The sequence below is a fragment of the Furipterus horrens genome, unplaced genomic scaffold (assembly GCF_987537825.1).
Source record: "Furipterus horrens unplaced genomic scaffold, mFurHor1.1.pri manual_scaffold_13, whole genome shotgun sequence".
Classification (NCBI taxonomy): domain Eukaryota; kingdom Metazoa; phylum Chordata; class Mammalia; order Chiroptera; family Furipteridae; genus Furipterus; species Furipterus horrens.
In genome coordinates this window covers 37,038,647-37,182,825 of record NW_028327183.1, presented here as the reverse complement: position 1 = coordinate 37,182,825, position 144,179 = coordinate 37,038,647, and the positions used below count along the sequence as shown (strand labels likewise).

The 144,179-nt window shown below is 39.3% G+C and overlaps 2 protein-coding genes, 1 non-coding gene and 2 pseudogenes across 7 annotated transcripts; 1 reads left to right on the top strand and 4 right to left on the bottom strand.

The window, feature by feature from the left end:
• Positions 1-26,356: 26,356 nt before the first annotated feature.
• On the bottom strand, positions 26,357-58,244 carry ZNF382 (zinc finger protein 382). 5 transcript variants are annotated; one of them, XM_090260675.1, is made up of 5 exons: positions 58,066-58,244; positions 55,448-55,520; positions 52,624-52,750; positions 50,004-50,099; positions 26,357-28,441 (listed from the first exon to the last, which is right to left on the bottom strand). In XM_090260675.1, the coding sequence occupies exons 2-5, from the start codon at positions 55,454-55,456 to the stop codon at positions 27,024-27,026; spliced, it is 1,650 nt and encodes a 549-aa protein (XP_090116801.1). In that variant the 5' UTR covers positions 55,457-55,520; positions 58,066-58,244; the 3' UTR covers positions 26,357-27,023. The 5 variants fall into 5 exon arrangements, with proteins under 5 accessions (XP_090116801.1, XP_090116802.1, XP_090116800.1 ...); XM_090260676.1 differs by lacking the exon at positions 58,066-58,244 and adding an exon at positions 55,633-55,789; XM_090260674.1 differs by lacking the exon at positions 58,066-58,244 and having other exon boundaries at positions 52,624-52,708; positions 55,448-55,505.
• A 5,813-nt stretch (positions 58,245-64,057) lies between these two features.
• Positions 64,058-64,164, bottom strand: LOC149994564 (U6 spliceosomal RNA). Its single transcript, XR_016507976.1, has one exon. It is a non-coding gene; the product is annotated as a U6 spliceosomal RNA (small nuclear RNA).
• Positions 64,165-69,323: 5,159 nt separating this feature from the next.
• On the bottom strand, positions 69,324-69,580 carry LOC149994563 (non-histone chromosomal protein HMG-17 pseudogene; annotated as a pseudogene).
• Positions 69,581-109,718: 40,138 nt separating this feature from the next.
• On the top strand, positions 109,719-143,859 carry ZNF567 (zinc finger protein 567). The gene is made up of 5 exons (XM_090260665.1): positions 109,719-109,851; positions 111,477-111,549; positions 134,275-134,401; positions 134,672-134,758; positions 141,334-143,859. Exons 1-5 carry the CDS (start codon positions 109,799-109,801, stop codon positions 143,043-143,045), a joined length of 2,052 nt encoding a protein of 683 aa, XP_090116791.1. The 5' UTR covers positions 109,719-109,798; the 3' UTR covers positions 143,046-143,859.
• Positions 111,731-116,244, bottom strand: LOC149994562 (protein S100-A10 pseudogene; annotated as a pseudogene).
• Positions 143,860-144,179: the final 320 nt, after the last annotated feature.

The window sequence follows — 144,179 nt, the reverse complement described above, 5'->3', positions numbered from 1 at the left end:
TCCACCAAACCAGCAATGCAAGAGATGCTAAAAGGTCTGCTCTAAGAAGATAAAGAAATAGAGAGAGACAGAGAAGAACACGAGTACAAAGGGGAAAAATGACAATGAATAAGTACTTATCGGTAATAACCTTAAATGTAAATGGATTAAACGCTCCAATTAAAAGACATAGGGTAGCTGAATGGATTAAAAAGAATGACCCACATATATGCTGTCTACAAGAGACCCACCTTAGAACAAAAGATCTACACAGACTGAAAGTAAAGGGATGGAAAAATGTATTCCAAGCAAATGGACATGAAAAAAAAGCCGGGGTAGCAATACTTATATCAGACAAAACAGATTTCACAGCAAAGTCCATAAAAAGAGACAAAGAAGGGCATTTCATAATACTTAAGGGAAAAATCCATCAAGAAGATATAACCCTTATAAATATATATGCACCAAACTTAGGAGCACCCAAATATGTAAGGAAACTTTTGAAAGACTCCAAGAAAGATATAGACAACAACACACTCATAGTAGGGGACTTTAACACCCCATTGTCAACAATGGACAGATCATCGAAGCAAAGAAACACCAAAGATATGGAGGCACTGAACAACACCCTAGATCAAATGGACTTAGTCGATATATATAGAAGTTTTCACCCCAAAGAAGCAAAATATACATACTTCTCAAGTGCACATGGAACATTTTCAAAGATAGACCACATGGTAGGACACAAAACAAGCCTTAACAAATTCAAGAAAATTGAAATTATATCAAGCATCTTCTCAGATCACAATGGCTTAAAATTGGAAATCAACCTCAAGGAAAAAACTCAAAAACATTCAAACTCATGGAGAATGAATAACATGCTATTAAATAATGAATGGGTTAACAATGACATCAAGGAAGAAATCAAAAAGTTTCTGGAAACTAATGATAATGAACACACAACAACCCAAAACCTATGGGATACAGCGAAAGCAGTCCTAAGAGGAAAGTTCATAGCAATACAGGCCTACCTAAAAAAGCTAGAGGAATATCTAATAAAAAATTTAACCCTACAGCTACAAGATCTAGAGGAAGAACAACAAGCAAAGCCCAGATCAAGTAGAAGGAAGGAAATCATCAAGATCAGAGCAGAATTAAATGACATAGAGTCTAAACTAACAATTCAAAAGATCAACAAAAGTAGGAGCTGGTTCTTTGAAAAAATAAACAAAATTGACAAGCCTTTAAGCAGGCTCATCAAGAAAAAAAGAGAGAGGACCCAAATAAATAAAATCAGAAATGAAAGAGGAGAAATCACAACTGATACCACAGAAATACAAAGGATTATAAGAAATTATTATGAACAACTGTATGGCAAGAAATTTGACAACCTAGAGGAAATGGACAGATTCCTGGAAACCTATAGTCTTCCCAAACTGAATCAAGAAGAAGCAGAAAGTCTGAATAGACCAATAACAGCTAGTGAAATTGAAGCAGTAATCAAAAAACTCCCAGCACACAAAAGCCCTGGACCGGATGGCTTCACAAGTGAATTCTACAAAACATTTAGGAAAGAACTAACTCCTATCCTTCTCAGACTATTCCAAAAGATACAAGAAGAGGGAAGACTGCCAAACTCATTCTATGAAGCCAGTATAACCCTAATTCCAAAACCAGGTCAAGACACAACAAAGAAAGAAAACTACAGGCCAATATCGCTGATGAACATAGATGCTAAAATCCTCAACAAAATATTGGCAAACCGGATCCAGCAACACATTAGAAAGATCATACACCACGATCAAGTAGGATTCATCCCAGGGATGCAAGGATGGTTTAACATTCGTAAATCAATAAACGTAATACACCACATAAACAAAATGAAAGACAAAAACCACAAGATAATATCAATAGATGCAGAAAAAGCATTTGATAAAGTACAACACCCATTTATGATAAAAACTCTCAGCAAAATGGGAATAGAGGGAGCATACCTCAACATAATAAAGGCCATATATGAGAAACCTGAAGCCAACATCATACTCAATGGGCAAAAACTGAGAGCACTCCCCCTGAGATCAGGAACAAGACAAGGATGTCCGCTCTCCCCACTCCTATTCAACATAGTCTTGGAAGTTCTAGCCACCGCAATCAGACAAGAAAGAGAAATAAAAGGCATCCAAATTGGAAAAGAGGAAGTAAAACTGTCATTATTTGCAGATGACATGATAGTGTACATAGAAAACCCTATAGACTCCACAAAAAAACTACTCGACCTAATAAGTGAATTCGGCAAAATAGCAGGATACAAAGTCAATATTAAGAAATCGAAGGCATTTTTATACACCAACAATAAAAACTCAGAGATAGAAACTGAAAGAAAAATTCAATTTACCATAGCAACAAGAAAAATAAAATACCTAGGAATAAACTTAACCAAGGAGGTAAAAGACCTGTACTCAGAAAACTACATAACATTGAAGAAAGAAATTAAAGAAGATACAAATAAATGGAAGCATATACCATGCTCATGGATGGGAAGAATCAACATCATTAAAATGTCCATACTACCCAAAGCAATTTATAGATTCAATGCAATCCCTATTAAAATACCAGCAACATATTTCACAGACCTAGAACAAATACTTCAAAAATTTATATGGAACCAAAAAAGAGCCCGAATAGCCACAGCAATTTTGAGGAAGAAGAACACAGTAGGAGGAATCACAATACCTGATATCAAACTATACTACAAGGCCACGGTAATCAAAACAGTCTGGTACTGGCATAAAAACAGACATATAGATCAATGGAACAGAATAGAGAGCCCAGAAATAAACCCAGGTTCATATGGTCAACTAATATTTGACAAAGGGGGAAAGAACATCAAATGGAGTGAAAAGAGCCTCTACAACAAATGGTGTTGGGAGAACTGGACAGGGACATGCAAAAAAATGAAACTAAACCACCAACTTACACCATACACCAGAATAAACTTGAGATGGATCAAAGACTTAAATGTAAGCCGTGATACCATAAAAGTCCTAGAGGAAAAAATAGGCAGGAAAATTTCAGATATCCCACGTAGCAACATTTTCACTGATATATCTCCTAAGGCAAGGGGAATAAAGGAAAGAATAAACAAATGGGACTACATCAAACTAAAAAGTTTCTGCTCAGCTAAAGAAAACATCAGCAAGATGAAAAGGAAACCAACCACATGGGAAAATATATTCGCCAATGACATCTCAGACAAGGGATTGATCTCCAAAATATATAAAGAACTCATACGACTCAACACCAAGAAGACAGACAACCCAATTAAAAAATGGGCAAAGGACCTGAACAAACACTTCTCCAAAGAAGACATACAGAGGGCCCATAGACATATGAAAATATGCTCAACATCACTAGCCATCAGAGAGATGCAAATAAAAACCACAATGAGATACCACCTCACACCAGTCAGAATGGCCATAATCAACAAATCAACAAACAACTTGTGCTGGAGAGGATGCGGAGAAACGGGAACCCTGGTGCATTGCTGGTGGGAATGCAGACTGGTGCAGCCACTATGGAAAACAGTTTGGAATTTCCTCAAAAAACTAAAAATGGAACTGCCTTTTGAACCAGCAATTCCATTACTGGGATTATATCCGAAAAATCCTGAAACACCAATTCAAAAGAACCTATGCACTCCAATGTTCATAGCAGCACTATTTACAATAGCCAAGTGCTGGAAACAACCTAAATGCCCATCTGTAGATGAGTGGATCAAAAAACTGTGGTACATTTACACAATGGAGTTCTATGTAGCAGAAAGAAAGAAGGAACTTCTACCATTTGCAACAACATGGATGGAACTAGAGAGAATTATGCTTAGCGAAATAAGCCAGGCAACGAAAGAAAAATACGTTATGCTGTCACCTATTACAGGAAACTAATGAACAACACAAACAAATGAACAAAATTGAACCAGAGGTATGTAAACAAGGAGTAGACCAACAGTAACAAGGGGGGAGGGGGGAGGGAGAAAAGGGGGTAAGAAGGGGAAGTGTAAAATCAAAGAACATGTATAAATGACCCACAGACATGGGCAACTGAGTGGGGACTGAATGTGGGGGAAGGGAGGGGCAGGATACAGGGAAGCAAGAGGGGAAAAAAAAAAAGTGAGACAACTGTAATGGAAAAACAAACAAAAAAATTTTTTTTAGTGGGGGAAAATGAAAATATGAAGAATGGAAATGCCAGTTCAGTGAATATTAGGACAAAGATTTTCCTTCACGTTGTATATTTTTCTCCCTATTTGATCTCTCCAGAGTTTGGCATTCTAAACAAGTAAGTAATGACTTAAGTTTCTTTGCATAGACCTAATAAGACCAGTTGTTAATAGAGGTTCCTTTTTCTGAACAAGCCTTTGACTGGAATGTTAAGCCTAAAGGAGACATGCTTGGGCTCATGTTGTTACCAAAAAGCCCTAAGGAACTGGGAATGACTTTCAAAGGTAATAAAAGCCCGTGAAATAAAAGGCCTGCTGCCATGGTTGGTTGTGCGGTCCACAGCAATCTCTCCAGGGAAGGAACGAAGGTTGTTTTCCTGAAAGATGGCTAGAAGGGACCTTAAGGCACAATGGAAAACCAGAAAGACTTGGACAGGACAGGTGTGTACAGGCAAGGATGAATGCCAGGTATGTGGCCCAGCTTCTGTGCACTGAAGAGCAGACTGAGGGCCACCCTAAATGTTCCTTGGGTAAGTTCCAGCAAAACAGAACTAAAGATCATAAGTGATCATTTGCTGCTCTTGTTATGCTTATGCAAATGAACAGGATAAATTAAAAATGGACTTAATGTAGTCCCTTTAAAGACAAGGAGAGTAATCTTAGGGAGAAAAATCAGTATTCAAGGAAAATCACAATGATCAGTGGCAGACTGTAAAGTAGGGCAGCTAACCGTCTTAAAAGTTTCTTCTCATTTAAAAAATGGTTTCACTTGAAAATTAAACCATATCTGTGATATCACCAAAGAGATTCAAGTTACAGGCAAGTAGAATGTCAAGTGCCTTGCAACTGTATGTCTTCCCAATAAGACAGTCTTACAGATTTAGAGACTTTTTTGTTGGTTATGTTACATAAATTAACATGTGTTTTCTGTTTTCAAAGGGCATAAGCCTATGACCGCATTACCTGAGTGATTGTCTGTACGCATAAGCCTCACTTAATCCTCTCTGCAGCGCTGCCTTCGGAGACTCAACAGTTTGGCTGAACTAAATGGCTGAGTTGGTGAAGAATGGGGTGGTCTGTGGGCTTCACTTTAAAACTGAATTCTCTTTTCTATCCTAATGGCTTGGACAGAAAGGGCCCAGAGGTCTGAGAGGCGGGAAACATAAACTATTTCCCTCAGCCCAAACTAAATAAAATGGGCAAAAGTGTTTTGGACAGGAGAGATGTGCCTAGCACACCTTCCTCCAAAGAAGCCCTTTTTTTTTTTTTTTTTCTTTTCTCCTAATGTGGAACATTGAAAAATTAATCCCTGCCTTTTGCCACCTAGTAGTTATGGATTGAATGATGCTTTTTAACCCTTTTTGCCAAATCTGTTGCCCCCAGAACACAACAAGGATGCCAGCCTGCTAAACCAAGCACGCCGTTGTCCGGAGACAGCCAACTGACCTGCAGTCTGCATGATCCTTCCCCATGTGGGAAGGCCACCCTCCCCTCCACACCCCCACTCTTATTAGGGATTTCTGGACCCAAGGGTAGGTAGGACGACGACCATGTCCAGCTTGAAGCAGCTAGAGGAGCTTGAGACCTTCACCCATTGTCCTTTACAAGATTACAAAGGGTCTTAATATCTGAGAGGGAGGGATAGTTATTTTTTACGAACCATGGGTATGGACTTGGGGGGGGATGCTGGGGGAGGGAGATACTAGGTGGAGGGGAGTAAAGGGGAAAAAATTGGAACTACTGTAACAGCATAATCAATAAAATATACTTAAAAAAAAACTGCAAAAAAAAAAAAAAAAAAAAGAAAGCTCTGTTCATGAAAGCAAGAACCTGGATTTAAGTAGTGACTAGAATTGTGTCTGGAACACAGAAGTTGCACAATAAATACTTGAAGAATTAAAAAAAAAAATAAAGACAAGGAGGGTAATCTTAGGGAGAAAAACCATTATTCAAGGAAAATCACAATGATCAGTAGTAGACTGTAAAGTAGGTCAGCTAACTGTCTTAAAAGTTTCTTCTCATTTAAAATATGGTTTCACTTGAAAATTAAACCATTTCTGTGATATCACCAAAGAGATTCAAGTTGCAGGCAAGTAGAATGTCAAGTGCCTTGCAACTGGATGTCTTCCCAATAAGACAGTCTTACAGATTTAGAGACTTGTTTGTTGGTTATGTTACATAAATTAACATGTGTTTTCTGTTTTCAAAGGGCATAAGCCTATGACTGCATTACCTGAGTGATTGTCTGTATGCATAAGCCTCACTTAATCCTCTCTGCAGCGCTGCCTCCTGAGACTCAATGGTTTGGCTGAACTAAATGGCTGGGTTGGTGAAGAATGGGGTGGTCTGTGGGCTTCACTTTAAAACTGGTTTCTCTTTTCTATCCTAATGGCTTGGACAGAAAGGGCCCAGAGGTCTGAGAGGCGGGAAACATAAACTATTTCCCTCAGCCCAAACTAAATATAATGGGCAAAAGGGTTTTGGACAGGCGAGATGTGCCTAGCACACCTTCCTCCAAAGAAGCCCCTTTTTTTTCCCTAATGTGGAACATTGAAAAATTAATCCCTGCCTTTTGTCATCTAGTAGTTGTGGATTGAATGATGTCTTTTAACCCTTTTCGCCAAATCTGTTGCCCCCAGAACACAACAAGGATACCAGCCTGTTAAACCAAGCACGCCGTTGTCCGGAGACAGCCAACTGACCTGGAGTCTGCACAATCCTTCCCCATGTGGGAAGGCCACCTTCCCCTCCACACCCCCACTATTAATAGGGATTTATGGACCCAAGGGTAGGTAGGACGACGACCATGTCCAGCTTGAAGCAGCTAGAAGAGCTTGAGACCTTCGCCCATTGTCCTTTATAAGATTACAAAGGGTCTTAATATCTGAGAGGGAGGGATAGTTATTTTTTACAAACCATGGGTATGGACTTGGAGGGGGATTGCTGAGGGAGGGAGATGCTGGGTGGAGGGGAGTAAAGGGGAGAAAGTTGGAACTATTGTAACAATATAATCAATAAAGAAAAGCTGGAAAAAAATTTTTTTTTCTGCAACCCAATAAAAGAAACGGAGGGCTATGAACAATTGCTGATGGCCTGAGTGAGCCACAGTCCTCCGTACGTAGCTGGCCACTCATTCTGCTTGCTGGAATTATCTCTGCATCTCTTTCCACAAATATTAACACAAGAAACACTTGTCCAGACAGGTAAAAGGGGCGGATCCAGGGCGGAGATGAAGCGGTGTGGCAGTAGCAGCAATGGCAGGCTAGTGGAAACCACAGTAACACATAAAAAAAATGAGAGAGTGACACATGGGGAGTGATCCCAGCACCGGACAAGACCATGCAGCTCAAGGTTCCAGCGCCAGATAAAATAAAACCACATTGCTTCTGACAGTGATAACTAGTGGGGGTTGGGGTAAAGGAATAAACTGCTGGTCTGTCAGCAGGGTCCATCTGTTTAGAGGGCCCCTATGGTCCTAGAACATCCACAAACTCGCCCACTCTGGTAACCACAACCAGAGCAATAGCCAGAGGCATCAGTCCTATACAGGAAGTAGCAGAAGTGCCTGGAAGAGGGGTGAGGGCTCAGAAGTGGCACTGTTCCCCCCCCTCAGACACCTTCCCTACTTAAAGCGCCACAAAATAATGAAAACAGTCTCCCCACACTGACAAATACCTAAGGCTCCACCTCTTACAATATCACAGGTATGAGTCTTTGAAGATGGCGGAGGAGTGAGGGGAGGCTGCGCTTTCTGGCTCCTGAGACCCATCTGTAGTTTGGACTAATTGCAGACAGAACATCTCAGTGAGCAGCTGGACACTGGCAGGAGTTGAGCCTTGGCACTGCTGGGTTAGAGAAAAACCATCTGGGAACAACCTGCCTAGTGAGGATAGGGATAGCAGAGAAAAAAGGGATGAGACGGGATCCTTGACTGGGGTGACTGCCTGAGCTGCAGCTGGAAGTACACAATGGCTTTTTGGCAACCACAGGCTTCCCCAAAGTGAAGTTGGGAGGAGAACAAATCTCTGCCTGCTGGCAGAGACAGGACTCAACCAGGTGGCATTGGTGCTGAAGGACAGGAGACAGCGTACTGCTGTGCAAGTGAGAACGTAATTTTTCTTTATAATTTTCTCTTGTGAACTGCGGAGAGGGGTGGAAAATTTGGAGGTAGTAGTACATTCTTGAGGAGCGTAGGCGCAGAGGTGTGCTCATCCACTCCCCAACCCTCCCCTTGGGTCGCTAGGGTGCACATAGGGAAGTGCCCTCATTCACTGGCCCAGGTGTGCGGGGCCATGAGTCCAGGTGCTTCTTGGACACGCCCCAGGCTGGAGCACAGACCACTTGCTCAGGCTCTGCTCATGCCCGCCAAAGTGGGTGCTGAAATGGCGGGCGGCTGCGGCGCGGGAACAGCAAGTGGCAGCGACTCAGAGACACACTTCCACTGTGCACAAGTGTCTGGGGCCCCACCCTAAGAGGCGAGAGACCAACTCATGGATCGTGGCTCAGCAGGACTGAGACTAGCTCTCGGACCACCTTGCGTGCGCAGGGGCACACGCGAAAAGGCACCTCGTCTAGGTCCAACAGGAGCCAAAGGAATGCGCCGTGCTGGCCACCACGGGCGCACACCACTGCTGCAAGGAACAGGAACCTCTGATCTGCCTCAAAGACCAGCTGTGGACATAAAAAAAGAAGACGACACACAAGGGCTGAACTGAGTAAAAACATTCCTTTTTTTTTTTTCTTTTTCTTCCTTAAAGGAAGGGAAGGAGAAAGAAGAAAAAGAAAAAAAAACTATACCCCTAATCTGTTTCATATAATCTCTCCCTCTCATCCTTTCTCTTTAATTGTTGTTTATTTGTTTGTGTGTCTAGTTTAGCCTCCCTTTCACTCTAAATAAATAGTATATAATGACTATATAAATCCAATACTATACAATCCCACGTTCTTAGTATATTCTGCATTCTTCCCTCCTTTTCTTTTATTGCTATTAACATACAATGTAAATATTACCTACTGTCTTGCATAGTCTCAACTATTATTAATCCATCATCCCCTCTCTCAAAAATCATATTTTTCCTCCTTAAAAACAACTCATATATTTTTCCTATAGTATAAAAGCTCTAATCTCTCTACATTTATATTAATACTGGCTTGTTTGGCTGACAATAGCAAGATAGAGGGTGGGGGATATTTTTGAGGGTGTGGGTCTCCTGCCTGGGCTGTGTCTTTATGTTTTTAACAGCATCTCCACAAAATATCTCAAGACAAAGTGGGCAGAGTGACTCTCAATTAACTAGCCAGAAGGAAGATCCTACCAAAGAGTATCTGAAATATAACCAGACAGCATAAACAAATGACATAAAGGGTACCCCAAGAACATCAGGCTCAGGAGATCAAAGAGACTGCACTACTGAAATCCCCAGATCTTCTATAAAGAACCTCATACCACAAAGGTGGAAAGTCAAAGCAGACAAACTCAAAAATGAAAACAAACAAGAAGAATCCAACATGGTAAGATGCAGAAAGAACCTCTCAATGAAAAGAAAAGAGGAATCCCCAGAAAGAGAGGTAGATGGAATAGACATAGCCCAAATTTCAGACATGGAATTCAGAACAATGGTGGTGAAGAAGCTCAATATACTCGACAACCTTAAAAACAACTATGACAACCTCCAAGGAAGTTACCAACTGCTCCAAGAAGATTACGGGGAACTTGCAGAGAACTAGACCAGCACAAAAAAAGACATAGAAACTATTAACAAGAACCAGAAAAAAATGAAGAATTCAATCTCTGAACTGAAAAACACAGTAGAATCAATCAAAAGCAGACTAAACGAAGCAGAGGATCAGATTAGTAAGTTAGAATATAATGTAGAAAATTCTCAGACAATACAGCAAAATGAAAAAAAGATTGAAAAAGTACAAAGAAGAAATAAGGTAATTACAGGACAGCATAAGAAAAAACAATATCAGAATAATTGGAATTAAAGAGGGATCAGAAGAACAAGGAATAGAAAAACTGATAGGAGAAATAGTGACAGAAAATTTTCCCAACCTGATGAGAGAAAAGGTTATACAAGTTCAGGAAGCACAGAGAGTTCCAATGAAGAGGAACCCCCAAAAACCCATTCCAAGGCACATCATAATTAAAATGGCAACATTCAAGGACAAAGAGAGAATCATAAAAGCAACAAGAGAAAAACAGCAAATAACATACAAGGGAGCTCCGATAAGGCTATCGACCGATTTCTCAACAGAAACACTACAAGCCAGAAGAGAATGGTCAAAAATAGTTCAAGCAATGAGAAACAAAGGCCTACAACCAAGAATACTCTATCCAGCAAGGCTCTCATTCAAAATGGAAGGTGAAATAAGGAGTTTCTCAGACAAAGGAAGAGTAAAAGAATACATCTTCACCAAACCAGGATTGCAAGAGATGCTAAAGGGAATGTTCTAAGAAAAAAGAAGAAAAAAAAAAAAAAAGAGAGAGAGAAAGGAACAGAGGTACAAAGGGAAATGAATAAATACACGTCAATAATAACCTTAAATGTAAATGGATTAAATGCTCCACTTAAAAGACATAGTGTAACTGATGGATAAGAAAACAGGACCGACATATTTGCTGTCTACAAGAAACACAGCTCAAAACAAAAGATTTATATAGACTGAAAGTAAAGAGATATAAAAAACAATTCCAAGCAAACGGACCTGAAAAAAAAGCCACGTAGCAGTCCTCATATTAGAAAAAGCAGATTTCAAAGCAAGGGCAATAAAAAGAGACAAAGAAGGACATTTCATAATACTTAAAGGAACAATCCATCAAGAAGATATAACACTGATAAACATATATGCACCCAACATAGGAGCACCCAAATACATAAAGCAAATACTAGAAGAACACAAGAAGGATATTAACAACAACACACTCATAGTAGGGGACTTCAACACTCTGTTATCAACAATATACAGATCATCAAAGCAAAGAAACACCAAGGATATACAGGCATCGAACAATACACTAAACGATATGGACTTAACTGATATATGTAGAACTTTCCACCCCAAAGAAGCAAAATATACATTCTTTTCAAATGCACATGGGACATTTTCAAAGATAGACCACATGACAGGACACAAAACAAGCCTCAACAAATTCAAGAAAATTGAAATCATATCAAGCATCTTTTCAGACCACAATGCCTTGAAACTAAAAATCAACCTCAGAGAAAAAAATCAAAGACACCCAAACTCATGGAGAATGAATAACATGCTATTAAATAATGAATGGGTTAACAATGACATCAAAGAAGAAATCAAGAAATTTCTGGAAACTAACGATAATGAACACACAATAGCCCAAAACCTATGGGACACAGCAAAAGCAGTCCTAAGAGGGAAGTTCATAGCAATACAGGCATATCTGAAAAGGATAGGAGAATCTCAAATAAAAAATCTAACCCTAAAGCTACAAGAACTAGAACAACAAGAAACAAAGCCTAGGGTAAGAAGAAGGAAGGAAATCATCAAGATCAGAGCAGAATTAAATGACATAGTGACTAAACAAACAATCCAAAAGATCAAAGAAACTAGGAGCTGATTCTTTGAAAAAATAAACAAAATCGAAAAGCCTCTAGCCAGTCTCATCAAGAAAAAAAGAGAGAAGACTCAAATAAACAAAATCAGAAATGAAAGAGGAGAAATCACGACTGATACCACAGAAATACAAATGATTGTAAGAAATTACTACAAAAAACTGTATGGTAAGAAATTTGACAACCTAGATGAAATGGACAAATTTTTAAAAACATATAACCTTCTAAAACTGAATCAAAAAGTAGAAAGTCTCAACAGACCAATAACAAAGAAGGAAATTGAAACAGGAATCAAAAATCTCCCGGCACACAAAAGCCCTGGACCGGATGGCTTCACAGGCAAGTTTTACAAAACATTTAGGGAAGAACTAACTCCTCAAACTATTCCAGAAAATCCAAGAAGAGGGAAAAATCCCCAACTCTTTCTATAAGCCAGTATTACCCTAATCCCAAAACCAGGTCAAGACACAATAAAGAAAGAAAACTACAGGCCAATATCATTGATGAACATAGATGCTAAAATCCTCAACAAAATATTGGCAAACAGGATCCAACAATACATCAAAAACATCAAGTGGGATTCATCCCAGGGATGCAAGGATGGTTTAATATTCGCAAATCAACAAATATAATACATCACCTAAACAAAATAAAAGACAAAAATCACATGATCATATCAATAGATGCAGAAAACAACAACTTTGAGAACATTTAAAAATAAATAAACAGCATGCAAATTGTAAAGGAGGAAGTAAAACTATCACTGTCTGCAGATGACATGATAGTATACATAGAAAACCCTATAGGCTCCACAAAAAACTGTTGATATAATAAGTGAATTTGGCAAAATAGTGGGATACAAAGTCAATATTCATAAATGGAGGACATTTTTGTAAACCAACAGTAAAATATCATAAACTAGGGGGGAAATTCCATTTACTATAGCAACAAGAAAAATAAGTACCTAAGAATAAACTTAACCAGAAAGGTAAAAGGCCTGTACTCAGAAAACTACAGAACACTGATGAAAAGAAATTAAGGAAGACACAAGTAAATGGAAGCATGTACTGTGTTCATGGATTGGGAGAATTAACAGTATTAACATACCAAAGCAACCTATGACATATTTCACAAATGTGAAAGGAAAGTGTAATGCTACACAACACACACAATAGAAAAATGGAACATAAACATTAATCAATGTAAATTGGCAATTGTAAAGCAAGAAATGTTGTTTAAACATTGCAGTGCTTGTTAGTACACATGAATGGACTGGAATGGGACATTCTCAGTAGGCAACTACAAAGTGTTCTACTCTGAAAATTACAAAGAAACAGAGTGGCTTTTTATTGTGCCAAGGTGTAGCACAGGCACTTGGGGGTTACAATGCAATGTCTCACTGGTTCATATTAGACTTCGAGGAAAATCTAGTAATATAACATTCAAGTTTATGCTCCAACTACAGAGGTTGAAGAAGAAATAATTGAAAGCAAATATCCAAGAAGAAATTGATCACACACAAATATAAGACATGATGTTAATTATAGGTGACAGAAAGGCAAAAGTAGGAAAAGTATAATTGAATGTACAAAAATTTGGACTATGGGTTAGAAAAGAAGCAGGATATCAGCTAGTGGATTTCTGTGAAGCAACAACTTGACCATTGCAAACACATGTTTCAAACAACTGAACAGACCCTGACCAGGTAGTTCAGCTGGTTAGATCATCATTCTGATAGGCCAAGGTTGCAACTTCAATCTCTAGTCAGAGCACTTACAAGAAGCAACCAATGAATGCACAAGTAAGTGGAACAATTAACCAGTGTTTCTCTCTCTTTCTTTCTTTCTTTCTTGCTCCCTTCCTCTTTTTCTAAAATCAATGAAGATTTTCTTTCTTTCAAAAGAATCACCTCCTGCGATGTTTATTTTCTATCCAAGTGACACAAACAGATCCAGAACAGATGTGTAGTGCCTGCCCTGTAGACTTTAGAATTTTCTAGACAAGAGCAATTAGACTCTGTTACAGGAATTGTCCTGTCCACTGTCTCATGTTAACTTTATAAAGCAAAAGTTTTTTTAGGTGCATTTCATTGATTATGTTGTTACAGTAGTTCCAATTTTTACCCCTTTGCTCCCCTCTGCCCAGTACTCTCCTTCCCTCCAGCAATCCCACCCCCCTTAGTTCATGTCCATGGGTCGTGCATATAAGTTCTTTGGCTTCACACTTTCCTATATTATTTTTAACATCCTCTATTTATTTTGTACCAACCGATTATGCTTCTTAATCCCTGCACCATTTCCCGATTTCTCTCCCTTCCCCCTCCCAGCTGATAACCTTACAGATGATTCCCATACCCATGATTCTGTTCCTATTCTGGTTTGTTAGTTAGATTTTGTTTATATTTTTCAGATTCAGTTGTTGATAGTTGTGAGTTTTTTGTCTTTTTAATCTTCATAATTTTGATCTTCTTTTTCTTATGTAAGTCCCTTTGACATTTCATAAAATAATAGCTTGGTTACGATGAGCTCCTTTAGCTTTACCTTGTCTGGGAAGCACTTTATCTCCCCTTCCATTCTAAATAATAGCTTTGCTGGATAGAGTAATCTTGGTTGTAAGTCTTTGCTTTTCATCACCTTAAATACTTCTTGCCAATCCCTTCTTGCCTGCAAAGTTTCTTTTGAGAAATCAGTTGACAGTCTTATAAGCAGCTCTTTGTAGGTAACTCTCTGGTTTTCTCTTGCTGCTTTTAAGTTTTTCTCTTTATCTTGAACCTTTGACATTTTAATTATGATGTGTGTTGGTGTGGTCCTTTTTGGGTCTAGCTTGTTTGAGACTCTGTGATTCCTGGACTTGTATGTCTATTTCCTTTGCCAAATTTGGGGAGTTTTCCTTCATTATTTTCTGATATGTTTTAAATGTTTTGCTGTTCCTCTCCTCCTTTTGGCACCCCTATGATTCAGGTGTTGGCATGTTTAATTAAAGTTGTCTCGGAGGTTCCTAAGCCTCTCCTCATTGTTTTAAATTCTTGTTTCCTCATTCTGTACTGGTTGACTGTTTTGTTCTTTCTTATGTTCCAAATGACTTATTTGAATCCTGGTTTCCTTCTCTTCACCATTGGTTTTGTGTGGATTTTCCTTCGTTTCATTTAGCATAGCCTTCACTCTTCCCTTATGCATTTACCGTACTTAAGCATGTCTGTCAAGCCTGTGAGCATCTTTATCAGCAGTGTTCTGAACTCTGTGTCTGTTAAGATGGCTATCTCCTCATCTGTTAGGTTGGTTATCTCCTCATTGTTTAGTTCTCTCACTGGAACTTTGATTTGTTCCCCCTCTTGGGCCAAACTTCTGTCTCCTCATCTTGACAGGCTCCTGTGTTTGTTTGCCTCTGTGACTTACGTAGAGCTGTCACACCTGTTATGTTGTAAGGGGCGGATCCTTAGGTATTCTTCAGTACAGGGTGACCCCTTTCATCGCGTTGTGGTGCTGTGTGTGGAGGAGGAGGGGCCCTAGAGGGAACAATGTAGCCTGCTCAGCACTTGCCCCTTTTCCAGGCATTTCTCCCATTTCCATATGGGACGGGAGCATCTCTAGCTATGGTCCCGGCTGTCATTCCTAGTGTGGGTGGGTCTGTGGGTGTTCTAGGACTGTGGGGACCCTTTAAACAAGCGGACTCTGCTGAGAGACCTGCAGTTTCTTCCTCCACCACAACACCCCCCTGTTTGCACAGTCAAAAGCAATGAGGCTTTATTGTCCCCAATGCTGGGACCATGAGCTGTGCAGTCTGGTCTGGTGCTGGGAGCACTCCCCAGGTGTCCCTCCCAACTTTTCAAAGCATGTGACTGCGCTTTCCACTGGCCTACTGCTGTTGCCACCACCACACCGCGTCCTCTCCACCCTGGCTCCACCCCCCCTACGTATCTGGATGAGTATTGCTTCTTTATATCTTTGTTGACTTCCATGCAGCTTGATTTTCTGGAACTTCTGGTTGTCTGTAGTTTTGAGGTAGTTATATTCTTTCTTAGTTGTGGAGGGAGATGCAGCGTGTCAGTCTAGGCCTCCATCTTGGCCAGAAGTACCCAAATGGCATTTTTCAACGAAATAGAACCAAAACAAAAAACAAAAAAAACCCATCACACTTGTATGGAGGCACAAAAGACCCCAAATAGCCAAAGCAATCCTCAGAAAAAATGACACCAGTAATATCACTCTCCCTGACTTCAAATTTTACCCCAAAGTTATGACAATCGAAACTGCATGATATTGGCAGAAAAGACACACAAGACCAATGGAAAAGAATTGAGAGCCAAGAAATAAACCCACAAGTATATGGACAAATAATTTTTGACATAGTGTTACAGAACCCCTGGGCTGCTCCAGTTGAAAACAAACCCACGGGCTCTTTAGTTAGGGGCCCGATTGCCCACTGCCAAAATTATAACTCTCAATACCAGAGTTTAGTGAAAAGAAAAAGAATTGTTTATTTAACAGTTATATAGATTTAGTTATTTGCAGATTTCCGTTGTTAAGTCTTATGCTCTTTAAAACACCCACAAACACATATCCTTGCCTCCCCCCCTTCCAAACCAGGCTAGTTTTAGGAAAGTTAGAGAAACCGTTTCCCTACTTTCCAAACACAGTTCAGCTTTACCAGCAGCTGCCAATCACTCAATCTGATTGGGGAGGTCCTTTCTGTGCTGTGGTGCCCTCCAGCTCTCAATGCAGAACCGCCTGGATTCTCAGCCTCCTTGCAAACTGCCTTCTTCCTGCAAACCGCGCAGATCTCCTCTCCTCCTCAAAACCGCATGGCGAGAGCCTCTTAAAGCAGCCTGGAGACCCCTTCTCCAAGCCACATGGAGAAGGCCCCTTCACCAAGCCACGTGGAGGGAGCGAGAGAGCGAGACCCTGAGAGCGAGAGCCCGGGAGCGCGAGAGAGAGAGAGCGCCAGAGCGCGAGCGTGAGAGCCCGAGTCAGAGATCCAGAAAGTCTCAGAGTGAGAGCACGAGCGAGAGCCAGAGAGAGTCTGAACTAAAATGTCTGCAGCTGCTTATATATCCCTGACTGCGTCCTCTGACGCAGTGGGCGTTGCAAACAGTTCTGACCATTCACAGACCCTTACGTAGGCTCTGTGTGCTTTCCATACCGTCCCCTGGTTCAAGACTCCTCCCATCTGCCTGAGGCTTTGGATGCATTAAAGCCATTTTGCATAAGAAAGACAGTAGCCACCAGCCTCAGGCATGTGGAAGCATTTGAAAAGCTGCTTACTTCTCCCCATCCCCCAGCAGCAAACTCTGGGGATTTTTGGACTCCCCTGTTCCTGTAACAATAGGAGCCAAAAACATACAAGAGAGGAATGAAAGCATCTTCAACAAATTGTGCTGGAAAAAAATGGAAAGATACATGCAAAAGAATGAGATTAGACTACAGTTTATTCCCAGATATAGAAATTAACTCAAAATGGATCAAAGGCCTGAAACAATAAACTGCAAGGAGGACCTTGGTTTTAGAGAAGATTTTATGAATTTGACATGAGAGAAAAGGGAAAAGCAAAAAAAAAAAAAAAAAAAAAAAAAAGTATGGGACTATATCAAAATAAAAAGCTTCTGCACAGCAAAAGAAACTACTAAAAAAACAAAATGGCAACCAACCTAATGGGAGAAGATATTTGGAAACAACAGCTCTACAAGGTGTTAATATCCAAAATACTTTTTTTGGGGGGGGGGGAGTTCAATTACAGTTGTCCCATTTTTTCCCGATTGCTCCCCCGCACCCAGCCCACCCCTTCTCCCACAATTATATCCCTCCCCGTTGACCACGTCCATGAGTCATTTATGCATGTTCCTTGACTAAACCCTTCCCTTATCCCCTTCTTTCCCTTCCCCTCCCCTCCATTGACTGTTATTCTGCTCTTTGTTCTATTTAGTTCATTTGTTTATGTTGTTCTTTAGTCTTCTGTATTAGGTGATATCATGTGGTATTGTTCTTTCTTTGCCTGGCTTATTTCACTAAGCATAATTCTCTCTAGTTCCATCCATGTTGTTGCAAATGGCAGGAGTTCCTTCTTTCTCTCTGCTGTATAGTATTCCATTGTATAAATGTATCAATGTTTTTTGATCCACTCATCTACAGATGGGCACTTAGGCTGTTTCCAGGACTTAGCTATTATAAACAGTGCTGCTATGAACATAGGGGTGCATAAGTTCTTTTGAATAAGGGTTTTAGGATTTTTTGGGTATAATCTTAGCAGTGGAATCGGTGGTTCAAAAGGCAGTTTCATTTTTAGTTTTTTGAGGTAATTCCATACTGTTTTCCATAGTGGCTGCTCCAGTCTGCATTCCCACCAACAGTGCAGTAGGGTTCCCGTTTCTCCACATCCTTGCCAGCACTCGTTTGTTGATTTGTTGATGATGGCCATTCCGACAGGTATAAAGTGGTATCTCACTGTGGTTTTTATTTGCATCTCTTTGATGGCTAGTGATGTTCAGCATTTTTTCATGTGTCTATGGACCTTCTGTATGTCCTCTTCGGAGAAGTGTTTGTTCAGGTCCTTTGCCCATTTTTTAGTAGGGTTGTCTGTTTTCTTGATATTAAGTCATATAAGCTCTTAATATATTTTGGAGATCAGTTCCCTGTCTGAGATATCATTGGCAAATATGTTTACCCATATGGTTGGTTTCCTTTTCATCTCGCTGATGTTTTCTTTTGCTGAGCAGAAACTCTTTAGTTTGATGTAGTCCCATTTGTTTATTTTTTCCTTTATTTCTCTAGCTTTAGGAAATGTATCCGTGAAAATATTGTTATGTGAAATATCTGAAATTTTTCTGCCTATGTTTTCCTCTAGGACTTTTATGGTGTCATGGCTTACATTTAAGTCTTTGATGCATCTTGAGTTTATTCTCGTGAGTGGTGTAAGTTGGTGATCTAGTTTCATTTTTTTGCACGTCCCTGTCGAGTTCTCTCAGAACCATTTGTTAAAGAGGCTCTTCTCACTCCATTTTATGTTCTTTCCTCCTTTATCAAATATTCGTTGACTGTATAATTCTGGATTTATTTCTGTACTCTCTATTCTGTTCCATTGATCTATATGTCTGTTCTTATGCCAGTACCAGACTGTTTTGATTACAGTGGCTTTGTAGTATTGTTTGATGTCTGGTATTGTGATTCTTCCTGCTGCATTCTTCTGCCTCAAGATTGCTTTTGCTATTTCGGGACTTTTTTTGGTTCCATACGAATTTTTGGAGTATTTGTTCTAGGTCTGTGAAATATGTCATTGGTATTTTAGTAGGGATTGCATTGAATCTGTGAATTGCTTTGGGTAGTATGGCCATTTTGATGATGTTGATTCTTTCCATCCGAGAACATGGTATTTGCTTCCATTTATTTGTATCTTCCTTAACTTCTTTCTTCAATGTTAGGTAATTTTCAGACTACAGGTCTTTTATCTCTTTGGTTAGGTTTATCCCTAGGTCCTTTATTTTTCTTGTTGCTATAGTAAATGGTGTTTTTTTCTTTTTTTTTTTTGTCTCTGTCTCTGAAATTTTATTGTTGGTGTACAGAAATGCCTTAGATTTCTGTATATTTATTTTGTACCCTGCTATTTTGCCAAATTCACTTATTATATTGAGTAGTCTTCTAGTGGAGTTTATAGGGTTTTCTAGGTATACTATCATGTCATCTGCATATAATGATAGTTTTACTTCTTCTTTCCCAATCTGGATGCCTTTTATTTCTTTGTCTTGTCTGATTGCTGTGGCTAGGACTTCCAACACTATGTTGAATAGGAGTGGAGAGAGTGGACATCCTTGTCTTGTTCCTGATTTCAGGGGGAATGCTTTCAGTTTTTGTCCATTGAGTATGATGTTCGCTTCAGGTTTCTCATATATAGCCTTAATTATGTTAAGGTATGCTCCCTCTATTCCCATTTTGCTGAGTGTTTTCATCATAAAGGTGTCTTGTACTTTACCAAATGCTTTTTCTGCACCTATTCATATGATCATGTGATTTTTGTCGTTCATTCTGTTTAGGTGATGTACTATATTTATTGATTTGGGAATGTGAAACCATGCTCTCATCCCTGGGATAAATCCCACTTGGTCATGGTGTATGATCTTTTTCATGTATTGCTAGATCCTGTTTGCCAATATTTTGCTTAGGATTTTAGCATCTATGTTCATCACTGATATTGGCCTGTGGTTTTCTTTCTTTGTTGTGTCTTGACCTGGTTTTGGAATTAGGGTAATACTGGTTTCATAGAAGAAGTTTGAGATTTTTCACTCTTTTTGGATTTTTTGGAATAGTTTGAGGAGGGTAGGAGTTAGTTCTTCCCTAAATGTTTTGTAAAATTTCCCTGTGAAGCCATCCGGTCCAGGGCTTTTGTGTGCTGGGAGATTTTTGATTACTGTTTCAATTTTCTTCTTTGTTATTGGTTTGTTGAGACTTTCTACTTCTTGATTTAGTTTTGGAAGGTTATATGTTTCTAGAAATTTGTCCATTTCTTCTAGGTTGTCAAATTTCTTGCCATATAGTTGTTTGTTGTAACTTCTTACAATCGTTTGTATTTCTGTGGTATCAGTCGTGACTTCTCATTTTTCGTTTCTGATTTTGTTTTTTGTCGTCTTCTTTCTTTTTTTCTTGATGAGACTGGCTAGAGGCTTGTCGATTTTATTTTTTTGAAGAACCAGCTCCTAGTCTTGTTGATCTTTTGAATTGTTTAGTCTCTATGTCATTTAATTCTGCTCTGATCTTGATGATTTCCTTCCTTCTTCTTGCCCTAGGCTTTGTTTGTTGTTGTTCTAGTTCTTGTAGCTTTAGGGTTAGATTTTTTATTTGAGATTCTCTATCCTTTTGGATATGTCTTTATTGCTATGAACTTCCCTCTTAGGACTGCTTTTGGTGTGTCCCATAGGTTTTGGGCTGTTGTGTGTTCATTATCATTAGTTTCCAGAAACTTTTTGATTTTATCTTTGATGTCATTGTTAACCCATTCATTATTTAATAGCATGTTATTCATTCTCCATGAGTTTGGATGTCTTTGATTTTTTTCTTTGAGGTTGATTTCTAGTTTCAAGGCACTGTGGTCTGAAAAGATGCTTGATATGATTTCAATTTTCTTGAATTTGTTGAGACTTGTTTTGTGTCCTACCATGTGTTCTATCTTTGAAAATGTCCCATGTGCATTTGAAAAGAATGTATATTTTGCTTCTTTGGGGTGGAAAGTTCTACATATATCAGTTAAGTCCATGTGGTTTAGTGTGTTGTTCGATGCCTATATATCGCTGATGTTTCTTTCCTTTGAAGATCTATTGCTGATAATGGAGTGTTAAAGTCCCCTACTATGAGTGTGTTGCTGTTAATATCCTTCTTGTGGTCTTCTAGCATTTTCTTTATGTATTTGGGTGCTCCTATGTTGGGTGCATATATGTTTATCAGTGTTACATCTTCTTGATGGATTGTTCCCTTAAGTAGTATGAAATGTCCTTCTTTGTCTCTTTTTATTGCCCTTGCTTTGAAGTCCGTTTTGTCTGATAGGAGTTTGCTACCCCAGCTTTTTTTCAAGTCAGTTTGCTTGGAATAGCTTTTTGTATCCCTTTTCATTTCAGTCTGTGTAAATCTTTTGTTTTGAGGTGTGTTTCTTGTAGACAGCAAATATGTGGGTCCTGTTTTTGTATCCATTCCATTACCCTATGTCTTTTAATTGGAGAATTTAATCCATTTGCATTTAAGGTTTTTGTTGACATGTATTTATTCATTTTCCTTTGTACCTGTGTTCCTCTCCTTATTTTTTCTTTCTACTTCTTAAAGCATTCCCTTTAGCATCTCTTGCAATGCTGGTTTGGTGGAGATGTATTCTTTTAGTCTTCCTTTGTCTGAGAAACTCCTTATTTCACCTTCCATTTTGAATGAGAGCCTTGCTGGGTATTCTTGGTTGTAGGCTTTTGTTTTTCATTGCTTGAAATATTTTTGACCATTCCCTTCTGGCTTGTAGTGTTTCTGTTGAGAAATCTGTTGATAACCTTACCGGAGCTCTTTTGTATGCTATTTGCTGTTTTTATCTTTCTGCTTTTAGGATTCTCTCTTTGTCTTTGAATGTTGCCATTTTAATTATGATGTGTCTTTGAGTTGGCCTTTTGGGGTTCCTCTTCATTGGGACTCTCTGTGTTTCTTGGACTTACATGACTTTTTCTCTCATCAGGTGTGGAAAATTTTCTGTCATTACTTCTCCTAACAGCTTTTCTATCCCTTGTTCTTCTTCTCCTCCCTCTTTTATTCCAATGATCTGGATATTATTTTGTCTCATATTATCCTGTAATTCCCTTAGACTTTCTTCCTACTTTTTCAATCTATTTTCATTCTGTTGTATTGTCTGGGGATTTTTTCCTACATTGTCCTTTAACTCACTGATCCAATCCTCTGCTTCATTTAGCCTGCTTTTTGATTGATTCTACTGTGTTCTTCAGTTCAGAAATTGTATTCTTCATTTCTTCCTTGATCTTATTAATAGTTTCTATGTCCTTTTTTATGCTGGTGTAGCTCTCCGTAAGTTCCCTGTAATTTTCTTGGAGCTGTTGGTAACTTCCTTGGAGGTTGTCGTAGTTATTTTTTAGGTTGTTTAGTACATTGAGCTTCTTCACCACCATTATTTTGAATTCCATGTCTGACATTTGGGCTATGTCTATTCCATCTACCTCTCTTTCTGGGGATTCCTCTTTTCTTTTCATTGAGAGGTTCTTTCTGCATCTTACCATGTTGGATTCTTCTTGTTTTTATTTTTTGGATTTGTCTGCTTTGACTTCCTGCCTTTGTAGTATGAGGTTCTTTATAGAAGATCTGGGGATTTCAGTGGTGCAGTCTCTTTGATCTCCTGAGCCTAATGTTCTTGGGATACCCTTTATGTCATTTGTTTATGCTGTCTGGTTATATTTCAGATGTTCTTTGGTGGGACCTTCCCTCTGGCTAGTTCATTGAGAGTCACTCTGCCCACTTTGTCTTTAGTTCTTTTGTGGAGATGCTGTTAAAAACATAAACGCACAGCCCAGGCAGGAAACCCACTCCCTCAGAAATATCTCCCACCCTCTATCCCACTATTGGCAGCAAATGAGCCAGTATTAATATAAATGTAGAGATTTTAGGGCTTTTATACTATAGGAAGAATAGATTAGAGTGGTTTTTAATGAAGAAAAAGATGATTTTTGAGAGGGGGAATGATAGAGTAATAATAGTAGCAAGTAGTGTCGATACTATGCAAGACTGTAAGAATATTTACATTGTATGTTAATAATAAAAAAAGAGAAAAGAATGCAGAATATAATAAGAAAGCGGAATTGTATAGTATTAGATTTATATAGTAGTTATATGCTATATATTTAATATGAAAGGGAGACTAAACAAAACAAACAAAAATTAAAGAGAAAGGATGAGAGGGAGAGATGGTATGAAACAAATTAAAGAGATAGTTTTTAAAAAATTTTAGTAATAAAAGTGCAAATTAAAATTAAGAAATTTAAAAAATTAAAATAAAATAAAATACAAATAAAAAACTAAAATAGAAATAATTTTTAAAAATAAAGTTTTTACTCAGTTCAGCCTTTGTGTGTTGTCTTCTTTTTCTGGATCCACAGCTGGTCTATTGAGGCGGGCAAGAGGTTCCTGATCTTGGTGGCAGCGGTGTGTGTCTCCAAAATACATATTTTAAAACTCATACAACTGAACACTGAACAATCCAATTAAAAAATGGGCGAGGACCTGAACAGATACTTCTCTCACAGACATACGAACGGTCAACAGATATATGAAAAAATGCTCAACTGCACTATTAGGGAAATGCAAATCAAAAACTACAATGAGGTACTACCTCACACCTGTTAGAATGGCTATTATCAACTAGACAGGTAATAACAAGTGCAGGAGAGGTTGTGGGGAAAAAAGGAACCCTCGTTCACTGCTGGTGGGAATGTCAGCCACTGTAAAAAACATTACTGTCGTCCCTCAAACAATTTTAAAAAGTTACCATACGATCTAGCAATTTCACTCCTGGGTATCTACCCCCCAAAATGAAAACATTTATTCACAAAGATATATGTACTCTTATGTTCACTGCAGCATTATTTACAGCAGTCAAAACTGGAAACAACCAGTGTCCTTTGATAGCTGATTGGATAAAGAAAATGTGGTACTCAACACAATGGAATACCACTCAGTCATAAGATGAAATAGTGACATTTGGGACAACATGGATGGCTTTTAAGAATATCATGCTAAATGAACTATGCCAGGCAGAAATTAAGAACCATATGATTTCACTCATATGTGGAATATTAAACTAAAACAACAAATGAACAAACAGGAAAAACAAGCAAAAGCTCATAGACACAGACAGTATTAAGGTAGGTACCATATAGAAGGGAGGTGGGGGTGATAGTAAAGGGTAAAAGGAGTCAAATATATGATGATGAAGATTTGACTTTGGGTGATGGGCACATGATACAATATACAGATCATGTATCATAGAAATGTACACTTGAAACCTACATTACCTTATTAACCAATAACACCCCAAAAAGTTTAAAAATAAAAAATTAAAAATAAAAATGAAACATCAACTCCTCCCAAGGACACTGTGCTTTGCTTATAATCACAATTATGCTTTAAAAACCATGGATATACTGTTTTCACAAGCCTATTACTTGACCACTGAAGATAATAGTTTTGAGTGGTATCAATGGCATGTTTTAGATTTTTTCCTTTCTTTTCTTCTTTTTTTGGGGGGGCAAAAATGGAAAAAACTGCCATTCAAGATGTACTTCAGCAATCACCAACAGTATCGACTTCCATTGATCTTCCCATAGTGTATTGAAAAACTTCAGCCTTCCTGTCAGCATAACCATTGTGAAAAACAGTATATTTGATCCCATTTTGCCTTTGTTTCTGAATGCCATTCAGAGTCTTTTCTGTTACAAGGTTCCCTGGTTCTCAAAGAACTGTATTCAGCTGATTTTATGGACAGAACAATTGATTTTGGAACACACACAGAAAAAAGAATCAAAACCTGCCTGTGATAGCTTTTGGGAAGAATGCGTTTCACATTCATGTTCCATTCTCACTGGAAGACCTTCAAGAGGATTTTGTGGACCTCAAAGTCTGATTGTTTTGACTACAAACTTCCAGATACTCTAGAAAATTTTGGATGTAAAATGTCTAAATAAATGAGAAGACTTCATTCCATTTTCTACTTACATTTTTTTGGTTTATTATCTAATAGAATTGCAACCTTGAAATTAAGTTTCTTCTGTGTTACCATCTGAGCCAACAAATCTAGGACTATTTTCCTTTTTTGAAAAATTTGAAAGTATGCATTTGTACAGGTAAACTAAGAAAGTTGGTAAGTCTAATTTACTTTAACAAAATGAGAAAGAAAATACATATATGGACATTTCCCTGAGCTGTTATTTAGGTATGTAACTGTAAACCAAAGTTATAGCCAAGTCTTCCACTCAATTTTAGGGCCAGTTTTTGTTCATGCCAAAATCACCTAGTATTCACCACACTTTTGCTCATTGACTCTGAAATCCAACTCTTCATATTTTATTCTTATAATATAAATAGATACAAATATTCCTGTTCTTTTAATAAAATTTAATTCAAAAGATATAACCATTTTGTGGGTTGGAAATTTGAGATCTCAGGTGAGCAGTTATTGCTTGGGATCTGTCATGTGGTTCCAGTCAGATGCCAGTGGACTCGTCATTTGAAAACTTGACTAGATGTCCAAGATGGCTCAGTTGAATGATTGCTAGGAGCTTAGCTGGAGCTATTGACCAGTGTGCCTACACATAAACTCTAGCATTATGATCTCAGTATGGTTGGACTTCTTTAATGGAAGCAGAATTCCCTAGGTTAGAGTTAAAAACCTTATCTTTTCCCTTTAATTTTCCTTTTTTTTAGTATGAATTGTTTGGTGTTGTATAGGAGATATGGCTAAAGTCGTTCTTACTATAATTTTATTTGAATAGTTTCCATTTAATGTGAATTTGCTGGTGTTGTGTTAAGATTTAAGCTATGGCTAACTTTTCCATATTTGTCATTTTTATATGACTGGTTAGATATAGGCCATAGGTAAAGGTTATCCCCCATACCATTTTAGTCATAGAGTTTTTCTCCAGTTAGAATTCTCTAATATTGACCAAGAAAGTTGCTAGGTGCCTTCCTTTCTGTAGTATAAATTTCTGATTTCACATAAGGCATCCTTGTGGCTAAAGATAATCTCACATTTATTAACTTATTAAGATTTGGACTGTGGCTAAAGCCTTTGTACATGCATTACATTCAGATACCCAGTTTTCAAAACACTCATAGTTTCCCTCTACCATGAATTCTCTGGTTTGAACCATTGCCATACTGATAATATCAGTTGTTTCTCTTCACAGTAAATTATCTCATACTGTGAAAGTTCTGAGTTGTTTGGTAGTATCTACTAAAGCCAACCACACACAGATATGCCTTAGGACCCAGAAAACCCACAAGAGAAATAAATATATGTATACCAAAAGACAAATATATTCACAGAAGCATTATTGATTATGACCCTAAGCTGTAAACAAAGAAAATGTCCACCCAAAATAGATGGATAAACTGTGATATATTCATATAATGAGATTCTATACAGAATAAAAATACATAAATTTCTGCCAAATGCACAAATAAATTTTAAATTTATATGATGAAACAAGCCAAATGTAAAAAAAATATTAATACATGGCATATAATCCAATTTATATAAAAGTTTATAATATGCAAAAAAATTCATAGTGTTAGAAATTAGAACTGTGGTTAACTCTGAGGAGGTAACAATGAATTTTTATTCCATATTTGCAATGAGAAATACAGTTCACACCTTTCTTTTTAAAAGTCTTTTGCTCATACTGTGGTTCATATACCAACTGTGTATTACTGGCTCACAGCAAGGTAGGTATTGAAATGGAAAATAAGCAATTTTAAATGTGTGTAGCAACTTGACAGAGAAAGTTTCTGTCTCATAAATCTAATAAAAAATTGGTACTTGTATTTTCAATGACTTTTGTCATTTAATTTGTCTAGTAATTTGTTTTAGTCTAGTAAACAGTAAGCAAATATGTTTATAGTACCTTAAACTATTGGATATTATTACACTTGCAAGCAACATCACATACAGAATTTACTATGACTTTAGAAGGTTTTACAAAAATAAGGTCACATACTTTACTATATTTCCATTGTTTCTACCTTGTGAGTTTTCTGATGGACAATGAGATTTGACTTGCAACTGAAGAATTTCCCACATTCTTTACATTCACACTGTTTCTCTCCTGTGTGAGTTTTCTGATGGCGAATGAGGTTTGATTTCCTACTAAAGGCTTTCCCACACTGAGGACATCCATTGGATTTCTCTCCTGTATGTATTCTCTGATGAACAGTGAGGATTGCCTTCTGGCGAAAGGACTTCCCACACTCATTACAAATATAGGGTTTTTCCCCTGTATGAATTCTTTGATGGAGAGTGAGGGTTGTTTTTTGGCAGAAGGACTTTCCACATTCATTACAAATATAGGGTTTCTCTCCAGTGTGAGTTCTTTGGTGTACAGTGAGAGTTGTCTTCTGGATAAATGCCTTTCCACATTCATTGCACCGATATGGTTTCTCTCCTGTGTGAGTTCTCTGATGATCAATGAGGTATGACTTCTTTCTAAAAGCACTTCCACACTGAGTACATTCATAGGCTTTCTCCCCTGTATGTATTTTGTAATGTCTAGTGAGGGTTGCCTTCTGGCGGAAGGACTTCCCACAATCCATACAAATGTAGGGTTTCCCCTCTATATGTGTTTTCTCATGCAGACTGAGGGCTGTCTTTTGACGGAAGGCTTTCCTGCATTGATTGCAAACATAAGGTTTCTCACCTGTGTGAATTCGCTGATGCTCAATGAGATAAGACTTCCTTCTAAAGCTATTCCCACAGTAAGGACAATGAAAGGGTTTTTCTTCTGTTTGAGATCTCTGACGTATAATAAAAATGGACTTCCTGCAGAGGAATTTCCCATATTTGCTATATGCATGGGGCTTCTTCTCCATAAGATTTTGTGGATGGACACTGGGACTTAACTTTTTGATGAAAGGCATTACATTTTTATTGTATTCAAAGAGTCTTTCTCCTCTGTGAATTCTATTATGTGTCAATAACATTCCTTTCATAAGGAAGGAATTTTCACATTCATTATGTTCAAATGATTGCTCTGGAGTTTGAACCTTCTGATGTTGAATAAGTTCTTGTTCATCACTCAGACTCCTGTCTGTTTGTTTATAGAGATTCACTGTAGCATGAATTTTCTGATGCTTAGTATCAAGGAGTGATTTCTCCCTTCCATTACTCTTACCAAGCTTCTCTCTTAAAGGGCTTATATTTCTAATGACTAGCTCTGAAATATTTTTCAAAATGTTTCCATCAGATTTATATTCATGTAGTGTTGTTTCTGAAATAATATAGTTATTACCTACAGTAAGTGTCTTCCCCAAAATATTACTTCTTTCTTTAATTAGTTTTTTGTGGTTGATGAATACAACCGATCCAAAATGCTTATCTTGATATTCTTTAAACTTCATTAGAACATCTTCAGCTTTACCATCTTCTAGAAAAGAATACAATAAACAAGACTGTAAGTCTTCACATAAATTTTATGAATTATATATATACAAACAAACCACTGTGGGATGGTCCGTCTCACTACTGTGATCTACAGAAAGGCCAAAATAAATTACCTCTTGGTAGGGAAAAATACATAGAACATAAACATAAATGCTGCTATACTGTTAAAATGAGGAAAAACTGGCACAAGCAAAGAACATTCATATGTTTGGCATGTTGTAAATATAAGCTACATTGAGCAGGTCTAATAAACACAAGGACAAGTAAGCAAAGGATGGCAAAAAGTGGCATTATTCTTAGAATGGGCAAGTTCATAGCTAATGGAATGAGCCTATCAAGAATACTAACCAGTGAGTAAGGAAAACTATTCAGGTGGAAATGAAAGCCTATATATTTATTTCTCCATGCCTAACTAAATTTTAAAAAATACTTCCATTTGTTTCCTCTTCACTTGCATTTAGCTCATCCACAGCAAATGAACTTTATTAAGCACTCATTTCCTACTGTAGAAAGAAGCACTAGTCTATATAGTCTAGACCCTAGCTCTCCACATAACTGTGACTTATTTTCTCTTGAAAGGGAAGAATTAGGAAAACATTAAGAATTATAAAATAAGGACTTCTGGCCAAGATGGAGGCTTAGACTGACAAGCTCGGTCTCCCTCTACAACTAGAAAAAAATACAACTACCTCAAAACAAAAGATAACTAGAAATTCCAGAAAATAAAACTACACGGAAGCCCAACATACGAAGTTATAATCCAGTGGCGCTCGTCGGGCAGGTAGGAAGAGCGAAAGTGGGAGGTGCTGTTTGTGGTAGCACCGGGGACAGCAGCAGAGAGAGAAATCCTGGCTGCAGTTGAGCCCCAGCAGCTCGCGACCCCAATGCTGGGAAAAGCAGCCACCGCTTGCCTTGAACAGTGAGGCCCAGAGGGTGGGAGGATGGATCCCAGTCCCCCAGCAGAGAATAAAGGCAGGAATCCATCTTGGATCCCTGCCCCCACACAAAGTGCCACAGTGCCGTGAAAAAGGTTGAGGATTACCGCCGGTCACCGGGTAGTGACGACAAAGTGCTGCAGTGTCATGAAATAGGTTGCGGATCGCCGTCGGTCACTGGGTTGTGATGAGTACACATGCTCCGCCCCATATAGCAGGCCCACGAAGCAAAGCAAAATGCAAATCTGTTAAAATGAGGCAGACAACTATAGAAATCCTGGTGACGTGGCTCACCAGGCAAGAGATGAACAAATAAGAAACCTGTCAGAGGCTCAGTTCAGAGCCATTGTTATAAGGTGGCTTACAGAATTAACAAAAGATTCGGAAAAAGATGAGAAAGGATTGAAAACCACTCATACTGAAAAAGAAAAAAAACACATGCGAGGCAACTGGTGAGGAAATAAAATCCAGAGATCAAGTCAACAAACTGGAACATAGGGAAGGAACAAACAGTCAACCAGCGCGGAAAGAGGAAACAGAAAGCAAGGAAAATGAGAAGAGGATCAGAAACCTCTGGGACAGCTATAAGAGATCGAAGATACGAATTATAGGATTGCCACAGGGCAAAGAAGAAGAACTAGAAATTGAAAAATTAAGTGAAAATATAATAAAGCAGAACTTCCCAAACTTGGGGAAGCAAAGTCTTAGACTTACAGGTCTAGGAAGGACAGAGAGTTCCAGAAAAACTGGACTCGGGGAGAATCACTCCAAGCCACATTATAATCAAATCGTGAAAAGTTAAAGATAAAGAGAGAATCTTAAAAGCAGCAAGAGAGAAGAAAAGAATGATGTACAAAGGGGTCCCAATTAGACTATCAGCTGACTTCTCAAGGGAGACCCTGCAGGCAAAAGGGACTGGCAAGAAATATTCAAAGTAATGAAAATCCAAAACCTACAGCCAAGAATACTCTATCCAGCGAAATTGTCATTCAGAATAGAAGGGCAGAGAAAGTGCTTCCAGGACAAAGTAAAACTGAAAGAGTTCATTAGATGCAAATCACTATTATATGAGATGTTAAAGGGACTGGTTTAGAAAAAGGAGGATCAAAACTTTGAATATTAAAATGAAAACTGCATCACAAGAACCAACAACAGAAGCTAGGGAATTGAAACAAAGGCAAACTAAATAGGCAACGAGAGTGGAAAAAGAATTATAGGTATGGGGAACATATTGGGGGGATGTCAGAAGGAAGGGGTAAGGGGGTAAGGGAGGGAGATGGTACAGGAATTAAGAAGCATAGTAGAAGGGAATGGAGTAGACAGGAAGAGGTTGAGAAGAACTATATGCACAACCAATGGACATGGACTAAAAGGGGAAGGACAACTGGAGAGAGGGGGGCAACCGGGTGTAGGGGAGCAGCGTAAAGAGAAATTGGGACAACTGTAACAGCATAATCAATAAAATATATTTAAAAAAAGAACTATAAAATAAACCGGAGGACAAAGCATACTTGCAAAATGAATATAATCACTGACTGCACTAACTGCTGCTACCTCAATTTATTCTTCTTGAGGGATGGTCAATAACTAAATTCTCCTGACAATCAATTGTAATTTTTTCTCCACTCAATTTGCTGAATTACTTTTTCAGTGTTAAATAGAGATGGGTTCAAGTTTTCCTGCCTTAAACTCTACTATTTCCTATTGGGACTGTGAAGGACTAGATTCTTCAATGTGTGTGTATAGCACTGATTGACCTTACCTATTACTTTTCTTACAAATTCTTGGCTAAATCTTATATGACTCATATCTGGTGAAGCAACTTTAAAGATGGGTTCATCTTAACCATGACTTGAATGCTATTTACAATAGCCCTAAACTAGAAACAACCCAATTATCCATCAAAAGGTACATAGGTAATATGGTGTCATGTAATTACACAATGTAATACTACTGAACAGTAATTTAAAAAGGAAAAAAACAAACAAACAAAATCTTTACTTCCAGCCAAGATGGAGGCATAGACATGCTGCGTCTCCCTCCACAACTAAGAAGGAATACAACTATCTCAAAATTAGAAACAACTAGAAGTTCCAGAAAATCAAACTGCATAGAAGTCCAGCAAACAAAGATATAAAGAAGAAATACTCATCCAGAGAGGTAGGGGGGCGGATCTGGGGTAAAGAGGATTCGGTGTGGTGGTGGCAGCAGCGGCAGGCCAGCAGAAAGTGCAGTCACACCTTTTAAAAAGTCAGGAGGGACACCTGGGGCGCATTCCCAGCTCCTCACTGGGCCTCGAAGCTCACGGTCCCAGCACCGGGGCAAATCAAGCCTCACTGCTCTGACTGTGCAGACCAGTGGGAGTTGGGACAGAGGCAGAAACTACCAGTCTCAGCAGAGTCTGCTTGCTTAAGTGGCCTCCACAGTCCTAGAACTTCCACAGACCAACCCACTCTGGGAACGACAGCAAGGGCAGCAGCTAGAGGGGCGCCAGTCTGGTGCAGAAGTGGAAGAGGTGCCTGGAAAAGGGGTGAGTGCTGGGCAGGCAATGTTGTTCCCTCTCAGACCCCTCCCCCACATACAGTGCCACAACGTGGTGAAACAGGTCGCCCTGTACTGATGAACCTCTAAGGCTCTGCCCCTTACAACATAACAGCTCCACCTGGGAAGCGGAGGCGAACAAACACAGGAGCCTGTCAGAATGAGGAGACAGAGAAGTATGACCCAAAAGGGGGAACGGATCAAGGTTACAATGGGAGAACTAAGTGACGAGGAGATAGCCAACTTAACAGATGAGGAGATAGTCAACCTAACAGATGCAGAGTTCAAAACACTGGTGATAAAGATGCTTACAGGCTTGACAGATATGCTTGAGTACGGCAAACGCATAAGAGAAGAAGTGAAGGCTATGCTAAGTGAAATGAAGGAAAATCCACACAAAACCAATGGTGAAGGGAAGAAAACGGGTTCCAATCAATGACTTGGGACATAAGGAAGAAAAAAAAAAACAGTCAACCAGTTTAGAACGAGGAAGCAAGAATTGAAAAAAAAATGAGAAAAACTTCCCGAATTTTGTGGTCCCAGAGGCGACCACACAAGGATGGATCATGACTGAGATGCCAAAGGTGAAAGATAAAGACGGAGTCCTGGGGGCAGAAAGAGAGAGACGGAGAGTTGCCTACAGGGGGGTGGGTGCCTATAGGACTATCAGCTGACTTCGCAGAAGACAATTTGCAGGCAGGAAGGGACTGGCAAGCAGTATTCAATGTGATGAAAAGCAACCTACAACCAAGATTACTCTATCCAGCAAAGGTATCACTTAGAATAGGAGGGCAGATAAAGTGCTTCCCAGATAAGGTGAAGCTATAGGAGTTCATCATCACCAAGCCATTATTATATGAAATGTCAAAGGGACTTTCTTAAGAAAAAGAAGATCAAAACTATGAACACTAAAATGACAACAAACACACAACTATCAACAACTGAATCTGAAAAATATAAACAAAATCCAACTAAGCAAACCAGAATAGGAACAGAATCATAGGTATGGGGATCATCTGAAGGGTTATCAGTTGGGAGGGGGGAGGGGGAGGAACGGGGAAATGGTGCAGGGACTAAGAAGCGTAATCGGTTGGTACAAAATAGACAGGGGGATGTTAAGAATAATATAGGAAAGTGTGAAGCCAAAGAACTTATATGCAGGACCTATGGACATGAACTAATGGGGGGTGGGATTGTTGGAGGGAAAGCGGGTACTGGGAAGGGGAGTAAAGGGGAAAAAATTGGAACTACTGTAACAACATATCAATAAAATATACTTTTAAAAACAGGGGAAAAAACCTACTGATGACAAAAGGGATGAAGCTGAAACATTTTTGAGAATGAAAGCTTTATGGAAAAAAGTATCACACAATTCCGTTTATGCGTAGTTCTGGAACATGCAAAACTGATCTGTTTTGGTATCTGGAGTTACATTGTCTTCCTGAGAACCTCAATCACCTTCAGGGACATGTTACTATCCAATTTATCTAAGCCTTCACACATTCTTTCTCTCCTTTAATGTCTAATTTGTCTGACATTAGAATATAATTATAGTGTGGACTACCCATTTCAAGAAATCTTTCAACAACCTGCTATTTTAATATGAACATTCTATATAAAATGCTAAATTTGAAAATATTGCCTTCCCAACTGTAACTTATACTCTCGAAAGTCAATATTTTATTAGCTTCTTTGAAATCTTCTGAGTATACAGTAACACACTGTTATATGAAGTAAAGGAATTGATCTTGGTATTAGATAAAGGGATTGATCTTGGTATATCATTATGTGATTTCTGAATGAATGAGAAAGATGTTTTCCTTGCACGGTACCATAGATAATCAATCAGGTAACTACTATATCTAGCCTTTTTTACAAGCTACAGTAAGGAAAAGTAAAAGAGAGGACCTCATTTTGAGAGAATTGTTAATCAGATGAGAAAAGGAACCTCAGATAAAAACAATGCTGAATCACATACCAAATTATTAGATCATATCAGAGGATGTGACTGTTTGCATTTACAGACAATCAGTGGAATGTGAGTGCAGAAAAAAAGAAATTGACCTAGCTTGGAGTAGTCATGGAACATTTCATGCAGGAAGTTAAACCTTATCTTTTAAGTAAAGGATATGTAGCATTGCGTGGTAAAGAATATAACCTTGCCCAATAAGAGGTCTCACATTTGCCTTTGGGTTCTCTGGAAGGTAATCTCTGACCCCATGGAATGTCATGCTTAACATGAGTATATTCTTTGCTTGGGAGCCTGTGGTCACCTAGAAAGTAACACTGTTATTTGTGGTAGGGTCTTTGAGCCACACCAACAATGTGATTTAGGATGGGGGCTTTGACTCACACAGTATCAGCTTGACCTCTTAAGGGGCTGAAAACTGAGTTCAGACATATGTGATAAAGCCCAATATAAATTCTTGATAATAAGCTCATGTGAAGCCTCCTTAGTTGGTGATACAGTATTCTCTCAGTTTTCATGGGTATTACGTTCTAGAACCCCCTGTGATAGGTGAAAATTCGCGAAGTAGGAACCTTACATTTATTTTAGTATTTATATATATTTTAAGACATTATAAACCCTTCCCACACAGTTATAAACTGTTCTGAGTTCCTTATTAACCTTTCCCACTGCCTTATTAACCTTTTCCACACTTTTATAAACACTACTTATGTTCTTAAACATACTCTACACTCTTAAACCTACGTAACCTTAACATATGTATAATGTATACAGTACCGCAAAATCCCATGATATAACAAAAAATCCACAATATATAATTAAATATATTTTTTAAAATCCCGCGATACAGTGAGACCACGATAAGTGAACTGTAATATAGAGAGGGACAACTGTATTCTGTAATACTGTCCAAAACTTCACAGAGAGAAGACTGCCAGAAGCTCTGTGTTTGGTACTTTCTTGGACTCTGCCCTATGTGTTTGGCTTGATTTTAATCCATATTCTCCCTCTGTAACAAACTATAACTGTGAGTGTTACAGCTTTCAGTAAATTCTATGAGTTCTTCTAGCAAATTACTGATACTAACAGTAGTACTGGGGACCCTTGAACTTACAATTTGTGTCAGAAATTAGGGTGGTCTTCTGTGTACTACTATACCCTTAAATTTTGTAGTAGGCCAACTTTGCAAGTATCCACATGAGCATAGAGCAGCTATCACATAATGAAAGTCCCAGGTGTAAAGAATAAAATCAACTGCATAAAGTACATTTGTGAGACGAGAAAAAATAGAGATTAATGAAAGCTCTCAGTCAGAGAGAAATACATTTGGAATGACCAGATGGAATATTCTGTCAGCTCTTGGAAAAAAAAGGGATTTAAACTTTTTATGTGATATTGTTTCAGCATATTGTCAATATACGCTGAAAGAACTGTGGGAAATCATGACAAATCCAAATACTAACTGTAGTAGTCCATGCCTGGAATAATATAGCTTTCATTTTGGAAGATGTTAATGGCAAATGAAAATATGAATCTGTAAAGATATTTCACAGATTAAAATAACACAGCACAAACTGTAGAGATCATTAAGAAAGTTTAACAAAGATGGTGGAATCAACCTGCTACTACAAGAGGCTGATTATGGGAACAAAATAATACTTGATGAAAGGTGAAGGGATTAGCCAAAAAACATATATGCATGACTCATAGACACAGACAGTAGTGCAGTGTTAGAGGAAGGGGACATTAGAGTTGGGGGATGAGATGGGCAAAGGAGACATATGTAACAGTATAAACAATAAAAATAAAGTTAAAAAAAAAAGAAACAAATGAGAGTAAGGCAAAGATGATGACTATTACTTCTGTTACATAACAAGTAACCAAAAGGAAGAGACAACTGATTGCTGTATTGCTGTAGGCAGGTTAAAACATACCAATTGAGTTCAGGTGGGAGAAATGGGCTAAAAAAATGTCTATTTGAAAGTCATTTACACTTAAGAACAGATAAAATTATTATAGTTTATGTGACTTTTAAAATGACAAGAACTGAGGATAAAGAAAGATCCTTTACACCAGTGAGAGCCTACTGAAATAAAATCCATTTATTCAACAAATATTTGTTTTTGACTTCCACCCAAGATGAAGACCTAGACTGACACATTCCATCTCCCTCCAAAACTAAGAAGGAATACAACTACCGCAAAACCAGAAATAACCAGAAGTTCCAGAAAATAAATGGAAGTCCAACATAGGAAGTTAGAAAGAGGTGGTGCTGGTCCGGACAGGTAGGAGGGGCGAAGCCGGGTGGAGAGGTCAAGCTGTACTGGCAGCGGCAGCAGCGGCAATGGTGGTGGGATGGTGGTAAGTACAGACACTCATATATAAGGGGAGGTGAGAAGTGCCTGGGGAGCACCCCAAGCAGTAGACCAGGCCCATCGACTTGCGTCCAACGCCAAGAAAGGCAGACCCCCATTGCCTTTGACTGTGAGGCCTGGATGGCATGGGGATGGAGGAGGAGGTTCCCAGTCTCTCAGTGAAGTGAATGGCAGGAATCGTTCTTGGACGCCCACCCCCACAGAAAACACCACAGCGTGGTGAGAAGGATTGCCCAGTTGTGACAAGTGCACAGGGCTCTGCCCTCTATAGCATAGGATGTGTGACAGCCCTGCCCAGGAAGCAAAGGTAAACACAAAACTGTCAGGATAGCACAGATCATGATAGAGATCCTGGTGATGCAGCTGACCAGACAGCAAATATCTAACCTAACAAAGCAGCAGATAGGAAATCGTTCTGAGGCACAGTTCAGAGCTTTGGTTATAAAAATGCTTATAGACATAACAGCAGATCTTAAACAAGATGGGGAAGGAATGAAGGCTAGTCCTGCTGAAATGAACAAAAACACATACGAAACTAGTAGTGAGGGAAAGAACACCAGGGATCAAATCAACAAATCGGAACATAGGAAAGGAACAAACAGTCAACCAGTGCAGAAAGAGGAAACAAAAAGTGAGGAAAATGAGGAGAGTCTCAGAAACCTATGGGACAGCTATAAGTAGACCAACATCTGAATCATAGGGCTGCCAGAAGGTAAAGAAGAAGATCTAGAATTGAAAAATTATGTGAAAAAATAATGAAGCAGAACTTCCCTAACTTGGGGAAGGAAATAGACTTACAGGTCCAGGAAGCACAGAGAGTTCAAAAAAATCTGGACCCAGGGAGAACCACACCAAGACATATTATAGTCAAAATATCAGAAATTAAGGATAAAGAGAATCTTAAAAGCAACAAGAGAGAAGAGAATTATGTACAAAAGGGTCCCAATAAGACTATCAGCTGACTTCTCAAAAGGAACTCTGCAGGCAAGAAGGGACTGGCAAGAAATGTTCAAAGTAATGAAAACCAAAAACCTACAACCACGAGTACTCTATCCAGCGAAACTGTCATTCAGAATAGAAGGGCAGAGAAAGTGCTTCCAGGACAAAGTAAAACTGAAGGAGTTCATCAGATCCAAACCACTGTTATATGAAATGTTAAAGGGAATTGTTTAGGAGAAAGAGGATCAAAACTATGAACATTAAACTGAAAACTGTATCACAATAACCAACAACAGAAGCTAGGGAACCAAAACAAAGGCAAACTAAGTAGGCAATGAGAGCGGGAAAAAGAACTATAGGTATGGGGAACATTATGGGGGCAGGTCAGTGGGGAAGGGGAAGGGGGGAAAGGGAGAGAGATGGTACAGGAATTAAGAAGCATAGTAGGAGGGAGTGGAGTAGACAGGAAGATGTTGAGAAGAACTATGCACAACCAATGGGCATGGACTAAGGGGGGAGGGAACAATTGGAGGGGGGTCACTTGGTGGAGCGGAACAAAGGGAAAAGAAATTGGGACACCTGTAATAGCACAATCAATGAAGCATATTTAAAAAAATAATTTTATATCTAGTTGTTGGTGTATAGTTTTCTATTTTATAGTGCCTCTAGTTGTGATTAATGCTGGCTTTATGAAATGAGTTGGGAAGTGTCCATTCCTACACTATTTGTTGGTATTAAATTGTACATTCCCTAACTATCCTTTTAATGCCTGTAGTACCTGTAGTGATGTAGCTTCTTTAATTTTTGATATTAGTGATGTGTCTTCTTTCTGTTTATTGATTTTATGAATAAATCAGCTTTTGGCTTCACACATTTTCTCTATTGTTCTGTTACGTATTTCACTGATTTCTGCTTTAATTTTTTATTAATTTTGAGCCTTAATTTACCTTTCTTTTTCTAGGTACTTAGGGTGAAAGTTTAGATCCCTGATCTAAAGGGATAATTTTTAAAATTGCCATTTATTTGCATTCCACAAATTTTGATATGTTGTTTTAATTATCATTCAGATCAAAATTTACTTTAGAATTTCTTCTTTGATTCATGAGTTATTCAGAAGTGTGGTGATTAATTTCCAAATATTTGGGGAATTTAGAAATATTTTTTGATTTTTAAATTAATTCTTTCGTGGTCAGAGATCACAATAAAGATCTCAGTTCTTTTAAATTTGTTGATATTTGTTTTATGGCCCAGCATATAGGGTCTATCTTGGTGAGTGTTCCATGCAAAATATTCTTTAAATATTAACGAAGCACAATTGATTGCGTTTTCAAGTCTTCCATATCCTTATTGATTTTCTTTCTCTTTGTTCTGTCAATTACTGAGGGAGAGGTGTTTATAAATATCTCAAGCTATAATTATATTGCCTCTTTCAGGTCTATCAGTTTTGCTTCATGTATTTCATGCCTTCTCAATGGAGGTGACTTTACTCCCTGCAGAGCAAAATTGGTTCTGGGGAAAATAGAAAAAAACAAAAGACAAAAAATCCAAAACCTTAGATATTACAATGGTCTGTGGCCCTTCAAAAAGCAATGGAACATAAATAGATTATGGTATTAAAGTTTTATGGGGGTGATGGCAATTAGTAAAAAAAAAAAAAAAAAAAAAAACCTGTAAAATGACTCCTTAGGGAAGTGATAATGATGAAAAAAAAAAAAGAGAAGTGCTCATGTATTCTGAAGCTCTGTTAAAATTGTTAGGACTTCTGATGAAGTGTCCCTTATTATCACTGTGATAATTCTGTGTTCTGAAATCTAATTTGATGTATAGCTACTCCCATTTTCTTCTGCTTAGTGTTTGCATGTATAAATAGAAGTCTGCTTCCATTTTTGATATCTTCCTACTGACAGCTTCCTAAACCCACCCCTCATTCTTCCCTCTTGCCCCAGACCTGAGTAAGCCAATAAAAAAGCTTGCATGCCCTATTAGTGCTGGTAGAAAGTTTAAACCATGTAAGCCCTCGCCCATATGTAGAACCTCCACTTGGCCCACCCCATAATCACAATAAACTCCAAAGGCAAATACTTCTCCTTGCTCTCTCAAGCCATTTTAGTAACAGCTTGGGAATATTTCCTGCTCTCCCCAGTGAACTTATTATGTTACATTTCATCTTGACATCTGAACCAAATTTTGGGTGAATAAGGACATTGATCTCATTCTCTCATGGGACAACCATAAGAAAGCATGGTATGTGTATATACATATTTTTTTCATCATTTTATGTTTCACCTACTTGTGTTTTTATATTTAATATGTGTTTTTATATACAGTACATAGATGGGTGTTTTTGTTTTTTTCAGATATTAGTCATATTTAGTTGTCTCATTTGGTTTTTTATTTCTGTGGTTGCTATCTTGAAAAGATATGTTCATTTTTGCTTTACATCTTGATGATATTGAGGTCATTTATAATAGCTTTCTTAAAATCCTTATCTGCAAATTTCACCACCTCTATCTTTTTTAGGTCAGTTTTAATTGACTTAGTTATTTTTTATAGACAATGAGTTTTTATCCTGTTTATGGGTCATAATTTTCTTTCTTCTTATGTTTACTAAATTTTTATTGGACATTAGACATTATCAATTTAATATTGTAGAGTTTATGATATGGTTGTATTTTCATAAAGAGTATTGGTCTTTTTCTGGCATTCTGTGGCAGCCATAGAGTTGCACCACTAGGATCTCCCTTCAAAAAGGAACTTGCCACTCGTGCAGGAAATGAAGTTAGCTGATAGCCTCCAATTGTTAGCATCTTCAGGATGCAATTCAAATTTTGAACCAAACTAGGGTCTCCCCAGGGAATCCCCATCCAATGACTGAACACTGAGGTGACAGGCCATTTCTGCTACTATGGGATACCTATGATGAACAATCTTTGCTTCAGACTGTTGTTAGTTTGGTTAAGTTGCTCAGATTGGCATGGTCTCTGGCTCTCCATGCCCAACCCTGTTGATATCTTTCTTTCCTTCCACAGGTAACAGATCTGTACCATGGTCTGATAGATTTCTATGTTCAATCTTACTTTATTCTTTTATCTTCCATAAATGTCACCTTTAAGAAATATATTACACTTCTAACTCCATCTCAACCTTTCCATCCTGAAGAACCCAACAGACATACAACAATTATATTCAGATTGGCTTATCCTTTCAATGCTTTTGTTTAAGCTCCTTTATGGCAAATCTTGCAAAGTCTGTAATTTATGGCAAATCTAGCCTCATTTATTAAGTTTAGCCATTCTATGGTGTCTATTTAATGTCCTATATATTAACAAGTTCTCTACACTCAGGCTGGAGAGTAATAAAATGATCACTCATGCAGTAGGCTAGGGGAATTATTATACAACACTATAATAATTATGTTTTACCTAGAACAAGTCTTATAATTTCATGGGGTTTTACCTACACACACGTAGCCTAAGCAATCTTGAGACAGGTAAACAAACTTTGAGGTATCACAATACCTGATATCAAACTATACTACAAGGCCATGGTAATAAAAATAGCATGGGGACTTCCGGCCAAGATGGAGGCTTAGACGGACGCGCTAGGTCTCCCTCTACAACTAGAGAGGAATACAACTACTTCAAAACAAAGGATAACTAGAAATTCCAGAAAATAAAACTACACGGAAGCCCAACATATGAAGTTATAAACCAGCGGCGCCCTTTGGGCAGGTAAGAGCAAAAGAGGGCGGCGCTGTTTGCGGTCGCACCTGGGACAGCGGCGGGGAGAACAATCCCGGCTGCAGTCGAACCCCCGGCAGCTCGCGACCCCAACGCTGGGGAAAGCAGCCACCACATCGCCTTGAACAGTGAGGCCCAGGGGGGCGGGAGGACGGATCCCGGTCTCCTAGCGGAATAACTGTGTGAATCCATCTTGGACCCCCGCCCCCAAAGAAAGCGCCACAGGGCTGCGAAATAGGTCGCGGACAGGCACCGGTCGCTGGATTGTGACGACAAAGCACCACGGCACAGCAAGAAAGGTTGCCGAACGGCACCGGTCGCTGGGTCATTACGAGTACACAGCCACTGCCCCCTACAGCCGGCCCAAGAAAACAAAACGCATCTGTCAAAATGAGGCAGACAACTATAGAAATCCCAGTGGCGCAGCTCACCAGGCAACAGATGGAGAACCTGACAGATGAACAGATAAGAAACCTGTCAGATGCTCAGTTCTGGGCCATTGTTATCAGGTGGCTTACAGAATTCACAAAAGATCTGGAAAAAGATGAGAAAGAAGCGAAAAACACTCATAATGAAAGGAACAAAACCACATACGAGACAGATGGTGAGGAAAAAAAATCCAGAGTTCATTTCAACAAACTGGAATATGGAGAAGGAACAAGCAGTCAACCAATGCAGAGAGAGGAAATGGGAAGCAACGATGAGAGGATCAGAAACCTCTGGGACAGCTATAAAAGGCCCAACATAAGAATCATTGGTTTGCCAGAGAGCGAGGAAGATGAACTAGAACTTGAAAAATTGAGTGAAAATATAATAAAGGAGAACTTCCCAGACTTGGGGAAGGAAATAGACTTACAGGTCCAGGAAGCACAGAGAGTTCCAAAAAAACTGGACCCAGGGAGAACCACTCCAAGACACATTATAATCAAAATGTCAAAAATTAAAGATAAAGAGAGAATCTTAAAAGCAGCAAGAGAGAAGAAAAGAATCATGTACAAAGGGGCCCCAATTAGACTATCAGCTGACTTCTCAAGGGAGACCCTGCAGGAAAGAAGGGACTGGCAAGAAATATTCAAAGTAATGAAAATCCAAAACCTACAACCACGAATACTCTATCCAGCGAAATTGTCATTCAGAATAGAAGGACAGAGAAAGTGTTTCCAGGACAAAATAAAACTGAAAGAGTTCATTAGATCCAAACCACTGTTATATGAGATGTTAAAGGGACTGGTTTAGAAAAAGGAGGATCAAGACAATGAAATCTAAGATGAAAACTGCATCACAAGAAACAACAGAAGCTAGGGAATTGAAACAAAGGCAAACTAAACAGGCAACGAGAGTGGAAAAAGAACTATAGGTACGGGGAACATATTGGGGGGAGGTTAACAGGGAGGGGGAATGGGGAGAGGGAGGGAGATGATATAGGAATTAAGGATCATGGTAGGAGGGAATGGAATAGACAGAGAGAGGTTGAGAAGAACTGTATGCACAACTAATGGACATGATCTAAAAGGGGGGGACAACTGGAGGGAGGGGGCCACCGGGTGGAGGGGAGCAGAGGGAAGGGAAATTGGCACAAATGTAATATTATAATCAATAAAACACATTAAAAAAATAGCATGGTACTGGCATAAAAACAGACATATATAAGAAGTATCCAAGATGGCAGAGGAATAAGTGGAAGCTAAATGGACCTCCTCCTAGGACCTATCCGGAATTACAATTTAATTGTGGAGAAATCATCAGGAATAATCAAGTGAACACTAGCTGGAGAGAAGTCTTATTATCACGGAAGAAAGAAAAGGCTGCTTCATCATAATGTGACTGGTAGGAAATGCGGAGACATGAAAGGGCTAGCTAGGCTCCCATGGGTGGCAGCTGAGGGAAGTGAGAAACAGCTCAGCAGCTGGGGGTTCCCCCTGAGAAGGGCAGGGTCTAAACCCCCAGCAGGGCTTCCCAGCCTACATCAACAAAGTGGAAAGTAAAATAGCATCCAGCTATGAAAAGTGAAAAGCCACAGGGTTTTTTCTAGCCTGAAAGAAACAGCTGGAGACAAAGAGCTCTTAAATGGATCATGTACAAAAATATTGTGGCACCCACTTACTCTGGGCTCAAGCAGAGGGAGGGCAGAGAGGACTAGAGATGCTTGGGGAGAATTTGGGGCAGTGGCTTTGGAGAGAGAACTGAGGGAGCAGCTAACTGGGTCCCAGTGCTGACTCATTCTTCATAGTTTAGGCACACAATTCCATCCAAGTGGCAACAGCCTGAGGGGAAGAAAAAGCCCCATCTGCAGGAATTAATCTGCCCCACCCTTGGTGTTTAAGCCTGATGGCTGATCACAGATTGAACAGATTAACAAATAAAAAAGACAGACAAAGGCAGTAGATCTCTGGTAGTCTCCAACAGGCTGCCTAGGTCCAGACTGGTGCTCAATCTGACACCACCAGGGACATATCCAGGAAATGCAGATCAATCTAAGAAGCAGCAACAACTAACAAGAGTCACAAAAATGGGGAGACAGGGAAAAAACCCCTATCGAAAGGAAAGGAGGAATCTCCAGAAGAAGTGCTAAATGAAACAGAGGAAAGCACACTATCAGACATGGAATTCAAAACATGGATTATAGGGAAGCTCAATGAGCTCAGTGAGCTCAAAGAAAACTACAAAAAACTCCAGAAAAACTACAAGGAACTCCAGGGTAACTAAAAGGAACTTACTGAGAATTACACCAGCATGAAAAAGGACATAGAAGCTATCAATAGGCGCCAGGAGGAAATGAAGAATACAATTTCTGAATCAAAGAACACAGTAGAAGGAATTAAAAGCAAGCCAGAGGAAGGAGATAATTGGATCAGTGGGCAGGAGGACAACATAGAAAAAAATTCCCAGACAGTGCAACATAATGAAAAAAGACGGAAAAAGAATGAAGAGGTTTTAAGAGAGCTGCAGGACAACATGAAATGTAATAATATCCATATCATAGGAATACCAGAAAGAGAAGAAAAGGAACATGGGATAGAAAATCTGTTTGAAAAAGTAATGACAGAAAACTTCCCTAACTTGATGAGAAAAAGTCATGCAAGTCGAGGAAGCACAGAGGGTCCCAATGAAGATGAACCCCAACAGGCCCACTTCAAGACACATCATAATTAAAATGCCAACATTGAAAGACAAAGGGAGAATCTTAAAAGCAGCAAGAGAGAAACAGCTAATAACATACAGGGGAGCTCCAATAAGGCTATCATTAGATTTCTCAACAGAAACACTACAAGCCAGAAGGGAAGGACAAAAAGTATTCAAAGCAATGGAAAACAAAGGCCTACAACCAAGACAACTCTACCCAGCAAGGCTCTCATTCAAAATGAAAGGTGAAATAAGGAGTTTCCAAGACAAAAGAAGGCTAAAAGAATACATCTCCACCAAATCAGCATTGCAAGAGATGCTAAAGGGTCTGCTTTAAGAAGATGAAGAAACAGAAAGAGACAGAGAAGAAAACAAGTCCAAAGGGGGAAAATTACAATGAATAAGTACCTATCAATAAAAACCTTAAAAGTAAATGAATTAAATGTACCAATCAAAATAAATCGGGTAGCTGAATGGATTAGAAAGCACGACCCACATATATGCTGTCTACAAGAAACACACCTTGGAACAAAAAATCTACACGGACTGAAAGTGAAGGGATGGAAAAAAAAAATAATTCAAGCAAATGGACATGAGAAAAGGCTGGGGTAGCAATACTGATATTGGACAAAAAAGATTTCACAGCAAAAGGCTTTAAAAACAGACAAAGAAGGACATTTCATAATACTTAAGGGAAAAATTCATCAAGAAGATATAACCCTTGTAAACATATATGCACTCTACATAGGAGCACCCAAATATGTAAGGAAATTTTTTAAAGACTTCAAGAAGGATATTGACAGCAAAACACTCATGATAGGGGACTTTAACACTCCATTATCAACAACAGACAGATCTTCAAAGCAAAGAAACACCAAGGATATACAGGCATTAAACAACACTCTAGATCAAATGGACTTAGTTGCTCTATATAGAACTTTTCACCCCAAAGAAGCAAAATAGACATTGTTTTCAAGTGCACATGGAACACTCTCGAAGATAGACCACATGGTAGGACACAAAACAAGCCTCAACAAATTCAAGAAAACTGAAATTATATCAAGCAACTTCTCAGATCACAATGCCTTGAAACTGAAAATCAACCTCAAGGAAAAAACTAAAAACATTCAAACTCATGGAGAATGAATAACATGCTATTAAATAATGAACGGGTTAACAATGACATCAAAGAAGAAATCAAGAAGTTCCTGGAAATAAATGATAATGAACACACAACAGCCCAAAATCTATGGGACACAGCAAAAGCAGTCTTAAGAGGGAAGTTCATAGCAATACAGGCATATCTAAAAGGGTAGGAGAATCTCAAATAAAAAATCTAACCCTAAAGCTACAAGAACTAGAACAACAACAACAAAAAAAAAACCTAGGGCAAGAAGAAGGAAGGCAATCATCAAGATGAGAGCAGAGTTAAATGACATAGAGACCAAACAAACAATCCAAAAGATCAAAGAAACTAGGAGCTGGTTCTTTGAAAAAATAAACGAAATCGACAAGCTTCTAGCCAGGCTCATCAAGAAAAAAAGAGAGAAGACCCCAAAAAACAAAATCAGAAACGAAAAAGGAGAAGTCACGACTGATACCACAGAAATACAAAGGATTATAAGAAATTACAACAAACAACAGTATGGCAAGAAATTTGACAACATGGAAGAAATGGACAAATTTCTAGAAACATATAAGCTTCCAAAACTAAATCAAGAAGAAGTAGAAAGCCTCAACAGACCAATAACAAAGAAGGAAATTGAAACAGTAATCAAAAATCTCCTGGCACACAAAAGCCTTGGACCGGATGGCTTCACAGGCGAATTTTACAAAACATTTAGGGAAGAACTAACTCCTACCCTCCTCAAACTATTCCAAAAAATCCAAAAAGAGTGAAAAATCTCAAACTTCTTCTATGAAACCAGTATTACCCTAATTCCAAAACCAGGTCAAGACACAACAAAGAAAGAAAACTACAGGCCAATATCACTGACGAACATAGATGCTAAAATTCTCAGCAAAATATTGGCAAACAGGATCTAGCAATACATGAAAAAGATCATACATCATGATCAAGTGGGATTCATCCCAGAGATGCAAGGATGGTTTAATGTTTGCAAATCAATAAACATATAACATCACAGAAACAAAATGAAAGAGAAAAACCACATGATCATATCAATAGATGTTGAAAAAGCATTTGATAAAGTATGACACCCACATATGATGAAAACACTCAGCAAAATGGGAATAGAGAAAGCATACCTCAACATAATAAAGGCCATATACAAAACCTGAAGCCAACATCATACTCAATGGGCAAAAACTGAAAGCATTCCCCCTAAGATCAGGAGCAAGACAAGGATGTCCACTCTCTCCATTCCTATTCATCATATTCTTGGAAGTTCTAGCCACAGCAATCAGACAAGAAAGTGTAATAAAAGATATCCAAATTGGAAAAGAGGCAGTAAAACTGTCATTATTTGCAGATGACATGATAGTGTACATAGAAAACACTATAGACTCCATGAAAAAAATACTCAACCTAATAAGTGAATTTGGCAAAATAGTAGGGTACAAAGTCAATATTCAGAAATCAAAGGCATTTCTGTACATCAACAATAAAATATCAGAGACAGAGACAAAAAAGAAAATACCACTTACTACAGCAACAAGAAAAATAAAGTACCTAGGAATAAACTTAACCAAGGAGGTAAAGGACCTGTACTCAGAAAACTATACAACACTGAAGAAAGAAATTAAGGAAGATACAAATGAATGGAAGCGTATACCATGTTCATGGACGGGAAGAGTCAACATCATTAAAATGTCCATACTACCCAAAGCAATTTATAGATTCAATGCAATACTTATTAAAATACCAATGACATATTTCACAGACCTAGAACAAATACTCCAAAAATTCATATGGAACCAAAAAAGACCCCGAATAGCCACAGCAATCTTGAGACAGAAGAACACAGCAGGAGGAATCACAATACCAGACATGAAACAATACTACAAAGCCACTGTGATGAAAACAGTCTGGTACTGGCATAAGAACAGACATATAGATCAACAGAACAGAATAGAGAGTACAGAAATAAATCCAGAATTATACGGTCAACTAATCTTTGATAAAGGAGGAAGGAACATAAAATGAAGTGAGAAGAGCCTCTTTAACAAATGGTTCTGAGAGAACTGGACAGGGATGTACAAAAAAATGAACCTAGACCACCAACTTACACCACACATGAGAATAAACTCAATATGGATCAAAGACTTAAATGTAAGCCGTGACACCATGGAAGTCCTAGAGGAAAACATAGGCAGGAAAATTTCAGATATCCCACGTAACAATATTTTCACAGATACATCTCCCAAGGCAAGAGAAATAAAGGAAAAAATAAACACTTGGGACTACATCAAACTAAAGAGTTTCTGCTTAGCAAAAGAAAACAGCAGCAAGATGAAAAGGAAACCAACCATATGGGAAAACATATTTGCCAATGATATCTCAGACAGGGAACTGATCTCCAAAATATATTAAGAGCTTATATGATTCAACATCAAGAAAACAAACAACCCAATTAAAAAATGGGCAAAGTAACTGAACAAACACTTCTCCAAAGAGGACATACAGAAAGTCCATAGACACATGAAAAAATGCTCAACATCATTAGCCATCAGAGAGATGCAAATAAAAACCACAATAAGATACCTCTTTACACCAGTCAGAATGGCCATCATCAACAAATCAACAAACAAGTGCTGATGAGGATGTGGAGAAATGGGAACCCTACTGCACTGTTGGTGGGAATGCAGACTGGTGCAGCCACTATGCAAAACAGTATGGAATTACCTCAAAAAACTAAAAATGGAACTGCTTTTGAACTAGCGATTCCACTGCTAGGATTATACCCGAGAAATCCTAAAACCCTTATTCAAAAGAACTTATGCACCCCTATGTTCATAGAAGCACTGTTTACAATAGCTAAGTGCTGGAAACAGCCTAAGTGCCCATCTGTAGATGAGTGGATCAAAAAACAGTGGTACATTTACACAATGGAATACTATGTAGCAGAGAGAAAGAAGGAACTCCTGCCATTTGTGACAATATCGATGGACCTAGAGAGAATTATGTTTAGTGAAATAAGCCAGGCAAAGAAAAAAAATACCATTTGATATCACCTAATACAGGAAACTAAAGAACAACATAAACAAACGAACCTAATAGGACAAGGAGTAGAATAACAGTTAATAGAGGGGAGCGGGGAGGGAGAGAAGAGGGATAAGTGAGGGACGGGTTTAGTCAAGGAATGTGTATGGAGGACTCAAAGACATGGACAATGGGGAGGGATATGATTGTGGGAGAAGGGGTGGGCTGGGGGGAGCAATGGGGGAAAAATGGGTCAACTGTAATTGAAAAATCAAAAAATAAAATTAAAAACAGAACAAAACAGTGGTTTCTTAAAAAGTCAACTATATACCTGCCTTTTTAATGAACATTACCAACTGCTAGGTTTCTACTGAGGGCAAGTATAAGCATGTCCATAAAAAGACATGAGAAAATGTTCACAGTAACTTTATTCATAATTGTCTCAAACTGGAATATTTTAAATGTCTATCAACAGAAGAGGAAATAACTGGTGTATTCATATAATTGAATACTATTCTGTTATTAAAATAAACTACTTATATATATAAAAACATGTATGAATCTCTCAGACATAAAGCTGAGTGAAAGAAAGTAGACATGAAAAAGACCTAGAATAGTCAAAACTAATCGATGTTCATAGAAATCACAACTGTGATTGTTGTAGTGGGAGGGCCTGACTTGGAAAAGGTTGACAGAACTTAATAGTTAATGGAAGTGTCCTTTATCTTGACTTGGGTGGGAGGTACATGGCTTCATATTTCTGGAACTCAAAGAACTTCACACTTAAGACCTCTATGTACATTATACCTACAAAACATGCACTGGCTGGATTCTTGGTAAGGTAATAGCAGCAAATATATCTATAAACATAAGGCAACAAAAAAGGACTTACATGGGGAATAATATTGAAACTAAATTATTAGATTTTAGAAGTATGGAAGTCAGTCATGTATAAGCTCCTCTTCAAAGATCTCAGGCCTTTGATAAGATAGCTACTATCAAAAACACCAGAGAATAACAAGTGTTGGTGAGGACGTGGAGAAACTGGAACCCTTATACATTGCTACTGGGAATGTTCAATAGTGCAGCCACTATATAAAACAATATGGCAGTTAAAAAATTAAACAGAATTACTGTATGATCTAGCAATTCTATTTCTGGTTATATATCCAAAAGAACTAAAAACAGTGATGATATTTGTATAGCCAAGTTCACAGCACCATTATTTACAGAAGCCAAAAGGTGAAAGCTACCCAAGTGTGCACTGACAAATGAATGGATAAGCTAAATGTTGTATATACATACAATGGAATATAATTCAGTTTTAAAAAGGAAGGAAATACATACTACAACATGGGTGAACTTTGAGGACCTTATGTTAAGTTAAATAAGCCAGTCACAAAATGGACAAATAACATATGATTCCACTTATATGAGGTACCTATAAGTAATCAGATTCACAGAGACAGAAAGTAGAATGGTGACTGCAAAAGACAAAGGGGAGAGGGTGGTGGGAGTTATTGTTTAATGAGTACAGAATTTCAGTACTTAAATATAAGGTGTTCTAGAGATGGATGGTGATAATAGTTGCACAAAACATATAAATGTAGTTAATGCCACTGAACTATATGCTTAAAATGGTTAAGATAGTAAATTTTATGTTATATGTACTTTACCACAATTAAAAAACATATATATCCCTGAAAACATTCAAAGGTATCAGCTACCTGAGTTAACTGATCTTTATTTGTACAGACTCACCTAAATAGCTCTGACTTGAAAAAATTCTCTCTGTTGTCCATAGTTCTTCTCCTTCTTCCAACTTGCGAATCATATCAGGCTTAGTCATGTGAAACCCTAAAGATAAAAAAAATTAGACTTATTTCTGGATTCTCTATTCTGGTCCATTGATTTGTCTGTTTTTATGTTGGTGCCATTCTGTTTTGATTACTATAGCCTTGTAGTATAGTTTGATATCAGGTAGCATGATTCCTACCTTATGACCCAGCAATTCCACAACTGGAAATTTATCCAAAGAAATTGGAAACACTAATTTGAAAGAATATGTGCACCTCTATGTTCATTACAGCACTATTTACAAAAGCCAAGACTTGGAAGCAGCCCAAGTGCCCATCAGTATATGAGTAGATAAAAAAGTTGTGGTACATTTACATAATGGAATAGGTAAGAAGGAAAGACCTGGAGAGGATTACGTTAAGTGAAATAAGAAAGTCTGAAAAAGACAAGTGCCATATGATTTCACTTATATGTGGAATCTAATGAACAAAATAAACTAATGAAGTAGAAATAAACTCATAGATACAGAGAACAGACTGACAGCTGTCAGAGGGAATGGGGGGTGCTGGCTGAGTGAAAAAGGTGAAGGGATTAAGCAAAGAATAAAACTCATAGACATAGACAACAATATGGTGACTGCAAGAGGGAAAGGGAAGTAGGGGGCAGTAGAAGGTAAAGGGGAGATAAATTGTGATGGAAGGAGACTTAACTTGGGGTGGTGAACAAACAATACAATATATAGATGGTGTATTATAGAATTGTATACCTGAAACCTATATAATTTTATTAATCAATGTCACCTCAATAAATTCAATAATTTATTTTTTAAAAATGAGGCTAATCTAATCTCCTTAAGCTTCAAAATCATTAAAGGAAGAGAAAGATATAGCTTCAAGGCAGCTATATTTGGTATCTTACCAAAGTTAATACGTTGCACTAGGCAAGTGAGAACACAGCCCTAGTTTCTGCTAACAAAGAGATTCATGGACTTCCAGCCAAGATGAAGGCCTAGACAGATGTGCTGGGTCTCCCTCCACAACTAAGAAGGAATACAACTACCTCAAAACTAGAGACAAAAAGAAGTTCCAGAAAATCAAGCTGCATAGAAGTCCAACAAAGATATAAAGAAGAAATACTCATCCATACAGCGCCACAATGTGGTGAAACAGGTCACCCTGTACTGATGAATACCTAAGGCTCTGTCCGCCCCTGACAATGTAACAGGAGCAACAGCGTTACCTAAGACACATAGGCAAACAAACACAGGAGCCTGTCAAGATGAGGAGACAGAGAAGAGGGAATGGATCAAGGTTCCAGTGGGAGAACTAAGCAATGAGGAGATAGCCAACCTAACAGATGCAGAATTCAAAACACTGGTGATAAAGATGCTCACAGGCTTGATAGATATGCTTGGTATGGCAAACGCATAAGAGAAGAAGTGAAGGCTACGCTAACTGAAACGAAGGAAAATCCACACAAAACCAGTGGTGAAGGAAAGGAAACTGGGGTTCAGATCAATGATTTGGAACATAAGGAAGAAAAACAGTCAACCAGTACAGAATGAGAAAACAAGAATTGAAAAAAAATGAGGAGAGGCTTAGGAACATCTGGGACAACTTTAAACGTGCCAACATCTGAATCATAGCGGTGCCAGAGGAGAAGACGAAAAGCAAGAAATTGAAAGCTTATGAGAAAAAATAATGAAGAAAAACTCCCCAAATTTGGCGAAGAAAATAGACATACAAGTCCAGAAAGCACAGAGTCCCAAACAAGCTAGACCCAAAGAGGACCACACCAAGACACATCATCATTAAAATGCCAAAGCTTCAAGATAAAGAGAGAATCTTAAAAGCAGCAAGAGAAAAGCAGAGAGTTACTTACAAAGGGGTGCCTATAAGACAATCAGCTGATTTCTCAAAAAAAACTCTGCGGGCAAGAAGGGACTGGCAAGAAGTATTCAATGTGATGAAAAGCAAGGACCTATAACCAAGATTACTCTATACAGCAAAACTATCATTTCGAATGGAAGGGCAGATGAAGTGGTTCCCAGACAAGGTAAAGCTAAAAGAGCTCATTATCACCAAGCCATTATTATATGAAATGTTAAAGGGACTTTCACAACTATCAACACTGAATCTAAAAAATAAAAACAAAATCCAACTAAGCAACCCAGAATAGGAACAGAATCATAGGTATAGGGATCATTTGGAGGGTTATCAGCTGGGTGGGGGAAGGGGGGAAAATGGGGAAATGGTGCAGGGATTAAGAAGCATAACTGGTTAGTACAAAATAGACAGGGGGAAGTTAAGAATAATATAGGAAAGGGTGAAGCCAAAGAACTTATATGCACGACCCATGGACATGAACTAAAGGGGAGGGGCGACTGTGGAGGGAAGAGGAGTACTGGGCAGAGGGGAGTAAAGGAAAAGAAATTGGGACTACTGTAACAACATAATCAATAAAATATACTTAAAAAAAAAAAAAGATTCACCACCTCTGTTCCTTCAAATTCAAAGTCCCATTAAGTTTCAGAGACTCTTGAAAGCAGATGCTGACACTAAAAGATTAAAGGAGTTTTCCTTACCCACAAAGATGAGGTGGCAATAGTTTTCCAACATGACATCCCTGTACAGGGCCTTCTGATCAGTGTCCAGCTGCTGCCATTCCTCCTGGGTGAAGTCCACAGTCACATCCTTGAAAGACACTGATCCCTGTAAGGGCATACTCTAGTTCATCCTAAAGTGATTGGAACTAGTGAAAACTAGATATTGGAGATCTAGTTTTGATCATGTTCAGTGGTCAGACTAGTTTTCTTATTTTGTTTTATATTGCAGACATTCTCTCTGAAAATACATTCATCTGTATTTACCTATCTCATGCTAAAAATATATGAGAACATACTATTTGCCTTGAATGTGACTGGTTGCCTGGTGGACCAAAATGAATATAACTCCAATCACAGTAATAAGAAGTTGCAGGCTAAAAGAGCAGCATTGCATGTAAATACATACACTCAATAGATATCATATATGCAAGGACATAAATATGTACAAGGGAAAGTGCTACAAAATGAAGAAAAATTTTATATTGTATTCCAAGGCTTCACCGAAGACATAAAATTTTTGAATTCACAATGAACTTGTTTTGTAGGAATACAGGGCATCAGCTTTTAAAATTCATGGGGAGAGAAAAACCAGTTAGTAAATTCAGGAAGTACCAAAAGACACAGTTAGTTAATAAAGTCTTTGAGCCCTGACCAGTGTGGCTCAGTTGGTTGGGCATCATTCCACAAAGTGAAGGGTCACTAGGTTCAATTCCCTGTCAGGGCACATGCCTAGGTTGCAGGTTTGGTCCCCGGTCCAGATGCATGTGAGAAGCAACTTTTAGATGTTTCTTTCCTCCTTTTTTCACTCCCTTCACCTCCCTCTAAAAATAAATAAATAAAATCTTCCTAAGAAAGTCTTTGAGCTCTATGAAGAAAAAGGTATATGAAATTAGGCAGTGAGTATATTTATGGAATAATAATAAATTTTTTCCTATAGAGCAATGGTCTTAAAAATTTACTGAGCACACATCAAACAGATTAGTACTTATTTATAAATCATTAGTAGGCATTAATGGTCATCCACATTGTTAATGACTACTGCCCCTGAATGTAAACTAGTATTTTCCTCCCTTTCAATATACTGTCTTGTACATTCTACTGTAATACAAACTCCACTTTGGGTCTGCTGCTTTATAAAGTAAAAAGAATATGAAGAAATAGTAAGTCAACATATATGTTATGTGATGAATTTTATATTTTAGAGGCAATACTTTTTTAAAGATTTTAATGTTTAATTTTAGAGAGAGGGGAAAGGTGGGAGAAAGAGAGGGAGAGAAACATGAATGTGAGAGAAAAGCAGCAATCAATTGCCTCTCCCACATGCCTGTACCAGAGACCAAACCCACAACCTAGGCATGTGCCCCGAACAGCAATAGAACCCACAACATTTTGTTTTGTGGGTGATGCCCAACCAACTGAGCCACACAGGTCAGGGCTAGAGGCAATACTCTTGACTACAGAAGGCTTTAGATGTGTTAGGTGAGAAAAACAATTAAGCAACCGCTGTTAGAGATGTCTCTTAGATTTGGTGGCATTAGTGGTCTAGACAGGGGACTACCAGTTGCTATGATGAGTTGTACCAGAATTGATCATAAATTGGTTATAGGGGAAAAGAGAGGCATAGCTCTTTAGTTATCTGCGTAAGCAATTGGGTAGGTGCTGGAACTAGGAAATGAAAATGGGAAACAGAAGAAAGTATAAACTGTTCTAATGGAGGTAATGAGGTAAGACTTAGAAATGTATTTGAAGTGACCATGGAATAGGTGGTGATAGCTTTTGGAGGTTGGATATATTGTTATGACACTCTGGATAGAGGTCTAGAATGGAGAGAAGTATTTGAGAGTCACTAGAATCAGATCAGTATAACCTTTAGAGTGAATCTGATTGTGAATAGAGAAAAAGAGACAGTGGAGAGAAGAGAATCAATTAGCATCTTTGGAAAACCAATATTTTAGATTGATTGATGAAGATAAATTTTTTGAAAGAAAAATATGAAAATAGGACAATGTTCCACCTTTGACTCAAGGGTAGAATATTTCAAGGGTAGATTAGCTTATGCATTTCCTTCTCTTGAACCCAAAATTAGAAGAAACTAAAAATAAAATTATAATAGTACTGGAACACTGGAAAGGTTTTCACTGGCAGGCCAGTTTTTAGAAATTGCTGGCAGACATAGATAAAACAGGAGGATCAGAAAGGGGAAATGCAAAATCTCAGTTTTCTGACAAGCTTGCAAGTAAATCCCTATCCTGAAAACCTCACAAAACAGGACACCTTACCATAATAACTTAGGTCAGTGGGGATAATCAAGGTTTTTCCATGTCTGCACCTTTACTCCTTACAACTAAGATCTCAAATCAGTGTCTAGACTAGATTCATTCAAGTAACATATTCCCATTTAAATCAAGATAATACATTTCTGTTCCAGCAGTACTTTTTTGAGATGACAGAAAGGAAATGATGACGATATACGCACTCTATATGTGAACATTAGCTACAACTAGAAGATACACTTGGGGAAGGTTTAAATTTTTCTAGTTGGAATAAGAGAAATTGGGAACAGGGCTGCAAGTAGGGTGAGGCAGGCAAGGCACCAAGGTGCAAAATTTAGGGATGCACCGCTCTAAAAGTACTACTTAAATTTTGCACCTAGGTCACTTGCTTGCCTCACCCAATCTGGGCCCTACTACAGACTAGTTTCATGGAAGCAAATCTCAACATCCAGGAAATTTAAGGATAGGGATATACATGTTCATTTCACCTGAAAACAAGTTATTTCAGAGGAGAGGAAACATCATCTTACCTGAGGCATAGCTGTGAGATTTGCAAGAGATGAACTTTCTCTTTTGACCTCTTCTTTTGAAAAGGGAAGAGTCCTTGGAAGGCAGAGATGGGAAGATACAAGAAACCATGTGAAACCATATTTGACTTAGATGTCCCAAAATAATTCTGTTAAATCTACATTAATTTAACTGTTTCAGCACTTACCCACTCAATGTATCCCACACAGATCCAGGACACAGAATAGTGGGAAAACTGGACAAATCCTGCTCTCTCACCAACACCAGAAACCTAAACTCTTGGTGGGGTAGAATAAATTCTGGGGAATCTCTTGTGGCTTGGAGAGAGGGAACATTGTGCTTTTCCCTCTACAGATCTACCTTCATCTCCCACAGAGGATGGGTTTATTATATATTTCCAAATTATTCTTCATGGACTTTCTACCAATTTATACTGTCACAATAATTTTTCAATCTCTGATATCAATATTATAATTCTAATTTACACATTCCTTACTATGAGTGAGAATAAGCTCCTTTTAATTAAGTTTAAAGAAGACCCTGGCCGAATAGCTAAGTTGGTTAGAGCACCATCCCTATACGACAAGGTTCTGGGTTTGATCACCAGTCAGGGTATGAACAAAATCAATGAATGAACAATAAATTAATCTCTCTCTCTCTCAAAATCAATAGTAAAAATTTTTAAAAATAAGTTTAAAGAAGCTTTTATTTCCTTTCTGTGATGGCATCTTCTTTCTCAAGGGTTTTTATTTCCTAATTGGTTGATATTACTTTTTTTTAATTTAGTAAATTAACACTTTACTCAAAATTTCAAATACTTGTTTTTAGTTATTCATATAACTATTAAAGTGTTCATAAACATGGACAATGGTGTGGTGATTGCTGGGGGTTGGGGGATGTAAGAGGACAAAATAGTAATGAAAAAATACAACAAAGATTAAATTTTTTTTAAAAAGGAAAAAAATCTCTTAAAAAATAAAGTTTTTGTTTTGTGAAGATTTTTTTCCCAGTGTTTGCTGTATAGCAATATCACAAAACATATAATCCATATTTCTCAATTGATGTGAAATGCCATCTTTATCATATTTTACATATCCCTATCTTGAGAATATCTGGACTTTCTATTTTTCTACTTCACCTTTTTATTGATTAACCTGCTTCACACTACTTAATATGCAGTTAATTATTAAAAATTAATTACTTATTACTAATTTCCTAATAGCTAATTTAGATATTACCTAGTAAGCAACACTTTTTAGTAGTACAGGTAATAAAAATTAGTAGAAATAAAAAAGAAATTATCTTTCCACTCTGTAGGCTTCCAGGTAGAAAGGATAATATTTTTTCCTACGTAAAGTCTGAAGTATTGACTGATACAGTGAATATTTTAATTTGTAAAATAACTATTTTAATTTCTAAAACAAGATTGCCTTGTGATTAATAATGTACCAAATATTCTTCATTATCTTAGAATTCTTGAAGAAGCTATTAACCTTGCCATCAATTTCATCCAGAAGCAGGAAACCTCACTTATATATTAGTGTTTAAAGCACTAAGTATGGGTAAAAGTAATTTGGTGGGTTTTTTGTTGTTCTTTTGCTACATATTACCTATGGAACACTTTCATTTTAACACATTGGTTTCAGTTCATACGGTGTTTCTCTGCAATAAGTCTTACCATCTGGGAGTTACATAACTGTTACCTCTCCCTTTCCAATACTTATACCTCTGTTTTATTTGCTAAATTGTTATTGAATCACAATTTTGGAGGCAGACTTAATAAACACTTTTCGGACCAACAAATTTTACATATCCAACTAGACAGTGGTCATGCAGTTTCTCCATCACAAAAAATAAAAATAAAATAACAGGTTACAGACACATGAATCCCATAACCCCCACATATCATTCACAATCTCAGACAGCACAATAATTAAATAATTCCAAGTCAAGTCACAAAATCACATTACAAACCACTTTCGCTTCTCCGTCATTACCTAAGTCTCAAACACGACTGACACCTAATCTAAAAATAGACAAAGGCGGCAATACTACTCAGTCCACTTTTCACACACAATCTTCCCTAACCAGTCTGAGTAGCATGCACACAAAATGTAGCTATTTCAGACAGAAGGCCGCCACAATTGGTACACATACACGCCCGCCCTCTTTGTGAGGCCGCTTTCGCTGCGATGGCGCTTCTTCAGAGTCAACAGACACACACACACACCCGCCTTCTTTGTGAGGCCGCTTTCGCTGCGACAGGAGGCTGCCACAATTGTACACACACACACACACACACACACACACACACACACACGCCCTCTTTGTGAGGCCGCTTTCGCTGCGACAGGAGGCTGCCACAATTGTACACACACACACACACACACACACACACACACACACACGCCCTCTTTGTGAGGCCGCTTTCGCTGCGACAGGAGGCTGCCACAATTGGTACACATACACACACACGCCTTCTTTGTGAGGCCGCTTTCCCTGCGATGGCGCTTCTTCAGAGTTAAAAAACAGACAAAATTCCCCCTTGAGGAGCTCGATTCAGGTCACACTTGTCACCCTAAGAGTCATGCCCACGGACCACGCCTGAGGTCCCACTCACACAGATCCGAGTGTCTGGTTACCACAGTCCCAGTTTCGGTTCCCTTCTAAGAATAACCAGGCCGGGCTTGAACTCCTGGTTTTCTCCTCGATCTCCCCGCTGGGCCCCGCTTCCCAAGTTTGACTTCCGGGCCTTGAGTTTTCAGTCCCCACCTCCTCCGGAGTCCCTAAGATCCTCAAGCCTCACTCCCTGTCCGAGGGTCAGTCTTTGGCGCCTGCGCACTCTTGCGTGGGCTGGAGCTCCGAGAACACGGTGCTGCCACTTGGGACCCGCGGAGATCCCAGCTATGGCAGCTCAAGTGTGTTTGTATTCATCGTCCGCGCTTTTCTGGCTTCGACTACGTTTTCTCACAGGCCCAGGGGAAGCTGCGACCACTGGTTCATTTTATGCTAGCCTTGCAGTCTCCATTACCTGTGTGGTGAGTTGAGGTGATGCGAGGTCAGGGTTGTAGAAGGACGCAGAATACCAGAAATTTACAAGTGTGGGTGGAACAACTACAGGCAAGACCCTCGGACATGTATGAGTCATGTGCTGAGAAAGGTGATTGTGGGTGTGTGTACTTGATTGTGTTACTGTGTCAGCATGGGATGTAATTATGCGTGTATGTAAGAGGGAGGGTGTGTATGGGGTGTGGCCTGGTGTCTGGTGTCTGATTGGTGGGGAGGCCTTATTTGGCCCTGATCAGGCTGTGACTGTGAACTGTGACCGAGTGATCCTGTGAAGGCGCTATTGTGACTGACTAGAGAATAATCAGGATTGCCCTAGTCTAACTTTTATTACTTTTAGGTGCGTAGAGCTTCATTTTTGCAGTTCTGGGGCTGAAGAATGTGTGGACAAGATCCCCATATGACTCAGTCTGTGCCTGTCAAAGACTACCAGACCCTTGTTAACCAAATAGGCCCCAGTTCTAAAGAATGGCCTCTGTTGCCCTCCTCAGTTCGCCCTGTATCCATTGTCCAGACTAGTGCTTAATACACAGCTGGCATGCAGTACATTAAGTATAACCTATTCTGGAGGCAATTGTAAGTTCCATAGTTTCGTGGAACTTGTTGCACTGGGTTTTTTGTTTTCTTCACTGCCTCTGCCATTTCACCTATAGCCACACGGCACAGAAATGCTAGCTACATAAAAATGACTGTGAAAGGGAAGTTGAATATGAATCCTAGAATGACAGCTCTAACTAAGAAAGCACAGCCCTATGTTTCTTACGGCAATTTTAGAGCTGGAATTTCCTCCAAGGCAGAGAAAACATGATACTGAGGCACTGAGAGCAGGATTCCTTCTGCATATAAGTTCTGTGGGGGTGAGCTGCATGTTGCAAATCTACAGCATTTTCATAGCTCTGTTGACAGGAAACTTGAGAACATAGAAACAGACTCCAGTCCGAAGCTTTAGTACACCTAACTTGTCTTTATGACACAGGGAAGGGTCAACAGTAACCCAGTTTTTCTCATACTTCCATCTTGGTATGTTTAATATAGATAATAAGGGCTTGCTAGTGCTAACCTAAAAGTAAAAGACCTGTCAAAGCGAGAGGCAAAAAGCATTTATTTGAGGTAAATAATAACAGCTATTTGGGAATTAGTAATTGAAGCTGAAGCCCAAATAATGTTCTTGTAACAGAACCCCTGGGTTCTCCGATTGAAACAGAACCCACAGGCTGTTTTGTTAGGGGCCCGATTGCCCACCACCAGAATTATAACTCTCAATACCAGAGTTTAGTGAAAAGAAAAAGAATCGTTTATTTAATAGTTATATAGATATAGATTATTTGCGGATTTCTGCCGTTAAGTCTTATTTTCTTTAAAACACCCACAAACACATAGTTCAGCCTCCCCTTACCAAACCAGGCTAGTTTTAGAAAAATTAGATACCGTTTCCCTACTTCCTAGACACAGTTGAGCTTTACCGGTAGCTGCCAATCATTCGATTCTGATTGGGGAGGCCTTGTCTGTGTTATGGTGCCCGCCAGCTTTTAATCCAGAACCTCGTGGATTCCCAGCCTTTCCTTTCCAAAACTACGAAGGTATTCCCCCTTCTCCAAGCCACAAGGTGTTCTCAAAGCTGCATGGTGTTCCTTCCTTTTCCAAGCCTCGTGGATTCCCAGCCTTTCCTTTCCAAAACCACAAAGGTATTCCCCCTTCTCCAAGCCACAAGGTGTTCTCAAAGCTGCATGGTGTTCCTTCCTTTTCCAAGCCGCATGGTGTGTGTCCAGTTAAAATGTCTGCCGCTTATTTTTAAATCCCTGACTGCGTCCTGTGATGCAGTGGGCATGGTACCCAGTTCTGACCATTCACAGAACCTCATGCAGGCCCCGTAAGCTCTTTCAGCACCATCCCACAGTCCAAGACCCCTCCCATCTTCCCAGGCCTTGGATGCATCAAAGCCATTTGTGTAACAAAGACGCTAGCCACTAGCCCCAGGCATGCAAAGGCATCTTAAAAGCTGCTTCCTTTTCCCCATCCCCCAGCCTGCAGGCTCTGGGGACCCCCCGGACACCCCCGTTCTGTAACATTCTGATTATGAAACAGAGGCAATGGATATTTATGAGAAAGAGAAGGGAAACAATTACCTCATTTCTTTTGGTGCAGCTAACATAATGAAGTTAATTCTAAACAGTGTTTTTAATTTGCAGTCCAGTAGCCATAATGGTAACTGCTTCATTGTTATCTTTACAAACAGTTCTCTGGGATACTGTCAAAGCAGCCTTGTTCTGAGGAATCACCTGGAGACCACTGTGGGATCAGACAACTGGCTTATTGAGGGAAAAAGGGGAAGGGGTGGAGGGGAGAGGCAACTCCTGGGCTGATCTGAAGGCCCGTAGGAGCAAGGGGAATGGGGATCAAGGGAAACGGGGATCAAGGGAATGGGGACTCCCAGTCTTCCACTTGGGCCCATAGGAGATCTATGTGGAGTTCTATAGGTGCGCTTTTTAAACTTGCCAACTGCATATTTCAATGTGGGTGAGTTTGTCATATTAGCATATTCAGTAGATCGTGTGCATCTTGCTATTGTCTTCTGACCAAGTTGATTAACATATCCTTTTGTTGTCCTGCCCAGGTTGATTAACATATCCTGTTGTCTGACCAGGTTTGCATCCTGGCTACCTCTATATTCTGACAGACACAGTGTTGCCTATGCCCAGTCCAAAGGGTATTTTGCCCTATTTTAACATTACAAAGTTTGAGGATAATTCTTACAAGGCAGTTCCTCTGGCGTGGGAGTTCTGGCTCCATTTTAAACAATCTCCCTTTCATTATTGTTTGCACTAGCAATGAAGAAAGTGTTCTTATTTTTAGTCTGTCTGGCCTCTTAAGGAAGGCCTGTGTGTCGTGATTCCCTTTTCCTTACAAGTTTTGCTGTGCTACAAAAGACGAGTCATGAGAGGAGAAAAGCATTGCAGTTGCTCATTTCAAGGCCAAGTTAGGGGTTATTTTGAGCTTTTTCTTTTTTCATGAAACACTTTTGATTGTTGATTTATTCATGATAGCAATTCTGACAGGTATGAAGTGAGATCTCATTGTGATTTTAATAGTGACACTGAACGTCTTTTCATATGTCAAGGCTATCTGCATGGCCTTTTTGAAGAAATGTCTAAACGTCCTATAAAAGTTCTTCTGCCTGTTTTAATCTGATTTTTTGGGGGTGTTCAGTTTAAAGTTATTTATATTCTTTGGATATTAACCCATTATCAAATGTATCATTGGAAAATATCTTCTCGCATTCACTAGGTTGTCTTTTCATTTTACTGAAGGTTTTCATTGTTGTATAAAAATTTTTAAGTTAGATGTAGTCCCATTTCTTTCCTTCTGTTTTTTGGTTTTTGTTGTTTTTTTAATATTGCCAAGGGAGACATCACCTATATATGTTAAAGGGCTTACTGCCTATGTTTTCTTCTTGGAGTTTTATGGTTTCAGGTCATATATTTAAGTCTTTAGTGAGTTGAATAAGGTGACAGAATACAAGATCAACATACAAAGTCAACTGAATTACTGTATACTGACAACAAGCAAGTGGAAACCAAAACAAAAATGTTATACCATTTACAAGTGCTCCAAAGAAAAAAATAAATACTTAGTTAAAAAACTAACAAAACACTTACAGATTCTGTGATAAAAATTATAAAATGCTAACATAAAAAATTAAAGAAAAATACCTGAAGGAACATGCTGTGTTCATGGATTGGAAGACTCAACAGAGTTAAAGATATACATTCTCTAATTTCATCTCTAGGTTTAACCTAATTCCTATTAAAATCTCAGGAAGCTTTTTGTAGACACAGACAAGCTTATTCTAGAATTTATATTCAAGAAAAAGACCCCATGGGTAGTCAAAAAACTGAAAAATAATGAAGTGGAAAGCACTACTCCACTATTAAGTTTACTATATAATTGCAGTAAGTATGGTACTGGCAAGGACAGTGATAAAGATCAATGGACAGAATAGGAAACTCAGAAATAGAGCCAGACAAATGTGCTCAACTAATTTCTGACAAGTGAAAAAGCCATTCAATGAAAGAGGATAACTTTTGAAATAAATGGTGATGGAGCAACTGGACATGCATCGGCAAAAAAAAGGAACCACGACCTGAAGTCTCACATCTTCTACAAAAATGAATTTAAAATAAATCACAGACTTAAATAAAAAGGGTAAAACAATGAAACCTCTAGAAAAGAAACATAGAAGAAAATCTTTGGGACCTAGGAGTAGGTTGAGGGTTCTTAGACTTGACATAAAAAACAACCAAACCCCCTGATAATTTATAAGATAAAAAATGGATAAATTAGACGTTGCCATAATTAAAAATTTTGACTTTGCAAATGGCCCTGTTAAATGGATGAAAAGACAGATTACAGACTTGGAGAAAATATTTTAAGTCACATACTTTGAATATGTAAAAACTGAAAACTCAGCCTTGACCAGTGTGGCCTTTTTGGCTGTGTGTCTTCCCATGAACCAAAAGGTCACTGGTTCAATTCCTGGTCAGGGTACATGCCTGGGTTACAGGTTCAGTCACTGGTCATGGCGTGTACAAGAGTCAACCGATCGATGTTTCTCTTTCACATCAATGCTTTGATCCTATTTCCCTCCCTTACCTCTCCCTAAAAATAAATAAAATCTTTAAAAAAAAAAAAAACCTTTGAAAAGTCAACAGTAAAAAAAAAATTGAATTTGAAAATGGACAAAAGATATGAATAGACATCAACTGAAGGGGTACATAGATGACAAACACATAAAAAGTTGTTCAACATAATCTCCATTAAGGACGTTCAAATTAAAAGCACAATGATATATTAACTACCCACCTATCAGAATGGCTAAAATGCTGGCTAGGATTCATGAAACTGGATCACTCATACATTGCTGGTAGAAATGTAAAATAATATGTCCATCGTGGAAAATCGTTTGGCAGTTTCTTTCAAACTAAAAACAGGCTTATTAAACAACCTAGCAATTACATGCTTAAGCTTTACCCTAGACTTATTTTCACATACAAGCTCTTACATAAATGTAAGAAATATATATATATGTATTGCTGTTCATATAAACATATCTTCTTTATGTGTAAATATATGAGAAAGAAGGAAAAAGTATTTTGACTATAGCAGTGGTGATACAAAGCTATATGTAATACACACATGCACACACACAAATGAGTGAAATCTAAATAAATCCTATGGATGGTACCATTGTCAATTTTTCAGCAAGAGATTGTACTATAGGTATGTAAAGTAGTTGAGGGAGGGTAGAGGAAGGGTACATGGGGTGGGCGAGGGTACATGAGACTTCCCTATACCTTTCTCTGTGACCTCCTGTGAATCTATAATTATTTCAAAATCAGGGATTTTTTTTTTCATTTCACAGGTTGACTTACATGAATATTTTTAATACTGAAAACAATCTTTTGCTACTGAGTGCCATACATTGTGCTTTGAGTCATACTTCTTCAGATTTAATTAAAGGGTGTAGGATGCCAACCAGGGCACTGCCCAGATTCATGGAACACTTCACAAATTTGCATGTCATCCTTGCACAGGAGCCATGCTAATCTTCTCTGTATTGTTCCAATTTTAGTTTATGTGCTGCTGAAGCAAACACTCAAAGTTTTAAAAAAGAAGCCACTACATCCATACAAAAGGAAAGGTGGCAGGCATCAAAAATGATTAAACAATGCCATCTTTCAATGAAAAGACAATACTTAAGAGTGTGTATCATTTTTCCATGATTCTCCTCTGTATTTGTTTCTTAGAGCTGATGTTACAAAGTACCATAAATTGGGTGGCTTAAAACAACAGAAATATAATTTCCTAAAGTTCTGGAGTACTATAATGAGTCACAGACACTGTCAAAGATTGCTATCCTGTACCATGGACCTCCAGGACCCTACACTGTCCTAGATGACGTTGTTTCTTCCCACTGCCATTTCTACCACCTCAATGTAGTTTTTTTCTTTAATTTTCCCAATTTATTTATTTTTTTCTAAGTCAAACTGTTTCCAGCTTTATTAAACATACTTTTCATAAACAATCATGGTATTTCAGGCAGGGGCAGACAATTTTTTGTTTTTGTTTTTGTTTTTTTGCAATCTTTGTTCCTTCCCTGGAAAGATTGCTGTGAATGGCACAACCAACCAAGGTACCAGGCCTTTTTTCTCGTGGACTTTTATTACCTTCAGAAGTCAATCCCAGTTCCTCAGGGCTTTTTGGTAACAACCAGAGCCCAGGCATGCCTCCTTTACGCATGACATTCTAGTCAAAGTCTTGGTTAACAAAGCCTCTATTAACAACTGGTCTTATTAGTTTTATGCAAAGAATCTTATGTCATTACTTAATTCTTCAGAATGACAAATTTTGGAGGGATCGGGTAGGGAGAAAAATATACAGTGCGAAGGAAAGTCTTTGTCCTTCTAATATTTACTAAAATTGCATTTCCATAGTTTACATTTTCTTCTGTTCACTTTTCTACATGTGAAGTGTTTTTTTGGGGGGGGCGGGCGTGGGGAGACTTCCTGGTTCATTTATTTATTTATTTTGCTTTCATTTTTTTCCCCACCAAAAATTTTTGTTTGCTTTTCTATTACAATTATCCCACTTTTTTCCCCATTGCTCCCCCTGACCCTGCCCACTCCTTCTCCCACAGTCAATCCCCACCCCATTGTCCATGTCCATGGGTCATTTATACATGTTCTTTGAATAGACACTTCCCCTTCTTACCCCCTCCTCTCTCTTCCCCCTCCCCTCTTGTCACTGTCAGTCTGCTCCTTGTTTACATGCTTCTGGTTTATTTTGCTCATTTGTTTGTGTTGTTCATTAGTCTCCTGTAATAGGTGATAGCATATGGTATTTTTCTTTCATTGCCTGACTTATTTCACTAAGCATAACTCTCTCTAGTTCCATCCATGTTGTCACAAATGGTAGGAGTTCCTTCTTTCTTTCTGCTACATAGTACTCCATTGGGTAAATGTACCACAGTTTTTAATCCACTTATCGACAAGTGGGCACTTAGGCCGTTTCCAGCACTCGGCTATTGTAAATAGTGCTGCTATGAACATAGGGGTGTATAAGTTCTTTTGTTATTATTGATAGGTACTTACACATTGTCATTCTTCCCCTTTGTACTTGTGTTCCTCTCTGTCTCTCTTTGTTTCTTCATCTTCTTAAAACAGACCCTTTAGCATCTCTTGCAATGCTGGTTTGGTGGAAATGTATTCTTTCAGCCTTCTTTTGTCTAGGAAACTCCTTATTTCACCTTCCATTTTGAATGAGAGCCTTGCTGGGTAGAGTAGTCTTGGTTGTAGGCCTTTGTTTTTTATTGCTTTGAATACTTTTTGTCATTCCCTTCTGGCTTGTATGTTTCTGTTGAGAAATCTAATGATAGCCTTATTGGAGCTCCCTTGTATGTTATTAGTTGTTTCTCTCTTGCTGCTTTTAGAATTCTCTCTTTGTTTTTCAATGTTGCCATTTTGATTATGATGTGTCTTGGAGTGGGCCTGTCTGGGTTCATCCTCATTGGGACCCTCTGTGCTTCCTGGACTTGTGTGACTTTTTCTCTTATTAAGTTAGGGAAGTATTCTGTCATTACTTTTCCAAACAGGTTTTCTATCCCTTGCTCCTCTTCTTCTCTTTCTGGTATTCCTATGATATGGATATTATTATATTTCATGTTGTCCTGTAGCTCTCTTAAAACCTCTTCATTCTTTTTTAGTCTGTTTTCGTTTTGTTGCACTGTCTGGGAATTTTTTTCTATGTTGTCCTCCAGCTTGCTGATCCGATTTTCTGCTTCCTCTAGCCTGCTTTTAATTCCTTTTACTGTGTTTTTCAATTCAGAAATTGTATTCTTCATTTCCTCCTGGCTCTTATTGATAGCTTCTATGCTATTTTTTTATGCTGGTGTAATTCTCAGTAAGTTCCTTATAATTTCCCTGGAGTTCTTTGTAGTTTTCTTTGAGCTCGCTGAGCTCATTGAGCTTCCCTATAATTCATGTTTTGAATTCCATGTTTGATAGTTTGCTTTCCTCTATTTCATTTAGCACTCTTTCTGGGGATTTCTCCTTTCCTTTCAATGGGGGGTTGTTTCTCTGTCTCCCCATTTTTATGACTCTTCTTGTTTGTTGCTGCTTCTTAGATTGATCTTCATTTCCTGGATTTGCCTCTGGTGGTGTCAGATCATGTTCCAGTCTGGGCCTAGGCAGCCTGTTGGAGACTACCAGAGATCTACACCTTTGTCTCCAGACAATTGTTAACAGTATACAATAAACTTTCAAACTCCTTTCTTCAATGGACTACCAAAATCATAAAGCTACTATAAAACCCAATTAAGTCTTCATTTGTTGCTCTGAACAGGGAAAGTTTATAGTGAGGGTTGACTTTTCACAAACCAACTCTGACTTTCAGGAAATGAAAATGGCAAAATTATCAATCTGTAGATCCATAATCTAAAAAGAGAACTGCTCCTCTCTTGAGGGGTGCCCTCTCAATGGTGATATTGGACAGTCCAGAATGCCAAATATTCTGGTAACCAATTTGGGGGGGATTGGGTCCCAACAGGTCTCTGAGCTTAAGGTAGTTAAATCTATTATTAAAATGGAGAGGGAGAAAAGGACATAAAAACAAATTTTAGTTTTTCCACACCATAAGGTGTTTGTGCCAAGACAGCTAATGTGTATCAGCATCAAGGGATCCCTCATCCCAGGAGTGTAGAGGAAGTCTCTCAAAACTAGAAGGGGGGACTTCCGGCCAAGATGGAGGCTTAGACGGACAAGCTCGGTCTCCCTCTACAACTAGAGAGGAATACAACTACTTCAAAACAAAAGATAACTAGAAATTCCAGAAAATAAAACTACACGGAAGCCCAATGTATGAAGTTATAAACCAGCGGTGCTCTTTGGCCAGGTAGGAAGAGCGAAAGTGGGTGGTGCTGTTTGCGGTCGCACCAGGGACAGCAGCAGGGAGAACAATCCCAGCAGCAGGAAGGACAATCCCGGCTGCAGTCAAACCCCGGTGGCTCACGACCCCAACACTGGGAGAAGCAGCCACCACATCGCCTCGAACAGTGAGGCCCAGGGGGCGGGAGGACGGATCCCGGTCTCCTAGCGGAATAACTGTGTGAATCCATCTTGGACCCCCGCCCCCACACAAACCGCCACAGGGCTGCGAAATAGGTTGTGGATCGCCACTGGTCGCTGGGCAGTGATGACAAAGCGCCGGCAAGAAAGGTTGCGGATCGGCGCCGGTCGCTGGGTTGTGACGAGTACACAGGCACTGCCCCCTATAGCCGGCCCAAGAAAACAAAACACATCTGTCAAAATGAGGCAGACAACTATAGAAATCCCGGTGGCGCAGCTCACCAGGCAACAGATGAAGAATCTGACAGATGAACAAATAAGAAACCTGTCAGAGGCTCAGTTCAGGGCCATTGTTATCAGGTGGCTTACAGAATTAACAAAAGATCTGGAAAAAGATGAGAAAGAATCGAAAAACACTCATACTGAAAGGAACAAAACCACATACGAGACAGATGGTGAGGAAATAAAATCCAGCGTTCAAATCAACAAACCAGAACACAAAGAAGGAACAAACAGTCAACCAGTGCAGAGAGAAAAAACGGGAAGCAAGGAAAATGATGAGAGGATCAGAAACCTCTGGGACAGCTATAAAAGGCCCAACATAAGAATCATTGGTTTGCCAGAGGGCTAAGAAGATGAACTAGAAATTGAAAAATTAAGTGAAAATATAATGAAGCAGAACTTCCCAAACTTGGGGAAGGAAATAGACTTACAGGTCCAGGAAGCACAGAGAATTCCAAAAAAATTGGACCCAGGGAGAACCACTCCAAGACACATTATAATCAAAATGTCAAAAGTTAAAGATAAAGAGAGAATCTTAAAAGCAGCAAGAGAGAAGAAAAGAATCATGTACAAAGGGGTCCCAATTAGACTATCAGCTGACTTCTCAAGGGAGACCCTGCAGGCAAGAAGGAACTGGCAAGAAATATTCAAAGTAATGAAAATCCAAAACCTACAACCACGAATACTCTATCCAGCGAAATTGTCATTCAGAATAGAAGGGCAGAGAAAGTCTTTCCAGGACAAAATAAAACTGAAAGAGTTCATTAGATCCAAACCGCTGTTATATGAGATGTTAAAGGGACTGGTTTAGAAAAAGGAGGATCAAAACTATGAACACTAAAATGAAAACTGCATCACAAGAAACAACAACAGAAGCTAGGGAATTGAAACAAAGGCAAACTAAACAGGCAACGAGAGTGGAAAAAGAACTATAGGTAAGGGGAGCATATTGGAGGGAGGTCAGCAGGGAGGGGGAAGGGGGAGAGGGAGGGAGATGATATAGGAATTAAGGAGCATGGTAGGAGGGAATGGAATAGACAGAGAGAGGTTGAGAAGAACTATATGCACAACTAATGGACATGGTCTAAAAGGGGGGGACAACTGGAGGGAGGGGGGCCACCGGGTGGAGGGGAGAAGAGGAAGGGAAATTGGGACAAATGTAACATTATAATCAATAAAACACATTAAAAAATAAAATAAAATAAAGACAGAGCTGTACATAGAAAAAAAAAACTAGAAGGGAAAGGTGTTTTTTTCCCATGTCAGTCCAGCTTTGGAGACATTCCATTAGTACTAGATGTCATTCCAGAAAAAAAAAAGCTTAAAAAAAAGTAAAACAAAATTCTGCATTTTATAAAAATTGATAAAAAATAGTATTTTAAACTGTACAGTCACCAGAAATACACAGTTATCAAAAATGTACACACTTCACAGCATTTCCAGCACCTTCAGCTTTCTATGGCTGATCTGTTTTGGCATCTCCACTTTCTGTTCGGTAATTCCCATCCTTGGCAGCATCAGCTTTCCCCTCTTTCCTTCTGGGTAGCTTCTCCCTTCTTTGCAGGGGCCATTTTAGGCTTGGGCTCTGGCTTTGGAAGAGCAAAGTTTTTCATCCTTCACCTTTGCTTTATCTCCTTTAGCATCCAATTCAGCTTTTCTCTTGGGCATGATAGCAACAGTGGCAGGATGTACAGGCTGGACCCAAAGATGCAGGAGCACAGGGGCTTTGGTCAATCCAGGGGACGTTCTCAACTCCTCTTCACACTGCTCCAATTTCTAATTAAGCTTCTTTTTTCCCTAACTTTTAAAAGATCATCTATTCATATGTTCTTGTTGAACTACTAAGTTGAAAATGTCTTTATAACACTTAAAAAAAATGTATTCTTATCACCTAGCAGGGCAACTTGTATTCATTTTTTAAAAAAATCAATAAACTCTTTGTTTATTGTATCCTGTAATGAAAATAAGCTTTTAAGTTTGATGTACTCTCATTTTTGCTTTGGTTATCTTTGCCTTGGTGTCATATCCCAAAAATCACTACCAAATCAATGTCATGAATCTTTCCCTTGTTTTCTTCCAGGTGTTTTAAAGTTTGAGTTTTACATTTAGTTCTCTGATCCGTTTTGAGTTAAGTTTGTATATGGCATAAGGTGAGGATCCAGCTTTATTCCTTTCCATGTGTTTAACCAGTTTTACCAACACCATTTGTTAAGGATATAGCCCTTTCCCCTACTGAGTGGTCTTGTTACTCTTGTCTAAAATCATTTGGTCATATATCTGAGAGTTTATTTCTGGGCTCTCTATTCTATTCCACTGATCTACATGTCTGTCTGTATGCCAGTACACACTGTTGGATTACTGTAACAATGTAATGTTGTTTTTTTAATACTCACCCATAGACATGCTTATTGATTTTAGAGAGAGGGGAAGGGAAGGAGAGAGAGAGGGAGAGAAACATCAATGTAAGAAACATCAATTGGTTGCCTCTCACATGTGCCCCAACTGGGGGCCAAACCCACAACTTAGGCATGTGCCCTGACTGGGAATTGAACCCACAACCTTTCAGTTTATGAGACAATGCTCCAGCCAAGTGAGACGCACAGGCCAGGGCTGTAGTAAGTTTTGAATCAGATTTCCCTCGATTATTCTGTCTAAAATAACCTTATCAGTCCAACATTCTGACCAGTTGGCCTAGTCTTTGCAACAGCTTTCTGCTTCTTGATCACTGCTCACTCATCTGGGCACCAGCTTCCTGTCACTTCTCTCCCAACCACCCAGGGCTCTTTCCCTTGCTCCAATGAGGAGGTGACAGCTCACTTAGAAATACACAGTCCTGGTTATAAGAAAAGAAATAGAGACAAGGTAAAAATTAAAGTACCCAAATACTGTGGTTCAGAATTGATTAAAAATAATAATAAACCATAGGACAAAATGGAAAATAGTCATATTCAGCTGAACTCAATATTATAAAAAACATAGTGGTGATAAAATGCTATTTAAATTTATATGTTTTCCTTATATTGCTAAAAGGAAAAGAAGTTTCCTGGGTACTTATTCTGAGATATATTTTAATGTTAAATGCAAGTTCTTAGAATGTAACTTTCTAATGCAAATTGTTTAAAATAGAGCACATTTGTTATAGGAAATGGAAAAGTGTACATTTGAGCTTTAAGTAGTAAATGACATTTCTTGACCCAGCCCATCAATCACTACATTAACTGGGAAGGCTAAAGAGCTGCACACCCCAGACCCATGTGTTTAGTTTTAATCTATGCTAGTGTACCTTCAGGTTTAGTACAGTGCAAGGGAAACAAAAAACAAAGCCTGGTTTCTTTGCTCACGTAATGCTTTAAATGGTACAGAATTCCAATTCTGCTCCTTAACCATCAAGGAAGAAGTCAGTTTTAAGAAAGAACCAGAGGAAAGTGTGAGGAAGGAGAAAACTGCTCATTTCTACACAAAAAGAAAATTAATCTTGTTATTTCAAAGATAGCCCTAAAATCCATAGTGGAGAAAGCAGAAATCAAAGGCAACTTTACCCACTGAAACCAAGTTGCTATAGTGCTCCATCTCATCTTTATACAAATTCCACTGCATGGAGTTCAGGCATCCCCACTCCTCCTGAGATATATCTATAGCCTCGTTTTTGAATATCACCAACCCTTAAAATGACAAATCTCAGTACTATTTACAAAATGATAAAATATTTTTCCAAAGGAAGAAGTGCTAAAAGAAGGCAGTGCAGGAAAAAGATGGTATGGTGACTGTATAGGCTAAGGTTGGACTTTGTAAAGTGGGTCAAAAAGTAATTTAGTGAGACTGAAGCCGAGTGCCTACATTTTCTTACACAATTCAATTTCTGCAGATACATCCCCTTACATAAGATAGACAACTTCTGTTAACCACTCAACAAGAAATAAGAAAATAAGTAGAGGTTTCCAAGTTAAATAATTAGAAAATTTTTAAATCTTTTCAGAATGTCTTAGGAAAATCTCCATCTTGAGAAAAAACTTGAAATTTTTTCATCATTATGACTACTGTCATAAGCATTTTTACCTCTCATGCAAATTCATTAATAAACATTTGTGCAGATCTTATTTTCCAAAGATGGACAGAGCCACATCTCCCATTCCATATGCTCTTCTTCAATACAATCTTATATGTTCCCCCCTCCCACCCCCAACCATTGGTATGGTATCTATGTCCTTGTCCCTTGAATCTGAACCTGGGAGAACATTTGTGACGGACTCAGCTTACAGAGTATAGCAGAAGTGACAATTGTGACTTCTGAAGCTAGATTATAAAAATGTTTCCTGCTTCTTACTGTCTTGGGATGCTTTTTTTTTTTTTTTTTAACCTAGCCACCATGTTCCTAGGAAGCCCAAGTAGCCCATGAGACAGCTCATGTGGAAAGTAATCCAGGCTGCCAAACCACTGGCCCTGGCTGAGATCCAGCAACAACTTGCAAGCCATGTAAGAGAGCGAAATTGAAAGTGGATTATGCAGCCTCCAGTCAAGCCATTACAACTGATATAAAATAGGAGTCACACTGAGTACTGTTCAGATTGCAGATTTGAGAGACCATGATTGTTGTTTTAATCTAAGTTTTGGAGTAGTTTATGGAGCAATAGTAACTTAACATCTCTTTTCTTAATTGGTGGCATGACATTTGATCATATAAATAAAATTTTTAATCATTCTCATAAATTTGGACTTCTAGAGTGGACAAAATTATGTCTTTTCTAAGGCACATATCATCCTATTTTTCTGCAGTCACACCTGGGAGATCTTACCTGTTATCATCTAGCATTACTCTTTGTACAATTTTAATGTTTCTCAGTAAAGAATACTGATGTCGAATGACCCAAACTCATATAGATGTAACCTAAGTCTAGCAATATCCAGTTCAATCTAAAATTTAATTTTGAAACTGGTGCTCATCTATTTTCTGGCAAAACCTTTGATCTTTCTATATGCAAGAGCCAATCATATCCAAATCCTAATGCCTCACAAAGCCAAAGGTCTCTCCACCCAGTGAGATCACCCTACAGACAATGTCTAATTGGAAATCTCAAAACTATGGAAAAGTTTAAAGATTTCTCATGTCGTCGTCGTCGTCGTCGTCGTCGGCAGCCGTCCGTCTCGAGAGACGATGGCGTAGCTTCTTGAGAGTCTATCTGCACCGCCGAGAATGGCTGTGCAGTCCGACTCGGGAGTGACAATCCCTGCCACACTTGTTACAGGTGAAGGCAGATGGCCGTTGTTGCTGCTGTTGACGCTGCTTCCGCCTCGATCTTTTCTGGACCGCCTCCTCGTTGCGCGCAGCCTCTGCACGTGACGTACCTTGCCTGACCGCGAGCCTCCAGGCTAGGCGGTCGTCTGCTTGAACTTCCCATGTGTTGAGATTGATGGAGCATTGTGTCATGTCCTTTTTGCAGATGTCTTTGAACCGCAGTTTTGGGCGCCCTGTCATCCTCTTGCCTTCTGCTAGCTCGCCATAGAGGAGGTCTTTGGGGATACGGCCTGCATCCATTCTTTTGACATGGCCGAGCCACCTGAGGCGTCTCTCACTAAGAACTGCATGCAAACTGCTCATATTGGCTCGCTTCAGCACCTCGGTGTTGGGAACCTTATCCTGCCAGGTGACATGCAGGACGCGTCTCAGGCACCTCATGTGGAAGCAGTTGAGTTTCCTTTCGTGCCTTGCGTAGGTGGTCCACGTCTTGCTGCCATAGAGGAGAGTGTTGAGTACGCAGGCTTGGTAGATGCGCAGTCTGGTTTTCTCAGTGAGGCTGGAATTGTTCCACACTCGCCGGTTCAGTCTGGCCATAACTGTGGCTGCCCTGGCGATTCTCCGGTTGACCTCCAAGTCGACTGACAGAGAGCTCGAGATGGTGGACCCGAGGTAAGTGAAGTCGTTGACAACCTCCAGGGTGTATCCGTCGATGGTGATGCATGGGGGAGTCCCCGTGCCTTGAGCCATAACATTCGTCTTCGTCAGGCTGATGGCTAGTCCGAACTCCTTGCATGCGTGGGAAAGGCAAGTGACTAGCTGCTGGAGTCCCTCTTCAGAGTGTGATGTCAAGGCTGCGTCGTCGGCGAAGAGCATCTCACGGATGAGCACCTCTTTGACTTTGGTCTTGGCTCGTAGACGGGCCAGGTTGTAGAGCTTGCCATCGGATCTGGTGTGAATGAAGACACCCTCGCTGCAGTCCTTAAAGGCGTATTGGAGGAGCATGGAGAAGAAGATTCCGAACAGCGTAGGCGCGAGGACGCAGCCCTGCTTTACTCCGCTGCTGACTGGGAAGGCCTCAGAGGTTGCGCCGTTGTAGGACACCATGCTGTGCATGTTGTCGTGAAAGGACATGACCACAGCAAGCAGATGTGGTGGACAGCCAATCTTCCGTAGCAAGCTGAAGAGTCCGCTTCGACTGACCAGATCAAACGCCTTCGTGAGGTCGATAAAGGCAAGGTAGAGTGGTTTATGCTGCTCGTGACACTTCTCCTGCAGCTGGCGTAGGGAGAAGATCATGTCCACTGTTGATCGGCCAGCTCTGAAGCCACACTGGGACTCTGGGTAGACGCGGGAAGCAAGGGTCTGCAGGCGGGCAAGGGCGACCCGGGCGAATACTTTGCTGACGACGCTGAGGAGAGAGATGCCCCGGTAGTTGTTGCAGTCGCTGCGGTCTCCTTTGTTCTTGTACATGGTGATAATGTTGGCGTCTCTCATATCCTGGGGGATGTAACCCTCCTTCCAGCAGCGACAGAGTAGATGGTGGAGCGGCTGTAGCAGGACTGGTTTCCCGCTCTTTAGGATTTCTGGAGGGATTCCGTCGCTTCCTGGTGCTTTCCCGCAAGCAAGGCGGTCGATGGCTTTGCCGAGCTCTGCCGCAGTAGGTGGGGTGTCTAGCTCCTCCATGACTGGTAGGTCTGGGATGACGTTAAGAGCAGTGTCTGTTACGGTGTTCTTCGTTGCGTACAGCTCGAGGTAGTGCTCGGTCCACCGCCGCATTTGCTGTTCCTGGTCAGTGATGACCTCACCTGTCTTGGACTTAAGGGGGGCGATCTTGGAGGGGATTGGGCCTGTTGCCTTCTTGATACCCTCATACATTCCTCGTGCGTTGCCTATATCGGCGGCTTCCTGAATGCTTCTGCACAGGTTTAGCCAATAGGTATTGGCACAGTGGCGGGCGGTCTTCTGGACTTTGTTCCTGGCAGCCCGTAGAGCTTGAAGTGTACTGGGAGTGGGCGTGACCTTGTAAGCCAGTAGGGCCTTCCTCTTAGCCTCGATCACGGGTTCCATTTCTTCCCAGTGAGCCTCGTACCAGTTAGCGTTCTTCCGCTCTTTCTTCCCGTAAGCAATAATGGCGGAGTTGTATATGGTGTCGCGGAGATGTGACCAATTGGATTCGATAATGTCGTCTGCCGCCATTCCCTCGCCGAGTGCATCTTCCATCTTGTTGATGAATTGCTGGGTCTTAACTGGGTTGCTGGCACAACTGGTGTTGATGCGTGGGCGACCCTTCATCTTGGAGTGGTGCAACCTCTTCGGCATTATGCGCACCTTGCTTACCACGAGGGCATGGTCCGTGTCGCAGTCTGCACTGTGGTAGCTGCGGGTGAGGAGGGTGCTGCCAATATCCGTTCTTCTGGTGATGACGAGGTCAAGCTGGTGCCAGTGGCGGGAGCGGGGGTGCCTCCATGACACCTGGTGGATCTCTTTGCACTTGAAGAATGTGTTTGTCACGCACAGGCCGTGGTGACACAAAAGCTCAAGCAGTCGCTGACCATTCTCATTGATCTTTCCTCTCCCAAAGTTTCCAAGGCAGGTGGGCCAGGCCATGTGGTCGGCTCCTACTCTTGCGTTGAAGTCTCCAAGGAGATAGAGAGCGTTACTTCTGGGGATCTTGGATAACGCTTCGTCCAGTGCATGGTAGAACTGTTCTTTCTCTTTGATGGTGGCGCAGAGGGTTGGGGCGTACGCGCTAAGAATGCTGACTGGGCAGAAAGTTGTTGACAATCGGAGGGTAAGTAATCTCTCTGTGCCTCCTGTGGGTGGCTCTATGGAGTTAACAAGCGTGTTCTTCACAGCGAACCCAACACCGTGCTGTCTTGGTTGGTCCGGAGACTTCCCTTGCCAGTAGAAGGTGTAGTTGGTTTCTCTGATAGTTCCGTTGTCTGCCAACCGGGTCTCCTGTAGAGCTGCAATGTCGATGTTTAGTCGCGCCAGTTCCCTATCGATGACAGCGGTTTTCCTGGCACCATTGATCCACGGAAGGTCTGCAGTAAGTCCGGGGCACATGGTCCTGATGTTCCAGCTAGCGAGGCGAAGAGCCGGAGGCTTCTTTCTTGTTGTTTGCTTGGAATTAACTGGTGCGGGTGTTTTGTGGCCCACTTTTCGAGAGGCGCCTCTCTGATCCCCACGCACCCAGTGGGGCAGGCGAGCCATGGCGAGACGGTAGCTGTCCAGTGAGGTGCAATGACCTCTCCCGCCGTCAGAGGAGACCCCTGGCGCTCGTTTCCTTCGCCAATCGGATGAGCTTATAACCGGTATCTGTCTCCTCCCGTGTTGAGTCGACATCTTGCGATGACGCTGGAGTGTCCTCTCCAGTGAAACTGAAGCTACAGAGCCTGGGCAGGGTGATATGGAGGGTCTGCTGTTGCCCATGCAGCAGACCCCCCCTCTCTTCGCAGCTGAAGGGTCCAAGGGAAAGACAAAGTCAATACAGCTTGGCTTCAGGTGCGCCGCAGGAGTTGCCGGTGTTGACTACAATGTCAAACCGCCTTAGGGACTCCGGCTCCGGATTTTCTGTCGGGGTTTACTCCCTTAGCCTTTCCCCTGAAGAGGTATGCCGCAAGGCAGCGGAGGTTTTTTGGAGTCAGAGTTTTCCTTCTCTGTATCATTGGCAAATATGTTCTTCTATAGAAGAACATATTTGCCAATGATTTCTCATGTATAATCCAATTAATCATTTTCTCCCGAGGACACCATTTCCTGTAAGGACATCTTAAGTGGGTGGCTTGTTTTTTCTCCTACAATTTTCAAATCACTTCCCTCCCTGCTCCTTATTGCTGCTGTCAGACAACTGTCCCTCCTCTGAAATCTAATGTCATTATTTAATCAGACTATACCATGCAATATCTCTCCCTGTTTTAGTGATTTGTTGACAAGCATATTTCTGACCCTCAGGAATTTTAGCTCCTGGATCAGTGTTACTATATCCAATATTCTTCCTATCTTAATTCTCAGTGATTTCACTGACCTCCCAAGTCCCTGACCTCCTCTCTACTCAATGATCTTGTTTTCCACTCTAGTTCACTCACCTTCTTACATCACTACCCTAGACCTTGTCATTACCAGTAACTGTAACCTCCAAAATATCAAGTATCCTTCTCTTTGGTCATCTTTACATTATCACCAAATTCACACTTCTTCTCCCATTCTTACCTAATTTAAATTTTATGTTCAACTAAACACCCAACTTCAGAATCATTCCTAATCTGAACTCCCTTGGCTCTCCCATTTTATACATGCTTAACAAAGCCTGAATCCTAGATACATCTAAGTCGCTCCCTACTCTGTCACTGCATCTATGTTGCTGAACACGAGTAGTGAAAATCACCAACCTTAATGACAGGTTTACATTTTTATAATTTATTTTCCTTCTTAAATGGTTCAGGCCTAAAAAGACACACACTCAGATATCTTATTCCCACTTCTGTCCTCTCCATGTCTTTTCTTCCACCTCCTAACTTCTACAGATGAGCAATTTTATGTTTCCTGTATGTCTTTCCAATGTTTTAAAGCAAATACATATTATTTTTCACATTTTTACACAATGGTAACATACCATGTATTGGGTTGTTTGGCTCAGTGGATTGAGCGTCGGCCTGTGAGCTAAGTGTCGCTGGTTCAATCTTCCAGTCAGGGCACATCAGAGAAGGAAAACTCTGATTCCAAAAAACCTCCGCTGCCTTGCGGCATACCTCTTCAGGGGAAAGGCTAAGGGAGTAAACCCCGACAGAAAATCCGGAGCCGGAGTCCCTAAGGCGGTTTGACGTTGTAGTCAACACCGGCAACTCCTGCGGCGCACCTGAAGCCAAGCTGTATTGACTCCGTCTTTCCCTTGGATCCTTCAGCTGCGAAGAGAGGTGGGGTCTGCTGCATGGGCAACAGCAGACCCTCCATATCACCCTGCCCAGGCTCTGTAGCTTCATCGCAAGACGTCGATTCAACACGGGAGGAGACAGATACCGTGTCACTCCCGAGTCGGACTGAACAGCCATTCTCGGCGGTGCAGATAGACTCTTAAGAAGCTACACCATCGTCTCTATCTCTCGAGACGGACGGCTGCTGACTGGGTTGGCCAAAAAGTCTGTATGGTTTTTTCCATAAAATAAAAGACACATTTTTCATTTGCACCAATAATGTTATTGATTTGAATATTTTGAGTATGCCAGCTGTCTCCCATGTGATATAACGTTGATTGTTCTCAGTTAATGTCATGATTTGCTCACTATCAACTTCAACTTGTCTACCCAGCCATGGAACATTGTTCAGCAAGAAATCTCCAGTGAGAAATTTTGCAAACCACTTTTGACAACTACAGTCACAGCATCTTTTCCATACACTGCACAAATCTCTTTTTTAATTTCAGTTGTTTTTACCTTTCTTGAAATAATAACATATAATATGCTGAAAATCTTATTTTCTTCCATCTTCAATGTTAAAATGGCTACACAAAAATTTATCAATTTTAGTAATTTTCAAAAAGTGCACACTGATATTACAGCTGCCACAATACAATCTAACAAAATTGTTTCAAATGAAGTTAAATACAACTAAGCTCTACTAGAACCATCTTATGAAAAACAAACAAACCAACTTTTTGGCCAACCCAATATAATAATACATTGTCCTACAGTTGCTTTTTTAATTAAATTTTAAGAATAATGGCTTCCCTATTTTTATATAGATGCACATCATCTTTTTTTGTATTTATCATAGTTTATTTATTCAGGTCTCTATTGACAAGACACTTGGTTGGTTCCAATCTTTTGTTACAACAATGATGCAATGACTACTCCTGAAAATACATCATTTCGTATATATGCAGGTATAGTTGTAACAGAAGGTCTCCGAAGTCAGATTACTGGATCAAAAATATCAAAACGAAAAATGCATTTGTAATTTTAGCAGATGCAATTAAACTGCCCTCCACAGCAGGTGGCCCATTTACGAGTATCAGCAATATATGAGAATACCTGTTTCCTCATAGCCAAAACAGTAAAGCATTTTCTCAAAACATTTTATTTTTACCAATTTAGTAAGGGAGAAATTAACTTCAATAAACTTTTAATTGGTATTTCCTGAGTTATTGTTGAGTTTTTTTATAAAAGCCTTTTATGTTTCTTTTTCTGTGAACTTTTGTTCATGTCCTTAGGTCCTTTTGCTACTGCACTGTTGGTCTTTATGTAATTTTTAAATTTCTAATAATTCTTTTTAATAAATTAGAAAAATAATAAATTCCTTGTCTTTATATGAGTTTTAAATACTTTCTCCCATCTGTCATCTCTCTTCTGTCTTTCTTTACCAATGTTTCTTGTGATGAAAAAGTTTTAGTTTCTGGATTTTGAGTCCTAGTTACAAATTCCTTCTTCACAACAACAATATGAATGAATTCTCCCATTTTTTTAGCCCAGCAAATGTTATGGTTGCATTTTTAATAATTGAATCATCAACTTATTTGATGTTTATCCTGTATGATAGATGTGATATAGATCAGGTTTTATCTTTTCCCAAAATGGCTACTTAGCTATCCAACACCAGAGTCAAATGAGAGCCCATCTTTAACCAAGGAAGTCAAAGACTTGTACAGTGAAAACTACATGGCATTGATGAAAGATATTCAAGAAGACACAAAGAAATGGACAGATAGAATGTTTATGGATTGCAAAAAATATTGTTAAAATATCAACACGACTACAATAGATTTATAGATTCAATGCATCCTTATTAAAATTCCAATGGCGTTTTTCACAGAAATAAAACATACAATCCTAAAATATGTGTGGGACCACAAAAGACTCCTAATAGCCAAAGCTATCTGGAAAAAAAAGAACAGAATTGGAGGGATCATGCTTTCTGATTTCAAACTATACTACAAAGCTATAGTAATCAAAACAGTATGGTATTAGCATAAAAACAGACATAAAGATCAATGGAACAGAATAGACTGCCCAGAAAGAAACCTATACACACAGAGTCAAATAATTTATGATAAAGCAGACAAGAATATATGACAGAGAAAGGATAATCTACAATAAATGGTGATGGGAAAATTGGATAGCCACTTGCAAATGAATGAAACTAAACTACCATCTTACACCATACACACACACACACAAAAAAAAAACAATTCAAAATGGATTAGGCTTCCAGCCAAGATGGAGGCACAGGTGGACACACTTCGCCTCCTTACACAACCATTAAGGATTACAAGTACCTCAAAACAAAGAAAACAACCAGAACCGCCAGAAATAAAACTGTATGGAAGCCTGACAACCAAAGATTTAAAGGGAATTGTTCATCTAGACAAGTATGAGGGGCAAAACAGGGGAGCCTGGGCGGGCGAGTGGGCGGAGAGGATAAGGCATGGTGGCTGTGTGATGGCTGAACAAGTGGTCCCACATTATAAAAGCCAGGAGAGACACCTGGGGAGCAATCCCAGCCTCAGGCTGGACCACGCAGCTTACATTCCAGCACCAGGAAAATAAAGCCTCATTGTTTCCAGTTGTGAAAACCAGAGGGGGTTGGGGCGGTAAAAGAAACTGCTGGTCTCTCCAGAGAGTCCATTTAGAGGGCCCCACAGTCCTGAAACACATGCAAACCCACCCACTCTGGGAACCATCACCAGAGCAACAGCAAGAAGGGTGCCAGTCACATACAGGAAGCGGGTGAAGTGACTGGAAATGGGGTGAGTGCCAAGCAAGCAGCATTATCCCCTCTCAACGCTTCCCCGACATATAGCACCACAAAGTGGTGAATCGGGTTATCCAGCACTGACGAATAACTAAGGCTCTGTCCCTTATAACATAATAGGTGGGACAACTCTACCTAATGGACAGAGGCAAACACAGGAAGGCTGTCAAGTTGAGATGGAAGTATGGCCCAAATGAAAGAACATATCAAAAATCAAAAAAAGAACTAAGTGAAAAGGAGATAGCCAACCTGTCAGATGCGAAGTTCAAAATGCTGGTAATAAGGATGCTAAGAGAAATGATTGAGTATGGCCACAAAATAATGGAAGAAGTGAAGATTACACAAAGTGATATAAAAATATATATATACAGGGGGCTACCAGTGACAGGAATGAAGCCGGAATTCAAATCAACGTTTTGGAACATAAAGAAATAAACATTCAACCAGAACAAAATGAAGAAACAAAATTCAAAAAAACGCAGAGAGTTTAAGACTGGGACATCTCCAAAAGTGCTAACATGAGAATCATAGGGGTGCGAAAAGGAGAAGAAGAAGAGCAAGAAATTTAAAACTTACTTGAAAAAATAATGAAGGAAAACTTCCTTAATTTGGTGGAGGAAATAGACATGCAAGTTCAGGAAGTACAGAGAGCCCCAAACAAGTTGGATCAAAAGAGGACCACAGCAAAACTCATCATAATTAAAATACCAGGAACTTCCAGCCAAGATGGAGGCCTAGAATGACATGCTCCATCTCCCTCCACAACTAAGAAGGAATACAACTACCACAAAACCAGAAGTAACCAGAAGTTCCAGAAAATAAAGCTACATCAAGTCCAACGTATGAAGTTATAAAGAAGTGATGCTTGTCTGGAAGGGTAGGAGGGGTGAAGCCGGGACAGAGAGGTCAAGCTGTGCTGGTAGCGGCAGCTGCAGCGATGGCGACGGGACAGTGGTAAGCACAGACACCAGTATTTAAGGGGAGGCAAGAAGCACCTGGAGAGCACCCCCGGCTTCAGACCAAACCCATCAGTTCTCGATTCCAACGCCAGGGAAGGCAGACCCCCATTGCCTAGGACTATAAAAGCCGGAGGACATGGGGATGGAGGAAAGGCTCCCGGTATCTTAGCGAAAAGTGAATGGCAGGATTCCATCTTGGATCCCCACCCCCACACAAAGTGCCACAGTGTGATAAGAAAGGTTACCCAGTAGTGACAAGTGCACAGGGCTCCACCTCCTACAGTGTAGGATGTGTGACAGCCCTGCCCAGGAAGCAAAGGTAAACACAAAACTGTCAGAATGTCACAGATCATGATAGAGACCCCGGTGATGCAGCTGACCAGACAGCAAATATCTAACCTAATAAAGCAGCAGATAGCAAATCTTTCTGAGGCACTGTTCAGAGCTTTGGTTATATGAATACTAATAGACCGAACAGCAGATCTTAAACAAGATGGGGAAGGAATGAAGGCTACTCCTGCTGAAATGAACAAAAACACATATGAAACTAGTGGTGAGGGAAAGAAAACTAGGGGTTAAATCAACAAATCGGAACATAGGGAAGGAACAAACAGTTAACCAGTGCAGAAAGAGGAAACAAAAAGTGAGGAAAATGAGGAGAGGCTCAGAAACCTATGGGACAGCTATAAGCGGGCCAACATCCGAATCATAGGGTTTCCAGAAGGTGAAGAAGAACAATTAGAAATTGAAAAATTATGTGAAAAAATAATGAAGCAGAACTTCCCTAACTTGGGGAAGGAAATAGACTTACAGGTCCAGGAAGCACAGAGAGTTCCAAAAAAAACTGGACCCAGGGAGAACCACACCGAGACACATTATAATCAAAATGTCAAAAATTAAGGGTAAAGAGAATCTTAAAAGCAGCAAGAGAGAAGAGAATTACATACTAAGGGGTCCCAATTATCAGCTGATTTCTCAAAAGAAACTGCAGGCAAGAAAGGACTGGCAAGAAATATTCAAAGTAATGAAAACCAAAAACCTACAACCATGAGTACTCTATCCAGCGAAACTGTCACTCAGAATAGAAGGGCAGAGAAAGTGCTTCCAGGACAAAGTAAAACTGAAGGAGTTCATCAGATCCAAACCACTGTTATATGAAATGTCAAAGAAACTTGTTTAGGAGAAAGAGGATCAAAACTATGAACATTAAAATGAAAACTGTATCACAATAACTAACAACAGAAGCTAGGGAACCAAAACAAAGGCAAACTAAGTAGGCAACGAGAGTGGGAAAGAATTATAGGTATGGGGAACATTATGGGGAGAGGTGAGTGAGGAGGGGGAAGGGTGGAAAGGGAGGAAAATGGTACAGGAATTAAGAAGCATAGTTAAGAGGAAGTGGAGTAGATAGGAAGATGTTGAGAAGAACTATATGCACAACCCATGGGCATGGACTAAGGGGGGAAGACAACTGTAGTGAGGGGGGTCACTGGGTGGAGGGGAACAAAGGGAAAAGAAATTGGGACAACTGTAACAGCATAATCAATAAAGCATATTTAAAGAAGAAAAAAGACTGTGAGATGTACAGCTCGGGGCTCAAACCTTTGGAGACTACTCCTCTGAGCCCACATGCATGAATAAAAGTTGTTCCTCTGCCTCTCTGAGTGCCACTTGAGTTTCTCGCTTCAGTAATTTCCCACAATAGTAAGAAAGCCAGTATGATGCTGCTTTGTGTCTGCATTAGCAGACTCCAAAACCACCAAGGACTCCACCTTGCAAACCTGGACTTTTGGACTTTTGGGCTATCGGTTTCCTCTATATTGGCTGGTGTATAGCGGAAAACTCTGATTCCAAAAAACCTCCCCTGCCTTGCGGCATACCTCTTCAGGGGAAAGGCTAAGGGAGTAAACCCCGACAGAAAATCCGGAGCCGGAGTCCCTAAGGCGGTTTGACGTTGTAGTCAACACCGGCGACTCCTGCGGCGCACCTGAAGCCAAGCTGTATTGACTCCGTCTTTCCCTTGGACCCTTCAGCTGCGAAGAGAGGGGGGGTCTGCTGCATGGGCAACAGCAGACCCTCCATATCACCCTGCCCAGGCTCTGTAGCTTCAGCTTCACTGGAGAGGACACTCCAGCGACATCGCAAGATGTCGATTCAACACGGGAGGAGACAGATACCGTGTCACTCCCGAGTCGGACTGCACAACCATTCTCGGCGGTGCAGATAGACTCTTAAGAAGCGACACCATCGTCTCTCGAGACGGACAGCTGCCGACGACGATAGCGTTTGAGCTGATTTACTGTCTTCTCTATTAGGTCTCCTGCCCATGACTAGTTGTTAGATAAATCCCCACAATATTTAGTAAACCTGACCTAAGGACTTCTTATTTAGCCCTCTGGGCAAGCCTCACCCTTTGCTTACTTATGCCAATCTCATCGACTCCCTTGCAGTTTCAATAGACACTGGCCACATCCTTGCGGAGAGGCACTGAACTGGAACTTACTCACACCTCAAGCTGGGGACTTGCAAGTAAAAGGGAAATTGTCCCTAAACAACTGCAGACATCCCAGAGGACCCTAGCAGCTGTTTAGAAAAGGGTCCTAGAGTGCCACCCAATGCCTATAGTTACTCCCTTGCATCCTATGAGCTGGGAGGGGGCATCAAGTTTTAATTAGGGTCTGGAACAAAAAGCCTCTAGGCCCTTTTGTGGGAAGGTCCTCATACTGTTATTCCCACTGCAGTCAAAGTCACCAGCATTGTAGCATGAATCCACCACACCAGAGTGAAGCCCAGCCCCTCTTGCAGCCTGCTTCAGGAGACAGTGGAAGAACATCCCCAGGATGCTGGCTCTCCATCCAGCTTTTTGGAACAGCCAGACCCCCCTGGCAGCCAAAGCGCCTCAGGGAAAAGCAGAAAAAGGCTGCAGCAAACATCCTCACAAGAATAAAAGTCTGCCCTAGTGTCCTGGATGCCTGGGGCTGGTTCATCACCACTCTTGTTCTTCCCACTGCTGCAGCCCCGCAGCCTTTGAAATTCCACGTCCTGGAGACAAGATCAGGCCACATATTAGCAGAACATGACTTGAACACTACAAGCCAAAAGGTAACCTTTTTTTTCATTGCTCATAGCCTTTGGCCCCACTACTGGCTTGACCTAATCCAGGGTTATTACTTTTGGTGAGGCAAAAATCCAAGCCAACACTGCTGCGATGAAAAGGTATTCTTTTGTCCTTACTGGGGCTGTGAGGACGTAGGGCTATGGAATCACAGGAAAGGATTTTGGAAACACAACCAAAGATTCATACAAGTAGCCCTGTGCTACACACCCTATCCTGTCATGCCATGGGATCCTTACATTACAATAACTCTCACAAATCGAGCCGATGGTACTTGGACTGGAACTGGACATGTTTGGGGTGTGCAACTTTGGCAGGACCTGGCCTGGAATCCTGGGTTCCTTTTCACAATCCAGGCAAGATCTCCCCCAACTTGGTTCATAATTCCCCAGCTCTTGGGGTTACAATCAGCCTGGCATGAGCCCCGCCAGACTGATCAAGCATCAGCTCTCTGGACATGGGGCGCAACTCTTAATAACAGTACCTCAGATAAGTCACTCTCGTCACCCCGAAGTGTTCCTGAGAAACCACCTGGCTTCTTTGGACTTGTAAGGGGCACCCATCAGGCCTTAAATCAAAGCCAGCCCAAAATTGCTGCAGACTGCTGGCTTTGTTACCTGGCAAGGCCTCCCTTCTACACTGCTATCGGTGTAAGACTCAACCCAACCAGCACCAGCCAATGTGAAAAAATAGACACTGCTCCTCTTATCTTAATAGAGGAGGTCCTTGGAAATGGGACTTGCATTAACACCCCCAGCTCCCAGACCTCAGGGGCTTCTCAGGTTGTCCTTGCTGCATCTATCTGTGCTCAAACCATCCAGCTCTCAGGCTGCTACTTCCAAGCCCCAAATGGCTCCAGATTTATTTGCCCTACAGGTATTTTGTCATGCCTCTCCAAAGATGATCTGACCTCGGGGCTGTGCATACTTGCCCAAATTGTTCCCCGAGTGACTGTCTGGGGGGTGGGGAGAGGAGTAGCAGGCTCTTCCTTCCCTCTGAAAGGTCGCATGTGAAAAGGGCAGTCGTTCTTCCCATACTACCTGGAGCTGCCCTAGCAGGATCACTTGCTACCGGAGTGGCTGGACTTGTCACCAGCCACACCAGGCTCACAGCTTTATCCTCAGCTGTCGACCAGGACCTGCTAGCCTTACACAAAACAATTGGAGAAATAACCACTCAAATACAGTCTCTTGCTGAAGTAGTCCTGCAAAACAGAAGAGGTCTAGACCTCCTCCTCATGAAGCAAGGAGGACTTTGTGCTGCCCTGGGAGAAGACTGCTGCTTCTATGCCAATCAAGCTGGTGTCATCCGAAACACTCTACAGATCATAAAGGACTGCATAGAGCAGCGGGAATGGGACCGGCAAAAAGGCTCTTCGTGGTACCAAAATATGTTTAATTGGAATCCATGGCGACCACTTACTAAAGTGGTCCTTGCTGCTTGTCTTTCTAGCAGTAACTGTACTCCCTTGTATATTCCGGTACATTATTCAGCGCCTAAAAGCTAGCATTGCAGATACCCAACTCCTTATCCTTGCTACTGAGCCCACCCTGGAAGCCAAAGTTTAATAACCCTAACTCTAGTCCCTAGATATTCCTTTTTAGGTTTAGTAGTGACTAGAGGGGGGAATGTAGAGGCATCAGCTATCCTCTGTAAAAAGTCACAGAGGTTTGCTAAATATGTAAATATGTAGGGGCTTCAGATGTTCTCTGTAAGAAGTAGCAAAGACTTGCTAAAAAGCCTTGGAGAAAGGAATGTAGGGAGGAGTGTTGTAGCAATTGGTGACTTACAAGCTAAAAGGACCTCAGCCTCTATCACCTTCCATTTGCTTGTGTCTTGTTTATAACATTTGTGAAGTTATATTTTACAGTATATCTAGCCCTTTGAAGATAAATTGCTTCGCAGAGAATTTGTCCCTGGCTGGAGAGCTATGCTACCACAGGAGATAACTTTATGGCCCTGCGAACTTTTGGCCCTGTGAACTTCTGGCCCTGAGAACTTTTTTCCTGTTTGACACTCCTGCAGCCCTGTCCTACCACCCCTGCTTCCCAACAAGCTGCTTCTCACTAGAGAGAGAGAGCCAGATCCTATAAAAGCCCCTGACTAAAAATCCCAGGAGGTCGGAGCTTTGTTTGAGACAAGTTATCTGCCCGACAGCCAGCTAATAAAACTTTGCTTGCTTTAATCCACTGCTCCGGAGTGTTCAATCTCGCTTATGTAGCCACAACAATGTAGATGTGGAACCAGCCTGTTCCACATCTCCACCCCTGCTACCAGTCTGGATGGATGAGATTTCTTTAATTCCCTAGTTGTCAGACTTCCATTTAACTCAATTTTTGATGGTTCTGAGTGATGGCTGTTCTATGTTTTAGTTGTAATTTTGATGTAGTCTGTGAGGAGGCAAGCCGTGCTTACCTATGCTACCATCTTGACCATAAGTCCCTGAAACCTAATTTTTAATGACTACTTGTGAGGAAGTTCTGGAATTTATTAAACTAGGGTACAGACTTACAATGGTTCAACTTACATTTTTTTTACTTTATGATGGTGCAAAATGATACCCATACAACCAGTCTGTTTTTTGTTAGGTTCCACAGCGAGTCCTTTTCACCAGTACCTATTCAGGGTGCCGCTTGAGAGGTTCTCTGTCCCCCAGTTTCCTCAGCGCAGATGAAAGAACTGACTCAGAAACATATTTTCTGAGTAGAAAGAAGGGTGAGTGTCTCTCATAGGAGATCACTGATCACTCCTTTCTCAGTTAGGGTTTTTATTGAGTTTGCTATGTGCAGAAATGTATGGGGTAAGCATGCAGGACCCCACTAAATGCTTGGGAGTAAGAATAAAGGGATATCATAAATCAACAAAGGGTGATAGGTAGGAAGACTGTGAGGCACTAAGGCATATCATAGAACTCCAAAATCCTCTTTTTCCTTGAACATTTTGTTTCTACATCCTACTGATAAGAATTTGGGACTATATAGAGCAAGCAGGCTTCATCCGCTTCAAAGAGTACATTGCATTCCCATTCTACTTCTAAAATCCCCCTGTAGTGTGGGACTGGCAGCACGGTATGTGGGGCACAGTGGCTACATACTGGTCTCCCACAGTTTTTCACTTTCAACACAGTTTTCAATAAATCACATAAGATATTAAACACTTTATTATAAAAATAGGCTCAGTGTTAGATGATATTGCCCAAATGTAGGCTAATGTAAGCGTTCTGAGTATGTTTAAGATAGGTTAAGTTAAGCTATGATGTTCAGTAGGCCAGGTGTATTCAAGGTGCATTTACAACCTACAATGGGTTAACCAGGATATAACTCCATCGTAACTTGAGGAGCACCTTGCTGGACTCCGAAACACTGAACCATACCAGAGAAATGTTTTCTATATGCTGTCTAGCTCCCATGTCTGGCCCACCCTCTCCTTTCCCCCAGGTGAGACTAGGCTTTGTGGATTTGGAATGTTTTTGTCATTTGCAGAACTGTCAATTTCAAGTTCTCCCAGGTAGAGTGTAAGTGCCCAAACCCCGCTCGGAGGGATGTGGTAAGTACATGACGCTGGATTCTGGTTTTGCCAGTTAATAATATTTTACCTCGCATCTTAGATGAAGGGTAGATAGACACACTTTGCCATCCTCCACAACAATTAAAAATGCAACTACCTCAAAACTAAAAACAACCAGAACTACCAGAAAATTAAACTGCATGGAAGTCCAACAAACAAAGATATAAGGAAGAAATACTCATCCAGACAGGTGGGAGAGGTGGAGAAGAAGCAGAGAGGGCACTGTGTGGCAGCAGCGGCAGCAAGGCAGTGGCTGCTGCAGGTCAGCACAAAGAGCAGTCACACATTATAAAAGTCAGGAGAGACACCTAGGGAGCTATCCCAGACCCAGGCTAGACTGCACAGCTCACGGTTCCAGCGCCGGGGAAAATAAAGCCTTACTGCTTCTGACTGAAAATCAGTGGAGGTTTGGACGGCAGAAGAAACTGCTGTTGTCTCAACAGAGTCCATGTGTTTAGAAGGCCCTTATGGTCCTAGAAGTTCTGCAAACCCACCCACTCTGCGAACCACAGCCAGGGCAACAGCTAGAGGGGCGCCAGTCACATACAGGAAGTGAGAGAAGTACCTGGAAAAAAGGCAAGTGTGGAGCAAGCGGCATTGTTTCCTCTCAAACCCCTCCCCCACATACAGCACCACGACGTGGTGAAATGGGTCGCCCCGCACTGACAGATACCTAAGGCTCTGCCCCTTGTAACGTAACAGGTAGGACAACTTTACCTAAGCCAAATGCAAACACAGGAGGTGGTCAAGTTGAGAAGATAGAGAGTATGGCCCAAAAGAGGGAGCATATAAAGGTTCCAGCGGGAGAACTACGTGACGAGGAGATAGCCAACCTAACAGATGCAGAGCTCAAAACACTGGTGATAAAGATGCTCACAGACTTAACAGATATGCTGAGTATGGCAAACACATAAGGGAAGGAGTGAAGGCTAGGCTAAGTGAAACAAAAGAAAATTCACGCAAAACCAATAATGAAGGAAAGGAAGCCAGGATTCAAATCAACGATTTGGAACATAAAGAAGAAATAAACAGTCAGCAGTACAAAATGAAGACACAAGAATTGAAAAAAACAAGGAGCGGCTTAGGAACCTCTGGGACAATTTTAAATGTGTTAACATCCAAATCATAGGGGTGCCAGAAGGAGAAGAGGAAGAGCAAGAAATTGAAAACTTACTTGAAAAAATTATGAAAGAAAACTTGCCTAATTTGGTGAAGGAAATAAACACACAGGTCCAGGAGGCACAGAGAGTCCCAAACAAGCTAGACCCAAAGAGGACCCCACCAAGACACATCATAATTAAAATGCCAAAGGTTCAGATAAAGAGACAATCTTAAAAGCAGCAAGAGAAAAGCAGACAGTTACCTACAAAGGGGTGCCTATAAGACTATCAGCCAATTTCTCAAAAGAAACTTTGCAGGCAAGGGACTGGCAAGAAGTATTCAAAGTGATGAAAAGCAAGGACCTACAACCAAGATTACTTTATCCAGCAAAGCTATCATTTAGAATGGAAGGGCAGATAAAGTCCTTCCTAGACAAGGTAAAGCTAAAGGGGTTCATTATCACCAAGCCATTATTATATAAAATGTTAAAGGGACTTATTTAAGAAAAAGAACTCAAAAATATGAATATTAAAATGACAACAAACACAACTATCAACAACAGAATCTAAAATATAAAAACAAAAACAAACTAAGCAAACAACCAGAATAGGAACAGAATATAGGTATGGGGATCATTTGGAGGGTTTCAGCTGGGAGGGGAAGGGGGAGAAATTGGGAAATGGTGCAGAATTAATAAGGATAATTGATAGATACAAAAATAGACAGGGGGATGTTAAGAATGGTATAGGAAAGGGTGAAGCCAAAGAACTTATATGCATGACCTATAGACATGAACTAAGGGGTATGGGATTGCTGGCAGGAGGGAGGGTACTGGGTAGAGGGAGGCAAAGGGGGAAAAAATTGGGACAACTGTAAGGACATAAGCAATAAAATATACTTTAAAAATATTTTACCTCATTATTGATTAACTGCTTACTGGAAGTGTTTCCCTTCATTACAAATCTCTGGGGAACCTTTGAAGAACTGATTTAACATTTGTATAACTAAAAACAAACAACTGAAGTTTGTTATTTCTGTGAAGCCCGAGGGGTGGACAAAAGACACCTACCAAAAAGGGCTCCTGGTGGCTAACCTGGCTCAAATTTTTAAAAACACAGCCTAGGAGCAATTTCTGCACAGGAGCCTGTCACACAAACTGCACTACACAGAGAAGCCTCTGAACTAAACTGCCTGCACCTGCCACTGGACTGCCTGCTCACACTGTGTTTCTGCCATCTGAGCCAGCACTTACAAATGAGTTCCTGGAGTCTATTTCAACCAATAGGACTGAGGTTTTCCCCCATGGAATCAAAACTGCACGGCCCCTACCAATTAGAGAAGCTCTATTCTGACCAATCTGGACAGTGCTTTTGGACCAATCAAACTGTGAGAATTCAGTCTTCATTTGCATGAGGATAGACCAATTAGGGACCAGGGGTGAGGACTTTCATTCATATGAGTCAGGGCTCCTCTGGCTTGGACAGTGCACTTTACCTTTCCACAGAAGAAGGAATACAGCACCTCCCTGGTTGAGCTGAAACTTAATTATGTCTCACCAGAGGAGGTGGAGCAGAATGAAGCAGACCACGAACATAGCAGACCCCAGGACTGCCTAGCCTCAGAGCTGTTCTACAGCCATGATGTTTTCATAGCCGTGCTCAGAGGCGGATTAAGGTTGGCTGAGGCCGCAGGCGCAGAAGAAAATATTGGGCCCCTTAAAAAAAAGAGACAGGAAAAATAAAAATACATGTTAACCATATTTTATGCAACATAGTAATGAAACCAAACTTGCTGTCATTAGAAAAAAGTGTAAAGTTGCGGTTTTGCGGGGCCCTTCAGAAGTCGGGGCCCAGGGCGTGCACCCAGTGTGCCCACCGTTAAATCCGCCTCTGGCCATGCTGCATCACAATTGTGCTGTTTTGCAGTGAATAAAGTTTCCTTCTTCATTGCACCCCAAATTGGGGATTCTTGTTGGCATTGACTTGGTGCCAACTATTGGTTGATATGACTGAGGCTTCATCTGCTTAACAACTAAGGCCACTTTCTCTTCCCCTGGCCCTTTTATTCTTCTTCGCTGACTGACATCACCAGAGCAGACCCAAGTCCTATTTTGTTGCCAACCCTTTAGGGACAAGGACCCAAACCAAGGTCCTCCTGCATAGTGCCATTTGCGCTAATAGGGAGACCGAGTTCAGTTAAGCAGAGCAAAAAAAAAAAAAAAATGTTTTGATCAAGGAATGGAGAAGGATAAGCACATGCTGGAAAGGTGCCTTCTCTCTATGGTTAGGGTTAGGGGGAGTGAGGTTAAAGAAACTGGTTGGGTAGGCAAGATCAGGAGAGCTGGAATATGTGCAGTCCCAATGGCTCCCTTGTATAGGGCACTAATTGTGCCTAGCAATGTACATTTCTTCCCCCTGGGCATGATTTTTACTATATTAATGAAGACAAATTCCTGGCGGTTCCTGGAGGTGGTGGGAAGGGGGTCTCAATACAATATTCCTTCATTTATCATGGGTATTACATTCCAGACCACCCGCGAAGTAGGAACCTTACATTTATTCTACACTCTTAAACCTACATAACTTTAACAACATACGTATACAGTACCACAAAATCCAGCGATATAAGGGAGAAGATGGCAGAGGAGTGAGGGGAGGCTGCGCTTTCTGGCTCCTGAGACTCGTCTGTAGTTTGGACTAATTGCAGACAGAACATCTCAGTGAGCAGCTGGACACTGGCAGGAGTCGAACCTTGGCACTGCTGGATTAGAGAAAAACCATCTGGGAACAACCTATTTAGTGAGGATAGCGGAGGAAAAAAAGACGAGACGGGATTTCTGACTGGGGTGGCTACCCGAGCTGCAGCTGGAAGTACACAAAGGCTTTTTGGTGGCCACAGGCTTCCCCAGAGAGGAATCAGGAGAGCGGATCTCTGCCCAATGGCAGAGACAGGACTGGACCAGGTGGCATTGGCACTGAAAGACAAGAAATAGAGTACTGCTGTGCATGTGAGAACGTGATTTTCATTTATATTTTTCTCTTGTGCACTGCGAGAGGGAAGGAAAGTTTGGGGGTGATAGGACATTCTTGAGGAGCGCAGGCACAGAAGTGCGCTCGCCTACTCCCCAACCCTCCACTTGGGTTGCGTGGGCGCGCACAGGGAAGTGCCCTTATTCACTGGTCCAGGTGCCCCTCGGACACACCGCAATAGACATAAAATCAGTACCCAAACAGGTGCAGGGAGGACCAGCTGGGTACGCAGAAGACCGTGCGCAGACTCCCCTGGCCAGCTCCAGTGGACACCAGGCCGGAGCACAGACCACTTGCTCAGGCTCTGCTCGTGCCTGCCCAGGTGGGTGCAGGAACGGCAGGCAGCTGCGGCGTGGGAAGGGCGAGTGGCAGCAACTCACAAATGCTCACTTCCACTGTGCACCAGTGTCCGGGGCCCCGCCCCAAGAGGCGAGAGACCAACTCCTGGAGAGCGGCTCAGCAGGCCTGAGGCTAGCACTCAGGCCGCCTTGCGTGCACACGGGCACATGCGCAAAAGCTCCTCAGCTGGTTCCAACAGGCGCCAAAAGAACATGCTAGCCACTGCAGGCGCACAATACTGCTGCAAGGAACAGGAACCTCTCACCCAACTCATTAGACCAGCTGTGGAACCAGAAAAAGAAGACGACACACAAAGGCTGAACTGAGTAAAAACTTTCCTCTTATATATTTTTTAAATTTTTATTTACATTATAGTTTTTTATTTGTATTTTATTTTACTTTAATTTTTAAATTTCTTTTTAATTTTAAATTTAATTTTAATTTTTACTTTTTTTTCCTTAAAAAACTATATCTTTAATTTCTTTCATGACATCTCTCCTTATCATCCTTCCTCTTTAACTTTTGTTTGTCTAGTTTAGCCTCCCTTTCACACTCAATAAATAGAATATAACTACTATATAAATCTAATACTATACAATCCCACTTTCTTCGCTCCTTTTCTATTATTATTATTAACATACAATGTAAATATTACCTACTGTCTTGCAAAGACTCAACACTACTTGCTACTATTATTAATCTATCATCCCCTCTCTCAAAAATCATATTTTTCCTCCTTAAAAACAACTCTTACCTATTCTTCCTATATTATTTTAAAAGCTCTAATCTCTCTACATTTATATTAATACTGATTCATTGGCTGACGATAGTGGGATAGAGGGTGGGGGATATTTTTGAGGGTGTGGGTTTCCTGCCTAGGCTGTGTGTTTATGTTTATAACAGCATCGCCACAAAAGAACTCAAGACAAAGTGGATAGAGTGGATAGAGTGACTCTCAATCAACTAGCCAGAGGGAAGATCCTACCAAAGAACATCTGAAATATAACCAGATAGCATAAACAAATGACATAAAGGATACCCCAAGAACATCAGGATCAGGAGATCAAAGAGATGGCACCACTGAAACCCCCAGATCTCCTATAAAAAACCTCATACTACAAAGGTGGAAAGTCAAAGCAGAGAAACGCAAAAATGAAAACAAACAAGAAGAATCCAACATGGTAAGATGCAGAAACAACCTCTCAATGAAAAGAAAAGAGGAATCCCCAGAAAGAGAGGTAGATGGAATAGACATAGACCAAATGTCAGACATGGAATTCAAAACAATGGTGGTGAAGAAGCTCAATATACTCGACAACCTCAAAAACAACTACGACAACCTCCAAGGAAGTTACCAACAGCTCCAAGAAAATTACAGAAAACTTACAAAGAACTACACCAGCATAAAAAAGGACATAGAAACTATTAACAAGAACCAGGAAGAAATGAAGAATACAATCTCTGAACTGAAAAACACAGTAGAATCAATCAAAAGCAGACTAAATGAAGCAGAGGATCAGTGAGTTAGAAGACAATGTAGAAAAAAATTACCAGACAATACAACAAAATGAAAAAAGATTGAAAAAATATAAACAAGATGTAAGGGAATTACAGGATAGCATGAGAAGAAACAACATCAGGATCATCGGAATAAGAGAGGGAGAAGGAGAGAGTGGAATAGAAAAACTGATAGGAGAAGTATTGACAGAAAATTTTCCCAACCTGATGAGAGAAAAAATTATACAAGTTCAAGAAGCACAGAGAGTTCCAATGAAGAGGAACCAAAAAAACTCCACTCCAATGCACATCATAATTAAAATGGCAACATTCAAAGACAAAGAGAGAATCCTTAAAGCAGCAAGAGAAAAACAGCAAATAACATACCAGGGAGCTCCGATAAGGCTATCGACTGATATCTCAACAGAAACGCTACAAGCCAGAAGGGAATGGTCAAAAATATTTCAAGCAATGAGAAACAAAGGCCTCCAACCAAGAGTACACTACCCAGCAAGGCTCTCATTCAAATTGGAAGGTGAAATAAGGAGTTTCCTAGACAAAGGAAGACTAAAAGAATACATCTTCACCAAACCAGCATTGCAAGAGATGCTAAAGGAAATGTTTTAAGAAAAAGAAGAAAAAAAGAGGAGAGGAACACAGGTACAAAGGAAAATGAATAAATACATGTCAATAATAACCTTAAATGTAAATGGATTAAATGTTCCAATTAAAAGACATAGGGTAACGGAATGGATAAGAAAACAGGACCCACATATTTGCTGTCTAGAAGAAACACACCTCAAAACAAAAGATTTACACAGACTGAAAGTAAAGGGATATAAAAAAAGTATTCCAAGCAAACAGACATGAAAAAAAAGCTCAGGTAGCAGTCCTCATATCAGACAAAACGGATTTCAAAGCAAGGGCAATAAAAAGAGACAAAGAAGAACATTTCATAATACTTAAAGGAACAATCCATCAAGAAGATATAAACACTGATAAACATATATGCACCCAACATAGGAGCACCCAAATACATAAAGCAAATACTAGAAGACCACAAGAAGGATATTAACAGCAACACACTCATAGTAGGAGACTTTTACACTCCATTATCAACAATAGACAGATCTTCGAAGCAAAGAAACACAAAGGATATACTGGCATTGAAAACACACTAAACCACATGGACTTAACTGATAATATATAGAACTTTTCACCCCAAAGAAGCAAAATATACATTCTTTTCAAATGCAAATGGGACATTTTCAAAGATAGACCACATGATAGGACACAAAACAAGCCTCAACAAATTCAAGAAAATTGAAATCATATCAAGCATCTTTTCAGACCACAATGCCTTGAAACTAGAAATCAACCTCAGAGAAAAAAATCAAAGACACCCAAACTCATGGAGAATGAATAACAACATGCTATTAAATAATGAATGGGTTAACAATGACATCAAAGAAGAAATCAAGAAGTTTCTGGAAACTAAGATAATTAACACACAATAGCCCAAAACCTATGGGACACAGCAAAAGCAGTCCTAAGAGGGAAGTTCATAGCAATACAGGCATATCTAAAAAAGATAGAAGAATCTCAAATAAAAAATCTAACCCTAAAGCTACAAGAACTAGAACAACAACAACAAACAAAACTTAGGGCAAGAAGAAGGAAGGCAATCATCAAGATCAGAGCAGAATTAAATGACATAGAGACCAAACAATTCAAAATATCAACAAAACTAGGAGCTGGTTCTTTGAAAAAAATAAAATCGACAAGCCTCTAGCCAGGCTCATCAAGAAAAAAAGAGAGAAGACACAAATAAACAAAAAGAAATGAAAGAGGAGAAATCACGACTGATACCATAGAAATACAAACGGTTGTAAGAAATTACTACAAAAAACTGTATGACAAGAAATTTGACAACCTAGAAGAAATGGAAAAATTTCTAGAAACATATAAACCTCCAAAACGTAATCAAAAAGTAGAAAGTCTCAACAAACCAATAACAAAGAAGGAAATTGAAACAGTAATCAAAAATCTCCCGACACACAAAAGCCCTGGACTGGATGGCTTCACAGGCGAATTTTACAGAACATTTAGGGAAGAACTAACTCCTACCCTCCTCAAACTATTCCAAAAAATCCAAGGAAAGGCAAAAATCCCAAACTCTTTGTATGAACCCAGTATTACCCTAATTCCAAAACCAGGTCAAGACACAATAAAGAAAACTACAGACCAATATCACTGATGAACATAGATGCTAAAATCCTCAACAAAATATTGGCAAACAGGATCCAGCAATACATCAAAAACATCATATACCATGATCAAGTGGGATTCATCCCAGGGATGCAAGGATGGTTTCATATTCGCAAATCAATAAATGTATTACATCTCCTAAACAGAATGAAAGACAAAAATCACATGATCATATCAATGGATGCAGAAAAAGCATTTGATAAAGTACAACACCCATTTATGATGAAAACACTCAGCAAAATGGGAATAGACGGAGCATACATAATTAAGGCTATATATGATAAACCTGAAGCCAACATCATACTCAATGGACAAAAACTGAAAGCATTCCCCCTGAAATCAGGAACAAGACAAGGATGTCCATTCTCTCCACTCCTATTCAACATAGTGTTGGAAGTCCTAACCACAGCAATCAGACAAGAAAAAGAAATAAAAGGCATCCAAATTGGGAAAGAGAAGTAAAACTATCATTATATGCAGATGACATGATAGTATACATAGAAAACCCTATAAACTCCACTAGAAGACTACTCGACATAATAAGTGAATTTGGCAAAATAGCAGGGTACAAAATAAATATACAGAAATCTAAGGCATTTCTGTACACCAACAATAAAATACCAGAGACAGAAACAAAAAAGAAAATACCATTTACTATAGCAACAAGAAAAATAAAGTACCTAGGAATAAACTTAACCAAAGAGATAAAAGACCTGTAGTCTGAAAATTATGTAACACTGAAGAAAGAAATTAAGGAACATACAAATAAATGGAAGCAAATACCATGTTCTTGGATGGGAAGAATCAACATCATCAAAATGGCCATACTACCCAAAGCTATTTACAGATTCAATGCAATCCCTATTAAAATACCAATGACATATTTCACACCTAGAACAAATACTCCAAAAATTCATATGGAACCAAAAAAGACCCCGAATAGCCACAGCAATCTTGAGACAGAACACAGCAGGAGGAATCACAATACCAGACATCAAACAATACTACAAAACCACTGTGATCAAAACAGTCTGGTACTGGCATAAGAACAGACATATAGATCAATGGAACAGAATAGAAAGCCCAGAAATAAACCCAGGCCTCTGTGGTCAACTAATATTTGATAAAGGAGGAAGAAACATAAAATGGAGTGAGAAGAGCCTCTTTAACAAATGGTGCTGGGAGAACTGGACAGGGATGTGCAAAAAAATGAAACTAGACCACCAACTTACACCACATACAAGAATAAACTCAAGATGGATCAAAGACTTATATGTAAGTCGTGACACCATGAAAGTCCTAGACGAAAACATAGGCAGGAAAATTTCAGATATCCCACGTAACAATATTTTCACAGATACATCTCCTAAGGCAAGAGAAATAAAGGAAAAAATAAACAATTGGGACTACATCAAACTAAAGTTTCTGCTCAGCAAAAGAAAACATCAGCAAGATGAAAAGGAAACCAACCATATAGGAAAACATATTTGCCAATGATATCACAGACGGGACTGATCTCCAAAATATATAAAGAGCTTATATGACTCAACATCAAGAAAACAAACAGCCCAATTAAAAAATGGGCAAAGGAACTGAACAAACACTTCTCCGAAGAGGACATACAGAAGGTCCATAGACACATGAAAAAATGCTCAACATCATTAGCCAGCAGAGATATGCAAATAAAAACCACAATGAGATACCACTTTACACCTGTCAGAATGGCCATCATCAACAAATCAACAAACAACAAGTGCTGGTGAGGATGTGGAGAAACAGGAACCCTACTGCACTGTTGGTGGGAATGCAGACTTGTGCAGCCACTGTGGAAAACAGTACGGAATTACCTCAAAAAACTAAAAATGGAACTGCCTTTTGAACCAGTGATTCCACTGTTAGGATTATACCCCAAAAATCCTAAAACCCTAATTCAAAAGAACTTACGCACCCCTATGTTCACAGCAGCACTGTTTATAATAGCTAAGTGCTGGAAACAGCCTAAGTGCCCATCTGTAGATGAGTGGATCAAAAAACAGTGGTACATTTACACAATGGAAAACTATGTAGCAGAGAGAAAGAGGAACTCCTGCAACTTGCGACAACATGGATGGAACTAGAAAGAATTATGCTTAGTGAAATAAGCCAGGCAAAGGAAGCAAAATACCATATGATCTCACCTAATACAGGAAAGTAAAGAACAACATAAACAAACAAACTAAATAGGACAAGGAGCAGAACAGCAGTCAATAGGGGGGAGGGGGGAGGGAGAGAAGGGGGATAAGTTAGGGAGGGTTTAGTCAAGGAACGTGTATAAACAACTCATGGACATGGACAACGGGGAGGGATATGATTGTGGGAGAAGTGGTGGGCTGGGTGGGGGAAAGCAATGGGGGAAAAACGGGACAACTGTAATTGAAAAACCTAAAAATAAAATTATAAAAGTAAAAAATTAAAAAAATCCAGCGATATAGCAAAAAATTCGCGATAAATAATTAAATATAATATTTTTAAAAATCCCGAGATACAGTGAGGCCGTGATAAGTGAACCACGACATAGAGAGGGACTACTGTAATTAAGTTAAGGATGCTCAGGTGAGGAGTTCATCCTGGATTGTCTTAGTGGACCTTAAATCCAATGACAGGTAACAGTGAGGCAGAGAAAGATTGGACAGGTGGCAATGTGACCATGAAGGCAAAAACTGGAGTCATAGACCCTAGCTGGGTTGCTCAGTCTATTAGAGCATTGTCTCCAATATGCCAAGGTTTGCATATTCGATCCCTGGTCAGGGCACATACAAGAAGCAATCAATGAATGCATGAGTGGGTGGAACAACAAGTCGATCTCTGTCTCTCTCTTGCCCTCCCTTCCTTTATCACTCCCTCCTTCTCTCTCTCTAAAAATCAATTTTTAAAAAAGGTTACCTTCTATCCTAGAACATGATTTAAAAAAAAAGAAATTGGAGTCATGGGGCCACATGTCAAGGAATGCCTACAGTAATGAGGAGCTGGAAGAAATTCTCTAGAGTTTCTCAAAGGAGTCTGGCCCTACAGACACTTTGATTTTGGACTTCTGGACCCAGAACCGTGAGAGAGAATAAATATCTTGTTTTAAACTATGCAATTTCAGGGGAAGACCTAAAATGTGCTCTGGGAAGACAAAGAATGCCTGAGCTTAAAAAGGCAAAAACAGATTTTTCCTATTGGCTAACTCGGTGTGATGACTAGTTCAAAAGGATTGTTCAGGTGTAGGAGGCGAGAGTCTGAAGTAAGCCTCTGCATGACAGGGAGGCAAGTTCCAGGATGGGCTTCAAAGACAGGCACAAAAGTCCAGTGTGGATGTGTCTGAGCCTGACTTTTCTAATGGTGTCCTGACTCCAATTTAGGGTCCTCTTGACACTGTTGACTCCATTTTCAGATGACTCTGTTCATAATGGGGATGAGTCTTTGGGAACTCAGGCTCAAGGGACCTCTGTTCTCTCTTCTGGCCTCTGGGAAAAGACCTTCTCAAACATCTAAAACTTTTGACTTTTTACACCAACTGAACTGCAATAGCTTTCCTCTTCTTGGAGCTTGTTTAGTCATTGTCTCTCCACTGTTCAGAGCTATCTTCTTCCTGCAATGAGGAAATCATGTATGGCTTAGAGATATAAAGTCCTATATATATACTAATAGCAGTATTTGTTACCTGGATAACTTCTAGGAAATCCTACTCTTCCCAAATATCTAAACTATGTCACAAGCTATGCTTGCTTATAGGAACGAAGGCAAACTGCTGCTGATGGTTAATCACAGCACCTAACGGACAGCTCAGCTGCAGAACCGGCCAGCTCCAGATCACTTGAAGATGGTGTATATCTATAAAGACCATTTTCCCAAATAAAGTAACATTCACAAGTTCCAGAGATTATAATGTAAACATACCTTTTTTGAGGTCACCATTCTACCCATTACACCTTGTCTTACCAACAGAATGTTATACTTTTTTAAAGTATATTTTATTGGTTATATTGTTACAGTAGTTTCAATTTTTTCCCCTTTGCTCCCCTCCGCCCAGTACCCCCTATCCTTCAACAATCCCACCCCCCTATGTTCATGTCCATGAGTCATGTATATAAGTTCTTTGGCTTCACTCTTTCCTATATTATTCTTAACATCCCCCTATTTTGTACCAAGCAATTATGCTTCTTAGTCCCTGCACCATTTCCCCATTTCTCCCCCTCCTCCCTCCCAGCTGATAACACTCCAAATGATCCCCATACCTATGATTCTGTTCCTATTCTGGTTTGCTAGTTGGATTTTGTTTGTATTTTTTAGATTCAGTTGTTGATAGTTGTGAGTTTGTTGTCATTTTGGTGTTCATAGTTTTGATCCTCTTTTTAAGTAAGTCCCTTTGACATTTCATATAATAACGGCTTGGTGATGATGAACTCCTTTAGCTTCACCTTGTCTGGGAAGCACTTCATCTGTCCTTCCATTCTAAAGACAGCTTTGCTGGATAGACTAATCTTGGTTGTAGGTTGCTTTTCATCACATTCAAATCTGCTTGCCAGTCCCTTTCTGCCTACAAAGTATCCTCTGAGAAATCAGCTGATAGTCCTATAGGCACCCCCCAGTAGGCAACTCCCTGACTCTCTCTTGCTGCCCCCAGGTCTCTGTCTTCATCTTTCATCTTTGGCATCTCAGTCATGATGCATCCTGGTGTGGTCCCCTCTGGGTCCAGCTCGCCTGGGACCCTCAGCGCTTCCTAGACCTGTATGTCCATCTCCTTTGCAAAATTTGGGAAGTTTTCCTGATTTTTTTCAATTCTTGCTTCCTCATTCTGCACTGGTTGACTGTTTTTTCCTTTCTTATGTTCCAAATCATTAATTTGAACCCGGTTTCCCTCCCTTCACCATTGGTTTTGTGTGGATTTTCCTTCATCTCACTTAGCATAGCCTTCACTTCTTCTCTTATGCGTTTGCCGTACTCAAGCATATCAGTCAAACCTGTGAGCATCTTTATCACCAGTGTTTTGAATTCTACATCTGTTAGGTTGGCTATCTCCTCATCTGTTAGGTTGGCTACCTCCTCGTCGCTTACTTCTCCCACTGGAACCTTGATCCATTCCCTCTTTTGGGCCATACTTCGCTGTCTCCTCATTCTGACAGGCTCCTGTGTTTCTTTGCCTCCACGTCCAGGTAGAGCTGTCGCTCCTGTTACATTGTAAGGGGAGGAGCTTTAGGGATTTGTCAGTACAGGGTAACCTGTTTCACCACGTTGTGGCGCTGTATGTGGGGGACAGTTCTGAGAGGGAACAATGCTGCCTGCCCAGCACTCACCCCTTTTCCAGGCATTTCTCCCACTTTCACACCAGACTGGCACCCCTCTAGCTGCTGCCCTGGCCATCGTTCCCAGAGTGGGTGGGTCTGCGGACATTCTAGGACTGTGGGGGCCCTTTAAACAAGCGGACTCTGCTGGGACTGGCAGTTTCTGCCTCCACCCCAACCCCCACTGGTCTGCATAGTCAGAAGCAATGAGGCCTGGTTTTCCCCGGTGCTGGAACAGTGAGCTGCGAGGTCCAGTGGGAAGCTGGGAATGCTCCCCAGGTATCCCTCCTGACTTTTTAAAATGTGTGACTGAACTTTCCGGCAGCCTGCCGCTGCCACCACTGCTGCCACCGCTGCTGTTACCACCACACCGTGTCCTCTCCATCCTGGCTCCGCCCCTCCTACCTGTCTGGATGAGTACAGTATTTCTTCTTATATCTTTGTTTGCTGGACTTCCATGCAGTTTGATTTTCTGGAATTTCTTGTTGTTTCTAGTTTTGAGGTAGTTGTATTCCTTTTTAGTTGTGGAGGGAGACGCAGTGCGTCTATGCCTCCATCTTGGCCGGAATTCCCGAATGTTATACTTTTAAATTTTTGCCATTCTGATAGGTGAAAACAGTCTCAGAATCATTTTAATTTGGTTTTTCCTTTCATACATTTAAGGGTCATTTTTACAATTTCTGTGTGTGAATTGTTAGTTTATTTCTTCTATCCGTTTTTTTCCTGTCAAGGTTTCTTTTGGCCTTTCTCTTGATTTTAAGAGGTTTTTTTATTTTAGTTGAGGTATAACTGACATATAACAGTATATTAGTTTCAGATGTACAACATGATGATTCAATATTTGTAAAAATGGTGAAATGAAGAGGTTCTTTTAATATTTTGACTTCTATGGACTGAATTATGTTCCCTTACTCCCCAAATGCATGTGTTGAAGCTCTAATCCCCAGTACCTTAGAATGACTATATGTGAAGACAGGGCCTTTAAAGAGGCAATTAAGGTAAAATGAGGTGTTCAGGTGGGCCTTTTCCTTATAAGAAATTAGGACATACAGGGAAAAATACATGAGGGATTCCTGAATAATGAGAAAAGGCTCAAAGAAGGCAGCTATCTGCAAGCCAAGGAGAGAAGACCTTGGGAGAAACCAAACCCACCAATACCTTCATCTTAGACTTCTAGCCTTGAGAGCTGTGAGAAAATTAATTTCTGTTGTTTAAACTACCTAGTCTGTGGTATTTTTGTTATGGTAACACTAGCAAATACAAGAATATTAGCCCTTTATGTGTGATATAACTTGCAACTATTCTCTCCCAATTTGTAAGTTGTCTTTAGACTTTATTTTTTTAATGTAGTCAAATATTTGACTATTTCAGATTTTTCAATATTTCAATATTTTCTTTTATAGCATCTTTTTTTCTGAGTTACAGTTAGAAACTTCTTTCTTACACTGAGGTTAAACAGGAATTCACCCCTGATTTCCTCTAGGACCTATATGGTTTTATTTTTTTATGTTTATACCCCTGACCTATTTGGAATTTATTCTTGTAGTATGATGTGAGTTCTGAATATAATTTTATTTTTTTCCAAATGTCAAACCATTCTCCCCATCTATATGCTTATGTTTCAACTTTTATTTTGAGATCCATTTAAATGTATATGCCATTGCAAGAAATAATATGAGAGATTCCCGTATCACCTTCATCCAGTTTCCCTCAACGGTAACTTTTTAAAAAATTATTCTACAAGGTCATGACCCGAGACATTGCTATTGATACAATCCATAGACCTTATTCACATTTTTCCAATTTTACATGCACCCATTTGTGTAAGTCTGTGTATATTTAGTTCTATGCAGTTTTATCATGTGACCACCTCCATCATGATCCAGAACATGATTCACAAGGATCCCTTGTGCTACCTTTTTATACTCATGCCACTTACTCTCCACTCCCTCTACCCCAATACCTGGCAGCCTCTAATATGTTCCCCATATCTGTATTTTTGTCATTTTAAGAATGTTATATAAATGGAATCATGCAGTTTATAACTTGATGAGATTTGCTCTTTCTAACTCAGCATAATTCTCTTGAGATACACCTAAGTTGCTGTGTTTCAGTGGTTCATTCCTTTTCATTGCTGAGTGTTTTTCCATGGTGTAGATATACTCTATTTTGTTTAACCATTTACCTGTTGAAGGACATCTGGGTTAGTGCCAGTCTTTAGTTATTACAAATAAGGCTTCTATAAACATTTACCTACAGGCATTTGTGTAAACATAAGTTTTCATTTCTCTGGGATAAACAACCAAGACTACAGTTGCTGTGTTATATGGCAAGCTATATACTTACTTTTTATTGTGAAACATCAATTACTTCAATTTTGTTTATTCCAGCTCTTGTGGCTAAAGGAATTATTCCACTGTCCATAGAAACTGATGTTCGCAGCACCTTGGTCATGAGGCAAATGCAATTAAATCTAAATGTACCACTACACACCCTCTAGAATGGTTTAAATTCCAAAGACCGACAATTATAATGCCAATGGTGTGGAAAAACTGGAATTCTCATACACTGTAGGTAGAGTATAATGGAACAATCACGTTCCAATACTATTTTGCAATATCTACTAAAGCCAAATATATGTGTATTTTCTAGCCCAGTAACTCTGATTTCATATGTCTACCAAAAGACCAGCATAAGAATGTTCATAGCAACTTTCCTCACAATGGCCCAAAACTGGAAACAACCCAAATATTCCATCAACAGGAGAATGGATAAAGTATGGTATATTCAGACAAAGAAGTACTATATAACAATGTTAAGTACAAATAATTGTTAAGTGCAACAATATGAATGACTCTTATAGATATGATGTTGAGTAAAAGAGGCCAGACACCAAAGTACATACAATGAGATTCTAGACAAACTAATCTATTGTAATAGAGGTTAAAATAATGGTTAACTTTGAGGTATAATGAAAGGAAAGACACATGAGGAAGATTTTCTTTTGGATGTTGAAAAGTTGTTTTTTATCTAATGGTAGTGGCGTGGGTTTATAAAACAAATCATTGAGCTATGATTTTAAGATCTGTGCAAAAGTCTTATTAAAATTAAGAAAAGAGCCCCGGCTGGTGTGGCTCAGTGAATTGAGTGTTGGCCTATGAAACAAAAGATCACCGGTTCAATTCCCATTCAGAGCACATGCCTGGGTTGTGAGCCAGGAGGTCCCCCGTTAGGGGTGTGTGAGAGGTGACTGACTTATGTATCTCTCACACATCGATGTTTCTCTCCCTCTGTTTTTCCCTCCCTTTCCCTCTCCCTAAAAAAGTTTTTAAAAATGAAGGAAAATAAATCACACATGCTCAAAATAAATGGCAAATCTATGTTTTAATTCACATTTCTCTAACTACAAAACCACTTCTCTTTAAATTCTTTTTGCCTCAGAAGCTCACATTTTATTACATTTAGTGAAACCTGAGCATAGGTAATTCATTTAAACAACTTCCACTAAACTGGTAGATTCAAAAAACTGATAATACCCTACATTAGTAGAATAGACACTCTCGTTGTATGTTGCATGCTGGTGAAAATTTAAGCAGGACAATTGATAAAAATGTATAAGCAGGTTAAACTAAGACAGCTTCATTCTCAACCATATTGCTGAATACATTCAGGCAAACAATACAGTAAAAAAATTATGACTCAGTTTATAACTTGGCGACATGAAAAGTTGTTTGATATATTTTGTTAGATGAAGACATAGATTACAAAACAGTATTGCAGTATGATTCTGTTTCGAATGAGAAAATCCTATATGCCTATAGCCATGTGTTAATTCACAGAGGAACAGGTGAAAAAATTTGGAATAAAATGTGCAAAGAAGCTATTTCTAGGTGAGCTTTACTTTAAACTTTTCTGTATTCTCTAAATTTCTGAATTAAGAATTTACTAACGTTACAGTCAGAAAAAAAAATAGAGCTAATCCTTCCCTCTTTGAGAGCAGACAAAATAACAGAAGATTTGTGTATGACATATGGAGTGTAGTGTTGTAGTGGTTTCAATTTTCAGTGAAGAGACCTGAACTTTCTTCCTAGTTGTGAAGCCTTTCAGATGAGTGATTTAAATACTACCTTAAAAGTCGTAAATCTTGAATCCTAAGATTTTATACACACTGGAGCCCTTGTACTCGTTGCCCCTCACTTAGGCTCAGATCTCTTGTTGCCAACCTCTATACCAACCATTGCCCCAACAAGGAAATCGCATCTGCCTTGGAAATTAAAAATAAAAATTAAACCCTGCATAGGAGAAATGAAACTTAGGCCTGATGTGGCTATGCAGAAATTCAGATCATTCTCTTGATCATCAGGCAGAAAAAGAAGTTGAGAAAGTAATCTGAAGGATCGAGATAATGACACTTTAGAAATAACACAGTAGAGATATGTATTTCCACCTCTAGAAATCTTAAACCAATAATTCAGAAAGTTACCTAAGCTTCCTAAAGAGTCACATTCCCCAATGAGTCTCAATGAAAAAAGTAAGATGGCTCCAGAATGCAGATTTTGAATCGGAAAAAGGAAAAAAGCTATTGTAATCAGTGAGACCCAAATGATTATTTAAATGTATATAGGTCCTAGATCACACACCCTTGAACAAGTTCCTCTGAGCGGGATGAGTCATCTACACTCTACTCAGCAGAAGTCAATGCCACACTCTGGAATCTAAGACCCCTGAATAGACAGGAACCCATGTCCCCATAAGGTCCTGGAAATGAATGTAAAGTTTGGTGAAGGCATTGGAGCTGGACAGCAAAGAAAAAGAGTTGCCCAGGAAAGTTATTAGTTACATAAATTACAAAATATCCATGTATAGAATACAGAATACTAAGACAAATGCAAAATTGTAGAAAATAATGAAGGATATGGAATATTTTAAAGATATAATTTCAGCAGAAAAATCACTTTACAAAACAGGTTGATCAATATAATTATATCAACATAAGGTAACAGAAAAAGACTAGAGTTAAACACCTATTTTAGTTACCCATTGCTGTGTATCCATGTCACAAGTCTGTGGCTTAAAACAAAAAGCTTTAATTACCCAATTATTCTGGGAGAAGCAGGAGAAAAGGAAGCAGCAGGAAACCCAGGAATACAGATCCTAAGAAAGGAGAGAGCCTAAAATTGGCCCCTGGGCAAGGGACACTAACTCCATTCACACCCGCCTCTGCATTAAGCAGGAGGCCAGGCACTGGAGGTGGGAGTACCATGAAGAAGGCAGCTCAGGCCAGGCGTTAGTGTAGGACAACTCTGGTTAACACAGGCATCCTCATTTTCAGAGATAGTATAATGTCAAGATCTTCAGCAGAACCTCTCAACCCCAACGGTTAAACCCAGAACTGCAGAAATGAAACACCACCCCTGGTGACACAATCAAAACAGATCAGAGTTAAAAGCCTCTTCCATGGCACTAGGTAACGAGAGCACTGTCTTATGATGAACAGTCTCAAACCCCACAGTGCCACGTAACCCATATGACAGCCAACCAAGGTCATTCAAAAAGGCCCGCATTGGAGGGCACAGATACACGAAATAATCACGCACCCTTCCCGCCCTCATCACCACACACACACACACACACACACACACACACACGTTTACACTCACTTAACCTCCGTACCCAGGCCTGAGCCCGCGGGTCCACAGCCCTGTCTGCTCCATGGGGCTGAGGGCTTCCTCACCAAGAGCGCCTGCGGGCCCCAGATTCCTAGGTTACCACTAGGAGCGTGAGGAATTTGAGGACTTCTGGAGGGGAAACAGAAATGAACGAAGATCAACGTTCTCTTCCAAAGCATCCCAGGGGCGGTGGGAAATGTAGTTCAAAGACGGAAAGGCAGGATGTGCAGGAAGCGTGATGAGGAAGCAGCGGGGAACACCGAGCCGCGGAGACTCTTGGGCTGCAGGGCCGACACGGAGTGCGCAGGCGCAGGCTGCTGGCTGAGGTCGGAGGTGAGGCTGGCGGGGCTGGCGGACTAGGAGGAGGCGGACGATGGCAGGCCGTGGGGTAACGCTGAGGAGGGGGTGAGAAAGTGGGCTGGGGAAAGCGGGAAAGCTAGAGGGAACCTAGGCTGAGAAGGCCGAGGAGGAAGGCGAGAGTCTGAACCCTAGAGAAAACGGGGAGGGAAGCTAGAATCTAGGCAACGGAAAGAACCGGGAGCCGAGGCCGGCACGCCGAGGAAGGAGCAGGATTTCGGACCCGCAGCGGCCCAGGCTGGAGAGGGCCAAAGGAGGCACTAGAAACCCGAGGCAGATCTGAGTTCCGCGCTGGCAGGAATTTCGTCTATTTTCCCCCTCACCCTAACCCCACCCCGTGAGGAAACCCCAGCTGTTGGAACGCGACTCGGCCCACGCGGGTATTCCGTGTGTGTAGCTTTTTGCGCAGCCTTGTGTGCCTGTCCTTGTCTGTGTTTGGGCATGCTACCCCGTGTGACGCTGTGGCAATGATTGGTTGTGAAAGTGATAGGGTCTCTACGTGTGTCTAATTTTAAAACTATGTGCTTGTTGATTTGTGTTTGAGACTTGTATTCGACTTTGGAGAGACGACAGTGAGGGGTTTGTGCGTGAAATTTTGCTACTTTGTGAAGTATTGTTATGGGTTCCGTGAGGTTATGCATGACCTGAGCTCCCGGGTCCACAGCCTGTAGGGCTGTGATTGTGTAGTGAGTGGTTACTATAAGTGTGCATATGTCTAATTTTTGAAGTATTTTGTGTGCACAGGTCTCAGCGACTAATTTGAATGTGGTTCATTGTGTAATTGAGATTGAACTCTTGAGAATTGGATGCATGATTAGTTAAGTATGTATTGTTTAGATTATCTGAATATTGATTATTTCATATTACTCTTGCAATTAGACAAGTAAAATAATTAGAGGTTTTAAAAATGGAGAGAGTTAGGTAAAAAATTTTTAAATTTTAAATGGTAGGATAATATATTGGGGAACCCCATATCAACTAATGACTAATATGTTGGAATGAGTAGAACCCATAAGTGACACTCAAAATTTCTACCTGGGTGATTTTTTTTTCCTCTGCTGCTGCTATTGAATGAATTCCTGGGCAGATTTAATAATTTCTTCAGTCAGTCTGAAAATAATAAAAAATCTGTTGGGCATTTAAACACAAGATCAGTCCCATCTTATAATAATCATTTAGCTAAGTAAAATATTTATTGTATAAATCAATACTTCAAACTTGTTATGAAAGCAGAAAACTCTCCCTCCTGCTGTAATCCTGCAATTTCTTCTCTAATCCCTCAACTTCTACTTTGTCTTCTCTTTATTCCTTCTAGGTGGGTAGTCTCCAGCTAGCATGGACTGGGAGCTGGAATTGTGTGAGAAGGGGTGGGCTGGGTGGGGGAGTGCAATGGGGGGAAAATGGGCCAACTGTAACTGAAAAACCAAAAAATAAAAAAATTAAAAATAAAAATAAAATTTAAAAAAAGAAAAGGAAGCAAAGTCAGGAGTCAGAGATGGGAAGAAGCTAACATGACTGGTACCATTGTAATTTAGTGTAAGTCATCTCTTACCTTTTGGAAGAATTCACTGCTGGGGACTTCCAGATACACTTTTCTTCTCATGGGCACAGGCCTCCCGAATACTTCCTCTGGATATGCAGTGGCCCATCTGGTCTGGTGGGTCTTGCCTCTCCAGTCAGTTCTCTTGGACAGAAGAATGCAAGCCTACCCAGGCAGGCTTCATCTATGCGTTCCCCATCTAGAGCTCAGGTGAGAATTAGCCACCCTAGTCACTTTGCCCTCCCAAATCATGGAAATGTAAAATTTTCCCACAAATTCTCTCATCACTTTGGTTCCCAGTGGCATCAGGGTGTGAAGGGCTCTTTGTATGTTATAAGAATGGGAGAATCACCCACTTTTCTCCCCTCTGGAAAACTGTGTTCTAAAAATAATATACTTCCCTAAAGAGACACTCCCTTCTCTCAACCTCTCCAGCCTCTTAAAGTAGGAGTTCAATTAATGGTAGCAAACATTTACAGCCACTTGTTTTACAAGACTTTATTTTAGAATGAGGGACACTTTTCTTCTTTAACTCACCATCTTTGGGACATCTGCTGAGACTGAGGCAGAAAGATTTTTAAGTTACCCTCCTTTTAAAAATGAACAATGACAACAATTAGAAAACTCAGAAGTTTGTTGGGGGGAAAGAAACATAAGCAAAGCATAGGTGTCTATGTATATGTGTATATAGATATCTACACCTATATATCTATATAGCTTTATATGCCAGAAACAGGAAAGTGGCCAGTGGCCATCAAAAATATGTGATACAGAGGATTGCATGATATATTCAAATTTCTAAAAAAATATTTCTAAGGGACTCAAAAATTAAGACAACTGAAAGGACAGGAAGACACAACATGATAAGTATTTAAACTTCCAAACACTTCATGCAATTTCAGTAAAATTTTTGAACTTTCTAAAGTTCTTAGGAGAAAATGAACAAGCCAGAAATTCTGAAAGAGAAAAGTAATGAAGGAGGAAGTAGTCCTACCTGATACTAAAATGTGTTTTAAAACTAATAACTGCAGAGTGATCTTGGCAGTTATGAACACATCAGTGGAACTAAATATAAAGTCCAGATCTAGTCAAATACATAAAGGCAGTAAAGTATATGATAAAGATGGCAGTTTTAGTGAGTAGAGGAAATACAGGTTATTGAATACCTATCAATACTAAACCAGATGTCCCATAATCTGTTTTTTAAATTACTTTTCTGTGGGAAAAACCCAAAGTCAAATGAGAAAGTACAAAAAAATATGTAATGCAGGATTAATTTCCTTCCTTTAAAAAAGACCTAATATCAATCTAGAAAATAAAAATAACCTAAAAGAAAAGCAAAAGAATTGTAAGAGACAAGGAACTAAAGATAGTTTTTAAACTTATGAAAAGAATTGTATCTTCTCTCATAATAAGGAAAATAAAGACTAGAAACACAATGTATACCTAATAGATAGGCAAACATCAAGAAGTTTGTATCAGCAGTATCCATCGGGGTGACAGGTATTTTCATATATTACTGGTGACCATATAAATAGTAGAGCTTTAATGAAGAGCAGCTTGTATGTAGTTAGTATCAGTAGGCTGCTTAAGCAAGAAAAGATGGTGGTAGTGGGGAGAGGACCTTTCTCAAAATTTAACCTGTTGCCCCAAAGGCCTGTGTCTCTGGCTTTGGGGATAAAATAAATTTTGTCTAGCTCATTTTCCCTCCTGTGTTATTTATGTGGGATGTACTGAGTGGACAAGAGCCAAAACAAGGGAAATGGGGGGCAATTAGAGCTGTAAGTCATGTCTGTGGTGGTATATGGCATCTTTTCATCTTGGCTTTGCCTTAGGAGCACCACTTTTTCAAAGAGGATCCCAAAGGAAAACTGGTCATCTCTTGCAGATCTCAAAACCATGGCTCAGGTGAGGTGATGGTTTCTTCTTTCTGAAATGGTCTTTTTTTTTTTTTAAGCATATTTGAGCTTTTGCCTTTTTTTGTATTAAATCTTTCTGCCTGTCTTTCCCTTCAGCCTTTACCTTCCACAAGTGCTCCCTCTAATTTTAACCAGTGTTTACACATTAAGTGGGTATATCATTCAACATCTTAGTCTTCTCCCAAAATCATTACTGGAACAAAAATGCATTTCCTTAAATTAAATGAGAATATGTTACTGCATGAACTTGTCTTATATAGATAAAGACAGTCAAGATGAAGATGGAATTGATAGATTGTGGTTATTCAGCGACAATAAGTCCTATCTTCAGTCTTTGAGTATAGTCTGTGCTTGACAAATTATATGCAGAACTGAGACTTGTATTTCTCCTGTCTGGTCCTTCAATTTTTCTCATGGCGGCTAACAATTCCTAAAATTCTGTGGCCTGCCAATAACATTCCCTCAGTATGCTAATGGTGTTATAGATTTATTTCTATTTTAAAATTCTAATTTTATATGCAGGAGGAGTAAATGTATATGCTTAGCTCACCTGCTGAACTGAGATCATAACTCTTAAAATATTCTGTTCTTGGTTTCAAAGATATTTCTCTTGGTGTTTTCTTTCAGAACATTCATGTTTACATGTGGACTTCATAAATACTGGTGGTGTCCAGATTCTCTATTTGTTCTCTTCACAGTCTCCTGTTCCTATTCAAAATCCACTATAATTATTCTAATTATGCTCAAATAATTTTAATCATAAACAGCCATTCTGAGTGTCAAAACCATATTTAACATCCAAATAGATATCACCACCACCTACCTGCATGTTCCACAGATACTTCAGGCACATACCCAATATTTACCTCATCAACTCCTGCCCATTCTTCTCTTTTGGGTTTTTTAAAAATATTTTTTCCAATCTGCTTATGGCCCCAGCCAACCTGCTAATACAGCTAACTTGAGTTAGATGTCTCTCCTCCACTGCACAACCATTTACTGTTGAATCTCATTTCTTATACCGCAGATGCCTTCATCACCACTGATGTCATCTTTATTTTGGTGCTTCTTCATAGCATAGTCTTCCCATTTAACAACTTTGGTCCTTTTCCAGTCCTTTAAATGCTCATCCCAGTACTCACAAATCTTTGTGTTTCTTATACTTTTCTGTTTAACTTATTTTTTAATTGTGTTAAAATATATATATATAACTATTTACCATTTTAACCATTTTTAAGTGTATAATTCAGTGTCATGAATTACATTCACATTGATGTATAACCAGCACCACTATTTCCAGAACTTTTTTTAATTTCAGTTTATCAATTACAGTTCACACTCAGTATTATTATATTACAGGTGTACAGCATAATGCTTAGACAGTTACATATTTTGTGAAGTGATTCCCCCCGCAATAAGTCAAGTACCCACTTGATACCCTACATAGTTATTACAATGTTATTGACTATATTGCCTATGTTTTACTTTACATCCCCATGATTATTTGTCACTATCAGTTTGTACTTTTTTTTAATCCTCACCTGAGGATATTTTTTATTATTGATTTTAAAGGGAGAGGAAGGGAAAGAGAGATAGAGAGAGAAAATATGAGAGAAAAATATCTGCTGTCTCCTCAACAGAATTCCTGACCGGGAATTGAACCCACAACCTTTCGGTATATGGGACAATGCTCCAACCACCTGAGCCACCCAGCCAGGGCTCAGTTTGTATTTCTTAATCCCTTCACCTTTTCCACTCAGCAACCTCTGCCCCCTCTCCAGTCTGTCAGCCATCAGTGTGTTCTCTGCATCTATGAGTCCTTTTCTATATTGTTAGTTTATTTTGTTCTTTCGATTTCCCATATAAGTGAAATTATATGGTATTCATTTTTCTCGATCTGACCTATTTATTTAGCGTAATACCCTCTACAGCCATCCATGTTCTCCCAAATGGTAAGATTTCATTCTTTTTTTATGTCCAAGTAATATTTCATTGTACATACATACCACTTCTTTATCCACTCGTCTATTGATAGATACTTGGATTGCTTCCATATCTTGGCTATTGCAAGTAATGCTGCACTGATCATAGGGCATATATCTTTTAGAATTAGTGTTTTGGGTTTCTTCAGATATATACCCAGAAGTAGAATTGCTGGGTCATAAAGTAGTTCTATTTTTAATTTTTCTAGGAACTTTCATACTGTTTTCCACAGTGGCTGTGCCAGTTTGCCTTCAGTGCAGATTCTCACCAATGTGTAGTTTGTTGACTTTCTGATAAAAGCCATTTTGACAGATGTGAGATGATAGCTCCTTGTCATTTTAATTTACATTTCTCTCATAATTAGTGACACTGAGAATTTTCTTGTATGTCTATTGGCCATCTGTATGTCCTCTTTGAAGAAATGTCTGTTCAGGTCCTCTGCCCATTTTTTAATTCGATTGTTTGGTTTTTTGGTGTTAAGTCGTCTTGAGTTATTTATAAATTTTGTATATTAACCCTTTAATAGATATATCTTCTTCCATGTATTTTCATTTTATCGATGGTTTCCTTTGTTGTGCAAAAAGTTTTTAGTTTGATGTCGTCCCATTTGTTTATTTTTTTCTTTGGGTTCCATAGTTCAAGAAGATGTATCAGAAAAAAATATTGGTAAGACAAATGTCAAAGAGTTTACTGCCTATGTTTTCTTTTAGGAATTTAATGTTTGGGGATCTTACATTAAAGTCTTTAACCATTTTGAGTTCACTCTTGTTTATGGTGTAAGAAGGTGGTCTAGTTTCTTTTTTTTTTTGCATGTACCTGTCCAGTTTTACCAAAACCGTTTATTGAAGAGACTCTTCTTTTTTTTTTTTTTAAGATTTTATCTCTTTATTTTTAGAGAGTGGAGGAAGGGAGGTAGAGGAGAGAAAGACAGATGTCAGTGTGGGAGAGAAAAATCTATCAGTTCCTTTCGCATACCCACAACCTGGGACCTGGCCTGCAACCCAGGCATAAACCCTGACTGGGAATCCAACCAGTGACCTTTTGGTTTGCAGGTCCCGCCAGCTAGGGCTGAAGAGACTGTCTTTACCCCATTGTATATTCTAGACTCCTTTGTCATGACTTAATTGAACATACAGGCATGTGTTTATTTTTGAGCTCTCTATTCTGTTCAGTTGATCTCTGTCTGGTTTTATGCTAGTACCATGACTTTTTGATTACTGTAGCCTTGTATATAGTTTGTATCAGGTAGCATGATACTTACAGCTTTGTGTTTCTCAAGGTTGCTGAGAGGTCTTTTGTGGTTCCATATGAATTTTAGTGTTATTTGTTCTAGTTTTGTGAAAAATGCATTGTTATTTTGAATATATAGATTGATTTGGGTAGTTTGGACATTTTACCCATGTTACCTCTTCCTATCTAAGAGCGTAGTAGATGCTTCCATTTATGTGTATCTTCTTCAGTTTCTTCAATGTCTTATAATTTTTGAAGTATAGGTATTTTACCTCCTTGGTTAAATTTTTTAAAGTATATTTTATTGATTATGCTATTACAGTTGTCCCTTTTTTTTTTCCTTTTCTCTTCTCTGCCCAGTACCCACCTTCCCTCCAGTAGTTCCCCCTCTTAGTTCATGTCCGTGGGTCATGCATATAAGTTCTTTGGCTTCTCCACTTCCTTTAATATTCTTAATATCCCCCTGTCTATTTTGTACCTACTAGTTATGCCTCATAATCCCTACAACTTTCTCCCCCTTTCCCCTCCCCGCTGATAACACTCCTCATGATCTCCATAACTATGATTCTGTTCCTGTTCTAGTTGTTAGATTAGTTTGTTTTTGTTTTTGTTTTTTCAGATTCAGTTGTTGATAGTTGTGACTATATTGTCAGTTTAATGTTCATAGTTTTGGTCTTATTTTTCTTAAGTAATTTAACATTTCATATGGTAAGAGCTTGGTGGTGATGAAGTCCTTTAGCTTTACTGTGTCTGGAAGCACTTTATCTGCCCTTTCCATTCTAAATGATAGCTTTGCTGGATAGAGTAATCTTGGTTGTAGGTCCCTGCTTTTCATCTCTTTGAATACTTCTTGCCAGTCCCTTCTTGCCTGCAAAGTTCCTTTTGAGAAATCAGTTGACAGTCTTTTTTCTTTCTTTCTTCAAATTATGAACTAAAAAAGGAATTTGTTTATTGAGGGCAAGAGGATGCAAGCAATATAAAAATAAAAAGCTTCTCTGGCTTTAATTATTATAGCTTTTCTTTCTCTTGTCAAATGTGGGTGGGATTTTATTTGTACATTTTCTAAGGGTCCCAATCTGTTCATGAAATCCTTGTACAGGGGAAGCTGTGGGGCAGAGATTCCTTAAATGACCCATTGGGAGAACCCTGTCAGGGAGGAAGTAGCTGCTCTTCTGCCCACTTCTTTCCCTCTGCTTCATGTGTGCTACAAACTAGTCATTGCATGCGATGGTGAGCCCAGCAATAAGCAAAAAGAAGGTCTGGAAGCCCACTCTGCCCTCTCAGCACACTGGTCCAGGTCCTTCATCATTTTGTCTGTGGCCAGAGGATCTTTTTGATTTTCAAAAAATCCAGGGAACTCCTTTTCCATGAGTACTCTCAGGTCCTCCCTTGTTAAGTAGCCTTTATCCCGGGCAAATTTGTGAAATGTGAACATCATGGTTTCCCTGACATGTTCCATTTGAGATGACATTTTGGTGAGGTCTGGCCCAAGGTGTGGCAGGATCGCTAGGCTGGCGGGGATGTGCGGCCAGTCAGCTGACTGTTTTGTGGGAACTCCTTGTAGGTAACTCTCTTCTTTTCTCTTGCTGCTTTTAAGATTCTCTCTTTAACTGTAACCTTTGGCATTTTAATGATGATGTATCTTGGTGTGGTCCTCTTTGGGTCTAGCTTGTTTGGGAATCTCTGTACTTCCTGAACTCATATGTCTATTTCCTTTGCCAAATTAGGAAAGTTTTCTTTCATTATTTTTTCAAGTAAGTTTTCAGTTTCTTGCTCTTCCTCTTCTCCTTCAAACATCTCTATGATTTGGATGTTGGCACTTATGAGGATGTCCCAGAGTCATCTTATTCGCTCCTCATTTTTTTCCATTCTTATTTGTTCATTCATCTGTACTGGTTGACTGTTTATTTCTTCCTTATGTTCCAGTTCATTAATTTGAACCCCAGCTTCCTTCCCTTCACTATTGGTTCCACGTGGGTTTTGCTTTATTTCACTTAGTGTAGCCTTCATTTCATCTCTTATGTGTTTGCTGTACTAAATGAGTTTTCTAAGCATCGTTATCACCAGTGTTTTGAACTCTGCATCTGATAGGTGGGCTATTTTCTTTTCACTTAGTTCTTTTTCTGGAATTTTCATTTGGGCCATATTTCTTTGTCTCCTCAATTTGGTAGCCTCCCTGTGTTTGTTTCTGTATAGAGCTGCTTTGACTCCCTGTTTAGGTACACCTGTTCCTGTTACATTGTAAGGCGCAGAGCTTTAAGTATTCGTCAGTGCTGGGCAAGTTGTTTCGCCACTTTGTGGCACTGTATGTGGGGGAGGGGTCTGGGAAGGAACCATGCTGCTTGCTCGGCACTTGCCTCTTTTCCTGTCACTTTACCCACTTCCTGAATGTTACCAGCGCCCCTCTGGCTGTTGCCCTGGTGGTGATTCCCAGAGTGGGTAGGTTTGAATACATTCTAGGACAATGGGGACCCTCTAAATGGACTCTCCTGAGAGACAGCAATTTCTTCTTCCATCCACAACACCCCGCTGGTTTTCACAGCCAGGAACTATGAGGCTTTATTTCCCTTGGCACTGGGAACATGTGCTGCACGGTCTGGCCTGGGGCTGGGATCGCACTCCAGGTGTCCCTCCCAGCTTTTATCCACCACATGTGAATGTGGGACCGCCCCATTCCACCAGCTACTGCCTCTTCCTCACCACCACCATACTACGTCTTCACCCTGGCTCCCTGGCTTCACCCCCCTACCCGTCTGGATGTTTGTTTCTTCTTTAAATCATTGGTTGTCAGAGTTCCATGAAGTTCAATCTTTCTGGCAGTTCTGGTTGATATTTGTTTTGAAGTTAGTTGTGATCCTTCTTATGGTTGTGCAAAGTGGTAAAGTGTGTCTACCTACGCCTCCCTTTTGGCCAAAGCTTCTCCTTGGTTAAATATATTCCTAGGCATTTTATTTTATTTTTCTAATCGATTGTTAATGGGATTGTATTCTTAATTTCTCTTTCTGATAGTTTATTATTGGCATATAAAAATGCAATTTATTTCTGAATATTGATTTTGTACCTTGCTTCTTTACTGAATTTATCAGTTCTAATAGTTTCATAATGGAATCTTTAGGATTCTCTCTATATACTATCTTATCTGCAAAAAATGAGTTTTATATCTTTCTTTCCAATTTGGATGCCTTTTATTTTTTTCTTGCCCAGTTGCTATGGCTAGGATTTTCAATACTATGTTGAAGAAGAGTGATGAAAATGGAATACCTGTCCTGTTCCTGATCTTAAGGAAAACATTTCCAGCGTTTTCCTGTTGTGTATAATGTTAGCTGTCGGTTTGTCATATATGGCATTTATTATGTTGAGGTATATTCCTTCTGTTCCTGCTTTGCTGATAGTTTCATCAGAAGTGAGTGCAGGATTTTGTAAGATGCTTTTTCTGTACCTATTGATAAGATCATGATATTCAGCTTTCATTTGTTTATGTGGTTTATCACACATTAATCGATTTACAGATATTGAACCATCCTTGCATCCCCAGAATAAATCCCACTTGATCATGCTGTAAGATCTTTTTAATGTATTGCCAGTATTTTGTTGAGAACTTTTTGCATCTATGTTCATCAGAGATATTTGCCTGTGATCTTCTTCTCCTTTCCCTTCCCCTTCCCCTTCTTCTTTTCTCCTCCTCCTCCTTCTTCCTGCTTCTTCTTTTTTTGTAATGTGTTTGGTCAGAATCAGGGTAATGTTGGCCTTTTCCCCTTCTGCCTTTTTTTTTTTTTTTTCTGGAATAACTTGGGAAGGACAGGTGTTAATTCCTCTTTGAATGTTTGGTAAAATTCACCTGTGAGGCCATCTGATATAGGGCTTTTGTTTGTTGGAATTTTTTTTTGATTACTGATTCGATTTTGTTGGTCATAATCAGTCTGTTCAGATTTTCTATTTCTTTTTGATTCAACCTTGAAAGTCTGTATGTTTCTAGATACTTATTCATTTCTTTTAGATTGTTCAGTTTGTTGGCATATAATTGTTTGTTGCATTTCCTTATAATCCCTGTATTTCTGTGGTTTCAGTCTCACCCCCTCTCTTATTTCTGTTTATATTTAGTGAGGTCCTTTCCTTTTTGTTTTGATGAGTCTGGTTAAAGGTTTGTCTCGATCTTTTCAAAGAACCAGGCCTTGGTTTCACTGACCCTTTGTATTTTTAAAGACTATTTCATTTATTTACACTCTGATTATATTTTTCCATTTGGGCCTTGTTTGCTGTTCCTTTTCTAGTTCTTTTGGATGTAAAGTTACATTATTTATTTACAATGTTTCTGATTTCGTGAGGTAGGCCTGTATTGCTATGAATTTCCCTCTTAGGATTGCTTTTGCAGTGTCCCAGAGATTTGGGGTTGTTGTGTTTTCAATCTCATGTGTATCAGGGTATTTTTTGGTTTCTCCTTGATTTCTTTGTTAACCAATTCAGTGTGTAGTAGCATGTTATCTAGACTCCATGTGTTTGTATGCTTTTTGGTTTTCTTCTTGTAAATACTATTGTAGTTGGAGAATATGCCTTCTATGATTTCAGTCTTTTTAAATTCATTGAGACTTGTTTTGTGGCCTAGTATGTGTTTTATCCTGGAAAATGTTCCATGCACACTTGAAAAAAGTGTATATTCTGCTGCTTTGGTGTGAAATGCTCTGAAAATACCAATTAAATCCATCTGGCCTAATGTATCATTTAAGGCTACTGTTTCCTTGTTAATTTTCTGTCGGGGAGATCTATTTATTGATGTCAATAGAGTGTTAAAAGTTTTTCATATTTTATCTGGAGTTTATAGTTTATCTACAATAACAGTCAAATAAGAGTTGTTCTGTGCTTCTCCAAGCAGAACCAGCAATCCACCCTTATTTTTAAATCAATAAAGAGGTGTTATTTATATACAATAAAAAGCACCATTGTAAGTGTCGAATTCATGAACTTTGGAAGTGTGTAGATCTGAGTAATCACTACAAGTCAAGATGACAAAATTTGCTCTACTCCAAAATGTTCTCTAATGTCCCTTATACAATTAATTGTTCCACTGCCATCCCAAGCCTTCAGTCATCATATATCTGCTTCTGTCATAAGTTAGTTTGCATCTTCTCTGATATCATAAAAAAAAGGATAATAACATATGTCCTTTTGGAGAGATTGGCCTATCTAGCTCAAATCATGTTTTTGAAATGTATTCATGTTGTTGTGTATATAAGAACATTCCTTGTATTATTGAATTCCAGTACATGAATGGATAATATATTATAATTTGTTTATCCACTCACTTTTTGATATACTTTTTTCCCCACTTTTTGACTATAATGAATGACACTTCTATGAACATTTGCATAGAAAAATCTCTGCGTGGATTGTATTTTCATTTCTTTCAGATGAATACCTAGTTGCGGAATCAGTGGGTTGTATGGAGAATGTATTTTTATAAGAAACTGCCAGATTGTTATGCAGAGTTGTGACATTTTACGTTCCCACCAGTAATGTATACAATTTACAGTAGCTTCATAGCCTTACCAACACTTGGTATGGCCATTTTATAATTTTAGTGATCCTTGTGTGTAATGGTATTTTATTATTGTTTTAATTTTTATTTCCTTGATAAGATGAAAATTGGTGGGTATTTTTTATTTTGCTACTTGTCATTTATATAATATTCTAAGTTCAGACGTTTAGCCAACTTTTGAGCGGATTGGTTGTTTTCTTGTGTTGTGAGAGTTCTTTATACAAGTGTGTTTTTTTTTTTTCAGATAAAAGTACTGTAAATATCTTTTCTTAGTTTATGACTTGATTTTTTTTTTAATTTTTTAATGGTGTGTTTTAGAGCTGAGTATATAATTTTTTTAAAGATTTTATTTATTCATTTTTAAAGTGGAAGGGAGGAAGAAAGAGAGAAAGAGAAACATCAATCAGTTGCCTCTTGCACGTGCCTTGACTGGTGACCAAAATCACAACCCAGGCATGTGCCTTGACTGGGAAGGGAACTGGCAACCTTTCAGTTTGCAAGACAGTGCCCAATCAACTGAGCCATACCTGTCAGGGCTGAAGTTTTTAATTTTAATGAAATCCAGTTTATTGGGTTTTAAAATTCTATGACCCATGCTTTTTGTGTCCTGTCTCAGAAGTCTTTGCATACTTCAGGGTTGTGCATATCTTATTCTTTGTTTACTATATAAAAACTGGTTTTAGATTTTTCTTTTAAGTGAATAATCCATTTCAACTTAATTCTTTTGTATGCTGTGAGGTAGAATTGAAGTTCCTTTTTTTTAAAACAGATATTCAGTTTTTTTCAGAATTATCTGTGAAAACACATCCTTTCCCTACTGAATTATCCTAGAGCCTTCATTGACAGTCATTTGACTATATATGTGTAGGTGTACTTCTGTAGTGTGTTTCATTGATTTATATATTTATCATTTTACCAGTGTAACACAGCTGTATTAAGTCCTGAAATCAAGTAATGTGAATCTTCCATCTCTATTTTTTTTTAAACTTGTTTTAGATATGCTAGGTGTTTTACATTTCTATGTAAATTTTAGACTTATCTTATTGATCTCTATAAAGCAACGTACTTAGACTGTGATTGTCAAAGACTATCAATTGGTTTGAGATAATTGGTATGTTAACAGTAGTGCATCTTCTAATCCAAGGACCTGGTATATCTCCATGCTTATTTAGGTCTTTTGAAGTTTCTCTGAGCAGTTTTTTTGTAGTTTCATTGTATAGGTCTTACAGATACTTCGTTAATTTTATTCTTTAATTTCATTTTCAATTATTAATATGTAAAAACAGAATTGATTTTTATATATTGATATTAGTATCCTGTGACCTTGCTAAATTCACTTATGTCTAGTTCCTTTTTTGTAGATTCCTTTAGTCCTTTCTACATACCTCAAAATAGGTGGTTTTCTTTTTTTCTAGTCTGTATGCCTGATGTTTTTCTTTGACCTTCTTTATACAATATCTACAGTGTTAATAGAATATGTGAGAGCAAATATATGTATATTTTAAATTTTATCTGATTCTTTTTCTTCATTTGAAATGAACATATGGTTTTCTTATTTTATTCTGATATTATAATGATTATGTTACTGATTTTCAGATGATATACTGACCTTGGATTCCAATGATGAGACAACTTGATCATAATGTGTAATGCTTTTTTATATATCACTTAACTCAATTCCCTAATATTCTGTTAATTTTTTCATAGGAATTCACCAGGGATACTGCTCTGTAATTTCTTTATTGTCTTTTTTTTTATTTTGGTAACAGTCACTTCATAAAATTATCGCAGACCTCTGACCAGCAGAGTCCATGGCATTGTGAATGAAGTGAATAAATGCACAGCGACTATGAGAATCCTGTGGAGAAGAGGGGACAGAACTGGCCACTTTCTAGAGGAGAAAGGGCAGCTTGCCCCTGCCTTAACAGGCTTTTATTGATTTTTTTAGGTGGATTACCTCCAAGAAAGTTGTGAATCATTGTGCCAACCATTGCCTTATATAATTATTACTTTCATATAACAGAAAAGAATGTTACACATGCATGGATAAGGATAACTTGTCTAGCCACATCCTGTTCTTAGAATCTGGTCCAGATAAGACCCTAAGAAACTGCTTCAAGGTTACACGCTGAACATCTGTTGGTCTCAGGCCAGTATTAGAGGGTCCTTTAGCAGAAAGCAAGCTTTTAGCTATTATAGAAATTCAGGCCTAGTTCCCCATGGGAAAACCGGTGTGTGGAGTGGGTCCTGTGTGCGGCCACACTCCCGGTGGTCTTCCAGTCTGGGGCTGAGCTACATTTCCCACTACCAAGCACCCCCGCTTCCCATATAAAATAAATTAGAAAGTACTCTGTTTTTAAAAAAGATTTAGTGTAATAGTCCCATTAACTCCTTTTTTTTTTTTTTTTTTTTTGCCATTCTTTTTTTTTTCCAGGCTACAAAGATGAGCTTTATGGGTTTTTTTGTTTTTTTTATTGTTGTTCTGTTTCGGTTATCCCATTTTTCCCCCATTGCTCTCCCCTCCCCTGTCCATATCACCCTCTCCCACAGTCAATCCCCTGTTGTCCATGTCCGTGGGTCATTTGTGTTAGTTTCTAGACTAGACCCTTCCCCTTCCTTCCCTACTTCTCCCCCTCCTCCCTCCCATCTGGTCACTGTCAATCTGTTCATTGTTTCCATGCTTCTGTTTATATTTGGCTCATTTGTTTTGTTCATCAGTTTCCTATTATAGGTGAGATCATGTGGTATTTCTCTTTGGCCATCGGGCTTATTTCACTAAGCACAATACTCCTGTTCCATCCATGTTGTCACAAAAGGTAGGAGTTCCTTCTTTCTCTCTGCTGCATAATGTTCCATTGTGTAAGTGTCGCACATTTTTTGACCCACTCATCCATTGATGGGCACTTAGGCTGTTTTCAGCACTTGGCTATTGTAAATAGCGCCACTGTGAACATAGAGGTGCATAGGTTCTGAATTGGTGTTTCAGGATTTTTCAGGTATAATTTTAGTAGTGGAATCTCTGGGTCAAAAGGCAGTTCCATTTTGAGTTTTTGAGGAAATTCCATACTGTTTTCTATAGTGGATGCACCAGTCGACATTCCCACCAGCAGTGCACTAGGGTTCCCTTTTCTCCAAATCCTCACCAGTGTGAGGTGGTATCTCATTGTGGTGTTAATTTGCATCTCTCTGATGGCTAGTGATGTTGAGCATTCTTTCATATGCCTATGGCCCTCTGTATGTCCTCCTCAGAGAAGTGTCTGTTCAGGTCTTTGGCCTGTTTTTTAATTGGATTGTCTGTTATTGTGGCGTTGAGTCTTATAAGTTCTTTCTGTATTTTGGAGATCAATCTCTTCTCTGAGGTAGCATTGGAAAATATGTTTTCCCATACAGTTGGTTCCCATTTCATTTTGCTGATGTTTTCTTTCTCTGAGCAGAAACTATTTAGTTTGATATAGTCCCATTTGTGTATTCTTTCCTTTGTTTCCCTTGTCATAGGAGATATTATCAGCAAAAATATTGCTGCATGGGATATCTGAGATTTTACTGCCTATGCTTTCCTCTAGGACTTTTATGGTGTCACAGCTTAAATTTAAGTCTTTTATTCATCTAGAGTTTATTGTGCTTTGTGGTGTAAATTGGTGATCTGGTTTCATTTTCTTTGAATGTCCCTGTCCCTCCCAACACCATTTGTTGGAGAGGCTGTTCTCACTTCATTTTATGCTCTTTCCCCCTTTGTCAAATATTAATTGACCATATAGACCTGGGTTTATTTCTGGGCCCTCTATTCCATTGATCTGTATGTCTGTTCTTATACCAGTACCAGACTTTTTTGATTACCATGGCCTTGTAATACAGTTTAATACAGTTTAATATCAGGTATTGTGATTCCTGGCTGGTTTGGCTCAGTGGATTGAGCGTCGGCCTGCGAGCTAAGTGTCGCTGGTTCGATCTTCCAGTCAGGGCACATCAGAGAAGGAAAACTCTGATTCCAAAAAACCTCCGCTGCCTTGTGGCATACCTCTTCAGGGGAAAGGCTAAGGGAGTAAACCCCGACAGAAAATCCGGAGCCGGAGTCCCTAAGGCGGTTTGACGTTGTAGTCAACACCGGCAACTCCTGCGGCGCACCTGAAGCCAAGCTGTATTGACTCCGTCTTTCCCTTGGATCCTTCAGCTGCGAAGAGAGGGGGGGTCTGCTGCATGGGCAACAGCAGACCCTCCATATCACCCTGCCCAGGCTCTGTAGCTTCAGCTTCACTGGAGAGGACACTCCAGCGTCATCGCAAGATGTCGATTCAACACGGGAGGAGACAGATACCGTGTCACTCCCGAGTCGGACTGCACAGCCATTCTCGGCGGTGCAGATAGACTCTTAAGAAGCTACACCATCGTCTCTCGAGACGGACGGCTGCCGACGACGGATTCCTCCTACTTTATTCTTCTTTCTCAAGATTGCTGAGGCTATTAGGGGTTGTTTTTGGTTCCATATAAATTTTTGAAATATTTATTCTAGGCCTGTGATATATGTAATTGGTATTTCAATAGGGATTGCATTGAATCTGTAAATTGCTTTTGGTAATATGGACATTTTAATTATGTTAATTCTTCCCATCCATGAACATGGCATATGCTTCCATTTCTTTGTATCTTCCTTAGTTTCTTTTTTCAGTGTTCTCTAGTTTTCCGAGTACAGGTATTTTACCTCCTTGGTTAAGTTTATTCCTAAGTACTTTTTTGTGTGTGTGCTATAGTAAAGGGGATTTTTTTCTCTAGCTTCTATCTCTGATATTTCATTGTTGGTGTAGAGAAATGCCTTCAATTTCTAAATATTGACTTCGTACCCTGCTATTTTGCCAAATTCACTTATTAGATCAAGTAGTTTTTGGTGGAGTACATAGAGTTTTCTATGTACACTATCATGTTGTCTGCAAATGACAGTTTTCTTTTTATCCAATTTAGATGCCTTTTATTTCTTTTTCTTGTCTGATCGCTGTGGCTAGAATTTCCAAAACTATGTTGAATTGAAGTGGAGAGAGTGGACATCCTTGTCTGGTTCCTGATCTTAGGAGGAAAGCTTTCAGTTTTTGCCCATTGAGTATGACATTAGCTTCAGGTTTCCCATATATGACCTTTATTATATTGAGGTATGCTCCCTCTATTCCCACTTTGCTGAGTGTTTTTATCATTATTGGGTGTTGTATTTTATCAGCTCCTTTTCCTTCATCTATTGATATGGTCATGTGATTTTTGTCTTTCATTTTGTTTATGTGGTGTATTACGTTTATTGATCTGCATCCCTAGGATGAATTCCACCTGATCATGGTGTATGATCTTTTTAACATATTGCTGGATTCAGTTTGCCAATATTTTCTTGAGGATTTTACAATCTATGTTCATCAGCGATATTGGCCTGTAGTTTTCTTTCTTTGTTGTGTCTTGACCTGGTTTTGGAGATAGGACAATAGTAGCCCCATAGAAAGAGTTTGGGAATCTTCCCTCTTATTGGACTTTTTGGAATAGTTTGAGGATAGGAGTTAGTTCTTCCCTAAATGTTTTGTAAAATTTACCTGTGGAGCCATCCTGTCCAGGGCTTTTGTGTGCCGGGAGTTTTTGAGTACTGCTTCAATTTCACTAGTAGTTATAGATCTATTCAGGCTTTCTGCTTCTTCTTGATTCAGTTTTGGAAGATTATATTTTTCCAGAAATTTGTCCATTTCATCCCGGTTGTCAAATCTCTTGTCATATAGTTGTTCATAGTAATTTCTTACAATCCTTTGTGTTTCTGTGATACCGGTTGTGATTTCTCCTTTTTCGTTTATGATTTTATTTATTTGGGTCCTCTCGTTTTTTCTTGATGAGTCTGGTTAAAGGCTTGTCAATTTTGTTTATCTTTTCAAAGAACCAGCTCCTGGTTTTATAGATCCTTTGAATTGTTCTTTTAGTGTCCATGTCATTTAATTCTGCTCTGATCTTGATTATTTCCTTCCTTATATTTGCTCTGGGTTTTGTTTGTTGTTCCTCTAGTTCCTGTAGCTGTAAGGTTAGGTTGTTTATTTGAGATTCTATCCTTTTTAGGTAGGCCTGTATTGCCATAAACTTTGCTCTCAGGACTGCCTTTGCTGTTTCTCTTATTTGGGCTGTTGTTTGTTCATTTTCTTTTTTTTTTTTTTTTTTTCAGATTTAATGTGTTTTATTGATTAAAATATTACATTTGTGCCAATTTCCCTTCCCTCTGCTCCCCTCCACCCGGTGGCCCCCCTCCCTCCAGTTGTCTCCCCCTTTTAGATTATGTCCATTAGTTGTGCATACAGTTCCTCCCAACCTCTCTCCGTCTATTCCATTCCCTCCTACCTTGATCCCCAATTCCTATATCATCTCCCTCCCTTTCCCCATTCCCCCTCCCTGTTGACCTCCCCCCAATATGCTTCCCGTACCCACAGTTCCTTTTCCACTCTCGTTGCCTATTTAGTTTGCCTTTGTTTCATCTCCCTAGCTTCTGTTTTTTTTTAAACCAGTCCCTTTAACATCTCATATAACAGTGGTTTGGATCTAATGAACTCTTTCAGTTTTATTTTGTCCTGGAAACACTTTCTCTGTCCTTCTATTCTGAATGACAATTTCGCTGGGTAGAGTATTCGTGGTTGTAGGTTTTGGATTTTCATTACTTTGAATATTTTTGCCAGTCTCTTCTTGCCTGTAGGGTTTCCCTTGAGAAGTCAGCTGATAGTCTAATTGGGACCCCTTTGTACATAATTCTTTTCTTCTCTCTTGCTGCTTTTAAGATTCTCTCTTTATCTTTAATTTTTGACATTTTGATTATAATGTGTCTTGGAGTGGTTCTCCCTGGGTCCAGTCTCTTGGGAACTCTCCTTGCTTCCTGGACCTGCAAGTCTATTCCCTTCCCCAAGTCTGGGAAGTTCTCCTTTATTATATTTTCACTCAATTTTTCAAGTTCTAGTTCATCTTCCTCATTCTCTGGCAAACCAATGATTCTTATGTTGGGCCTTTTATAGCTGTCCCAGAGGTTTCTGATCCTTTCATTGTTGCTTCCCATTTCCTCTCGCTGCATTGGTTGACTGCTTGTTCCTTCTCCATATTCCAGTTTGTTGAAATGAACTCTGGATTTTATTTCCTTTCCTTCTGTCTCGTATGCGGTTTTGTTCCTTTCGTTATGAAAGTTTTTCGCTTCTTTCATATCTTTTTCCTGCTCTTTTGTGAATTCTGTAAGCCATCTGTTAACAATGGCCCAGAACTGAGCCTCTGACAGGTTTCTTATCTGTTCATCTGTCAGGTTCTCTATCTGCTGTCTGGTGAGTTGTGTCACCGGGATTTCTATAGTTGTCTGCCTCATTTTGACAGATGCGTTTTGTTTTCTTGGGCCGGCTGTCGGGGGCAGTGCCTGTGTACGCGTCACAAATTAGCGACCGGCGCCTGCCTGTCCGCGACCTATTTCGCAGCCCTGTGGTGCTTTCTTTGGGGGCGGGGGTCCAAGATGGATTCACACAGTTATTCAGCTAGGAGACCGGGATCCGTCCTCCCGCCCCCCTGGGCCTCACTGTTCAAGGCGATGCGGCGGCCACTCTCCCCAGCGCCGGAGTCGCGCACCGGCAGGGGCTTGGCCGCAGCCGGGATTCCTCGTCGGGGTCGCGCACCGCCAGGGGCTTGATGGATCCGGGATTCCCCGCCGCCGTTGTCCAGGTGCGACCGCAAACAGCACTGCCCTCTTTAACTCTTACCTGCCCAAATGGCACCGCTGGTTTATAACTTCATATGTTGGACTTCTGTGGAGTTTTATTTTCTGGAATTTCTAGTTATCCTTTGTTTTGAAGTAGTTGTATTCCTCTCTAGTTGTAGAGGGAGACCTAGCATGTCCGTCTAAGCCTCCATCTTGGCCGGAAGTCTGTTGTTTGTTCATTTTCATTTGTTTCCAGAAACTTTTATTTCTTTCTTGATGTCATTGTTAACCCGTTCATTATTTAATAACATATTATTCATTCTCCATGAATTTGTATGTTTTTGAGTTTTTTCCTTGAGGTTGGTTTCTAGTTTTGAGCCATTGCGGTCTGAGAAGATGCTTGATATAATTTAAATTTTCTTGCATTTGTTGAGGCTTGTTTTGTGGTCTGTCTTTGAAAATATATCATGTGCATTTGAAAAGAATGTATATTTTGCTTCTTTGCGATGAAAGGTTCTGTATATATCAATTATGTCCATTTGACCTAGATTGTTGTTCAGTGCCACAATATCCTTGGTGTTTCTTTGTTTGGAAGATCTGTCCATTTTTGATAGTGGGGTGTTAAAGTTCCGTACTATAAGCGTTTTGCCATCAATATCCTTCTTGAAGTCCTCCAAGATTTTTCTTTTTCTTTTTTTTTTTTTTGCCATCATTGATCAGCAAGATCCTGACACATCCTTATGGCAAATTTTCACTGTTGGCCTTTAACTCCCTACTTTTTCCAGCACAATTCTCTTTGCATGGGACATGCCTCCAGAATGATTGGGCTTCAGGGCTTTCCCAATCGGGCTTTCTTGTGCTATTTATTATGGCACTTCTGATCTCCTCAGTGGCCCTGGAGTTTACTGGCAGTATGCAGACCACAACTCATGTCCATCCTGCCAGTGCCACAGGCCTGAGCAGAAGAGCGCTCATTAACTCTTAAATGTTTGATAGAATTTATTTTGAAGTCTTCTGGTATTGGAAAAATCTATGTGAGAACTTTCTAAATTGGAAAATCAGAATTTTTAATAGTTTAGGTTTTCCAGGTTTATTGTTTCTTTCAGTAACATGTTTCTTAAGGGAAAATATTTGTCCTGTCATCTACATTGTCTAATTCATTGCCTTTAGTTAGTTTGTAATCTACCCTGGTTACCTATTTAATATCTGTAGGATATTATCTGATAGTGGCCGTATGTGCCATCCCCCTTTATTGGTTAATCCACCCAACTTGCAGTTTTTAAATTTTATACACTTCGAAGAACTTGGCTTTAGGTTTCATTGGTTTTCTTTTCTATTTATTTTCTATTTTACTAATTTTTGCTGTTATCTTTACTATTTTCTTCTATTTGTTTTGTGTTTATTTGACTTTTTTAAAGATAAAGGTTTGAATTATATTAGACCTTTCTTGTGTTCTAATATAATCATTTAAATTTACAAGTTTCTCTTAGCCTACTTTAATTGCATCTTCAAATATTGATCTATTTCTATTTAGCTTATTATATTTTATGACCATTTTCTTTTTGGTTATTCTTTGACCCAGAATTGGTTACTTGGAATATTGTTTAATTTCCAAGTATTGAGGCGTTTGTCTAGACACCTTATTTTAAGATTTTTATTTATTTATTTTTAGAGAGAGGGGAAGGGAGGAAGAAAGAGAGGGAGAGAAATATCAATGTGTGGTTGCCTCTGGTGTGCCCCCAACTGTGGACCTGGCCTGCAACCCAGGCATGTGCCCTGACTGGGATTTGAACCAGTGACCCTTTGGTTCGCAGGCCAGCACTCAGTCTGCTGAGCCACACCAGCCAGGGCTAGACACATTCTTTTAATTGATACCTAATTTAGTTCAGCTGTCATCAGAGAACATACTCCATATGATTTGTCTATGCATAATCTGTTTTCTCTTGAAAAAACATGTGTTGTTAAATTATTGAAACTGATATTCAGTAAATATCATTGAGATAGTTGTTTGTTAGTATTCTTTGAGATTCGGAATCTTTACAGATTTCCATCCTGCCCCAACCAACTTTCGTCTGCTTCTTTCAGTTACTAACAAACATTAACATCAACCATGATTTGGGACTTTTTAAAGTCTCATTTTACTTTTGCCAATTTTTGCTTTATGTATTTTGAAACTGTTGAAGTATGTTGTCATGGAACCCAATGCAGATTCTTTCTGTCCAGCAATCAGAATAATATGCGAGGCAGGGTTGGAGTCTCTGATTGTTCCTTTATTGCAGACATTACAGTGTTCATGCATGCACTCCCACTGTTCGCTCACTGCCTGATGCCCGAACACTCCTGTGGGGGTTCCTGCCCCTTCTATATTATGTATAGGCAAAGCCATCTACAAGCCAAAATATGACATCAATGCTTATATAACTGAGTGTGCTGCGTATGCAAATCTAATTATCTCTAAGCAGCCCACGCCTGGGCATCCGGCGTGAGGGAGCCTGACTGACTCTATTGTGCTTACATATGTATATATTTGTAATTGTTATATTTTTGTGATATATTTATTCCTTTATCATAATGAAATGTTCCTCTTTGTAGTAGTAATACTCTTCAGTTTGAAATATATTTTTTGCTTTTACTATAGCCAAAATCAGCTTTACCAGAGTTAGTATTTGTATGTTTTTACCATTCATTTTCCTTTATATTTGTGTCTATGTTACTTAATGTGTGTCTCTTGCAGACAGACATATTTGAGTGTTGCTTTTTTATATAATTAATAATTTTGGCCTTTTTACTGGAGTGTTTAGTTCATTTACACTTAATACAATTAAAAATACAGTGAAATTTAGGGCTGCCATTTTGCTGTTTCTTTTCTGCTTGTCTAACTTACTGAGGTTTGTTTGTTTGTTTTGTTAATTAATTTAAATTGACTTTATGTTAGAGGGCAGTCTGAGGTTTACAGCACAATTGAGTAGAACATACAGACTCTCAATTTACCCCCTACCCCACACATGCATAGCGTCCCCCAACTATCAACATCTTACGTCAGAGTGGTACATTTGTTACAGTCAAGGAACCTACATTGACACATCATTATCCCCCAAAGTTCATAGTTTACATCAGTATTCATTCTTGGTTTTGCATGTTCTATGGATTTTGAGAAATGTATAATGACATGAATCTACCATTATAGTATTATACAGAATAGTTTCACTGCCCTAAAAACCTTTGTGCTGTACCTATTCATCCCTTCCTCTCCCCCAATTTCTGGCATCCTCTGATCTTTTTACTGTCTCCATAATTTTGCCTCTTCTAGAATGTTGTGTAGTAGCTGGAATCAAAAAGTATATAACCTTTTCAGGTTGGTGTCTTATACTTTGTAACATTCATTAAGGTTCCTCCTAACCTGTTTTTTGTTCATCTCTTCCTAATTGTGTTTTGTGTGTGTGTGTCAATCAAAAACACTTTAATAATATTTTTATTACTTTATTGACATATAGCTACCTTTATTTATTATTATTTTGTGATTGTTTCAGGAATTATAACATGCATCTGTAATTTTTGAGTTATGTAGAGATAATACTGAACAAAGGAAAATACATAAATCTTACAGCATTATAGATCTGTTTACTTACCTTCCCATCTTTTGTTTTTTGGGGTTTTTTGTTTGTTTAGGTTTTTCTTTTCCATGTATGGGATATTTATGTTTATAAATAATTCAATTTAGAATGCCTACTTTAAAACAGTATTCCAGAGCCCACAGACCAAACCCAAACTGATGCCTGCTTTTGTGCAGACTGTGAATTAGGAATGGTTTTTATAGTTTGTTTGAAAAATGTGAAAGCAAAATATTTTTAATCTACGAAAATTGTATGAAATTCAAATTTCAGTGTTCATACATGAAGTTTTATTTAAACATAACTTTGCTCATTCATTTTACATACTGTTATGGTTGCTTTCATGCTAAAACAGCAGAAAGTGTTCACCAGCACCTGCTTGACATTGTCATGTCTTTTAAAGAAATAAGAAAAGGAATACTTAAAAAGTCTTTTATATATGACTTTCCTCATCCTCTTCGTTCCTTCCCAAAGATCTTAGTTATGATTGGGTGACATTTTTACCTTCAACCTGAAGAACTTCCTTTACCATTTTTGATGTTTCGATATTTCTAGTGATGACTTCTTTCAGACTTTATCTGAAAAGAGCTTTATGTTGCCTTTATTTTTAATAGATAATTGTGCTGAAAATATAATTCTCGGTTGAAGTTACCTTTGACTTTTAGGAGTTTGATTAGGTTTCTGTGAGGTGTGGTTTTCTTTGGTTTTTATTCTTTTGAGGTTCATTAAGCTTTTTTGGTATGTAAGTTAAAGTTTTTGGTAACTCTGAATGTATTAGGCCATTATTACCTTAAAGTTTTTATTCAAACTTTTCTTTCTCTTTCTAGGATACTTACTATTATCTGTATTGGATTATTTTGAAATTGACCCACATATCTCTGTGATTTTATTCATTTTCCCTTATTCTTCTTCTTTCTATTCAGATTGCTTAATTTCTGTTGACCTGTTTACAAGGTTGCTGATTCTTTTTTATATTTCTGGTTTGCTTTTGAGTCTATACAGTGAATTTTTCATATCAGTTATTGTACTTATAGGTCTAGAAATTTTGTTTGGTGCTTTTTTATAGTTTACATACTGGTACTTCATGCCAGGTTTTCCATTACTTTTTTGAAACATTTACAACATATGCTTTGAACTTTTGGGGGTCAAGATCCAACATTAGGACCCACTAATTAGTTACTCTGACAGTCTTTTTCTGAACATGGGTCATAGTCACCTTTTTTTGTTTTCATGTTCAGTAATTTTTGCTAGAAACTTGGACATCATAAATAATGTTATAGTAATTCAAAATCTGATATATATTGTTCTGAGTATTATTGTTTTTTTTTCTAGCATGTGATTAACTTAGTTAGAATCAAGTTTCATATTCTGCCCTACTACCTACCCCGTCACTTTCCCCGTCATGTATGAAGCAGCTGGTATATCCTTAAGCTTCCAGCTGCTGCTTTTTACCCTGGCCCCTATTGGTAGGTTCTCATTTTGCTCATGTTCTAATGCTCTCAAGCAAGGAATTGTAAGTGCTTATATATGTAGATTTGGGGTCTTACTTTCTACAGCTCTCTTTTTTTCAGGGTTTTACCCTTAAACTATCCTGCTGTTTTGTCAGCCCCCATTTCTGACACCTAAGTCTGTAAGGCTTCAGTTTCTTTTTTCAGTGGGGTGTGGAATGCTGGTAATCAACAAAGCAGAGACCTCAATCTCACTAGGTGCGCTTCTGTTTTCAAAACTATTTTCTGGTGTCTTTCTGTCTACTTTTTCCTATGCCTTCTGTGCTCTCTCAAACAGTTGCTTAGTTTAACTTTCAACCTGGAGTTCTGACAAAGTTTATACTCAGATTTTACATCTTATTCATTCTATACATTTCTCACTTTCAGAATTTATCTCTAAATCTTTAGCTCATCTGCCTTTCATTCTGTTCTGTGCCATATTTGAGGAATGGCACTGTGGTTTTCTGTGGGATTTGCAGTACAATACCTCATGCAAAAAAGCCACAAATTTAACAGTCTTACCCTTTGCAGTCGCTGTCTTTTAAGGATATTTCTGCTTGTTTTTGGTTGTTTTTCAGTGCCATCTATTAGTTGGTTATTATATGTTGTGTTCAGATTTTATAATTATCATCTCATGGATTGTTTTCCTGGTCAGTTCACACTATAATCACTGGATGCTTAAAGTCAGTCCCATGTGTTTTAAAACCATATTTTTCTTACACATCAGAGTAATCTTGAAGGGAAAAAAACTTAACCTCCTCAATGAATGCTGAGAAAATTGTTCTGCTGTTGTGATACACTGCATCTTGTACATACTCTTGTTGTACTACCTGTAACACCTTTTTTGCAGGCTTCTGTTTACATATACCTTCTTGAAGGTATGTGTTACATGCTTTGAGGCTGTAACTTCAGGTAAACAGAGACAGTATTTTGTAAGTCTTGGCATCCAAGAGAACGAAGGCAGTTTTGGCATACAAAGTGACTTCCCAGTATACAGTTTTAGAATGAGTTATTAAATAAATTTGGTGGCAGGTTCTTGTACTTTGATTTTTGTTTTCCTCACAATGTAAATCACAAAACAAGAAAAATGGTAGCCTTTCTTTATTAGTTTTCTTATAAATGCCACAAAGGAACAGGATAAAAACTAGTCTCCAATATCTAGTCAACTTGTTGTGATCATAGTTTCTATCCATTGCAGGGATCAGTGTCATTTAAAGATGTGACTGTGGACTTCTCAGAGGAGGAATGGCAGCACCTGGATCCTGCTCAGAAGACTCTATACATGGATGTGATGTTGGAAAACTATTGCCACCTCATTTCCGTGGGTAAGAAAACCTCTCTGAAACTTTCAGTAGCATGCATTTTCTTTTGAAGTGTTTAAAGTATGTGTGATCTTCAGTTTGAGGGGTAAGAGGTGATGAATCCTTTATGGTTAGCAGAAAGAAAGTATCTTTCACTTGCCCAGTGCAAGGTGTTAAGTTTACTGTTAAATTAAGCAAAAGAGTATCTTAATTTGCAGTATTGAAAAATGCACCTTACTAGTTTTTTAAATGTATTGAATCCTAAACAAATTAATCCAAATCTTCCCTCATCAGGCTGTCACATGACCAAGCCTGATGTGATCCTCAAGTTGGAACGAGGAGAAGAGCCATGGACACCATTGACAAGTCACACCTGCTTAGGTGAGTTTATGATTCTCAGGCAGATGAAACTAGTGAAGAATAAAATTTCTTTTAGCTTTCTATTTCCCAACAAACTTGTATTTATTAAGTATATTTTATTGATTATGCTGTTACAGTGGTCCCAGTTTTTCACCCTTTGCCCCCCTCTGCCCAGTACCCCGTTTTCCTCCAGCAATCCCCACCAGTAGTTCATGTCCATGCATCGTGGATGTAAGTTCTTTGGCTTCACCCTTTCCTATATTATTCTTAACTTCGCCCTGTCTATTTTGTACCAACCAGTTATGCTTCTTAATCCCTGCACCATTTCCCCCTCTCTCCCTCTACCCACTCCCAGCTGATAACCCTCCAAATGATCCCCATACCTATAATTCTGTTCCTATGCTGGTTTGCTTAGTTGGATTTTGTTTTTATTTTTTAGATTCAGTTGTTGATAGTTGTGAGTGTGTTGTCATTTTAATGTTCATAATTTTGATCCTCTTTTTCTTAAGTCCCTTTGACATTTCATATAATAATGGCTTGGTGATGACAAACTCCTTTAGCTTTACCTTGTCTGGGAAGCACTTTATCTGTCCTTCTATTCTAAATTATAGCTTTGCTGGATAGAGTAATCTTGGTTGTAAGTCCTTGCTTTTCATCACCTTTAATACTTCTTGCCAGTCCTTTCTTGCCTGTAAAGTTTCTTTTTAGAAATCAACTGCTAGTCTTATAGGCACCCCTTTGTAGGTAACTGTCTGCTTTTCTCTTGCTGCTTTTAAGATTCTCTCTTTATCTTTAACCTTTGACATTTTAATTATGATGTGACTTGGTGTGGTCCTCTTTGGATCTACTTTGTTTGGGACTCTCTGTGCTTGCTGGACTTGTATGTCTATTTCCTTTGCCAAATTTGGGGAGTTTTCCTTCATTATTTTCTCACACAAGCTTTAAATTTCTTGCTCTTCCTCTTCTCCCTCTGGCTCCCAATGGTTCGGATGTTGGCACATAAATGTTGTCCCAGAGGTTCCTAAGCCTCTCCTCATTTCTTTCAGTTCTCGTTTGCTCATTCTGTACTGGCTGACTTTTTTTTCCTTCTTTATGTTCTAAATCATTGATTTGAACCCCAGTTTCCTTCCCTTCACCACTGATTTTGTGTGGATTTTTCTTCGTTTCATTTAGCATAGCTTTTATTTTTTTCTCTTAAGCGTTTGCCATACTTAAGGATATCTGTCAAGCCTGTGAGCATCTTTATCACCAGTGTTTTGAACTCTGCGTCAGGTTGGATATCCTCATTTATTAGGTTGGCTATCTCCTCATTGCTTAGTTCTCCCACTGGAACCTTGATCCGTTCCCCCTTTTGTGCCATACTTTTCTGTCTCCTCACAATTGCAGGTTTCTGTGTTTGTTTGCCTCTGTGTCTTAGGGAGAGCTGTTGCACCTATTACATTGTAAGGGGTGGAGCCTTAGGTATTCGTCAGTATGGGGAGACCGTTTCACCACGTTGTGGCACTGAGTGTGGGGGAGGGATCTGAGAAGGAACAATGCCGCTTACTCAGCTCTTGCTCGTTTTCCAGGGACTTCCACTTCTATATGGGACGGGAGCCTCTGTAGCTGTTGCCCTGGACATCGTTCCCAGGGTGGGTGGGTCTGTGGATGTCCTAGGACCGTGGGGGCCCTTTAAACAAGTAGACTCTGCTGAGAGACCCACAGTTTCTTCCTCCACCCCAACCCACACTGGTTTGCACAGTCAGAAGCAATGAGGCTTTATTTTCCCCAGCGCTGGGACTGTGAGCTGTATGGTCTGGTCTGGTGCTGAGAGTGTCCCAGGTGTCCCTCCTGACTTTTTAAAACATGTGACTATGCTTTCTGATGGCCTGTCACTGCCACCCCTGGTGCCGCCACCACACCGTGTCCTCTCCACCCTGGCTCTGCCCCTCCTTCCTGTTTGTATGAGTATTTCTTCTTTATATCTTTGTTTGTTGGACTTCCATGAGCTCAGTTTTCTAGAACTTCTGGTTGTCCTTAGTTAGTTTTGAAGTAGTTGTATTCCTTCTTAGTTGTGAAGGGAGATTCAGCATGTCTCTCTAGGCCTCCATCTTCACTGGAAGTGAGTTTGTTTTCATTTTTATTTTTGTTTTTTAGATTCAGTTGTTAATAGTTGTGAGTTTGTTGTCATTTGACTGTTTATAATTTTGTTCTTCTTTTTCTTAAGTTCCTTTAACCCTTCATGTAGTAATGGCTTGGTGATGATGAAGTCCATTAGCTTTACCTTGTCTGAGAAGCACTTTATCTGCCCTTCTATTTTAAATGATGACTTTGCTGGATAGAGTAATCTTGGTTATAGGTCCTTGCTTTTCATCACTTTGAATACTTCTTGCCAGTCCCTTCTTGTCTGCAAAGTTTCTTTTGAGAAATCAGCTGATAGTCTTATGGGAACTGTTTTGTAAGTAACTCCCTTCTTTTTTCTAACTACCTTTAAGATTCTTTCTTTATCTTTAACCTTTGGCATTTTATTTATGATGCATCTTGGTGTGGCCCTCTTTGTATCCAACTTGTTTGGGACTCTCTGTACTTATATGTCTATTTCCTTTGACAAATTAGGGAAGTTTTTTTTCAGTATTGTTTCAAATAAGTTTTCAATATTTTGTTCTTTCTCTTCTCCTTCTGGCACCCCTTTGATTTGGGTTTCGGTATGTTTAAAGTTGTCCTACAGATTCCTAAGCTTTTCATTTTCTTGAATTCTTGTTTCTTTTTTCTGTTCTGGTTGAATGCTTATTACTCTCTTTTGTTCCAAATCATTGATTTGAATCCTGGCTTCCTTCACTTCACTGTTGGTTTCCTCTATTTTTTTTTTTTTTTAATTTCATTTTGTGTAACCTTCATTTCTTTTTTTTTTTTTTTTGCCATACTCTGTGAGTTTTCTGAGCATCCATATCACCAGTGCTTTGAACTCTTCATCTAATAGGTTGTCTATCTCCCTTTCGTTTAGTTCTTTTTCTAGGGTTCTATTCTGTTCTTTCATTTGGGCCATATATCTTTACGTCCTTAATTTGGCAATCTCCCTATGTTTGTTTCTGTGTATGTATTAGGTAGAGCTGCTTTGACTCACTGTCTTAGTAGCATGGCCTCTGTAGCAAAGGCACATGTAAATTGTGTTGGGCAGTGCCTTAGGTAATTGCCAGGGTGGGGCTACCTACTTCACTATTTTGTGGCTTGTTGTAGGGCCTCAGAGAGGGGACAGTGCTGCTGCCTGGCTTCTGGTGATTTGTCCAGTACTTGCCTTGTTTCCAGTCACTTCACCTGCTTTCTTTATGCAGTTGGCTCCCTTCCAGTTGCTGCCCGAGGGTTTGTGTACATTCTAAGACCATGCAGGCCCTTTAAGTGGGAAAAATCCATCAGTTTCTTCCACCACCCAACCCCCACTGGTTTTTACAGCCAGAAGTTATACGGATTTATGTTCCTGAACTGGAACCCTGGGCTGCGCAGTCTGTTCTGGGGCTGGGATCACCCCCTCCCCAGGTATCCCTCCTAATTCTTATCCACCACTCATGAATGTGGGACCGCCTGTTCCACCATCACAGCCTCTCCACCCATCTGAGCATCTCTACCCCTCTACCTGTCTGAATGAATGTGGCTGCTTTATATTCTTGGTTGTCAGACTTCCATATAGGTCAATGCTGTAACACTTTTGGGTGTTATTTGTTTTGAGGTTTAGTTGTAATTAATTCTTTCTGTGTTTTTGCAAGGAGGTGAAGCGTGTTTACCTATGCCTCCATCTTGACTGAAAGTTCAATCTTTGGTTCAGTTAAAGCACTGTCTCATTTTTATCCTGATTTTCTGAATGATTATTTCCAACTTGGTCTGTTTTCTACACCACTATGGCCATATTGCCTGAAACAGTAGCATATATTGTTTCACTGAACTCTCAGTCTTGTTTGCCTGATTAGTCCTCAAGGGATAAGCCTTTGCATTATAATAATTTCATTTTTTTCTCAGGACTTGAGCCCTTTGTTTCTTGTCAGTGCCTCTGAATGGACATACTCAGCTTATTTTTCCCACCTTCTCTCTAATCCTTTAGGAGTTCTACAATCTGATGTCTTAACTATTTTGTGACAATATGTTGTACATGAAAAGCACTAACTTTTTTAGCTCTTAAAATCTTTTCCCTTATCTATGTCTAACTTATTTTTTTCCTCCTTGCTACCAGCTTGATTCTTTTGTCTCTGCATTCATCTCTTATGGTTCTCTTTACAATTTGTGTTATTTTATCAGCCTGTGAAATATATTTACTTCTTCCATATTTACATTTCTCACCGACATTATACAAAATAACTATTATTTTATATCTTGATTATTGTATTTGCAGTTTGTCTTCATTATAATTTTTCCTAGTTCATTTAAATTATATTGTTACTTCTCTGACAGTATATGTCACTTGTTACCTATTATTTATTTTTTATGTGAAATTGAAATTATTCATCATTCAAGGTCTAACATAATAAGTCCTAATTTAGTCTTTTCAATTCTATTTCTCTCTCTTGTGGAAAACTCTTGGTAATTTCCACTTGATCCATCTACTAACTTTTCTCCAAATATGTAAGATTTGTCATATCTGCTTTTCATTGTGTTATGTTCTCCCTTCCACCAACTGTATATCTTATGGTTCAGTCTTGAGATTTGTTCTCCACGAACTATTCCTGGACTACTCTATATCATAGCCACAGTTTTCTTTTTCTGTGAATTTCCTTGCTATTTATGAATTATAACATACACAGTACTTGAATATGATATATAATTTAATACCTGATTGCACATGTGAGAGGTTCCTGATCTTGCAGACCCCTTGACCGTGGATTAAGAACTTGACCCAGAGACGGATTGTCTGGGGAGAGAAGGGAGAGTGCCCCTCAGAGAAGGACAATCCCAAGCTTCCCCTTAACAGAGCTTTTACTGAGTTGGTTACGTGCAGAAATGCATGGTGTTCAAAAGCGACCCTTCATCCAACCACAAAGACAGACAGTTAAATAGAAACATAAATTAACATACAATGACAGTTAGTCAGACTTTCTGGTACCAGTGCACATCACAAAGTTCAGGCTGTTCCTTTGATTTAAACATACTGTTGATATAGATTTGAAGTTATACAAAGCAGAGCAGGCTTCAAAGGCTACATTGCACTCCAGTCTTTTCCCTTAGTTGTGGGACCGGTAGTGTGGCATTTGGAGCATGCCTACCAGCTGCTTACTGCTTTCAGTCAATTCTTACAGTCCCATTTTTGGACCTGGCTTGCACAGTAGTTACTATTTCCTGTACCACACAAAGCGGTCTCCCACATGTACATAGTTTATGCTGAAGGATTCTTTCATTGAAAGATAAGATCCTATATTTCTGTCTTTGCTGTAGTACATAACTTGTTTAGGTGTTTAGTAGTTGTTTCATGACCTGTTTGTAGAGCTATACAGGGGAGGTATCTGTTTCCCTTAGTCAGAAAGCTTGTACTTATAAGTTCCTATTAGATATACCTGTATAGGCCATGGCTGTATACATTATGATTGAAATGTTTGGTTTCTGTCAGACACACTACCTATGATACACAGTATTAATATAAACTTCTTATGGCTGAGATTTGTCAGGTATGGCGACAACCCTTAAAACTTGTTTGAATATAAATAGTGGTTCTAGGAGATGTAAATTTTTGTTTACAGGATAAATTCCTTATATGTTAGTGTTGGTGGTAATGGACTCAAGGAAGATTTTTGAGCCTAGATTTAACATTGTTCCACTAGATTTGGGTAATTACAAAGTAACAGAAGTCAAATATAGCTCTAAATTTTTATAAGAGAATGAAGTTAAAGTTAAGGAATGATCTAGAATCAGAAGGAGCAATCTCATCTGGAGCTAGAGAATGTTACTGTATTGAGGAAGGACTTGAATAGTCTTTCTTTAAACCTGAAAAAATAAGTCAGCAATTGAAAAGAGGAATAATTATAATTAATGGTCATGAGAGTTTTTTAATGAACTAGAGGATGAGACTTACAATATAGGATAGTTTTTCTAAACACTGGGAAATTAATAGATACTTGGAATTATTAGTTTACCATTGATGGCTACAAGGATGAAGGTGGTGGAACAACTGGAAGTTTTTACCTTACAATCTAGGGATGATATATGAAAGTATAGGTTCTGTTTTGTGTCCCCCAGAAGTAATTCTTCCTCTAATATTTTCCCTGAGTAAGCTTTTCTACTAATCTTGTCCATCCTATTTGAAGATTAATGCCCTTGATAGGTTCACTTCATTGCCTCTGAATTTGCATATCCAAGCATCAATCCCTCTCCCACCATTTTTGTCTTCTCTTCATTGCTTCTTGTGTTCAGTCAACTTTATGTATGAAGTTCTGTTGCACAGTGGAAAAGTTATTAGCATTCATTTCTTATTTTTTTTCTTCTTTTCCACACTGAAGCAAAGATTTTATTTAGTTTTTGTGTTATAGGCAGGAAGTAATTTGTCTGGGGTCTTTTTTAGCCTCATATAATAGACCCTAATTTGGCTCCTTTTCATAGCAAATGTGTGAAGATTCACAAGTTGTTAATTTTTTTTATAGAAAAGAACTGGAATGCCGAAGACTTTTTAGTGAAATATAAAGAATGCGAAGATAAGTATTCTAGATCAGTTGTATTCATCAGTCACAAAAAACTGATTAAGGAGAACAATAATGCATATGAGAAGACATTTACTTTAAGCAAAACCTCTATAAATCTAATTTCTGAATATGACAGTCATGGAAAGATTTTTGAAAATGTATCAGAATTAGTCAGCAGTAATCTAAGCCCTGCAAGAAAGAGGCATAATGAGTATAATGGATATGAGAAATCACTCTTCAATACCAAACCAGAAACAGCTCACCATGGAGTCAAATCCCATAATCAACATGGTAGAGGTATCAGTCGTAATGAAGTACTTATGCAATATCATAAGATGGAAACTCCAGTACAGTCATTTGGATATAATGACTGTGAGAAATTACTGCTTAAAAAAGGAGGTTTATTTATACATCATAGAGCTTACAGATATGAAAACCTATCTGAATATAATAAAAGGAGAAGAAAAGCCAATATTGAAAAAAAACATATATGCACTGAATGTGGGAAGTCCTTCTGTAGGAAGTCAGTATTGATTCTGCACCAGGGAATTCACACAGAGGAAAAACCCTATCAATGCTATCAATGTGGAAATTCATTCAGAAGGAAATCATATCTCATTGATCATCAAAGAACTCACACAGGAGAGAAACCCTTTGTTTGTAATGAATGTGGTAAGTCCTTCCGCCTAAAGACAGCCCTCACTGACCATCAGAGAACACATACAGGGGAGAAATCATATGAATGTTCACAATGTAGGAATGCCTTCAGATTGAAGTCACACCTCATTCGACATCAGAGAACTCATACAGGAGAGAAACCATATGAGTGTAATGACTGTGGGAAGTCTTTCCGCCAGAAGACAACACTGTCTCTACATCAGAGAATTCATACAGGAGAAAAGCCCTATATTTGTATAGAATGTGGGAAGTCCTTTCACCAGAAGGCAAATCTTACTGTACATCAGAGAACTCATACAGGGGAAAAGCCCTATATTTGTAATGAATGCGGGAAATCCTTCTCCCAGAAGACAACCCTTGCTCTTCATGAGAAAACTCATAATAAGGAGAAACCCTACATTTGTAATGAGTGTGGAAAGTCATTTCGCCAGAAGACAACCCTTGTAGCACATCAGAGAACACATACTGGGGAAAAATCTTACGAATGTCCTCACTGTGGGAAGGCCTTTAGAATGAAGTCATACCTCATTGATCATCACAGAACTCACACAGGAGAGAAACCATATGAATGTAATGAATGTGGAAAATCTTTCAGTCAGAAGACAAATCTCAATCTACATCAGAGAATTCATACAGGAGAAAAACCCTATATTTGTAATGAATGTGGAAAGTCCTTTCGCCAGAAAGCAACCCTCACTGTACATCAGAAAATACATACAGGTCAGAAATCCTATGAATGTTCTCAGTGTGGGAAAGCCTTTAGCAGGAAGTCATATCTCATTCATCATCAAAGAACTCATACAGGAGAGAAACCATACAAATGTAATGAATGTGGGAAATGCTTCCGCCAGAAGACAAATCTCATTGTACATCAGAGAACCCACACAGGGGAGAAACCCTATATTTGTAATGAGTGTGGTAAATCTTTCAGTTATAAAAGAAACCTCATTGTCCATCAAAGAACTCACAAGGGAGAAAATATGGAAATGCAATAAATGATATGATTTCTTTGGGAAGCCTTCCTTCCCAAGTTATTGTAAAACTTTTATTTTTTTAAAGCATGCTAATGTAATTTTAATCACAAATTTAATAATAGTTAATAATTTAAAGTATTATACAGCATAACTTTTTACTCTTTATTAGCATAAAAATGGGTATGATCATTGTTACTGAACTATCAGTAATGAATGTAATTTTTTAAGTTCTGCTGACTCAGTTTATTTTTAGAAGACATATAATACATGGAGAGGCAATATTAAAAAATGGTTATAGCCCTGGCTGCTGTGGCTCAGTGGATTGAGCATCAGCCTGCAAGCCAAGTGTCGCTGGTTCGATTCCCAGTCAGGGCACATAACTAGGTTGCACCGTCGGGTCCCCAGTGGGGGGCGCAAGTGAGAGGCAGCCACACAGTGATGTTTCTCTCCCTCTCTTTCTCCTTTCCTCTCTCTCTAAAAATAAAATAAACAAATTTTTAAAAAATGGTTATAAAAAGTTTCCATAAGAGAAATGAAATACGTTATATTCCTCATTGCACTCAGTGAAATAAAAACGTTGTTACTTCCTCCAAGATTATCACTTCCTTGCTTTATAACATCAGGAAGTAGTTTTTGCATGTCTTTATATATTTTTATCATACATCATGAATTCTTTCGTGTCTTTTTCACTCAGCATTCTGAAGATTCATACATTATGGTATGGGCAGTAGTGTTTTTATACTCATTTTGTATACTATTTTGTTTTAAGAACATACCACTGTTTATTCTCTTCATGGTTATTTGTATTTTTTATAATTTTGTGTTGTAATAAAGATACTGCTATATTCTTGTATATATATATATATATATATATATATATTTGTGTGTGTATGTATTTCTGTTGATTTTATACTAAGACTTAAATAACTACACCCAAGGATGTATTTAAGCTTATTCACCTTATAATAGCTACTGCCAAACATCTCACAAGTTTTCTCAACATAAAATGATTCACTTTGAAAAGTAACAGCTTTGATTGCAATCAGTGTGGAGAAAGGTCTTTAGCAATCATTCAACTGGAGAATTCATTCCTATTAAAAACAAATTCTTATGATGTCATTATTGGGGCAGTGTTAGTAGTTATGAATATATTAT

Excerpts from the sequence above, each read along its gene's own strand:
- ZNF382 (XM_090260672.1), bottom strand. The coding sequence starts at position 52,762 with ATGCCCTTACAGGGATCAGTGTCTTTCAAGGATGTGACTGTGGACTTC. Across the intron at positions 50,100-52,623 it reads TTGCCACCTCATCTTTGTGG|GGTTTCACATGACTAAGCCT; the intron begins GTAAGGAAAACT and ends TTTTATCTTTAG. Across the intron at positions 28,442-50,003 it reads TTCAAGTCAGAGCTATTTAG|AAGATGGTAAAGCTGAAGAT; the intron begins GTGAGTCTGTAC and ends ATTCTTTTCTAG.
- ZNF567 (XM_090260665.1), top strand. The coding sequence starts at position 109,799 with ATGCAAGCCTACCCAGGCAGGCTTCATCTATGCGTTCCCCATCTAGAG. Across the intron at positions 134,402-134,671 it reads TTGCCACCTCATTTCCGTGG|GCTGTCACATGACCAAGCCT; the intron begins GTAAGAAAACCT and ends TTCCCTCATCAG. Across the intron at positions 134,759-141,333 it reads GACAAGTCACACCTGCTTAG|AAAAGAACTGGAATGCCGAA; the intron begins GTGAGTTTATGA and ends TTTTTTTTATAG.